A 144179-nucleotide genomic window follows, 5' to 3' on the forward strand; every position below is an offset into this window, starting at 1 on the left:
TTTGGAAATAAGCAAAGTTTGACTACAGGCTCTGCCATTTTTCAGGTGTGTAATGTTAAGCAACTTACCCCGCTTCTCTGAACCTCAGTTTCTTCACATGTAAAATAGGGATAATAATAGTACCACTCCATGGTACCATTGTGAGGATAAAATGAAATAAAATACTTAACAGGCATAGCCAGTGCCTGGTATGTCATATAATCAATGAAAAGTGCTTACATCTCTTTTTAAAATAAACGTTTTATTTAAAAATATATATATATTTTTAAAAAAAGAACACATGCCAACTTTGGTATTTTAGCCATTGCTTCTTTTCTCTTCCTGGTAACCCACATTTCTTTCTGGTTATGTATAGTTGAGCAAAGGAGACCAACATGAAAACAACACCACACAGGGTCCCCATAGAGAACGTATGCTTGGTCTTTTGATTTCTTTCCAAAGCACCTCCTTGTGTTCCAGCAAGAGAGGGTTCCAAGCACCCAGCAAGGCACTGCCCTCTTTTCTCACTGCAGGCACATTGGAGAGGAACTCTGGAGAACAGTGTGGGTTCCCTTCCTTTGGAAAACGTTAGAATAGCACACAGGATCCACATTGTTTTACTCCCTTTTCCCATAAACACAAAGGAACTGTTAAACCATTTATAAGAAACTCATGTTACCAGCAGGTGGTTAAAATAAGCACAAGAGACATTCAGGAGTTTGTGTTAATCCGTAGAGGAAATGGCCAAATCCTAGAATCAGAAGAAAACTTACTCATATGCAATTGAACCCAATGAATCTTATTACAATTTCCCTGGCAGATGATAGCATAGTTCTTCCCAGATTGCTTCCTGTCTTAAAATAATCTTTTCATGCATAGTCTCTACCTGGCTGGGGTCCTCTGGAAATGTGGATTCTCAGAATCAAACCCAGCTCCTTAACACAACCTTAGCAGCTCTCCGACCTATAGGACCATCTTATTGCAGGACCTGGACTCTGCCACTTAATATCATCCATTTAATAAAGCACTAGCAATTTCAACATCAGAACCATCCTGCTGGTTTATACTGAATTTATAAGAAAACAAACACCCCAGACTCTTTTCACTCCAAGTTCTCTCATATCTGACAGCAAATAGTGTGCCAACTTTTGTGGGCTTCCCACTGTGAGGAATGCTGCGAAAGCCCAAGGGGGAGGCTGAGCTGCCTTCATACTCTGCAGCTTTTCTGCTAAGGGAAGGAGGCTCACTCTAGAAACACCTCCCCTCCACTAAGAGTTCCTTTTGTCTAGAGAGCTTGTTGTGAAGATTGAGGATATGGGATGGGGGCGGGGGGGGGGGGGGGGGGGGGGAGGGGGGAATGTTTCCATCTCCCTTCCCTGATTTTCAAGGGGCTTCTGTATCTGGCAATGAAAACAAACCCTAAAACGCTCACAAATGCTTTCAGTGATGGAGATATTGAAAGATCTCCAAGTGCCATACTGCTGCTGTTTGATCATGGAGAAAGAAACACAAGAAAAGAATGTTAGTGTGGGTGATAGTTTTTAACTAAAAAGGAGCTCTCTGCTCTCCCTTCTGGAAAAATGAAGACCCTTTTGAAATCACAGCTAAAGGGTTTCTGGCTTGAGGACTGGGAGATTCCCAGTGTTCTTGCAACTGCAACTCCCTAGTTACTCAAGATCTGAACCACCCTTACTGAGTCAATTTGGTATTGGATACATGAGAACATGTGTGATTTACACAGGTTAGACATCAGGTAATTATCCATTGGATGAGTAAATTCGATGCAGAAGTTTTCAGCTAGACAAAAATCTGTTTATAGGAGAGCTGATAGAGTTTAAATAATTTTTGAAAGCATTGTCTCAAATGCTTGGGATAGTTTTTTATTGTTTCTTTTTTTCAGATCGGAAATCAATGTTTTGAATAGCAAAGGCCTCCAGTTCCTAGACCCTTGACTATTCAGGTGGAGACTCTTGGTTTCTTCATTTACTGGTGCAGTAATTGCATTGTTAAGCATGGCTTCTCATCTAAAACTTTGTGATTCACTGTCCATCATTCAATATCTTAGCTGAACTGAGAGGTTGGTTCATAGATCAGGAAATTGGGACCTATCTTCTTCCCTCCCTTCCTTCCTTTGTTCCTTCCTTTCTCCCTCCATTCCTTCCCTTCCTTCCTTCCTTCCTTCCTTCCTTCCTTCCTTCCTTCCTTCCTTCCTTCCTTCCTTCCTTCCTTTTTTCTTTCCCCTCCCTCTCTCTCTCCCTTATAATAGAATGTGTGTCGTGTCAATAACATTGTTAGAAGCAAAACTGCTACTAATGATCACTGGCTTAATGAAAGCATTTGCACAAATGAATTTTCTGACTCAGTTGGGTAAGTATGAACCCAGGGAACTGCAGCAGCAGGGACTGCAGTCAAAATGGCTGCAAATGGCTGCAGATTTGCTTCACCATGGGGGTTCCAGGAGCATTAAGTAAACCACATGTGGTGATTTTCAGGCTCTAAGAGCATTAAGAAACATGAATGAGGCCATCTTTATAAGTCTCTGTACATCTTTTAGGCCCAATTTGTTGCCAGGATAAAGGATATAACTAAGAGTTTAAAAGAAATTAAAATAAAAATCCCCAATAGGAGACAGATGAATTAACATGGATTATCTGACCCACGGAGAGAAGCCAACTTCATCAGTTTTCTCCCAATTATCCCCAGTTTTATCCCACAAATCTCACATCTGAGCTATGAAGAGACAGAATGAATATGCTATATGGAGACTATGGGAAGAGGTTGAGGCCAATAATCTATGGGCCTGCTCTATGTTAAGCATGTTGGTTTGCAGTAGTAAGTGGGATCCATGTTTGGTCAACTGTGAAGCTTGTACATCAGTACCAGGTAGTATTCTAAAAAGATCCCAATAAAAGTGCAGGAACTTACAAAGTACAGAGGCCTCCTAACCATATCTATTCCTTCAGATATTATTGAAATACCGAAAGGAAAAAATAATTAACACTTAGATCAGAGTCTCAGAGTAGGCACACTATGATTTTGTTTTCCAAAGGAAATAAGGTGTGTGCATGGGCCAGGATAACATACAAATCACACAACATGACACATAAAAAATGTACTGACCAGCATGCTTTGTCAAGATCCAAATAGAACTTCAACATCTGAGGAATAAACAAATGTGAGGAATGTGTTAAAAGGGTTTCTTTCCAATAGCTTCATTTTCAAAGAAAAGTCTGGTAATTTTGCCTGTAGATTTTTTGGTCTGATGACTGACATAAAAGCAAAATGAAAAATTTACCATGTGGATCTTTTAAAGCACAAGATCAAGGAATGTTAAACGAGTTTTATGATCCTTTATGCTCTTCCATGAGAGACTGTATTACCATTTCCAGCTACTAATGGTGAAGCTGTTCTGTCTTTTCACATCCATATTCATTGTCAAGATGAGCTTGTTCATGGGAAGCAAGTGTCTGTGAGTCATCGGGCTGGGGCCATTAGTCATACACAGAGAGGCAATGTGTAGTCTGGTTGATTAATCAGAAACTCATAGTGAGAAAGGCCAAGTATCATTTCACAGCAGATTGAGGCTTAAAGGTTTTTGGTATAGAACTCTGTAACACTGCTTTTCAAGATACACACACGTGTATGTAAATATACTCATGCATGTGTATATGAGTATATATATATACATATATATACACGCATACATACACATGTGTATATATCTGTACACATATGCATAAATATATATATACCCCCCATCCCCAATAAGATCTGGCAGTTTTCAGAGTAGCAGTCACCAAAAACACTTTGTTCACACAAGTTTACAAGTTAACAATGGAATGACTTCTAAATCTTTATCAAAAAGAGAACTTCTAAAATCACAACATTTTTGGTTATTTTCTCCATAAGTGCACAGTGAACAACATTTTTTACAAAAGAAGAAAACAGTGTCTTAGTGATTTAAATAAAAACAAAAACAAAAAACCCCAGCAATAGCTACTTTCTACAGCATGCAACACTATAAAAACAGTGAGTTGGAGCCACAATGAGCATTAGAGAGACTGTCCTGACATCTGAGTTTTTCAACTCTCAGCAAAAGCATTAGAGGTAATGAGGAATGCACATGAGACCACTGTCTGTTTTTCCTTCCATCATTTTCAAAGTAATTGTATTTTTTTAAGAAACCCATAAGTAAAATACTCTCTCCTTATAAGTATATTTCATATCTATTTTTACCATATAATGATTTCCAATTTCCCCAGACCAACTGAAATCAACGATTGCTTTAAATCAAATAAGGATAAGAATGAGCTTTGGGACTGATGGGCCAAGTCATCAGTTTCTTGCTAAAGACATTCTTTCAACTTGTTTTATAGCAAATTATGCATATGAAGAATGAGTTCTCCAAGAGAACCCGGATTTTTAGTTTTTTAAAATATGGCTTTATTAGGAGTATGTCAGCTTGTTAGATTTGAGAAGTCTTCTCCCAACGTTAGGGCAGAAAAAGAAAGATCTTCAAAACAGGAGCAAGAAAGGATTGGTATCTTGAAAGAAGAGTGGGTGAAAGATAAACTGAGGTGGACCCCACAACACGTACCCTAAGAAGTTGGATCTCCACAAATAGTTCTGTCACAGTAACCTATGGTATTTACCCCTATATGTGAAGCATATGGTTCTGTCAGAATTATCCCTGATACAACTTCCCGAGGCTAGAGAGATCCTTCTGATCTGTTGAGGCGGTCATCACTAGTCTTTGGAACTAAAGGGGATTGTGTTAGAGAGCCTTCCATGTCCGGAGGTTCTCACCTGTTTCTCAATGCTTGTCACCACAGAGACAGAGAAAGTGATTGGACTAATGGTTGAGAAAGAGAGAAGTTCTGGGTGGGGTTCTCTGCACCAAATGCTGGTCAGTTTTTATCAGTGACCACAGAGTCATAGGTACAGGAGTAGAAACCACACCAATGGGGCATCTTTGTGGCCGAGGAACGCTGAGTTGATTTTGCTTCCCTGGGAGTAGATTGCTACTCCCTCTATTCTGCCTCAAGAACTCCCTAACTGAAACTGAGCCTGACTTGTATTTTAGAAGACAGGTAATGGAGATATAAGAATTGCCTCTATCACAGGTATGCCTTCCATAACCTTTGATAGACTGGTTTCCCTGTACTCCCCAAAGAGTTTACATTTTCTTTCCACAGTATGCCAAAAAATTCATGAGAAAAGCTTACAGGTGAGATTATACCCCAACAATGCCTAAAAAAAACGTATGGGCTAGAAGAAATCACTGGTGTTTGAAAAGGCAGTGAAATAAGTTTTTTTCGTTGTTTTTTTTTTCATTCTTGCACTGAGAAAGCACATTTTTAAATGCATTGCTGAAGTCAATAACAGTCATTGAATGTTGGTAAATATTACATTTCATATGTATAAAAAAGGACTCCTATTTGTTCTTGATGATTGTCTCCATTGCTTCTTTTTAATCTCCTCCTCTTCCTCCTCCTCCTTCTTTTGGATAATATACGTATTTATGGTTGTGTGCTTTCCCCCACGGAACTCCTATTGATCTTCCTTAGCACTTTTGGGTTCTACCACTGCTGTAAGTGAAGGTCCATGGGGGAATTCAAATTGAGATCCGTGACATCTAGGAAATCAATGTTGAAGATGCTGGGGCCACTGGTGGTAAGGGAGCTGAAGCTCGGTGTGGAACTTGGTGGAGTGAGGTCCAGCCACTCCATGGTTTCCCAGGGAGATTCAGTGAAGCTTAACTGAAGCCCATTGCTGTCCACAGAAGAAGGTGAAAACTGAGTGTGCATCGGGGAGAGGGGACCTGGCAAGATCTCATGTGCATTGAAGAGGTCTTCTGCAGCCTTCCCGGAGAATCCATCCATTATCCCATCGAAAGAAGGCTCTTCATTCCCAATTTTTAGAAGGGCAACATCGCTCACCTTTCCTAAGGGGCTCTGGGTATTTAATAAGACTTCGAGGTGCTCATCGCTGTCTGTGCCATAGTGATTGAAGGCGAGCTGGCCTCCTGAAGACGCTTGTTCAAAGGAGGCTGAGGGCTTGGGGAGGGCAGCTGTAGGGCTTCGGGAAGACCCAGGCATCTTTGGGACTTTTTGAAGACATGAATGATCCTCCCTGGCGTCAGCTGGCATTTCTGTTGGTAAAACACAATGGGAATTGTTACATCACTTCGAATAGAGCATGCCACACAAAACAAAACTTTGAAATGAATGAGTCACACTGAAATAGAGGAGATGGCTATGCTTCTCTGGTCATTGCCGATCACCCTGTCTCATCCCTAGACTGCTCTATATATGTATCCCCAATTCTTCCCTCTGGTCTCTTCCCAAATCCTTTCTTTCTAGAAGTTCCAGTGTGTGATTATCAAACTCTCAGAGCACCTTCCTTTACCTGCTCCTTCACTGACACCTGGCTGTCCCCTGAGGACACTGCATCCTCTGTTATACCCTCGGGGGGACTCATTTATTTCAGAGCCAGAAGATGAGTCTTCCTGGGTGCCATCCTGCGCCTACTTTCTGATTGTTACTCCCCCACCTTCTTGTAACTCCTCAGCATTCCTGAGGGTCATGCTGCTCTCCCCGCTACCCCCCACCAGCCTCCTGGTCACTCCTCCTCATCCATTGAAAACTCTTGCTCAGTTCATTGCCTTGTACCTATTTCAACTCTTGTCATTGTATGTGATTTCAGCATCCTCAGAAGTGACCATCCAGCTGACCTCTCAGTTCCTTGATACCCCCATCACCCTCAACTCCCGCAATTCCTCTATTCTCACTCTGTTGGACACACCTTGGACCTTGTCATCCCCAAATACTGCATCCCTCTGAAAGCTCAATTTCAACCAAAATCTCTTACCCTCAGTCCATCCTCTCCCATTCCTCCAGCTTTCTTGACTACAAAGATTGCTCAGCCACTTGGAGTCTAATCTACTATTTTGTCACCATCCATCAGCCCCTTCTGGTTTTCATTTCTTGTGCAGCCTATATTCTCTAGTCCACCATTATCATTACTCTCTTATCAATATCCTCTTTGCTCTTTTCTCTTCCACCATTCTCCCTTGGCAAAACTCCACACCTGTGTGAATCTTATCATCTGTTTTCTCTGAGCCTGCCCTGAATCAGCTGGATGTTGTAAGAGAAAAATTATACAATGAAGCTGACTGGTTTCACTTTAAATTCATGATGTTAGGCCTACATTTGGCACTAAATACTGCCTACCAATCCCATTGTGTTTCTCCAGAAAACTCATTTTATTCATGATTGATTCATAGCTTCTCTTCTTCCCTCAAATCTCCCATGCTCCTCTTCAGCACACTCACTCTTTGCTGACCTGCCACATACTTTCTTAAAAATACAAGGCTGTCTGAGATAAACCTTCTCATCTTTCATCATAAAACATAAGATTTTGTCCCTGTCTTTTTCTTCTTTCCTCTTGTTACAATGGAGGAATTGCCTGTTCACTCATTTGTTGTCCATCTCCCTTACCAGACTGCAGACCCCCCAAAAGTGGGGACTTGGTCCAGAGCAGCATGGAGCCTACCACCTGGACACCCCTTCTCTGAACATTTAAATGTTATTTAAGTGCTCACACGTGAGGAACTTTTTCTATCTACACGTTCTCCTTATGTGATCTTATTCATTTGTGTAGTTTCAAATTCGAGTTAGATACTATGTCATTTTAAAAACTAAATAAATGAATGACTTAAAAGGAGGCAAAAAGAATATGCTGGCTTCATTTTGTCTTGCTAGCTTGAATGACATTTAAGCATGAATGGGCCATCCAGTGGGAGATTACTAATTGAATTTCATTTTGAATAGGTAGCACAAAACTTGCTTTATCTGCTTTCTTCTTCTTATAATTAAGAAGATAGGGACATTGGGATTAGAACATTACAGAGAAATAGTACGGCAGGAGAAAACGGTTAGGGAAACAGGACTGAGTTGAAACAGGAAAACTGTTAAAATGATTGGTGAAAATGTTCCCAGGACAAAGAGACAAAGGCAGTGAGGAATCATCCATGAAAGCCTTCCTTTATCTGCTCCAAATGAGGACAGGAAGCTCAGATGGAGTGATCACTCTACCCATAGACTTTTGGGTCCAATTTACAGTGAGCATCTGACCTTAGTCCTAAGGGTGTACTCCCTTGAGGACAAGTGCAGAATATCCCGATGGGCAAGACACAAGGCAGTCTTACCTCCACTTTCAATGAGGACATCCAGGAGTTCGTCCATCTGTTGACTCCGAGTCATTTGCTATTGCAAATTAACCAAAGGAGGACAGAAGTTAGAAGGTGGCTACCTCTGGGGTAGAAAATTATTAGACGGAGCACCACGGATTTTTGAATTAGGTTCGCTAGTTAATTTTTCAATTGTGGTAAAATGTACACAACATAAAATTTACCATCTATTTTAGTGGGTACAGTTCTGTGGCATTAAGTACATTTACATTGTTATGCAACCATCATCGCCATCCATCTCCAGAACTCTTTTCATCTTGCAAAAGTGAAACTCTCTACCCATTAAGCAACAACTCACCATACCTTTCTCCTCCCAGCTCCTGGCAGCCACCATTCTACTTTCTCTCCTTGTGAATTTGACTACTCTAGAAACCTCATATAAGTGGATTGCTATAGTATCTTTCGTTTGGCAACTGGCTTATTTAATGAAGCATAATGTTTTCAAGGTCCGTCCATGTTATAGCATGTGTCAGAATTTCCTTCCTTGTGAAGGCTAACTAATATTCCATTTACGTATATACCACATGTTGTTTATCCACTCCTCTGCTCACGGACACTTGGGTTGCTTCCACTTTTTGGCTATTGTGAATAATACTGCTATGAACACGAGTGTAACTGGCTAAAGGTTTTTGGCCCTTTTTCTCACTTTGAAGTGACGTGGATCTGCCTCCTGATTGGGTGCTGTGGATGTGACCCATATTTCTCCAGTTCCTCATGGCCATAGATTGTGGAAACTGTCCACACTTGTAGGGAAAACACCCCTCCCCTCTGGCTCATCTGAGTTAACTAGAGTCTTATTTATGGAAGTCCACTTTGGTTGGCCTTTTTCTTTTCTTTTGACATCGTGAAAGATCAATTGATGTTTACAGACACCACAGACAGGAAATGAGGAGAACTGGAACATAGCCATCTCACTCCTCTGAGAGCCCAGTCCCAATAAACACAGCATCAATAATCAATACGGATGGGAGCACTGCTCAAAGAACCAGTCACTTGCCAGTCCAGGAGGCATTAGATGCCTAGAGGGTCTGGTAGGTAATGGAAATGAGCCAAACACAGAATAAGAGAGTGGGGCAGAGTGTAGAACACATGCTGTGGTCCAAGGAGGCAGTGGCTATTTTGTTTCAGGCGACTAGCAGAAATGTGGCTTCAGAGATGCCAGATCTCCTAATTTTTTCAGAAACAAGAGAGCCTACTTATTTGCATAAAATCTCCTAATATTTAAAATACTCTCTAAGTCGAGCGAAACCTAACTGTATGCAGGCTGATTTGGCTCTGTGGGACACCCCTATGCAGTAACTGGTATAGGTCTTCTGTGCACATATGAAGGACTAGCTGATACCTTACTCAAACTGAAGCCATTTGGTGTATAAGCTCATTGACTGCTTCGCTTTTTTAACTCTGTATTTTTAAAATTTCCAAACCTAAACGAAAGTAGAGGATACAATGAACCTCCATTATTATTCAGCTCTACAGCCATCAATATTTTGCCAGGAACACTGAATTTTGAAGCTAGGAAGAACCTTAGAAAGTGTCACCCTGACAACTGTGTTCATATATTTGAGGACCTATCTTGTGCCCGGAATGATGTGGCAAATGCTACATTATCTAGAATCCTTACAAAGTAGATACCAGCCCTATTTCATATAAGAGAAGTTGAGCACTTGCCCAGCCTTAGTGGCAGTGGCAACAGGCTGGTGGCCAAACTGGCATTGAGTCCAGGTACTGGGTGCCCAGACCAAGCTCTTCTCTGTCTTGGCCTCACACGACTTCTGTATACAGGCGACACCTTTCTACAGTTAGCATCTGGACACAATGCCCATTCTGGTGGGGAGGCACCAGACGTATTCAGTACCAGAATCTACTCACATGAAGTAAAACAAAGTCAATTTTAGCCAGCCTATTCGTCAATAAAGAACAAATTAGGCCATTACCTGCTTGACCGCATCTTCGTAGGATGGAGGCTGCGTTATCTCTGAAACTGCTGAAGTTGACTTAGAAAAAGTGGGGGATGGAATTGAAAACTTTGGCCCTGCTTTATCAGAAGAGTGTAAACCAGCCATCTGTGTGAGTAAAATGCAAAAGAGACAATCAGTTCCTGGGTCAGAAATGGTACTGCTTCTGTGTTAGAAACCATAGGCCACGTTTTGGAAAAATTGATTTGAGGAAAAAAAGAAAAGAGCTGGAGCTTAGAAAACAAATCCAATATATTAACAATAGTACATAACACCGTGCATTTATTGCTGGAGGCATCTTAGGATGGGAACCTCACAGATTCATTTCCCCTCTAAGGTGCATCCTCTTTTGTTAGAATAAATCAAGATGATGAAAGGAAATCAAGTAAAAGAGTCCAGTTCAATACAAAGAAGTCCATCAATCCAGGACTTTCCAGAGTAATTTATTCCCCAGGCGGCTTCATTCCTAACTGGGTGTACTGAGGAGAATTGGAGGCACTGTTGGGGGATCTCTTCAAGAACCCGCCTTGTGTAGTGTGAGTGTGTTCTGTGGAGTGCCTGGGACATTTCAGGGCCTCTGTCCCCAAAGGATGCCCTGCCCTGACTTGTGGGTTGTCGCACTTTTGTGTCATGGCCATCTTGGGTGTGCTCCTTCTTCTTAGCTCTTCACTGCTCCTTGGAGCTCCCCATATCCTGTGTCCTTCACATCCCCGATTCTTCTACCTGCTGTTAATGTATCATCTCTTCTTGTTTCTGCAGAGATATTTACACTGTGACCCCAACTTTCTGGATCCCTCCCATCCTTTCCACAGATCCATGTAACTCCGTCTTTCTCCAGCACTGTTTTTCCATGCTTCGCTGTTCCAATCTTTAACTTCAATGAAACTGGTTTGTTCACCATGTTGTTTCACAAACACATTATGGAAATTTTAGTCATTGTGACTTCTAGGGTGACTCCAGGAAATGACTCCTTGGAGTACCTCCTAACTTACATGTGTACATCCATTTCAGGCCTTTTCAAGGGCATTTGTTTCTATCTAAAATGCCCCTTATTTCTGCCTTTGAACCTTATCATTTGGAGGACAGGGCCACAGAAGAAAGAAGAGGCAAAGTCCATCCCAGGTTTAAGCCTATTTCCAGGTGCCTACCTTTTGCTGTACACCTGGGCTTTTGGGACAAGAGTTGCCCCCAGCACCATGACTGCTGTCTCCCTGGGCTCCGGAGAAAGAGGGGTGGAGGCTGGAAGTCTGGGGGGAGAAGCTTGGAGGATGGCCATCATGAGCCCCTGAGTTCTACAGAAAGAAAGAAGCAACAAATTAAATAATCACCAGTGGCATACTTGAAAGCAGCCTTGGCTGCGACTACTGGTCCTGGTATCTTATCTTTTCACACCTCCCTAAATTTCATCGCCCAAATCTCAAATCTGGTTTTGTATGTGTCACCTACTACCCCAAACCTTTCAGTGGCTCTCAAATATCCACAGCATAGGGTCTCTACTTTTCCCCAGGGTAAGTGTTCAAGACTCCACCATCAAGTACTATTTCCTTCTGCAAGCTTAAGTTCTACGAACCTCTCTATGAGCTTCTCTCTGTATGCCCCGTACATTCTACCTCCCTCTCTTGTTTGACACGAATGCCCTTTTCCTGACTCTCCTTTTTTAACTCTACACTTCTTCTGAAGTCCAACTCCTTCCCCAAATCTTCCCAGACTTTTCCAGCCCTTTGTGATCAATCTGTCTCCCCCTCCCCCATTACAATGCTTTGTGCAACGTTTAATGTCATAAGCGCAGATCAGTACTCTTATCCTATATTGCTGTTTATCTTTTTATCGTGTAATCACTTATGTCTTCAAAGAGTGTTTTGTAAGCCTTAGATCACTGTACAAACATTAGTTCTTCTTGAGAGTATTGGTATCATTAGAATTGAAGGTCTTATGGTCCGGAGCTGTTTCAAGAGTTGTTTTTATTACCTTTGTTGCCTAGGACACTTAGGCACATTTATATATTCAATAAATGTTGTCATTGATGATGATAATGCATGTAAGCCCCAACTCCTCTCAAAGTGTCCACTCAGGGGTGAGCATCATTCATTTGCATGTGTTGTTTGGGTAGGTTTGTGAAAAGTATTCTCGTTATCTACGGCCACACCTCATACTCCCAGGACAGAGAACATTCAGTGTGAAAAGGACAGGTATTTTAGAATCACATACTCAGGGGTTCGTGTGATCCTGGGCAACTGGCTTAGACTCCATGAGCCTCGTTTCTCTCAGTGGCAAATAAAGAGTATTGAATTGGAGCTCAAAAGGTGTGACAATTAGCAACTTTACTCATATTCATGCCTCTTAATACTCGGCACATGGCAGGAATGCAATTAATGTGAGTTTTCTTCCTATTCCCTTTCTAATAATATCGCTCTCAAGACCTTTGGATAACATAATTTTCTTTCCCAGATAGACTTAAATAGATGTTCCTAATAATTCTTTGGCGACATACACAAAGTAAAGACTTTGATGATCACCTTGGTCTAGTCTTTGAACTACTTACTCTTCTGAGCCATCTCCCACACTTCTACTCTCATTCTGTTCCAGCCACACTGCATTTCTATCTGATACTTGAACATTCTACTCATGCTCCCATTTCAGAGCCCTTGCACTTTCTGTCCTTCCTTTGCCTGAAATGCCTTTACTCCAAATATTCACAGGCTTTATCCTTTATCTCTTTCAAAAACTTGCTCAAATGTTTCTGGCCTTTTTACTTAATTTAAGTCTGCAAACTTCATAACTCCTGACCCCGCTTCTCTGCTTTCTCTCCATAAGATGTATCATCTTCCATTATGTATTTTACTTATTTTTTAAAAAAATTATTTCTGTTTTCCCATGAGAATAGGGATTTTCATTTGGCTAGTTCAGCACTAGTCCCCAGAGACTAGTAAAGAGCCTGGCACACAGCAGGTGCTCAGTAAATATTTGCACTCTGCAGACTATCATATGGAGAGACCAGTAAGGTTTGGTAACTTCCCATTTGGCTTTCTTGATAAATTGTTTTGGCCTATGGTAAGGCTTGATGCCAAGGAATCTTGAAAATAGGGGTTGGCAATCTACGGCCCTTTGAGCCAAATCCAGCCCACTGCCCGTTTTTGTAAATAAAGTTTTATTGGAACACAGCCACGTTCATTTATTTATAAGTTGTCTGTGGCTGTTTTTGTGATAGAGTTGAGTGGTTGTGACAGAGACCACAATGACCACAAAGCCAAAAATACAGAGATGCCAAAAAAATGTATACACATTTTAAGAAAGGAAAACTGTATTAAAATTGTAATACTCAATATATACCGATAACAAAAGATGACTACAAGTCACATTTGACTTCTGCAATTACAAGAGGTGCTCACACTGGTTACCATCAGCGTCCAGACACTTTTGATTACAACGAACTACTGCTTAAGAAACGCTGACCAAAGTGTCCACTTGTATACATTTTTTGGGCACCCCCAGTATTTATTACGTAGCTTTTTACAGAACAAGTGTGCCATGCCCTGTCTCAGAGAAGCAAGTTGGTCAACTGTCAAGGCTTGAGGATCTTGGTGTCTGGGAACTGTGGTTGGACTTTTGGTAGAGCCTTCCCAGAAAGTTCCGTGAGCTCTGTAGCAGTTGCAAATCCATATCCCACTTCCAGGAAAAGGGGAGCACTGAGCATGGGGCAAGGAGATCTTACCTGTGCAGTACACACCTGGCTGCTGACAGGTGAGGAGACCCTGTGCCCTTCTCCTTGAGCGCCTGAAGATGAAGGTAGGAAGTAATGGTTGTTTGGTGATGGGGGCAAACTGATATGCTGTGGGCTTTTCACAGCCCCCAGTGGTGAATGCTGAGGGGAGCACTGAGGACTGAGAAATGTGGAAGAAAGTACGTTGGTCTGACCTGAGGTCTCCACGCAGTGAGTGCTCCCAAGGGGCAGGAGTTGAGCAGCTTCACAAGCCTGTGGTTGGCCATCTGAGTTGCTGCTTTGTCTTTTCACAGCTATTTGTTGGGATGCATAAGGACAGCTGGAGATGGCATCTTCCTTCTTGATGGGGGCAGCCAAGAAAGGCAGGGGCTTCTTCTCGGCACAGTTGTTCCTCTTCTGCTTCTGCAGCTGCATCCGCAGCTCTTCCACGTGCCTTTGTTCTTGCTGGAGTTTCCAGGTGAGCTCATTGATCACCTTCTGCTTCTCCACCAGCATCTTGTCCTTCTCGGAGTCCAGCCCATCCAGCTCGGAAGGAATGGAGCCCCCATTCAGACTGCTCATGAGGCTCTCTTCGGGGCAGACGTGAACCGGGGACGGGTGCAGGCCGAAGGACGGGGACGTGTCGTTGAAAGTGTCAGGCAGGGACCCGGCCATCGACAGGTCGGACGAGGCGGGTGAAATTGGGGGGCTGGAGCTGGTGCTACCGAAGTGGTAGAAGCCATTGGATAAGGCACTGGTGGAAGGGGAGGACTGGTAATTGGGCAGCGCGTTGGTGGGCGTAACAGGAAAAGTGACAGTCGTTATCTCACCGAAATTGGGCACAGAATTCCCGGAATTGTCCTGGAAGGGCCGAAGCCTGTCCATGAGGGCCGTCTTGGTGCCTGACACCGGCAAGCCCCGTATTCGAAGCTGTTGTCTTAATTCAGAAACCTAAAGAAACCACGGCATTGTTAGTGGGCTGTTTAATGACGATCTTTTAAAAAGTGTATTTATTATCATGTTAACTTTAAAACATCACAAATGGAATTTCACAATGTTCACTTCTCTTTTGAATACTTTTTTATTTCCTCCCCTGCACCCAATATAAATCTGTTTTGTACAATTTTACTAATTTTTTAAAAATTTGTCATATACCATGTTTCATGGTTCCAGAATTGTAGAAGAAACATCCTAGAAATGCAGTGCTCAAATGAACCACAGAAGGTACCTACTCTACTGCCGTCCAACCCCCATCCTGGTCTTTATCTTCATTTTACAGATGAGAAAATGATACCTGTCTAGGTTTAGACATCAGCCCGCAACCAACCATCCTGAAGCATGTTGCCCCTGGAATGTTCTGCCACCCAGGTGACTGCCCTCCCCACACGCCCTCTCTGTGGGTGGTTCTCACACCACAGCAGGCACCAGAACCACTGACCGTGGGATTCAGCATACCGGCTGGGCCCCAGCTTAGAATTTCTGATTTTGAGGGTCTGGATAGGGACTGAGAATGAGCATTCTTGACAAGTTTCCAAGTGTTGTGGATGCTGCTGGTCTTTGGACCAGTTTTTGAAAACCACAGTTCTACATTAACATTTATGTCCTAAATTTAACAACTGGCTACGTTATAGTCATATATTGAGAGATAGCATGTATGGAGATAAGACTACCAGTTCAAATGTTGGCAGTGCCTCTTACTAACTCAGTGACCACTTTGTGCCTCGGTTTCTCTTCTGCAAATTGGAGATAATTATACCTACTTTATACATTCTTGTGAGGATTAAAATAGCTTAAAATCTGTAAAGCACTTGGAATAGTGCCTGGCAAATGGTTGGTGCAGTGCAAGGGTTTGTTATTATTATTATGTGGACACACATGCAATTATTTAATCCATGCATTTTTTTGATAATGTTCATAAATTTTAACCATCTGGCATCTAAAAATATGGAAACTCAATAAATAGTAGTGCATAAAAATGATGAAATGCTTTGGATCTATTAAAACTGATGCTATAAATATTTGTTCATATATAATAATAAATGTTTTTTTCATATATATTTAAACCCATGCTTACAGATGAAAATATCTGGGTAAAGATACGCTAAAATGTTAACAATGGTTTTCTTCTTCTGTATTTCCTAAATAGCCTACATAAGCATATTGCTTTTATAGTTAAAATAGGAAATATATTAAATACTTAAATGTCAATAATTGCATAAAACAACTAGAAGAATCCATATGGGGAAATAGTCTTCTGATATTCTGTAGGGAAAAATCTTTTGAGCATAAAAGGATAGAAATTAATAATAAAAATATTGACAACCAAAATTGAAAAACCCTATAAGTCACTAAAAAGATAATGCAAATAGCAATCTCAGAAACAAAATAATTGCAGGACAAATAATAAAGTATTAGTATGCTCAATGTATCAAGTGTGCTTAACAATCCAAAAGAAAAAGATTGACACCCAATATAAAAACAGGTCATGGACGTCCTCCAACCTATGACAAACAAAAGATAAAGACAATTTTTCAATGGCCAATAATGTGTGTGTATCATCATTAGTATTCCAAGATATGCAACTAGAATAATATGTACATATTTTTGTATTCATCAAATTGACAAATAAATTTATAATGACCCTTTGTTTTACTGAAATAGCAGCAAACATAAGTGAATAAAAATGTTTTCTTTTTAAAAAAGCTCTGTAATACTTTACTACCTTGCTATTCCAAGTGTGATTCCTGGACCTGCAGCCCCACAGCATCTGGGAGTGTGCCAGAAACAGAGTCTCAGGCCCCTCCCCATACCTACTAAATCAGAAACTGCATTTTACCAAGAGCCCAGGTGATTCAGTTTGCAGTCAGACATGCTTGGGAAGTGCTGCTTTCACATACTGCTTTGGGGAGTAGATTGACATAAATGTTCAGGACAGAAATTTGGCTGTCTGTATCAAGAACTTCAAAAAATATTAGTATGTTTTGGTTCAGGAATTCCGTTCCTATGTACTTAGCCCAAGGAGATAATCAGAGAAATGAATAAATATACGTATGTACACATTATATTTTCAATTGGAGGCAAAAATTTGGAAGCAACATGTCCAATAGAGGAATGTTAACTAGGTGGTGAAATGATATACTGCTAGGAAAAAAAGTTTTTAAATTGAATATTAATAATTATGAAAAATGTTTGTGATATATTAAACAAAAAAGCATGTCAGAAAATTATGTTAACATAATTATTTTAAACGATTATTTTAAAACAAAACATGTTCATATGCATTTCAAGTCTAGAAATATAATCTATAATGCCATCTGTAAGTCCATTGTCTTTTACATTTTTTCTATGCACTATTATATTTCAATAGCAAACATACATTACTTTACACTCAGCTAAAACGTATTCTACAAAGATGTAACAACTTACATTACCATAAACAATAAAATAGTCTATCCTCTCCTCCCTCCCCAGTTTTGCTAGCATCGTTTTATTATTTTCTTTTTTATTTGCTTGTTTGAAAAAGTGCAAAATGGCAACTCATTACAGTTTTAATTTTGAATTACTTAAAATTAATGAATTCTACATTTATTTTTAGAATCTGTTCTGGCACTGAATAATTTAAAGTACATTATTAAATAGTGCAGCTCATATTCTAGAAGCAAGTGAATACTTAAATGGAGTTCAGTTTACCTTAAATTTCAGAATATTATGCAGTGTGGGCTGGCTTGGGACAAAGTTTTGTATACACTTTTCCTACATTCATTGGTGTTTTAATCATTGGTGTCTTTTTAAACCATTTAATGGAAAATTTTAAACACACACAAAAATAAATAGAAAGTATAATGAACCCTATGTACCCATCAACCAGCTTCAATAATTATTAACTCATGCCCAATCTTGTTTCATTTATACTCTAAATCACATCTTCCCCTACATTTCCCAAATTATGTTGCAGCAAATCATATAATTTAAGCTGTAAAATAGTTTGATATCTATCGCTAAAAGAAGATACTTAAAAAAAAACACAATGCAATACAATACCATTATCACATCTAAAAAATATGAACGATGTTTTCTTAATATCCGTCAAATATTCCCCCAGTTTTTAATATGAATTCACTTTCATATTATCTATCTATCTATCTATCTATCTATCTATCTATCTATCTATCTATCTATCTATCATCTACCTATCATCTATCTCCTCCCAGTTTGTTAGAAACCAAAAACAAAAAAACAAAAAACATAGACTGGTGTTACCACTTCTAAGTTTATCCTTCTCCTTCCTCCCCTCTCCCTCTTTCCATTTTGCTCTCTATCTCATTCACTGTTCTAGTTTCAACCCTCCACACTATGAAAACGATCCCAAAATTTTGTTTCCTATTCCTGACAACACAATTAAGCTGAACTAGGTTGGTATATTTCTAACTGGGTCGACTTTTTCTCTTGGTTGTGCTGCTGGTTGTGCTGCTGACTCAACTTTCCCAGACTGAATGAACTTGCCGACCCTTCAAATCAGCTCCTCATTCTACCCTCCCAAGTTTAGCCACTGGTGTAACTGCCAGCTACACCCAGTTAAGGTTTCGCCCTCTCCCCTCTCCTCACACACCCAGTGGTCAAGTCCAGTTAAAGTTTCTTTCGTCTGTCCCTCTCTTTCCATTCTCATCTGGAACGACAATAACAAAGCCTTTGAAATCAGTCACTTAAGTTCAAGTCCCAGTTTTGACATTTATTAACTGGTTAACTTGCATATCATTTAGCCTCTTTAAGTTTTGATTTTTACGTTCATATTTAAAACTTACCTTGCAGGGTGAAAACTAAAGCAGATCTATGTTTGACTGATAGTTTATACTCAAAAAATGGTAGTTGCCACTATCATCATTGTCATCTCTTAATACCTAGGCTAATCATTGTAACTATAACCAGTCAATGATCCTGAGGACACCACCTTTGAGGGCTCTGGCACATCTTGTCCGGACTCTCTTATCTCTGGGCTCAGTGCATCTCCAGTCCTACCTGACCTAGGTTCCCATCCAGAGATAGACTACTTTAAAAAGAAATCTTTTTTATTATGGTAAGACATGTAACACAAAAATTACCATTTAATCATTTCACGTGTACAGTTCAGTGTCATTAGTACATTCACAATGTTGTGCAAATATCCCCACCATCCAGCTCCAGAACTTTTTCATGATTTCAAACTGCACCTCTGTACCATTAAACGCTAACTCCTCATTCTCACCTTCCCCCGCCCCTGATAACCATCATTCTACTTTCTGTCTCTATGAATTTGACTACTCTAGATACATCATATAATATCTGTCCCCTTGTGTCTGGCTTATTTCACTCACTGTAATGCTTTCAAGGTAAAACTTTTACCTCTTTGGATTTATGATCTGGGGAGTGGAGGGTGGTGACCAGCCACTCTGGCATCTTCTTTTGGGTTTATGGGTGCCACACTAAAGTCTAAGCACTTGTATTCCGAGTGGAAAGAATACAGGAAATTTTGATATCAGGACCCAAGCTGTATTTTGTTTACCAGTGTTGCTACTTGGCAGCCATAGAGTTTCCTTTAATTTGAAATAATCCCAATCCTACTTTTCCCCAAAGAAGATAATGACCAAGGACAGAATGGGAATGGGGGAGGGGTGCAGGTGAGGACTGAAGAAGGGCCACAGGACTGGCACAGTGAAGACTATGGGGGCTTTTCGGAATTTAGTTTTTTGGGGAGAAGGGGAAATGATAAGATCCTTAGGGGAGGGAGGGTAATTGTAGGGTGAAAACCAGGTAAACCGGTGTAATCACTGCAAATGGAATGAGGCTTTGAAGGGAATAGGTGTGCTCACACATTGGAGAAGCTGATGGCACTGCATTCATCTTTTCCAGTTCTTTTTTAACTATTGTGTGAATGCATATGCCAGTCCTGAGGACTGCTTTGAATCATTAGGTTCAACGCAAAGACCAGTGTCATTTCAATGAAATGAGGGCCATGTGGTCTGTGACCCAGAGTAAACTGCCAGCACATACAGATCGGGTAACAAGTTGCTGCCACATTTCAGAGCAGACAGTACATTGTTTTAAATGATATTAATTGACATAAGGTTACCAATATTTTATCTTGTTAAACAAGAACAAATAGCCTTATTTAATAAAATCCCTATATAATAAAAAGAAACAAAACTCTGCCAGAAACACTCAATTTCCATCTACTATCATCATCATTTCCTAACGGAAAGGATCTTTTAGCTTTCAGAATATTGGGAGGAAATAAGTACTTTCCATAAAGATTAGTCAGATATGTTGAACACACTTCAATTTATGAAAAACCCTTTACATGTTTCTTATGTTTCTCATTTTATCAGAGATTGGTAAAAGTTCATCTTGGAATTCACCACTAGCTTAGAGCATTCTGGAAGCTCATAGCAATCTCACAGCTCCTCTCTGCTCTATACGATTCCATTTAATTCCCATGATAACTCATTTATGCAAATGAGGAATTTGAGGAGGAGAAAATTTAAGACGCTCGCCCAATTTAAGACGCCAGCCCAGTGAAAGGGCTGAGTTGGGAGCTGTGGTCTTCTGCTCTATGGGGTATTCAACCACAGCAGTTAATATTCTGTCACGTGTTTGAGCCTCTCCCATACTCGTCCCCCTCCCACTGTTCTATACAAGAAATTAGTTGATGGAAATGTTAAAAATGTACTGATGTATTTGTTAAAAAAAGAAAATCATGCCAAATCCTATACCTTCAGATCATCTAGGTTTGATGGGAGTGGGCCTGGTTTGAGAGAAGAGACACCAGTTTGTCCAGAAAAACTGTTTTTGACAGGAGACAAAGGAGTATTGCTCAGTGGTGTTGAAGAAGAATTTGGATTTCTGACCATCTGTTCGTTTGGTTCCCTGAAAAACAAACCAAAAAGAGGCACTTAAAATATGGTCAAATATATATATATATATATATATATATATATATATATATATATATATATATATATATATATATGGGTTTGATGTTGTGATTTATAATAAGAAATATATATTTGCTCTTCATCCCAGTTTCTAGCTCACAGCTTCTAAAACCCGTGGAATTTCCTAAGTGATCAAAGTGACAAAGGCATTTTTTGTTCTGAGGTGAATTTTGGACTCCATCTGAGGAGGGATGATGGTTGCTAGGAGAACCAATCATGTGATTAGAGGGTTGAGACTTTCAGTCCCACCCCCTTCTTACCCCCTTGACTTCCAGGAAGGGGAGGACTACAGATTGAGTTCACCAATGGTCAACGATTTAGTCAATTATTGCTCTGTAATGAGGCTTCTATAAACACCCAAAAGGATGGGGCTCCGAAAGTTTCCAGGTTTGTCAACACATGGAGGTGCTGGGAGAGTGGCCAGCTCGGAGAGGCCATGGAAAATCCGCACCCTTCCCCCATACCTTGCCCTGTGCATCTCTTTCATCTGGCTGTTCCTGAGTTATATCCTTTCCATAATAAACCAGTAATCTAGTAAGTAAAACGTTTCTTGCAGTTCTGTGAGCCACTCTAGCAATTTAACCAAACCCAAAGGGGAGGTCATGGAAACCTGTGATCTACAGTTGGTTGACCAGAAGCAAGGTGACAAGTTCTGGACTTGCAATTGGCATCGTAAGGGGTTGGGGGTGGCAGTCTTGTGCGACTGAGCCCTTAACCCATGGAAACTTATGCTATTTCCAGGTAGCTAGTGTCAGAATTGAGTTGAATTGTTGGACAGCAGCTGATATTGCAGAATTGCCTGGTGATGTGGAGAAAACCTCTCCCACATATTGGAATTGGGTGACCAGAACCCTTAGGGGGTGACTTGTATTTAGATCAGATCACAAGCTACTACATGGATCAGGCAAGTAACGTCAGCAGAAGACGCAGGGTGAGGAAAACAAGCGCAGGCTAGATGGCAAGTGGCAAGTGACACTCACGGTGAGTTTGGGGTAGACAGGAGGGAGTGGTGGTGACTTTGGCATATGAGTGAGGCAAATCCATCTATGATTTAGCAGACGCACTGTCCTGTGGAGGCAGGCGCATGCTGGATGAAGGTTGATTGTATTCAGCACTCAGCATAATTGCTAGCACAATCCAAGACTGAACAGAGACAGGTGATGGAACCCTCATTCCAAATTTATACTTGAAGAGATTGACCATTGAAAACGTGGCCTGGCAATGAGGTCACACACTGGGGCTTAGGAGTCAATCTGTGAGGATGTCACTCGGTCACTTAGCTCTGTTGCTTCCTAAGGCATGAGTGCTGAACCAATTCAAAAATCGTAAGCTGTGTTGGAGTTGCCCACGATTCCAAGATGCATTCTTAGCTGTTTTCGCCTCTCCGTTCCACAATTCAATCTGAAATTGCTAATCCTTTCTCTTTTCCCAAAGAGAACTCTTATCAGGAGCATGGATTTACTTGCTCTCTCCCGGCCTTATGTTCCAGAAAAGCGGCCCATGGTTTCTAAACAGAACCATATTCTGCACACACTGGAGGAGCACGTGATACAATACCGGACTCGCTGTGTCCCAAGGTGCGGGCCCGTGTGCCTCAGAGAGAAGCCACCCCAACCTCTGCTTGCAGCTCCCCTGCCCCACCCCCAGCCGGGCCACTCCTGACTTACTTGAGCGGAGCTTGGTGAAGCCCAGGGTAACCGAACCGGTGCTGCTGCTGCTGCTGCTGGCTGAGGATTTGGAGCTGCAGGAACAGCTGCTGCTGCTGGAGCAGCCGGGCGTAGGCCGAGTCCATGGGCGGAGGGGACTTCTCTGCCTTCTGGTCCGGGGGGATGTACTGGTGATATTTGAGCTTCTTCACCTTTGGCTTGGGGTCCTTGGGTTTTTTGTGGCGGTTCTTACTGTCACTCAAGGACTTGGACTGCAAAGAGGATGAAGAAAGGCATGTGCTTTAGGTGATGGTGGGGAATGACTTGGTGCTGCGCGCATCTCGGGAGGCAGGTTGGTCTGGCGGGTGGACTTGAATCCCGGAAGTACCGTACAGCGAGGTCACCATGTGCAAACAGATCCTGGGACATTGCGATATCTAAGGAACAAATCTATTTCGAGAGTATCCCACTGGAAGGGCCCTCCTTAGGCAGGGACTCTTGAATCTTAGAAGTGGCTCCAGGAGTAGAGTGAGATGTAAGCCTGTGTTTCAGTGAGAGCACTTTCCTCATCTCAGACCAACCCGTGGCCTAATGGAGCATAAGTTCTGATCTGGGGATGGAGTCATAACAAAGTTCTTTCATATGTGTGCATGTAGTCACCTTTGTTTAAACACTTAGTAAACTGACCTCGTAACGACATAAACTTAGATAAAATTAAGCTTGTCCTTGAAAATCCAGAATGTGCAGTTTGTTGCTTCAGGCTGAAAAGTTAGATTTACCACCATCCCCAAATACTGTTATCAAATCAGGAAGTGACACCCTCTTAACTTACTATGGGAAGGGTTAGTCATGAGCTAGAACGCTTTCAGAAGTTACCCATCATATAGCAAGATTTGGTAACGTGGAAAGAAGTAAAGGGTACAGGCTAGAAAGTTAAGAGAACAATTACTTTACTACATCTTAGTTACCTCACCTGAAAGTTTGGGGAAATATTCTATACTTTCTATCTCAATGATCAATATAAGAATGATAAAGAAATAATATTGAAACAATAACAGGTCTGAGAGGACAGTGTGATTATATCTATAACCTGCTCCTAAAATCAAAAGGCCTCTATGTATTCCATATATTGGGAAGCAATAGGTCCTTCCTGTAATCAGTTGAAGAAACATAGGTTTTTTTCAAACCTTGACTTTATTCCGAAAGGATAAAATGAAGAACGTGGATGTCATGACAGAAGATTCTTGAGGATTTGGGGGAAAAGTTGGAGGGAAAGTGTGGTACCAGCAGTGTCCAGGAGAGGGGGCTCCTGAATAGCTCGCAGGCATGACTGGGCAGCTTCCCCATTTTAACCACAAAACACACAATATGAATGTGACCTGTTGGAAGGGGACAATGATTTGCTTTTCTCTGAGTCAGCGCATCCCACCACCGAAGCCTCTTTTGTGTTTTCTCAAGGAGGCTTCCCGGAGACCAATGAATAATGAGCACAAGTATTCCCGTTTGCTTGGTGGCTCTGTTTCTCCGTGCTCTTTAATCGATTAGCATGCTAGTTAATTAATCAGTCTTCTGCACTTGGGAGAATTTCTGTGGAGCCTGTGCAGTCAGCTTTGCCCTACTTTGCTGCAGCTCAGCTTCTGTTCCCATCTCTCTCTAGGACTTGCCTTGTCTGGGGGAGCTGCAGCCCTGGGTCTAACAGATAAGTCAGGGGCTACAGAATTTTCTCTCCATGTTGCCTTAGCACAGGGACTCTGAGTCTTCCAGAAGCTACTAAAATTGAACTATTGTATCTGGATAGTGAAGGCAAAGGCTGGACCCGTAGAGCTCTGAATCCACAGAACTGGGTAGTTTCACACTCGTTTGGGGACCAGAGGATACTAAGTTTATGGATTTTTGTTGTTTTTTTGTTTGTCTGTTTTGTTTTGTTTTCTACCTAGAACTTCAAGGCCAATAGAAGGGAAGAACATTTTTCTAAAGCAGAGGTGGATCCCAGTCCAGTGCTTTAAGACCCAGGCGTAAATGTGTAAAGCAGGTTACTGTAATGTTAGAGGGAAGAGTGCGGCCCGTGGCTAAAGAGTGCATGACTTCCTAACAGCTTTCTGATTCGAACCTGCTCACGCACACTGGGCCTGCCACACAACACACCACCCCAGCAGCCCATAATCAGTTTGCCTGTTCTGCTCTGCAAGATGAAGCCCAAACTCTAGTTTGCCAAAGAAGACAGTTCACCAAACTGCCTAAATCTCCTGTCTCCAACAGCTTACGCCTCCTGCCTCTTTTCCTTGCAATTTTTTGTTGTCTGAAACTCCCCCACTCCACTTGCTATCTGACTCTAGTTCATCCTTTGAGTCCAGCTCAAATCCTAGCTTACCTGGGAAGCCTGTCCTCACTCACAGTGATGTCTCTTATCTGCAGGTCTCCTACTCCCATACGGTATTTTGAGGCTGCCTGATAATGGTCACACTATTGCATACCCAGCTGACGGGGTGAGGGAGACTGAAATTCAGCCCCCCTTCTGCTTCCTATGCTATTGGCCCTGACGGGGGCTGTGGCTGCCCGGGGGAAGGGGAACCTCCTTTTGTATTGTGCTAAAATGTAAGTAACATAAAATCACCATAGTATCCATTTTAAAGTACACGATCCAGGGGCATTTAGTACACTCACAGTGTTGTGCAAGCGACCTCACTATCTCGTTCCAGAACATTATTATCACCCCAAAAGGAAACCCCGTGCCCATTAAACAGTCACTCCCCCATTCCCTCCTTCCTGCAGTCCCCCGAAACCATGAATCTGCTTTCTGTCTCTATGGTTCTGGCTCTTCAGAATATTTCTTTCATATTAATGGAATCATACCATATGCGGCCTTTTGTGTCTGGCTTCTTTCACTCAGCGTAATGTTTTCAAGGTTCATCTACATTGCAGCGTGTGTCACTATTTCATTCCTCTTTATGGCTAAATCATATTCCATTGTATGGATATGCCACATGTTTATCCATTCTTCGGTTAATGGACATTTGGGTTAGTTCCGACTTGTGACTATTGTGGGTAGTGTTGCTATGCATATTCATGTACAAGTTTTTGTTTAAACACCAGTTTTCAATTCTTCTGGGCATAGACCTAGGAGTGGAATTACTGGATCCTATAGTAATTCCACGTTTCATATTAAAGCACCACCACTGTTTTCCTTGGTGGATGCACCATTTTACATCTCTACCAGCATTGTATGAGAGTTCTGATCTCCATATCCTCATCAGCACTTGCTTTTTCCTTTTCCTTTTTTGACTATAGCCATTCTAGTGGGTGTGAAGTGGTATTTCATTGTGGTTTTGAGCTGCATTTCCCTGATGACTAATGACATTGAGCACCTGTTCATGTGCTTGGTGGCACTTTCTTTATCTTTGGACAAATGTCTATTCAAGTTCTTTGGGGCACATTTTTCTCACTTGCTCAAAACACTATATGGGTTAGTGGTGGCTGCAATACCCAACTAGAATATAGGCTCCTTGAGGGCAGAAATCATGTCTTATTCAACTTCTCATTCAACCCTCTCAGAGCCTGCACTGAGAATACCTTTCTCTTACATAGAAAAATCACAGGATTTTTGTTCATTCTTTCACTGGCCTCCTATGAACCTGACAAAGTGAATAAGGCAAGGATGTTTTTCTCAGCTCAGCAGCCCCCTTCTTTAAGAAGCCCTCTAGTATCCTATTAATTTAGAGATAATGAATATTTAACAACTGAGAATTCACAGGCATCGACCAAGCAGAAGGAATGCTGTCTCTTACGTAAACAACCAGTCCTGCTGGGTCAGCTGGGTACCAGTCTGCTCTTCATTGAAATTGACCTCTCTTCCTTCTGGGCAACAATCACATTCTCTTAGTATGTAGTGAGGCTGAAGGAGTGACTAATTTGAATTATGAAAATTTAAATACCTTGGGAGAAATATTAATAAAAGTTTTCTTTGGACACAACATTAGAAATAATGTAAATCATCTCCCTCTACCTGCAAAGAACAAACTTTATCTACAGTCCTATAATTTCAAAGTTGGTGAGCTGAGTGAATTGTAAGCTAGGTTTAGGCTATTGCAGTTCGGTGGTGGAGCTTTACTGGGCAACTGAAATAACTACTGTCCACTTAGAACGTGAAAACCACTTCTGTGTATGCAGTGGAGGGGGCTATGAGGCTATTGCTTTAACATTGGCTCTTACTAAATTATAATCATTTAACAAATATTTTGTAAGAGTCATCTCAGCATTCATGAAATGCTGAGAAAGCATGCTTCAAAATCAATGAGAAGTTATTTGGGATAAAATATTATGCAGAAGCCCAAATGAGAACCAGGCAGTTAACTGAGGAGAGAGCCCTCTGTGAACTGTTAGATATAATGCTAAGAAAATTAAACTAAAACTGTGCTATATGCTTAGAATGTTTCGTACTGTGAATATAACCCATGCATTTTTATGTATTTCTATATGGAGACTGGCTTGAATGATATAGGCCTTACACTGGGCAAGACTCTCAGGTCTGTGAGCGAGTACTCAGGCAGGTGCTTGGAGGTGGGCCCACCCATACCTTTACAGCAGCATGCGCAGGGTTGGGGGTGCTGAGGGGGCCAAGCCCCTGCTTCCCTGTGTCTGACTGATTTCCGAGCTGTGAGGCCGAGTCATTCTTGTCATTTTCTGAGCCAGAAGTAAGATCCTGAAATCCAAATTTTAGCATTATTAGGACATAGGAGCAAAAACTTTGCGACATAGAATGTTAAAGTAGAGCCCTCCTTCCCCCCTACACGGATAGCTCTGCTGTTTAAATCCTAGCTTCGTACCCAAGTACATGTAAGACTACTTTCTCCAGGGGAAGGAGCCACATATATAATTTGTCAACCAATTGAGGACACTTTTGAGAGAAAAAGGGATCATTATTAATAATTATTCCACACGAATAATTTTATTATTAATAAAATTAATAATTATTCCATAGGGTATAGAACTACCCTATTCTAGGCAAACTGGGATATCTGGTCACCCTGTGTGAGGACTCCAACTGTCTGTCACAAGGTCTCCCTGTTGGATGCGATAAAGGGATTGAAAAAGAAAGTAAGAGGGAGGACTGGGTGTAGGAACTTTGGGGAAAGTAAGACAACAAGAAAATTAGATGACAGGGTGTTAGCAGATGGAGGGAAAGTGTGTGTACATATGTGTGTGTGCATATGTATGTCTTTTTGTATATCTGTATGTGTCTGCATTTATATGCATGTGTTCACATGTAGGTGTATGTATAGATATGTGTGTATATGTATCTCTGCATGATATGTATATGTGTTCTGTGTGTATATGCATGTGTCTCTGTGTATATGTGTGTGCAAGTAATATATATGCATACATGTGTGGTGTGTGTCTGTGTTTATGTATGTGTGTTTATGCATATTTATGTGCATGTGTGTATATGTAGGTATATGTCCTGAAAAATCTTTCTGAGAGGCATGTTTCTGTATGCATAGGACTTGGAAGAAGGATTAGTTAGTTATCTTCTCTCTCTCTCTCTCCTAAATTCCTATGCCGTGATGCTGACAAAAAGGGGCAGGGGCTGCTCAGGAACTCCCTCTGGCATTTCTCAGTCCTTCCCTGAGTCCTGGCACCTGCAAAGGCCTATAGGATCCTTTCCTATTAGAGCCTCAGTGTTCTGATCTGTTACATGGGTCTGCTGGGTGAAATGACAAAATGGTCTTTGCCCTGCATTGCTCAGTGCTTACTCCCTTCTTCCCTTCTCCTAGGAATAAGCAGAAAACAAGTTATCCTCTCCTTAAACCATTCTGAAATCAGAAGCTGAGAAATTTACTGTCAGAATAATAGTACAAATGGTCTGATATACTGTTTGATGTTATCAAAGAAGTTTGGCTGCAAAGACCAGCTGTGGCATGCAGGGGAAGGAAAAATGCTTTGATTATGAACTCTTGCACAATAGATGTATGACTGTTTCGGCTATGCTTTTTATGTCTCCTGTTTTTCTCCCATTCCACATTTTCTCCTTGGCAGCCTTAACTTTGCTCTGATGTGATGAAGGAGGGCATGACAATGGCCAGTAAGTAGCATCGTTTCTGGAAAAAGGGCTCTGGATGATAATTACCAAACTGTCCCTGATAGCTGTACGGTGCTTTACAGGGTAACAAATGTTTTCAAATATGATATCTAATTTCAATCCATCAAATAATTCCTGTGAGGCCAGGAGGAGTAAGCTCTGCCTAAAGGGAAGGGACTGAAGGTCTGGAGGGTTCTCTCCAGAGCCAGAATGAGTGAAACCAGGGGTGGAAGACTCACATCTCCCTGCCATGCAGTGCGTCTCCTTCCCCTCACGTGTGGGCACCCACACACACCTCCATGAGTACCATCGTGCTGGCTGAGGAGACCGGTGTGTGGCTTCTAGAGGCAGACGCTCCAGGGGCCGGGGGGGAATCTGAAGTGTTTCTAGAGGCCACACAGCTCCTCAGCCTCACGGAGCCTTAGTTCCTTATCTGTCAGAATCCCCATCAGTGACACGTGCCTGGAGTGGACTGGGATATCTAATAGAAAACACTTATAAAGTGTCTCACACTGAGTGAGCACTTACTATGTGGCAGTGGCTGGTGTTAGTCATCAATGTTCTTTATGAATGTGCTTTTAACAGTATTTGCAATATACATTTCTTACATCTTGAGAGCTGGTGAATTTGTCCAGAAAGAGATGCGTGTTGTGCATAGGTCAGGGCTGGAACTGGACCTTGCAGGGATTTGGCTAATGATAGAACCAACTGGGGCTTCCCTGCTTTGTAGCCAATCAGCACTTCGTGCCGCCCACCCCCACCCCAGCACCCTCTGGTGTCTGCTCAGTGCAGGGAAAGGCTGTGGGCCTTGAAACCAGCCCTGCTGTGGCACATTTTATCTGCGAGATTGTTGGTGGGTCATCGAAATCTCAGTGAGCCTTATTTTTACTTTGTAAAAATGAAGACGAAATGCATCAACTTGGAAGAGTGGATGCTTAAAAAAAGTAAGTCTAGGGTATAGTCCTGAGATTCTCTTTCAGGGTTTTATGGCAATTTTCGCCATTACACATAGAACCCTGGACCCAGTAGGGGAAGAAGAGGTACCAAGGTGATGTGCAATGAAGGGACATCTCTCAGTCTTGAAGCATACGTGACAGCGCTGACTTTAAGACTTCATAGTCTTAAAGAGATGACAGGCTGAGATGTGGTCTGTTTACCTGGATTGTCCCCAGAGGGCCTGCCAAAGGGGTCTCTGTAGCTTTAGTGTCCGGGGGGGACCTCGCTGAGCCCTGGGGTTCTTCACTTCGAGTCTGCTCTGGAGAAAGCCCATCGCTGCTGCTGTCCTCTTCAAAGGCAAACGCATCTGCTGATTTGGAGAAACTCACCTGGTTACCTGAGGGAGTGAAATCCAAGAACTCGGTCAGTGGCTTAGGCACATCAAAGGGCTTTTTGGAAATGCTTCAATGTGTCATCGCTACTAAGACTAGTTCCTTAGATCTGTTTGCAGTTCAAGGTAAGAGTGAGCAATGTGTGCCTTACGAGGTCTGACAATTAAGTTCGCGAACTTGTTGCGATGATGTCATTAACTTTTTTTTGACATCAGAGGGATTATTCATTATGAATTTGTACCAACTGGACAAACAGTTAACCAAGTTTACTATTTGGAAGTGCTGAAAAGGCTGCCTGAAAAAGTTAGACGATCTGAACTTTTTGCCAACAATTCATGGCTCTTGTATCACGACAATGTACCAGGTCACACGGCACTGTCTGTGAGGGAGTTTTTAGCCAGTAAACAAGTAACTGTATTGGAACACCCTTTCTACTCACCTGATTTGGTCCGCAATTAATACTTTCTTTACCCGAAGATAAAGGAAATATTGAAAGGAATACATTTTGATGACATTCAGGACATCAAGAGTAATACGACGACAGCTCTGATGGTCATTCCAGAAAGAGTTCCAAAATTGCTTTGAAGGGTGGACTAGGCACTCACGTCAGTGCATAGCTTCCCAAGGGGAGTATTTCAAAGGTGACCATAGTGATATTCAGCAATGAGGTATGTAGCACTTTTTCCAGGATGAGTTCACAAACTTAATTGTCCGATCTCGTATAAAAGGTCTACTATTATATATTAAACATTATTTTCAGGTTTATTGATGCCTGAACATTTCCTGTGTGAACCTATATGTTTTTGAAATTAAATCAGGGAAGATGAAGGAAAGAAAAAGGGTCACTTTGTGCAGAATGAGGCCAATGGAGACAGCACTAGGAGGACGCCCCATTTCCCTCAGGTTTTACGGTGAGAGCTATAATTGAGATGACAGTGTGCCATTTGCATGATGTTCAAATATAAAGCAGGGCACACAGCACAAAAATGTTTAGCAAACTTTGCTAACAAGGATAAGCTGGGACAGCTACTAAGTTTAAATTCCTAAATGTCAGAATTAGCTCATGTCACCAGAGTGTCCCAAAGCCCTATTCAACTAATACGTATCTGTTTATAAAATCCATAAATGTGTCTCAGAAACCTCAGCGTGATCTTTATTTGTTTATTATTTGGGTTTTCTTTTGATTCCTCTTATCTCTGTGTCTATTTTAGAAATCCTCAATGGCTCACACATTCACAAATTCTTCCACAGCAGCTGGCATGGTCTTTGGACGGGGGGAATAGATAGATATATTAGCTTGAGGAGAGGGGTTATCAGATCAATGGGACTGTCATAACATCCTTATATGTCTCTTATGCTTTTTAATTGCCAAATTTCATCTGGTTTATCATCCAGCTGCATAGGACAGAATGTGCTGAGGCCACATCGCTCATCTGACCCGATTCCAGGCACAGCTCTTCTAAAGGAATTTAGGTATTATCAGGAAGTTTTCCAGCCCGGTATTCTGCAATCACACTGACAAGAACTTTTGACTCCTGCTCTGTGCAGATAAGACAGAGGAGCTTTCACCATGCAGACTGGAAAGCCAACGAGGAGCTGGAAGTAATGGAACAAATGTGGTTTGGGGCTTGTCATCGCCGCCACTGCTGGCATCTGTCATGGCCCCTCACTCAGACATCCAAGGGTCAAATCAGGAAAGAGGCCAGACAAGGACAGGGCAGGTGGAAACTCCAGTCGCTGGCCCAGTGGGCAGCCCGCTAACCTGGGGAGGCTTGGGGACCACATTGCTCCTCCAGGGAGCCAAGGATTTTTTTATAAAGTCATTGCTTTTCTGTGATTATAAAAGTACTATATCCTTATAAAAATTCACACCATAAGAGCTGTACATAATAATCCCACTTTCCATTAATAATTTGTTTCCTCTTCTAGATTTAATTCTAGACATATAGCAATGCATATACACACAAATTTAAAAAATATTTCATATAGATAGGTCTGAAACTTGCTTTATTTACTTTATGTTTTCTGGAGATCTTTCCATGTAAACACATAGATATCTTCCTCAATTAAAAAAAAAAATATATATATATATATATATATTTTTTTTTTTTTTGGTAGCAGCTGTACAGTATTCCATTATATTAACGGGGACTTTTATTTTTCAACTTTTATTTTCTAAGGTACACTTTTTAACTACCATATAAAAATTTAAAATAATAGACAAGTACAGAGAAGAATATAAAACACAGGTCTACCTATCACCTGAAATAAACGCATGCTAGCATTTTCTTATATTTGCATCAGAAAAATATTCCTTTCCTAACAGGGGGGTTTCATTAGATATTTGACAAATGCCAAGTTTTTCTTTATAATCAGGGGCCATTCTACTCCCCCTTCAGTACTCTGGTCTCAAACACTTCCCTCTCTCTTTTAAGAGTCCAGAGTTAGCTCTAACCTTTCCTTCCCCTGTTCTTACAGCAGACCCTGTAAATAAGCCTGTATTTGTCATTTTCATGCTATGTGAAAAAATTACACATAATCCTTTTGTCAAGGGGATCACTTGCCTGGATCTTCCAGGAAGGTCCTTCCAGTTGCCTCCATGATTATACTTCCATCGTCTACTCACCTATTTCTTTACTTTACAAACAATGTTTTCGTTAAAATGTCAAGTCCTACTTCTATTTGTGGAATTAAAGGCTTTGTCCCTATTAAAAGAAGTACATTTATATTGAGGGCCAGGTGGGCATGAGAGTTGGAGGGTTAGGTGGGTGTTAAGCCGCCCCACCCCAGAAATCACAGCATTTCATTGGGATCTACTTAGCACATACCCTGAGCCAACACCATTCCTGTTCTCAGAGAACCCTGCATGTGGCTATGCCAGGCCCTGGAGGCAGTTCTGCCCAACAGAACTGCCACCTGAGATCTGTATTGCCTTATATTCCCTCCCCATGTCTCCATTCTAAATTAGTATGGATCTTTTCTGTACGTTCTGCTACTTCAGAGGACAAAGACCACCCCACCACCAACATTTCCACCCACACCAAACACAGTATCACTTCTCAAATATGTACAAATTAGAGGAAATGAGCCAAATTGCAGAGCTGTCCTAGTAGTGTAACATGTGGGTATAAATGCTTCAAAGAAGAGGCAAGGGTAGGGAAGAAAAAGAGAGAATGATTTCTCTTCTTATCCCCCAACAACCCCACTTTTCAAATGGAGTGAGAGCAAATGATAAAAACAGTAGTTTGTATCAGTAGTTCACTTAATAGGACAGCAATAACAAAGATAATCAACTTTTGTTATGCTTTATAATGGATAAGTAAGTCAGAGTAGGGGGCACATTTTCTCATCTCTGTTTTGAGGACATTGCAAGGTCCAGTCCACCCAGTTATTTAGAGACTGAGCTAAGCCTATGGGCCCAGGCTTTGTACTCTCAGAGCCACCTGCAGTGGGGGTGGAAAATCAGTTACCTTCCCTGGAGGCCATCAGGTGACATACTGTTTAGGGAAAAGACCTGCAGGTTGGTTGTGGAGAGGTAGCATAGAAAATAGCTGTCTCTCCTTTTCCTACACACATGCACTGAGGACATCTCCATATTTCACAAGATCGTTTACTTGACTTTTTGTGATTTGAGGGGCTGAATGTGACACTGTGATTATGAGAACAAAGAAAGCAGGGAGTCTAGGAAAGGTGACTGTGATGATTTCTTTGGAACTTGTCTCAGAAAAGGGTTGGAAGAGTTGTGGAAACCCCGTTAGCACCAGTAAATCAGCATGTCCTTTGCACTTTAACACTGGGCATTTGGTGACCTTAGGTGGAGGCACTGGAAAGATGTGGAAACGTCTAGAAGTCGAGTATCTGGAATAAAAGAGTCACTAATCAGTCCCATTTCCCTCAATACTGGACAGAGCATTCCTCAGTTATTTTTTTTATTTCCAGGCTTCCTACTTTAAAAGAAATCGAGAGAAGCAGAAGGGTAATCAGATACGATATGGTGAAGAGACAGAAAACCATGAGAAGGATGTTATCTAAGTATTGCCCTGGGACACAACTGGAAAACTGTCAAGGACCAGACTGTCTGGGGAATGCTGTTGGTGGTTAGATGAAGGAGAGAGCAGAGTGCAGTAATCCAAGAAGACTCCTGGAGGTGACAGGATTAAATTGAGCCTGAAATGACCGTCAGCTGTGGCTAGGACAACAGAAAGGGAGGGGGCATTTGGCAATAATGGGGGGAGTGGAAGGGAAGTGACAGAGTGCTGGTTAGAAGTGACAGAGTTGGGGTGGGAAGGGTGAGGAAGAAACTCTCCCAGCCAGGGGAGAGGATTATTTTGGGACCCAATCCTTGGAGAGACACAGTTTCTAGGAGTCTACTTTATCAAGTGACATCAATCATTTAAAGAGGTTCCTCTGCTTAAATCTATGGGGAAACCATGAGTTTTCTGATACACAAAGAAATCATGAGTACATGCAACCACCTACAGGGTAGTTGTTTACACCTGAATGAACAAACAGAGTGAAGGCCGAAGCCCCAAATATGACTCCTGCCTGGTATGTAAAAAGTATGACGTGCCAGGTCAGAACACACTGACAGACACATTGAGGACGACTTAGGGGATATCCAGGCCAAAAGACCCCTACATGGGTCCCCACCAATCACCACTTCTTCAGTTCTATAAGTGGTTAGAATTTGCCGTTGCCAGGGCAGAAGATGAGTGGAAGGGCAGAGAGCCCACATACAGTTACACACTCAGCTCAGTCCTTGTTGATGAAGAGAACCGTAATGGCAGAGAGGCCCCTGAGAGAAAACTGGCAATGGCTTCCTTCTGAGATGATGGACGTGGCTTTTGGTGTGGTCAGGAAGAAGATGGGTTCTGGATTCCAACAGACATGGTTTGTTCCTTGGTTCTACTTCAGTTGCCAAGTTATTCAAACTTGTGGAGCCTTAGTTTCCCCCCTCTATAAAATGGGAATAATAATAATGGCTACCTCTCAGTGTTTTGAGGATGAAAACAATACAACATATGTAAAGCACTGAGTTTCACATATGTTATATGTTATTTGCATTGTCCCTGAGGTGCAAGTGTTCAATAATTGCTAGCGGCTGTTATTGTTATGGTTTTAGTTAGGAGTATCTGCTTGTCTCAAGTTTACCATTATCAAAATAAAGAAGACCACCCGGGAGGCAGTTTATCCTGTGGTCAGCTTTGCAAAGGTCAGCACAACTCCAGAGCCAGAAAAACGAGTGGTTCATTCTGGGAAAGCAGAGGCAGACCTTCCCCAGAGCAAGGGGATTGTCACAGGAAAGGCTGCACATTTCTCCCTCCTTCCTGGTTCAAGCCAGACTCTTGTGGGGAAGGACAAAGGTCAGCTTATCTGGCTGTCTCTAGAACAACCAAGTCTATCAGCTTTTTGCTGTGGCCCTGGGCCTCTCCTCCAATCTCCCCCAGTGCGAGGCTCTCTGGGAGTGCTGTGTGCTGGCTATTGTCCCTGTAGACACGTCAGGTGGTGTGATGACAAGGACTTGCTTTGGGAAGCCCTGACATCATCCCCCAGCTATGCCCACGGGGCTGGCTCTGGGTGCTGGCCCCTTGGGGATCTTGGCCTGGTGACTCTGAGCTTTTCCTCTCCCTCTTGGAAGTGATTAGATGAATGAGTCAGTTGTACTTTCCTCTGCATAAACATTTAAAATTCCAAGATTAGAGTGAGATAATTGGAGTCCTAGTTACCTTTCTGCTAGGCTCACACCAAGGGCTGGAAACCATGAAGTGGAATGTGAAAAGGGACCTTGCTTCCTTATCTGCTTGCAAGCTTGAGTAGTACACTGCTTGAGAGCTATTTTAATTCATGGACAGACCGTCTCCTAACATCCTCCTGGCAGAGACTGAAGCCAAATCCATTTCTTAAGGGAGAAGGTGATTATGTGAGGTAGAAGTAGTTTAAATGTGGCTCTTGCCTAAAGATATTTCTTTACACTGAAGAGACCCTCGTCTGTGGAAGATGGATCATATTGTCCAACAAAGACAGAACCCACTGCTCTTGAAGGGGGATCAGATCCCTTTATTATGGAAATGGATGTCAGTGGAAATTTGGAGGAACCAAGATTCCTTTTCTTCAGATTTCTGGTTAGAAATTTGCATTAAATCTCTAGATATATCCTGATCCTAGGACTACATAACCTGCATAAGAACTTGACCTGCATCAGCTCTTAGGGCTAATTCTTAGGGACAGAGATCATCTGGTGTGTAAAGATGCTTCAGCATGGTCTCTCGCTTCCCCTCTGCAGGACCCCACTCTTTCACAGCTCCCTCTGAGATTTCTAGGGACTCCTCCCCAGCTGTAGGCCCCACTTGGGCATGTCCTGCACACTCTTGGTGTCTGTGCTCACCTCAGCGGGCAGCCAAGGCCAACACCAGGCAACTGCCTTCTCTCAGCGTTGGCTAACTTTCCTTCTTGCCACTCCCACACCCAGAAAGCTACCAGCTCCCTGATGTTCTTTTCCCACCCCTTTCCCAGAACATTCCTCAGAAAAGTATTTTTCATGTATGTCTCAGTGTGTTTCTTTCCCCCAAAGATCACTGGCACTTTGAAAATTATTTCTCATTATGGAATGATAGATTTTTGTTCATGAGAAAGTTATACCGAAGCAAACCTTTTCTTTTCATGACAAAGCAAGTGACTCTACCCTCTGGCTTAGGACCATGGTTATCGTCTATTTGCCTTAAAAGTGAATGATAGAAGAGTGTCAAGAATTCCAAAGTCTCTAAAAATGACCAGATTCTTAGAAAATACAAATTTTTTGTTTTGTTACAAAGCCTGAGCCTTGGGGATATAGGTGAGCAAAGACTAGTGTAGGATCTTTTAGAAAAGTACGTGACAGCTATGAACAGATGACTTCTTGGCTAGCCCTGGTGGGCTACAAATGTTGCTTCCTGTGTAAAAAGAACTCATTTATCTTTGATGAGGAGGCTGTAGATTCTGAATCACAGGTTTGATTTTTTTTGAGAAAGTAGCTGGAAAGCTGACTCAGGCATTCAGGTGGGAAGCTTGGCTCAATCCAAGGAAAAGGTGAGAACACTTTAAGAGGAGGTGCTTGTTTATAGGAGCAGAACTTCAGGACCCTTCCACTGTTAGAAGAGACGGGAAAGCCAGCTGGGCTTCTGCTCTACCTTGGCAGAAGCCAGGCCTCTGGACAATAAACAGCTTCCTTGGTAGCTAAGGGATGTTCTAGTCAAGTGAAGAGAATACTCAGATGATCAGAGAGAGAATTAACAAGCTTAGAGTGCCCCTAGGACACTCAAAACTGAGGGATCACTAAGTGACAATGACCCATGCATAAGCTGAGCAAGGCATGCTCAACTCCAGCCTCTGATTTCTGTTTTCATTAAGTCATGTCTCCCATGTAACACCATTTTTGTTGTATTCAGTATTCCGGCCAGAGAGAGGGTGGCTATTAGCAGTTGTTTCAATGGAGGAGAAACAGGGAGTCAGGTGCATGCTCTGAGATGTAACCAAGAGGAAGCCCAAGCCCCCTCCTGTGTTAGTCAAATCAGAAAGCCTCCTGTTCCTCCATGTGATATCATTCTAGTCATACGAGCCTATATTTCTTCCGACTGGAATCTGTAAAATTCTACCTGACTCAGAAAATAAATTTTCAGGCTGGAAGTAGAATTGATAGCTGGAACCCCAAAGGAAAGGAAAATTTGGGGGAAAAGACTTTTTGTGATCATTCAGCTGACTGTAAGAGGGATGACATCTAGGAATGAGAAGAAAAATCCCAGAGTGGGAACTGGTTCTCCGTCAAAAATATCATTCCCTGTGTTGGGTGAAGTTCTAGATTATTGTATTTGAGGGTTGGAACATAGCTGGTCTTCAAGGAAACCTGGAGGGAGCAAGTCAATGACTGAGTATTCCACTCAGAGCTTGGCAGAAACATAGAAACACAGCTGCAGAGACGGCTAGAAAATGTAAACACATCTGGAAAGGCACGCGGATGCAGTGGGGGGAGGATACACAGATGCCACGAGAATGACACACAGCAAACTACAACCCTGAGCCACCACTTCACCACATCAGGGGGCATGATCTGATCACAAGAAGTGATAGAAAGGTGGGGCTGGATCGTCATTACCATGGGAAGGGCTTCTCAAACTGCTGTCTCTACAGCTGGTCTCTGAGCAACTCCCTGTCTTTGTGACATTCCACAGGATACCATCACCTTGCCCGTAAAAATTCGTGCATGTTGAAAGATTACGGATAAAGAGACTGGTGCATGGGTTGATAACAGATGTTTAGTTCTCCATCACTGGTGCCCACTTCTGGACTTGCTTGGATTAGGTCAACCTATATCCTCCACCTCTTTCGGTAGTCATTCCTCCTCTTTATTCTTCACAGAATCCCTGCCTCTATCCTAAACAGTATTGCGTGAGAACCTCATTTTAGCCGTGTTCTCTTTTTAAATATCCTCCGCTTGCCCCAACTACCCTCCAGAGACACTCTTGTTTCTTTGTACCCTGCACTACTTCTATTTTTTATAGCATTTGTCATATTTTATTATGATATATAATTATTTATTGTTTTTGTTTATTGTCTATCTCTCCCACTAGAATTTAAGTTCTGTTAGAGCAGAAATCTTTGAATGTTTTGGTCACTGAGCTATCTCAAGTACTTAGAATAGTGTCTGATATACAGAAGATATACTCCATAAATATTAAATGAAGAAATAAATAAATGAAAGGTCAGTATTATCTAAACCATCAGTTTAAATTACCATATACACTAAAATCTCCCAAGTGTATGGCTCTAGACCAATACTTTCTTCTGAATCTTAGGTCAGTAGAACGCACTGCTTACTCAGTCCCTGCCTTTGGAATTCCTGTGGGCCTTTCAAATCCAAGAGTTTGAAACAAGAATTCATAATCTCTCCCAAATCTGTTCTTCCACTTATGGTCCCTTATCTTGACAACTGGCCACCATTTACCCAGTCATCCGAGAGAGAAGCCTAGATGTCATTTTTTAATCTTCCCTTTGTCCAAATTGATATATTCTACAAATCATTGAATCATGCACAATCAATTACCTCTCAGATACTCTTTCTTCCACACCCTCAGCCATGACTCTGGTTCAGGTTTTTTTATCAACTGTCATCAAACAAGTCCAACAGCTTCCTAATAGAGCCCTTTAACTCTGTGACTTCTAATGAGTGCACTTCACACTGCAGCCACAGGATGTTTCTACCTGCCCAATGCCCAACTTGGCTCACACACAAAACAAGTTCTGGATTCCACTAGAAACTCTTCCAATGGCTCTCCACTGCTTGTTATTAGCAGGATTAATATTAGTATTTTAAATTATGTTCCTCCTGATCGAGGAATTAGAAGAGTGCTTAATATGTGTTTCCTTAAGTGATTGAGAAGCTTGAACCTCTCTACTGCTTTAAAGATAAAATTTAAAATGACTTTATCACTTGACCAGGGCTACCTGTCGGTCTTTCATACTAATTCTCTGCCTTCTCCTTTCAGGGTTCAGCCAACAAGTCATGTCTCCCAGGATGCCTTGGTTATGTACACACATATACATTCCCATTGTATATGACTTTTATCAATTTCCTTCATACAAATTATCACAAGGACCGATAGTTTTCTTCTTCCCTGCCTCTTTTCTTGCTGAAGTGTAAAGTCTTTGGGGTCAGAAATGAAAGAAATTTGCTAATGTGTCACCAGTGCCTACCTAATTCTGCATACATTTTTAAATTGAACCCACCTTGAAAAAAAGCCCTATGAGATAGCCATTATTATTGTTGGGATTTCAGAGAGGAACATGGACAGTGAGATTAAATAACTCCATGGCTTGGTGGCCAAAGTCAGAGTGCGGCTTTGAAAACCAGGCTGATGGATCCCTAAGCGGCTGCTTTTCCTGCCTTCAGGCAGCTTCACGTCCGGTCCATTATTTTCTCTTATTTATTGCTTTCTATCCATTCCACTGGCCGTGTCCCTGCTCACGCCCTCCTGTCTCCTTATCTGAGTGGGTGCATAGTTTTTGACCACCCCTCTGTCTCCAGTCTCTCCTCCTGCATCTGAAGCCAATTAATATTCCTGACCCTCAGTTCTTCTCACAGGGATTCTTCTGCTCAACAACCATAACTTAAAGCAAAATGAAATAAATTCAAGGAAAGACAAGAAACCAACAAAATTTATGAACAACTTCATGAACTGCTTCTTTGTAATAATGACCAATAAAAAAGAAACACTTCTATCAAGTGCAATGTAAAAGAGAGGCAGGAAGGAGAAACTATAGGAATTACAACATTTGCAATGAAAACAAAACACCCCACAATATAAGCTTCAGAGATGCTTAGAACAATTGTAAGCCAAACTTTATATAACTTTAGGCTAATAACCTTGAAATTCAGGCGGATAATGAGAACTTTTAGAAAAATGTAAACTGTACAAATTACCTTAAGGATAAAATTTGAATACACAAATAACTATGGACAAAACTGAAGAAAAGCTATCAAAGAACTACTAAGGAAAGTACTGAGCCTCTATGATTTTAATAGGCAATGTTTTCAAGCAACTAATTATTGTGAACATATTAAAATATTTCCCAAACATGAAAGATATGGAAAGGTAATTATAACTTATTTTGTGGAGTGCATATAGCCTTGACACTTAAACCTGAGAAATACAAAACAACCACATAGACCAATATTATTTATGAACATTGTAGCAGAGAGGACACTATTCATCAAAATTTATGTTCCTTCTTCCATTGTACAGCAAGATTGCTGGGAAATTACTGTTCAGCTAGGAAATAACATTTCCCACCATATGTACTATTTTCACAGTGGAATGTGAATGGAAGTGATGTGTTCATTTCTAAGTTGAGGCTTTTTAAATATGTGTGTGGGCCTTTTTATTCTTTCTTTCCCCCTCACTCCATAGGATGATGGGACTCCAGGGCATAGACTGGCAAATTATGGCCTGTGAGCCTGCTGTCTTTTTGTAAATAAAGTTTTATTAGGACACAGCTATATCCATGTTTTTACTTATTGCCTATGGCATCTTTCATACTACAACACCTGAACTGAGTAGTTGTGACAGACAGCTTAGATAGCTTGGCTTCTTTACTATCTGGCCCTTTAGGAAAAACTTTGCCATCGCTGTTCTAGGGGATGGTGGAACAGTAAGACTGCAGGGGACTGTTGTGCTTGAAAGAGTTGCCATTGAGAAAAACCCTCTCTGGACTGTTTATGAATAAGATACACTTCTATTGTGAAACTGCTGAAATTTTGTGATTTATTTAGCAGCTACCTTTATTGCAACTCATAATGAAAGGGAAGAAAAATCTCAAATAAGAGACTAATGATTTCTAGAAAAAAAAAATCTATGTAGAATTTTTTCCAGAAATGCAAGGTGATTAGGAAAGATAGCAATATCCCATTACTAGGTCAAAAAAGAAAATCCATGTAACCATCTTTTTATGCATATTGAAAGCATTTTAAAAACAGCATTCATCTTATAAATTACTCTTAGTGGAATAGGATAGAGAAATACTTCCTTACATAGTAAAAGCTAATATCATATATAGAGGTCAATGACTAGAGAAATTCCCATTTATGATAAAAACAAAAACAAAAATAAATGTTATAGTCAACATTCAACATAACATAGCAAAAAACATAACATATGTAACAATGTAATACTGCTTTTTAAGCACCAGCAACGTAACAATAATAATAATTTTCTACTATGTACTATATTAATAATTATTAAACTATGTAATAAAATATTATCTATTGCATAATATAAAATAATATACATTATATGTGCTTTGTATAATTTATACATGTAATTTTACATATGATATACATCCACATGATATAAATATTTTACATGCAATAAAATATATTTAACTTGATTTTTATAATATGGTATATTGTACTGTATAATTTGTACAAAATTCATATAATTTACAAATACAAATATATAATGTATAATTTATAAATAAAACATGAAAATCACATGTACTTTATGTTATGAATATTCTGTATGTAATTTTTAAAATTATATTAATTATATAATATACTAATAAAACCATAATGTTACTTTTTGAGTTATCAGCCAGTGCACCAAGGCAGAAATAAAAATGAATCAGGATGCAAATTTTCATTATTTGCAGACAATATGATCGTGCACCTAGACCATCTAAGGTATACTGAGAAACTATTGACACTATTAAGAAAATATTCAAAATTACAAAATAAATGTGCAGAATTAATAGGTTTCCCATATGTCAGCAGTAATTGACTTAAAAAAAATGCCATACTACGGAAACTAAAAGGAGACTTAAGTAGGTGGAGAGAGATACTATATTTTTGCCTCATAATTAATATATTTTATACATATGAATTCACCATAAATTAATCTATAAATTCACTGCAATTCCAAATAAAATTCTAACAAGATTGAAATTGGCATGTGATAAGCTGATTTTAAATTTCTCCCAGCATATACTTGTAAAAGTAGCCAAAATATATTAGAAAGATCAGACCAATGTAGAGAAACATGTGAAGACAGATACTAAAATGAATTGTAAAATGCATCAATAAAACTGTGAAAAATAAAATTAGACCTTTCTCTTAAACCATGCACTTAAATAATTTCATGTGCACTAAGGACTGAAACATAAAAATGAAGTATATAAATGTTAGAAGACAGTGTAGGTGAATAACTATATTCCTGAGCTAAGAAATGTTTTAAATAAGTAACAAATTCAGAAACAATGAAGAAAAAGATTAATAGATTTAACTATACAGAGATTAAAATCTGCTATCGGTAAAATACACTCTACACACACTCAAAAAGACCAAGGAGAAACTGGTAAAAGGAGGTGCAATACCTATGACAGATGGAGGATGAGTGTTTCACATAGTATATATGACTTTTACAAAGTAATAAGGGAAGAAAATGCCCAGTAGAAAAAAGAGTAGTAACCACAAGTTGCCAGTGATACAAAATCATGTGGAAAAATAAAATCTCACCATAAACCAAAGTATGTAAATTAAAATGAGATCTTTTGCTTAGCATGTAAAAATCAATAATAAATTTACATGCATGGAGTAGAATGTCTAAAAAAGTGATGAAAGATGCCTGATGGAGATCTCTTCCTGTTCTAGATTTTGTCAGAGTCAGTATGGAGATAGTATATGGTTGAGTAAGCTAGTGTAAATTCAAAAGCTCAGGATGATTAGTGTGGTGGGAGAGAGTGAAGAAGACGGTAAGTCATAATGACATATGTAGTGGGCCTGACAGGTTAGCATATTGTCCCTCCTAGAGTTGATATTTTCATATTTACAGGTTCCAAGTACAAAATTCATGTGGCCTTTGAATGGTTAGGTGAGAGCAAGACTTTAGAATGTGCATAATACACTAAATGGTAAGTTTAATAATGAACTTAGTGCTAGATAAAATGAACTTAGTAGTTGATACATACTTTTTGACAATGTGTTTAAACATTTAGATGTGTATTGCTTATGAAATATATAATCCTCAGAGCTCTTTGTGGGCATAATTGGATGAAAATAAGTTTGCCTATGGGAATGTGAAGCTCCCCTTTCTTCCTTCTACCATACTTTTCCCAGGTTCCTTCCCACCACCTCTATGAATGAATTCAGTATGCTCAGGTTGTTGGGTCCATTTGGTCTCAAGTGTTCAAAAAGCCTACAAAATGATTTTGTATAATTTATGATAGAATTAATGTTTGTGTCTCCTCCAAAGTATATGTATTAGGTTGGTGCAAAAGTAATTGCGGTTTTTGCAATTATTTGTAACGTTTTTAAACCGCAGTTTTTTTCGGCACCACCCTAATCCTTCAACCTTTTAGCACACATGAGGGTTGTCAAAGAGTTTTCACATGCTTATATAACCTGAACTTCACTCCAAGAACCTATGAGTTGGGCGGTTATTGTTATCTCCACCTCAGAACGGTGACGTGGTTTTGGGGGAAGCCCCAACACACAGCAGCCAAACTGAGCTGAGAGTTCTGTCTTCTCATTCAGGTCCAGTGCTCTTTCTGCTCTACCAGTCCCTTTCCCTCTAAAGGAGAAAGTCTAAAGACAGCCATCATTCCTAAGTGATGGATGGAACCTTGTAGAGGAGATATTTTGAGGATTACATCAAGTCAGGTTCTTAATCTACTTGACAAAATTGGTCTATGTTTACTTGACCTTGCAGGGTGAGTGGATGGGAATTTGTCCCTCACTTCCAGGACCTCTTGTTATGGGGACAGCCACCAATGGCATGACTCTTGTCCAGGGAGAGGCCCTCACACCCAGGGGCCCCAGCATGTCAGAGTCATGGCAGCCCTCAGATCTCAGAGCACAGACATAAGCATGCCATTTTTTCTCCTACCTTTTATGGCCTCTTTCACAGCGGAATCAACCGGGAGTATGTTCTTCTCCACCAGCTCCAGCGGCCCTGGCCGGAGAGCGATTTTCTCATTGAGATCATCTGCGAGCCGGGCTCTTTTCAGCTTCATCTGAGCAGTTGGAATGGACCTCTCTGCAGTGGAGGCTGAGGGGTTGAAATTAAAAGGATCAGTTCTAGAATTTGAAGTTATTATTATTTTTGCTCCTGGAACTAAACCATTGTGTCACATTGCGCTCTATCATCCTAATCATTTTTTAATGAAATCATCATAATTTCACAAGGATTAGCAGCAAAGACTAAACGCGTCCGCATAAAGGCAAACGAAGACTCGGACACGCAGAGAAGTTAGAGACACTTGCTTTGTGAGGATTTTTGAAAAAAAAATGTGCAATTTGGAGATTCCAGTGCTGTAGCTTGCTGTCCCTAAGCTACAGCATTTGGATGCAAATCCTCTCTGTATGTTCCCTGGCACTGCTGAGCATACAGTAAATATTATCTCGTATCATAATTAGTTGTAGTAATATGATTTCTTAACGCTTTTATACTTGTCAATGTGATACCGACTGATTCAAATGTCCTGGTCAGTAGTAAAAGAAAAAGAATTCTTTTCAAACCATTATTTAATTAAACAGACAGATTTTAAAAATTGGATTTATCCAACAGGCAGTGTCTGATCATTTAGAGGGTGAGAAGGTCACTAACCGAGCCCCAAATTACCCCTAGGCTCTTCTTTCAATTAGGCCCTGATTTATTTCTGTGGAAGAACTTGGAGGAGACTCTAGTTACCCAGGTGTTGCTATGAGGCAGACCTGGAAGTTAAGATTCCTTAAGAGTTTGCAGCTATACTCTCAACTTTGCAAATTTAGAAGGTGAGATACTTATGGACCCCATTGTTCTGTTATTATCAACCTCCTAACCCAGGCCTAGTGTCTGATCTCGAAATCTCCATACCAGTAGAGGTCCAGGGATGTCTAATTGTTGCAATCGGTCAGACTTATCTACAAGCTGTGTTTGCAAAGCACTTGATGTGAGATGGAAAAATCAATACTCCAGACCAAAGAATGGGAGTGCATAAGCCTAAATCCTCTCTGAATCACCCTGGGGTCATTGCAACAATCACTGCAACGGCTTCTAGCTGGACCTCCTGATTCAGGAATCTTTCTGATTAAGCTTAACACAAGATTAAGCTTCAGGAACACTCCTTTCTTGCATCCCCCTGAAAGGTGCTCTTCTCCTTCCAAGTCTCCTGTTCCTGTTTTGTCAGTCAGCTTGCCACAAACTGAATCCACCCCTTTCATGACCTAAGATTCTCCATCCCCAAACTTTGTGTTCTTCCTTCTGTCCCTGTGTCTTACTGAGTTCACCTTTGTACCTTTGTTACTTAGTGTCCTCACTCTGGAGTCCACTCTACCTCAACGTCCTACTCATCTTTCAGGTCTCAGCATAAAGCTTCCTAACGCCTCCTGTTCTTACATATCCCTTTAACTGTGACTGCCTCTAGCAGTTACAAACATTGGCCCTTAATCTTATTTTGCTGCTTCAGAATTGAAGGGCACTGGTCCTTTTGTATCCAGCAGATCCTTGGTGCTCCAGGGTGCTAATTTCCAATTGCTGTTGCAGAGAAGAGAGGATTCCAAAGGAATCACTACAGGCACACACCTGAACTGGAGGCCACTGTGGTTCACCTCCTGATATTTTAATTCGAGATTGTAATGATGTAATAACATTTCTTATGCTTTTTTGATTATACTATTGCTACGTACTTATTGCCATTAATGTGGAAAATGCTAAAAAAAAAGTATACAAAAGACAAAGAAAGCATCAGGAAACTCTCCACTTAAAATCAACTGTTTTTAATAGGTGGGTGTCTTTTTAATTATTTATATTTATTGGTAGGGGTATATTTTTTTATCACAGAATCTGACTGTAAATACAGTTCATGTATATGTTTTTTTCTTCCCTGAACTTGATTGTAAGTAGAGTTTTGTTTTCCTTAGTTTTTTCCACTGTGTAGTGGAAAGGTGTTTAGCTCACCTTGTAAGCCTTTTCTTATTAAATCATTATTCTTCTAAAGCCTTATTTGCAGTGGTTGCAAGGTATTCAATCATATGATTGATGCATAATTTATTCAGCCCGTCCCCTATTGTTGGACATGTCACTGTTTGCAATGTTTTCACCACCTAAGGTAATTCCATATTAAACATCATTGTACATAAATCTTTGTACGTCTGATTATTTCCTTTTGATGAAATACAGCATACCTCATTTTATTACGCTTTGCTTAATTCACTTCATAGACGTTGTTTTTACAAATTGAAGGCAAGACCTTCCACCACCAGAAAGAGTACAACTCACTTTATTGCAATACTTGCTTTATTGTGGTGGTTTGGAACTGAACCCAAAATATCTCCAAGGTACGCCTCTACTAGAAACTTATTACTGGGCTAAAGGATGGACACATTTTTAAAGGAATTTGATACACAGAGGGTGTCAAAAAATGTATATGCATTTTAAGAAAGGAAAAAACTGTATTAAAATTGTAATACTCAATACAGACCGATAACAAAAGATGAATACAAATCATACGTGTACATTTTTTTGACACCCTCGGTATGTTGGACATTCCCTAAGTGCTCAGAGAGAGTTAGGATATGACACGTCTAATACTGAAACCCCAAATCTGTTATCTTCTCAGTCATTATGTGGTTTCCCAATTTGATAGTCTACATGGCCTAGAATGACTAAATGTTCAAAAGTATCACTTTCTTTGTCTTGTTCTTTTGTGGTTTTTGGTTTATATACCACATATCAGTGAAATCATATGGTTGTCTGCTTTTTCTGTCTGACTTGTTTCGCTTAGCATTATACTCTTAAGATCCATCCATGTTGTCACAAATGTAAAAGTACCACTTTCTAATGGCAGAGGATCTTTTCTAAGAGGACTCAGCAACTATAGAGAGCCAAAGAACTCTGACCAAATGGCCCACCCTTTGGTGGGCACCCTGGAGTATGAGTTTGGGCACCCTTACCCTGTAGTATGTGCATATTAACCAGGTCTGCACGGTCGGGCCTGTTTCTGACCTTGCGCTTCAGGGCGTCTTCAGTCTGGGTGCACAAACATAGAATAAATTCTGTTATCAACCGCATACAGGTGAATCACCTAGTCTCAACTTTCAAAGAAACCCGATTTCTCTTAAACGGGGAAAGCATTCTGTTTATGACAAATGGAACATGCAAATATCTCTGGTCTGCTACATTTTGATACAGGCAGACTTACCAAAACCTCTCTAATAATTTTAGGATGGAAAAGGAAGATAAAGAGTACATCGGAAGGAAGATAGCTCTGTACATCAGAGCTATAAACTTAAAGGTCAGGCAGGTACATGTTGGTAAAATATTACTAAAACTGTGATGATAATAAGCTGCTTGTATTATAGTCAATCCTATTCCATTGCCTTTTCAAACTGCCACATAATTAACTAGGGTTCAAGATGAAATATAACCTACGTCCATCTGCTATAACATGACAACTTATATCCTTCTCCCCTTTAGTCACTTGACTTCTCTCTTAAGACATGTGAAAATGTAAAGCCTGCAGAGTCCGACCAATCATGAAGTTGGAAGGACACTTAGAGACAGATCATTTACTGAGTCTCATTGTCTTCTTGGTGACGCAGCTGTCTGAGGGGCTGATGTGGGCTGTGGCAGGGCCACAGCTGGACCTCAAGTCCCTGACCTCTAGTTCTTCATTTTTATCTTATTATCATGAATCTCCTATTTGGCCCCTGAGAGAGGTCTGGGGATAACTCCAGTTCCAATGAAAGATAGTTATTCTCCAGGGAGTAAAAACCACAGCCTATCACTAGCACCTCTGAAGAGTTACAGAGCTCTGCTCCTTTCTCCACCCACAGACTGGTTGCAAGATTCGGACTCTTAGACAAAGAAATCCCAGGAAAAAGACACCTCCTTTGCATTTCCTTCTCATTTACAGTGCTGATGCTTGCTAAACAGTCTTTATATTACCGATAAGTTCAGGTGGCAGAGATTTACGCTGAAGGTGCAGAATATATGCCAATTCCCCCCCAAATGCCAAAAAAACAAACCAAAAAAAACACACAAAACAACAAAACAACAACCCAGAAACAGAAAGAGATAAACTCAATGTCTTTTGCCTTAAGTAACTGCAAACAAGCTCTGTATCCACAGGCCCTCCCTTGCCACTGAGTTGCATTTAAAGAGTCTGCTTGTTGCTAAGAAAAAACTGTAATGAAAGGTGAGGCAGCTTGCAAACCAACTTGACTTCCCTTTTTCAAGTCTGTTTGACTTCTACTGCATCCTTGCAGTGATCTCCTCAATGTCAGAAAGACTGGGGACATTCTTTAAGCTAAAAAATAGCAGTTTCAGAGCTAGTAGTTGATCCCATATCCACAGTTTTCAGTTCATAGGTGTAAGATGTGGGGGCAGAGAACTGGCAAATTGCTTCAGTTTGCTGTAGAAATTCTACCTGCTTTAGCCAAAGCTTAGCCGGCAGAGACCCATACCCTGGAGTCAAGGTCAGAAAAAGCACAGTTCGCAAAAAATTACCTTGTCACCATCCGAATGTTTTCTTTGCTCATGGAATATAGTTGGACTTTTCAGGGCTGAAACAGAGAGACAAAGATATGAGCAGCATGGGTTTTGGGGCTCTGGGCAGCATGGCAGCATTTGCTGGTGCGCTTGCTGAGCTGTGCATAGTATGGATGTGGTCACCTTTACGAGGCCACAAGCAACGGAAGAGCGAAGGCCGGGAGGACACCATCTTCCCTGAAGCCACAGGATACAGAGGAAAGTGGAATTTAGGCCTAAAACAGGAGGAACAGCAGAGGCAGATGCGACAGGAAGAGAGATGGCAGCAACAGGGCATTCCAAGTTCATGAAGAAATACAGGTGCCTCTGGAAAACTGGGGACAGAAGTAATACCCTAGTTGGAAGGGGAGCTGTAGACTGGGGTGATACTTTCTTTGATACATTATTGTAGGAAAGGACTTGTACCTTGAGTGTAGTACGTGGCTGATTGGTAGGAACATGCAACTAAGGGTGTTGAGTGAGAAGCACAGAATCAGACTTGGAGGGCTGAAAGGGATCTTGGAGATGGTGAAATATAACTCCAACCCTGAACAGAATAGAGAGACTGAGGCCCACAGAAATTGGTTGACTTGCCCAGGGTCACATAGTTAGGGCCAGGATCCGAGGTCCTCTGACAACCTAACTTCTTTTAAAGTGTGATGTTCAAAATATGAAGCAGTGGACACAGGCACCGGTCAGTCATAGAACACAGCCCCTGTAAATGACCTGGACTGAATGCCAGCCTCTATTCTTTCACTGTTTACTGTCCTTCCTCCTCACCATCTCATAGCTCCTCTTCATGATGACTTAGTAAAATCTTTTGACTTAGCTCAGAAGTAGACCATCATTCAGCAAAATTCTACATTGTTTTTAAATTAGTTTTCCGGATGCTCTGGAACAATGTCAATCAGGAACCACAAACAATCACTTTTCATTATAAGTGGTGAGGTGGATCAGAGGTTGCACAAGTGCACTGAAAACTTCTCTGAATTGTAAGTCCGGACAAGTTGATGAATCACACGATCCAGAGTTTTACTATTACTCCAACAGATGTCCACTCTTAAGCTGTAGGCCATGAAATATTCTTCTAAACTTTGACTAGCATAAAAGACTGGGTTTGTAGTCAGATTGGCACTTGGTGTGGATGTGTGTGCGTGTGTGTGTGTGTGTGTGCATGTGTGTCATTCAATTCTTAAAATCTTGCTAAATTTGAGCAATTTTCAGAAGGGCATGCTGGACATCAAGCAAACTCCACTGCAGTCCTGGCAGCTGGTTGACCACGTTATCCTCTACTGAGGACACTGCTTGGGAAAGCATTAAGCATACTCTCGCTAAATCTCCCTGTCTCATCCCAACATTAATAGTGTCGACCAAAGGAACATGCAATGTAGTTCCAGCTGGCTGCCTTGTGCAAAGTGTACTAGGCAAGCATCCTTCTCCTTATTCTGAGCAGAGATTAAGAGGCTTCTCTTCTTATAGGAAAAAAGCAATTGAATATGTTGCTTGAATATCACATTTCCTATTGGTCTAACACCAGTTGCTCTTAGCTGCTTCTACTCTTAAAACGGACTTCTTTGCAAAACCTGCCGTTTCGAATGGCCCTTCTTCCTCATCCCCCTTTTGTCCTCACTCAGTGGCTCTGAGAAATCATCTGGAGCAATGAGTAGTTCCACTGCGTTGCGGATTTATTTTCTCTGATTTGGGTCTGGTCACCAACTTAGTATGGAGGCTTGCCTTTTCCTGCACTGGACCACAGTTGCGGTCTATACTGATGGAGTTCTCAAAGCAGCTCCTGTTTCCCCAGGCAACAAAATTATTTAAGTCTGCTTGAAGTCCACTGGACCCTGGTGAATTTGTACAATCTGAACTGATGGGTCTTCACCTGTATCTTACACTCTGGAGTTCTCTAATAGATATTATATATTGGTGCGGCTTAACCACTTACATAATCCAGAAAAGACATTGATGTTAGTGTGGCCTTATTCAGTGGTTAAAAAGAATAACACGTCCTTTTCCTTAAGAAGCAACCCTTAAGGGAATAGTATGAATGTATCTTGAGATATCTCTTACATTTCAAACTCAATTGGTTTTAATTCAGCTTAATACTTAGGAGGAATTTATCTGGTTCTCTTGTCCCTGAGGCTCTTTAATTCTTTTCATTAATTGTTCTAAGAAACATTGCATTTCCTGTATCTTAGTTTGTAGAGCTATAATTCATCACTTCTTGGTGTTAACAACTCCCCTGTGAAATGATTCATATAGTCCAGTACGCCAATGCCAGGAGCACAAAGGGGTTCTGCAACCTTCTCACACAGGGTGGGAAAAGCTATGCCCGCTTTGCAAGGGCTCGGGCAAAAAGCCAAAAAGGTCCACATGCTGCATTTTACCACACACTGTTCTCCTCAGGGCTTAGGGATGTTATATTGGGGCACTGGCTTGAGGTCACACACTGACGAAAACTACCCTGCCATGGTGCTGTGATTGCCATTCACCTTTTCTGTGACTACAGAGAATGTAGGTTTTGGCCACCTCCCCTGAGGGCCAGCAAACCCACAAGGCACCAGCCCCCAAGCTGACTTTTTGGAAAATACATAAAGGATCTCTTTTGCTGCCAGCCCTGGGAAGATCAAATGGTAACATTTTGTATTTAAGGGACAATGACATTTAAGATTGAAAAGGAACTTGAATTTCTAAATTAAAAAATGTAAGTCAATGTGGTTTCAAATTAAAATATGTTTGTACATCCAGTCAACCACACATCTAACTCATCCCCCTCGGAGGACGATTAATTGCTTCTCACAAGGGAATTCATGTTCTTGCCCCAGAGTTTAGTAATGGGCTGTTCCTATTTCTGTCCCTGTAGCTCCAGCTAATTTGGGTCAGATGTGTGTCTAAACATTTGCTTACTTAGAGTTCAGGAAAAGATCCCAAGATAAGAACGGGCCTCCTGCAGTCCCCTGCTCAGCACTCTAATCTCGTGCCTCCAACGGGAGCCCAGAGGAAGGAGAAAATAGGTCCTGGGGCACAGAGAAATCAGTTAAGGAGAGGGGCCTGACTCTCTAGCACGGGGTGGAGTGCCTGGTGTCCGTAGCAGTGTTACCACTGATGAGAATCAAGAGGCAGAATCAAAGAGCAGGTGAATTGGGGCAGCAACTGGAGCAATGGTCTCAAAGTGCGGCCCCTGGAAGAGCCTCTTCAGCATCACCTGGAAACCTGTCAAAAAATGCCAATTCTTGCCCCCCCGCAACCTACAGAGTCCAAAACTCCAGTTGTGAGGGACCCCAGGGTCTGTGTTTTAACAAGTTCTCCAGGTGATTCTGATGCCCAAGATTGAGAACACTGCTTTGGAGTTTACAAGCCCAGTCGGTCCTGATTTGAGATCCTTGGGAATCTGGGAGTTCAAAAAGGGAGTAGTGATTTCTAGGTGTGATTTTCAGTATTTCAAAAAGCTGGGGGGAAAAAGGTATTTGCCCAGAAAAGGGCTGCTTGGGTGAATGGAACTGTCACTTTTCACTGTTGCTGCCTAGAATCATAACAACTTGGTTTAGTGATGGTTGTTCTCGTGAAAAAGCACTGGGTGGTAAATTTATGTGCCATTAATTAATCAAAAAAATATGGATTAATAATTTATATACGAGTATGTAGGGTTCTTTGGGAGGAAAACAAAATTATTTGAAGCATAGGATGTATGGCAGTGATGGGTATAATTCAAACAGTCTTCGGTGACTAAAATTTGGGGAACCATCCATTTGGGCTCTGTCCTTGCTTTACCATCTATTTTTGGTATGATCTTGACTAAGTTTGGTAGTTTTCCTATGCTCTCAGTTTCCCACTTATAAAATGGGTTGAGTAATGCTTGTCCTCTCACTGCCTTGCTTTTATAGACAAATTGGATGATGAGTATTTTTCTTCTAAGCAAATGGGATACACGCCATACATAAGTGACAATGCTTTGGAAATTACATTCTCTCTTTAGGTTGGCTAAGTGGCCTATTCAGTACCTAAAGATAATCTTAGGGGTCTGAAGAGAGTGCATTTTCCCAGGGTAGCTTTGTAATATTTTAGACCTGGCTTGTGCAATTGGAGAAGTTGATACAACATATCTGGTGTGACCAAAAGATAAGGTGAATGTTTAAATAAAAATAATTTATTGCAGTAAAAGACACATTGCCTTTCATCCCCCTCAAAACACTCCCCCTCGCTTTGAACACACTTATCCCATTCCATTCTTGCCACTTTCTGAAGCAGTTCTGGAAGTCCTCTTAAGTAAGTGTCTTTAGTTGCACTGTTGTGGCTGCCTTAATGTCCCGGATGTTTTCCTTTCATGGTCATTTTGACTTTGAGAAAGAGCCAGAAGTCTCATGGTGCCAGATCCAATGAATAAGGTGGGTGAGGACACACTGTAATGTTTTTATTTGACAGAAATTGCTGTACCGGAAGCGATATGTGATATGGAGCATTGTCATGATGGAGGAGGAAGTAAAGACACTCACAAAAGAGGACTTTCAGAATTGGTTCAAAAGTGGCAAGAATGATGGGATAAGTGTGTTCAAAACGAGGGGGAGTATTTTGAGGGGGATTAATGATAATGTGTCTTTTACTGTAATATTTTTTAAAATTTAAACATTCACCGTATTTTTTGATCACACCTTGTGTGTGAACACTTTCGAATCTCAGAAGAAGGGTACAGAGACACACTCAAAGTATGCCTGTAATGATTGGTTTACTAGTTTCTAAGGAACAAGAAACCAGAAAATTGAAGAAAAAAGGGTGAAGAGAAGGAAGTTAGGATTGTTGACCCAAATGGGTTTGCCATGAAAATCTAGGAGGCCTTTTCTTATCTCCAAATTTGAGAGGTTAGAAAGAAGGGAAGAGGCAGATAGATTAAAACCCCTGTGCGTGTCTGCTCAAACAGCCAACAGTGTGTGGTAGGGTGCTGTAGGGAGAAGCCAAGTCAAATGAAGGCACTGAGAAAAGGAAGATAGGCTTTGCCCAGTCAACTTCTCAAAACTAGCATGAAGCTGCATGTGGTGTGGGACGGGAATTGCCCCAGTCATTCTTCTCACTATGCAGGTGGAGTATCACAGAATTCAGGGATTTACCAAGGCTTTGCAGTAAGTATGTGGCTGTTGTGGCTTGGATTAGTCTGCAAAACAAATAAAGGCAGCACCATTCATAGACAGCTCATTGTATCTTTAAATTCATTTACATTGATCAGATCATGGAACCAAAGCTGCACAGACATTTCATTCTGGCCAGCGGTGGCTTTCTCTGAGTCTCTGTGGAGCAGTCACAGTCTCTCTGGGTCCCACCCCCACCCCTGCCCCCAGTCCAACACAATCCATTTCAGTTCTCCACTCCTGTTTTCTGCATTCTAGGAAAATAAGCTAAATGCTCCCTCCTTTCCCCTGGGTTCATATAGATTAGCCCCACTTTTCTAGCAGAGGGAGAGGGAAAGAGAAAGTAATTTCTTTCCTTCAATCCTCCCGGATACCAACTCCCGTGATGTGGCATCCAATATTGTTAATGGGAACAATTAAGCAGGGGTGATTTGCGGCCTCTTCTAGACTATAAGCACTTTGAAACAGAATTCATGTCTGATTCTTCTGTGCTCTACAGGGCTGTTCTCACACCAGAAGGTCAAAATATTTACTGAATTGCTCTATGATCATTAACTGCATCTAGTCCATAGAGCTGATCATCCTTCTGCACTAAAGCTTCTGAAGTAATTGGAATAAAGTGGTGTCATTTAAGATTCTACGCAGGAGAGTAATGCCTGAGGAAAAGAACTGTAGGTGAGAAATTTGCATGAGAAATGATGAAGAGATCCAAGCCCCATAGGTCTACAAAGCCAGAAGGCTCACTTTGTGCTCTGTCCTACAGACATGAGAAAATAGGGAGCCTTGAGGTCCTCTTGCAGCCAAGAAGGGAAGGGCAGTGAAACCATTCTCTTTGATTTCTAGTTGATGATGACAAAGTAGGCAATATGAAGTCTCCATTTTGAGATTCAGAGATAAGAACTTGGAAATAAGTCCAAACAATAAATTCTTAAATATTTCTTAAGTTATCTTCAAGGAGATAGTTACTAAGATTTTATGACTATTTTGAAAGTGTGAATTCCACAATTGATATTATAAGTGTAAAAGCAATCTTAGAATCTGGCTGAGGCCCATGCTCCTGGCCTGAGAACCCTTTTCCCACTGGTTGAAGTTATTCTAGGGGTTTAGTGCTGGCCTCAGAACTACCTCCCGCCTTCTTGATTCAAAGTCAAGGGACGATGCCTTTAAATTCATTCAAAGCACCTGATGGGAAATCCTAAACCCATAATGTGTACAAATAAGAAATAGGTAAATGCTTAAGAAAAGTGATTAAGGGGGATTATAAAAGAGAATTTGTCCATAGTTGCTGTGGACTCTGTGTTACTCATCCGCAAACACAAAACCTGTAGGATGCGGGACCAAAAAGAAGGAAGGAATTCAATGCAATCCATTTGGACTCGTTTCACTAGTCAACTGAAAATTATACATGGTTTGGTTCACTGGAGTCAGTGGGGGCAGAAACCTTCAATTGATTTAACCATCAGTTTGGCATGCAGTTAAAGTGAGATCTGCCATATAGCTAAGTCAGTGGCATTCTTCATTAAATTTTGGTCACGGTGAAGCAAAGATGATGATGTATTACCTAAAGCCACTTCAAAATCCATTGGTTTGTCTTTTTTTTTCCCATATACCTACATCATCTATCATCTATCTGTCTGTCTGTCTGTCTGTCTGTCTATTTATCTATCATCTATCTCTAGCTGAATTTTCTGGCCACAGAATGCTTTATGGTAGAAACTTAAGTAAGTGCTTTAAAAGTTCAAGTGATTCCTTTTGAATATTTGAGAAAAGAGCCCTGCTGTTTAGGGATCAGAACACACAAGCTTTGGCCTCAGCCCTGGCACAATGCACAATAGGAGGTGGTTGCATTTTTGCAATGGACAAACCCTTGAGATGTAACCTAAAGTCAAACTCAAGACTAATTCTGCCAAAGGACAGCAGTTGTTTCTGTTGACCCGCTAAAAACAGTAGTGCTATACAATAATAACATAAGGGCAACTCACTTGGTCATCAGTTTTCACTTTAGGCAATTTATGACATTTTAAAATGTGGGGGAGGATTGCAATTATTTCAAATGTTATCAATAAAGATTTTTATTAATAATTTTATTGTGCATGCACTTAAATTCTCACAAATCAAATCTGCAGAAAATAGAACCAGATTGGGACCTGGCTTTGGGATGTTTGAAAAATCTCTTAGGCCTTCTCAACCTCGGTTTTATGAACATTAAAGACAATGGGGTTCGAACTGGGTCAGGCGTTTTCAAACCCTATTTTGAAGAGAACCAGCTCTCTGGGGAGGATAATCAGGGGGTATCCAGAAGGGATGGGGGAGCTGAATAAATGGGGCAGAGGCTTCCCACCCTGTTTCAGCCAGTGCATACATACACAATATAAGATATCTTTAACAATTAAAAAAAATTGAAAATCATGGAATTAGATGATTTCTAAGATCTATCAGCTTTTCTTCCTTCCATTGCATCCTTTTCCTTCTACCTTTTCTCTTTTATTCTGTTTCAAAAAGTTCAAATCGTAGGATGAAGAAATCAAAAGCCCTCTTGTGGAACATAACGAGAGCCACATTGAATTATACTTATGTGTATTTTTGTCACCTTTTCACTTAAAATCTTGGGTTTCCCTGTAAGACTGTCTTGCTCACTGTTGTGCCTCGAGTATCTGGCTCATCACCTTGCATATAGTCTGGTTTATAATGAAATGTGTTGCATTTGATGGAATTGAAAAGACCTTGAGACTGTTGTCTCCTGTTTCCTCTCTATGGGTTGCATTTACACATGTACCCTTAGGTGCGTGAGTAAACAGGCTTCTCTGAACAGCATTAGACGGAATGTTTAATCTTTGATTGTGTTGAAGGCGCTGGCATCTCCTCCCTGCCCCCAATCTCTTGGCAGGTAGAGATTCCTCCTAGATCGAGCTTTCTAAGAAGAGCTAAGTAGTCACAGTTTGTCCAGGCTGGGCCTGCAGTGTGTGCCTGCTGTGGCTTTGACCTTTTTCCACAGCAGAATCTATAACTTTGGAAAACCTAGATGAGAGGAAGAGGCTCAAAACTAAAGAAAAGAGATGGTGCTTAATTAACCTTTATCATTTTGCTAAATTAAAAGGAAAAACTAATTTCCTACTCAGAGAACTTGTTCCAGTAATTATCTTAATGACACAATGGACTATGGATATAAAATTTCTGTCAAGCAGTATTTTGTTAATATGTACATTATTCAATTCTGGAAAACCTAGATAACAAAATATATCCCCATTGGACCCTACTATACACATGGACATTTTGTTTACACAACTTACATAGAAGTGTGTTTTAAAAATCTAACATAGGATTAATTCCTATCTTTATTAGGTGTTTTTACTGATTCCCAGAGATTTAATCCCATTAACCTCAATAAATAAGTAAGTAAGTAAGTAAATAAATAAATAAATAAATAAATAAATAAATAAGTTTATTCTCATCCAAATGCCAGCTGCAAGACCCAGGCTCAGAAAATTGAAGCATATGGATTGAACTTTACATTGGTTGTACGCAACTTGAGCTGACTTTGGTCCTGGTTCTATCCCCTCCATTTGCCTTTCTAAAATTAAGGAAAAGAAACACCATTGCAGAGATGGATTACTTTTATACTATTCAAGTCGATGGCTCATCACATATTTAAGGGTACATGGCACCGACTGTGGTCTGCTGAAACGATCCTAGTGGGCCTGTACTTTTCTACAATCTTAATAAGTAATTCTTCAAGATAATGGTTAAACCAATTAGATTCTACACATTAGTGACAGGATTCCTAAAAAGACTGGTTTGGTCAGCTTTGAGTGAAGTTCCACTTATCTAACCTGAAATCTGCAGACCTTTGGTTGGTCTCTCTTCTGTCTTAAGCACCTTTACAGGTGAGCTGACTAAGAGCAACAGGCCACACACAGACTTGCTTCTGTGGCTTCTCATCATAGTTATACATGTGGTTTAAGCAACTTTTAAATTGCAGGGTGAGCTGTTTCTTTTGTGCTTAGCAAACCTCTAAGAAAGTTATTCCACTATAAGGCCACTTGCTGATTACTGTTTGTAGGACTCAGTCATTTAAAAAAAACAAAGCTACTCTTGGGGGGTGGCCGGTTAGCTCAGTTGGTTAGAGAGTGGTGCTAATAATAACACCAAGGTTGCGGGCTTGATCCCCTTATGGGCCACTGTGAGCTGTGCCCTCCTTAAAAAAAAAAAAAAAAAATGCTATTCTTGAAACACAAAGGAAAAAGCTTGAAAAATTCTTAGCTCTGTTTTGGCTCTGAAGCACTCTATGCTTAAAAAATTTTTAGACCTTGGCTCATAGAGCTCTAATATTACAAACCGCGGGACATTTTATCAAGGGCAAACTTCCACTTGTTTCATATTAAATTCTGAGGTACTAGTCATGACAGAGATCTGGATTTTTGCAAGTGTCATTATGGATATTCATTTTTAAATTCCGTTGGGAGAGGAAGTTAGAAAACATGACCCAAAGGAGCTTAAACTGTGACTTCATTCACCCAGAGCACCCTTTTAGCTATTTCTATAATTACCAAGAGTTAGCTTTAATTGCTAAATTGGTAGACAATTTCAAATATATCTTCTAAAAGACATGATAATCCTTCTTTGACCCAAATTATGGCCAGTAATTCAATATTATACCATTTCGGCTAGATGGTATTGCTACTCAGTAATCCAGAAGGGAAGCACGTGACAATATTCAACTAATTGTGGACTCGAGTACCCCAAACAGATGTGAAACCAAGGAAGTGAGAAAAAGATGATGTGATTGATGCTTCTGGAAAGAACAGTGATTATATCTAATTTTAAAAGTAAGAAAGGGATGCCCATGATGATTTGTGTTTACCCTAAAACCAAACCCACTACATTAGAATTTTAAGTACAACCTATATCATTAGTATAGGTTAAGTACAACCTATATCATTAAAGGAAGCCTTTGAGGGTGAGTAGCATTTGGAGCCAAAGATCCAAGGTCTGGGGTTTCCACTGACTTAGAGTCTATCAGGACCCTTGGGCTAAGCAAAAATGACTTTGAGGTGCTTTCCAGCGCCCAAATCACATGGTCCCATGTTAATATGTCAGTAAATATTAATAGGAGACTCAACTACTCACGTGGTATTATGCCTTGGTTAGCCAGTTGCTCCTGGGTCCTTCTCTGCTGAAGCCGTAACTGCAAAACTTAGAAAAGGAAGTGTTAGTTTGCGAGTTAGGCTAAATAAGATCATGATCATTTATATTTACAACATACTATTTTTTTTGCATAGCTCTTCTCATTTTATTTCTGACCAGTTGTGAAAATTTGTGTAAGGCACCTTTTTATTTCTGTTGTAGACATGGAGAAAGAAGAATGAGAGAAGCTGAGGGGGTTTTGCAGTAAGTTGGTAACAACCTAGGATAATAGTCTCCTCTTCGAAGTGAAAGTTATTTTCAGAGCCCCATGCTCCCTCTCTCTATACTATACCACTTGGGAGATAAATGTCACCGAGTTCTTCTGGGAATTGGTTTGTAATTTCAAGAGAAGAGACAGAGCAAAGAAAATATAGGCTTTGGAGTCTAAGATGGGTTTAAATTATCTCTAGCCCCTTCATAGGTGACTTATTCTGGGCAAGACCTCTCTGACCCTCAGTTTCCTGATCTGCAAATGGGAACAATGCCTATCTTGTAGTGTTGCTATTAAGTTTGAAAAAACAATGTAAACAGGTTGCTTAGCAGCCTGTCTGGAACATAAGTTATGTTGATCCTATTATCGTAAGACATGATACTAGGATAGAATCCATGGTAGTAGTATGAGACCCTGGAATCCATTTGTAAATTCATAGAAGGGCTACTGGTGTCATGTTTTGCTTAGAGAAATTAAAACACTGTAAATCATCCAAACTATACTCTGTATTATAAAAATTTATGTTACTATCCATAATACAAATAAATTATATGTCATCTATATGTATATATATATATATATATATATATATATATATATATATATATACACACACACACACATACACAAATAGTAAATATATGCATGATGAGCTTAGTGTTTGTGATTTTTCTCCTTTACCTCACCCCTCTACCCCCAACACATTTATCCTCTTCCTTATGGCTATTCCATTTTCTCAGGGAGGTTCTGAATTCACCATCTTGGTTCTTGGGTTGAAGTTGCTCAGAATCAGCACAGAAAATGCAGACATTTACCTACACTGAAAAAGAAGGGGAATTCCTCAGTGGCTCAAAACTATGCACAATCTATGACAACTGCATGGTAGGGGTAAAGGCAAGAAACTAGGTTAAAATAAACCAAAATAATAATAGCAGCAACTACTTCAGCTGCACTGATCCTTTGCCATGAACAAGGTGCTTTATATGCTAGTGCTAGTGCTTTATATGTGCTGTGTCCTCCATATTCTTACTTGGAGGGAATAATTAGGCTCCCTTATCCACTTCACTCTACTAAAGATCATATTGCAAAGAGAGAGCAATTCAGGATTCTTTTGTGAATAAAATTGTCTTATGATTAGAAAAATAAATAAATTATAAAACCAACGGGAAATTTGTGAGCCAGTTACAAATTTAATACTGACTTGGTATTTGATAATATTAAATAATTATTGTTAATTTTTAAAGATATGATGATAGTATTGTGAGATTTTGCTAAGACTTTATGTTTTAGTGATACATGCCTGTTTATGGATGAAGTCATATGATGACTGGGATTTGCTTCAAAATAATGTGGGAAGGGAGAATGGGAGATTTAGACAAAATAAGAGTATTCATGAATTGAAGCTGAGTGGTAATGAGTACATGGTGATTCATTATACTATTCTATTTGTACTTGTTTAAAAATATCTTCCTTAATTAATTATTTAAAAAAAAAAACTATAAATAATCTATGAGACGTAAAAGGAGTATGCGATTGCACTGGAAAACTACATTCCAAGACATACACAGGTGAGTAATTGAAAGCTGTACCAAGAATCCCCCTTGCTCGGGAGCAGGAGGGGGTCCTTTGCTCAATCTAACAGCGTTTTTAGTTGGGATACCAAAGCAAGAAGTCAACCTCTACCATCTCCTGCACCCCTACCCACATTGGACCAAGCATTGGTTATGGGGGATGGGATTGTCTGTCTGCCGGTGGGACCAGCATCTTGGGAGACACAGGTGTGAGTTTCCAGATTGTTGGCGATACTTAAGAGGGTTAAGAATCCTTCATTGTCTGAAATTAGCAACTGGTCATCCTATGCCTTTCTCCCAATCCCTGAAATCAGATCAAAACACCAGTAGCAGAACATCTCTTTTTCCTGCAGGCTGTGCTCACCTGTGCTTCAGACAATCTAACAGGTATCCACAAGGGCACTTTGTGAGGGTACCATTGAGAATCACCTAACGTTGGAGGAATGTTAGCACCATGAAAGAAAGACTCCAAGAAAGACTCCAAACTTACAATGAAAGAATGTATATTCAAGGTTACAATGTGAACAATGGAACAGGTCTTAGAGACAGGTAAGAACACATTCATTAATTAAAAATAAACTAAACGACCTCACACCCATTAGGATGTATATACAAAGTGTTGGTGAGGCTGTGGAGAAATTGGAACCCTTGCACATTATTAGTGGGAATATAGAATGGTGTAGCCACTGTGATAAACAACATGGCAGCTCCTCAAAAACTTAAAAATAAACTTATTATGTGATCCAGCATTCCCACTTCTGAGTATATATCCCAAAGAAATGAAAGCAAAGACTTGAAGAGATACTTGAACATCCATGTTTGTTATTCACAATATCCAAAAGGTGAAAGTAACCTAAGTGTCTATGAGCAGATGATTGGTTGAACAAAATGTGGATATACATACAATAAAATATTAGTCAGCCTTAAAAAGTAAGGATATTCTGACACATGCTACAACATGGAAAAGTTTGAAGGACATTATGCTAAGTGAAACAAATTACTCACAAAAGGACAAATGTTGTATGAATCCACTTATACGAGGTAACTAGAGTAGTCAAATTCATAGACAGAAAGTAAAATAGTGATTGCCAGGGACTGGGGGATTGAGGAGTATTGTTTTATGGGTATTGAGTTTCAGTTTTGCAAGATGAAGAGGGAGGTGAAGATGGATGGTTGATGATGGTTGCACAACAATGTGAATATATTTAATGTCACTGAACTGTAAACAAAAAAAGTTAAGATGGCAAATTTTATATTTGTGTTTTACTAAAATTTAAAAAAATTAAAATTGCAAGATCAAAGTAAAACTTAGTTCATTAAAATAAATGGATGGCTGAATATCAAATGGATGGCTGAATATTCGAATGAATATAGTTAAAAATGAATTAGTAAGCTGGAAAATTGAACTGAATGTTTCTCTTAGAATATAACACAAAGGGATAAAGATGTGGAAAGCAAAATCAATATGCACTAAATGTGGAGACATTGCAAAATATAGAAAAGCTTCCAGGAAAAAAAATTATCCCTGAGCTAGAGATAACAATTATTAACATTTGATTTGTGTACTTGAGGTCCTTTTCCCCTCAGATTTACATAGAATCATATTATAAGTTTTCCTTCATTAGCTACTTTCTATTAATAATACATCACAGATATATTCCCATGTTATTTAACACCCTTCAAAACATACTATTTTAGTAACTGCATAGCATTTTATTTTTTGGTTCTTCTATAAGTTATTGCACCAAATGCCCATTCTTGGGTATTTAGTTTGTTTTCAATATGTTGCCATGAAAAACAGCAGTGAATGGTCTTTGTGGTTAATTTTGGGCCACATCCTCAATATTACTTTAGGATACAGTGTAGAAGTAGAATTATTTGATTACAGGAAATATCAAATTTGAAGGTTTTGGTGCAGAAGGCAAATACCTCTCTGAAAAGGTTGTCCTGATTCTCTTTTCACTAGTGAAGTATGGCTGAGTTGCCCACTGCCCTTGGCCTTGCTGCTGTTACCACTTGGGAGCTGCTACAATCCTTTCCACTGGAGCTGGTGGTTTGGCTCCAAGCCTAAAGAGAGTGGTCAGAAGGCCAAGGCCAAGATGGCTTGGCAGTGGAATTTGTCCCTGGGTGGCTTCTTCTCCAGGTTTGGCAAAGCTGTGATGCTAGAGGTGGGGCTGGAATGAACACATCCCTTTCTGTGGCTGCTTCCTTCTACAAAGGGAGAGCCCCGATGCTTTGGGCAGAGACCTTGTGCTTGTGAAGCAACCTTTCCCTTTGGGCACAGCTGTCCTCAGCTGTTATGTGGTTTCCTTCCCAAGCTATCTTTTTGTGCTTTGCTGAGCAGCACCTCTCGCCCTGCTTTCAGCCTGCTATGGCCATTTGTGTCTCCAGAGCTCTTGGCAAACCTCCACTGATCCACCGTAGTTAAAAATACTCTGAGAAGAGGGTTGCGTTTTGGCCCATGCCTTCCCCTATTCCCAGTTCTAACTCCCTACCACCTACAAATTACAGGTATTCGTGTAATTTTTTCTTCACTTCCTTTGAGGCCATATGGTCATCTCTGGGTGGTGAAGGAAAGTGATTTCTTGGTGCCTTTTCCATGTCATCCCAATATGTTCTTTTATGGTTCTGGCATTTTGGTGTCAGACTTTGTTAGCTTCTATAATCAAAGCTAATTTATTTTCCCTATTTTCGCCTTCTTTCATCAGAATTGGGAGTCAAATGCTTGCGTTCAAGTTGCCTCTTTACTCAGAAGTCCTGGGCTCTCAATTCTGATTTCCTCATCTGGCTATTCTTATTCAATACTACACTATTTCAATTATTCTAGCCATATGATTGATTTTCATGTCTGGTGGGGAGAATCTTATATTACCCTTTTTAAAAAATACTTCTTGACTACTCTAGCCTGTTCCTCTTCCCCCGCTCCCAGTGAACTTCAGGACCCGAGTAGCAAGTTCCACCACCATCCCAAGCACCCTGAAAGAAGAGGGAATATGTTCCTTTAATATTCTACAATCATAAGTGTAAATGTCATTCATTCAGAGAAGCAGCCCTCTACTTAAGGATTATCAAAGAATATATAGAAACTTCTGGATCAAGTACAGTGCGGGACAAGGAATAGATTCCCCGCATGCAGCAGGGCCGGAGACTGGGTACCCAACTCAAGAGTGGGCGCTAAAATATCTCTACATACCACTGGGTTGCAACCAGAACATGTCACTTGCCCATGCCCAGGAGAAGCAAGGATCAGGGACAACTGCAGAGGTCGCTTGAGAGTTTCAGTTTGAAGATGTGGGAAATATCAGGACTGATGGACATTGTGACATTTCTCTCATCACATAGAAAGCCACTTCTGCCACCTGTATAGAGCTGGTGGGCAGACCTTTCTTGAGGGGAGGCAGCTTAGGGGAAAAAGGTGTTGGGAATGGAAAGCATAGACTCAGCTTTGACTCCACCCAGCTGTGTAATGTTAGGCAAGTCACCACGCCTGAGTCCTAGCCTTCTCATTTGTATATAGTAATGATATAAATATTAATGATAAATCATAATAATAATTTCACAGGATTATTAAGATAGATTTTGCGAGTTAACCACTTTTTAAATTATACAAGACTGTCAAATACCTTTCTGTTTTATATTGATAAGGGTTCCTTCAAGAGAAAGCCCACCCATTTGGTTACAGTTATAGAATCTGAAGAAAAGAAAATGTTAAGTTTCAGTGGGAGCACTAATAATAACTTAAAAAGTCATTGTTGCCTTAAACATCGGCCATGCCCAGGATTGCCAGTCTCTGGGAGGAGGTGGTGCAAATTGGGAAAGAGGAATTTGTAGGAATCTGGTAGGAAAAGGGCACTGAAGATACAGGGGTTACACAGTATGTAGAGTGAAGTGGGAAAAGCAGAAGACAGAAAAAGGAGTGAATAGAAGAAGGTGACTCATTAACTCAACCAAGATCACTTCTTTCATCTTCCTGTTCATTTCCTGTATTTCTTCTGCCTGTTTCTCTGGCATTGATAGAACTGAAAAGTGCCAGTCTTTGGGATAGATGTTTTCACATAAATCATCTCACTTGAAACTTCCGACAAATCCGGTAAGAATATGAATTATTATCCCATGTTACAGCTCATAAGGCCCAGAGGGTATAAATATCTCATCCAAGGCCATAGAGTTAGAAGTGAGAGAAGCAAATTTCAAACCCATGACTTTGGACTCTAAAGTTTTGCCTTGGTGCAAATTCCAAATGGAACTATTTGGATGATAAAACAATAACTTTTGCCATGTCATATCTTGTGTTTCAATGTATTTTGCCCATTTGGGGAAGGGGGCATTCTTTTTAAGTGAAGAATCAGGAGCCACTAGAACATAAGAAACATTTCATGCTACCTCTCTCCTAGGTAAACTTAACATAAGGGACACTCAACTCAGCATCACTGCTCACAGTGTCTCTATAGCAACTGTCATGTCGGGTACCATTCTCTTTCTGGAGCCAACAGGCAACTGGGTGACTGTTCTGACACAGGTGATGGGCCCTGTGAGTCTCCAGTTAGGGAGAAGCTCCTGAATGCTCCCAGGCTCTGATGGTATCACACAAAACTGTTGCCATGGTTTTGATGAGAAGTATTGCTTTTCTGAGGATTGCAAAACATTTTATGTTCCAAACCCATGCTCGCTCATTCCTGACAGAGTGGAAAATGTGTCTCCTTGGCTGAAATGTTCCTCTTGAGTCCAGCCCAAAGATGACATTTTTAGGAAAGTTTGAGAAGAATCCTGTGGCTGTTACTGAGTCACGATAGAGTGGAAATGGATCTTTTCTATTTAAAGAGTTTTGTGCTACTGTTTGAAAATGTCACATTGCTAGGGAACGGTGGAAATGGAAAACTTTCCATTTGCCATCAACAAAGAAAGAGCATTACTGAATGTGAAACAATGGAGTTGAAGAGAAGTTCTGTTACCTGTCTGACTGAATAATGGATTGAAGGGAATTTAATTTAAGATTATTGGTCTGAATAAGCTCGGTGCTCTAGAAAGGGATCACTCATTTGGAATACAGCACATGTAATTCTAAACTCCACTTGGCTACTTGTTACTTAGGCTGCTCCCAGAATATCTCTGGATCTCAGTTTCAATATAAACCTAAAGAAGAGATTAGATTAGATTAGATTAGATTAGATTAGATCAGGATTTCCCATTTACCTGATATTAAGAGTCATCTGGGGCCTGAAACAAACAAACAAACAAACAAATAAAAAAAAAACACCACCATTTCTTTGGTCCCTGTCCTGAAGACTATAGTCTAGTAGGTCTGAAACATATTGAAATATATTTCCAGGAAATTCTGAGGAAAAAAACTCGTTTTGAGAAATAGAAATATGCAAAGGTATTATGTGCAAAAATGAGACCGCACTTTAATACTGTTTTGTGCCTTGCTTTTTTACTGGTAATATACTATTACTTTTTGGAGAGGTGTGTATATGTAGACTCTCATTTTTAGCGGCCACCAAGTATTTCATCATGTTCCAGTATCCTTTTTAACCGATCCCCTTTTATTGTACATTTAATTTCTTTCCTCCAGAAATGATGTATCATTTTTGTACTCCTACTAGGACTATCAGGGGGTCCCCATTTCACTGTACCTTATTAACAATGGATGATGCTATTAAAGAAGAAAAAAGCTTTGCTAATTTGACAAGCAATAATGGTATCTCATTGTATGAGTAACCATGTTATTGTGGGTTTATTGACTATTGGTATCTTTTCTTTTGTGAATTGACTGATGACATTCTTTGCAAAATTTTCCATTGAGATTTTTTTCTTACAGATTTGGGAGCACTATTTATATTTGAAGCACATTAAACATAGTCATATATGTTGTAAATTTCCCCTGATTTTTAGTTTGCCATTCAATTTTGTTTGCGATGAATTTGGCATTTAACATTTCTATATGCAATCTTCTAAAAAATTCTTTTACTATTTCTAACTTTGGTGTATACTTAGAAAGAAAGACCTTTTCCCTATACAGATTTATATTCGCTTAAATGTTTGCATTTTATTTTTCAATCTGGAATTAATTTTAGGATATAGTATTAGAAGACTAATTCATTTTCTAAATTGTTAACCATCTAACATAAATTCTATATCAAGTGGATTTTAGATATCATGTTTGTCACAAATATATACTTATAAAACTTTGAATCTGTTTCTACTCATTCTTTATATTCTGACCTAAACATTTATTTTGTTTAGTGGCAGGCTGGGTTGATATTTGACTTAAATATACACTTGGTAGGGTGTGGGAGTCTAATTTGGGATACCCTGAACTCCCCTACCTGCCCCCAGTTACACAATCCTAGTTGAGACTCCCCCAAACAAGCCTTCAGAATGATTTCCAAGTCATTACAAAATTTCAAGGGACCAAAACTAGAAAGTAGCTACTACCCCCAACAGCAACATATCAAATTAAAGTAATATTTTAATTTGCTTAAGTACTATGCATTCATGTGAATTTTTACATATAAGTAAGGAAAGTTTAATCCAATGAAATCTGAGTGTGAATCAGTTCTGAATATACTGAAGATTTTAGGAAAAAGAGAGCAGACAAAAGAAGAGAAAGCAGGGATGGGGAAAGGTGGAAAGTGGAAGTAAAAGAGAGAATTAGAATAGGAAAAAAGGTCTAATTTTTTTATTACGAGAAGGGGGAAGTGTGTGCGTGTGTGTGTGTGTGTGTGTGTGTGAATAACTACCCCAGTGATGGCTATTAATTCATGTGTATTTAATAGAAACGATGTGTTAAACCAGGGGAACACCAGGTCTTGCCCCAGAAGGGAAACAAGAGATAGGCCAAATGTCCTGGCAAGACTCTGGATTGATAAGCCTATGCTTTGGCCACAACATAAGCTGTCTCCTTGATCCCAACACGGAGGGGATTCTAATTCTACAAAATAGAAAGCAAGAAAGAGAGAGAAATGAAGAAAAGGAGAGAGAGAAGGAGGGAGGGAGGAAGGAGAGGAGGAAGGAAATATGAAGGGAAGAAAGGAAAGAGAGAGGATAGAGAAGAAAAGAAAATAAACCTACTTATACACGAAAGATTTGCTATAAGAATTTCAGAATGAATCTGGCTATTTACTCAACTCTTTAGATAATTTGGAAGCAGCGAACTGGGAGGCAGGATTATTCACTTGAGCTATTGATCTGCTCTAACAAGCCAGGTTATTACCCATCCATCCCTTAGTTTGTGTTGTACTGACCAAGCTGGCCAGTCCAAATGAAACCCAGAAATCTCTCTTACTGTCACTCACTCAAGGTGGAGAACAACTGCTTTTTCTTCCACTGGGTATAGGAGACATTCCAGTACTTCCAGCAATATTATTGTCCCCAACCAATAATATAGGTATCTTAGTGGTTCCAAACCCTTTGGTAATTGTTAACTCTTGTTTATTATTTTCCATCTAGAAGACTACATGTGCCCATGAAGTGTTATGATCTAAAGAATTCCAAAGACATTACTGGGATCTGTGAGTGAAGCTTCTATTTGGTCCATCCAGATAAATCATCATTACCAAGGGCATCAACCTTATCCATCACTTCTCCCATGTTGCCATGGATATGGTGCCTTCTTAAGACCATCAGATTCATATTTGATCGAGTTTTCTGTTCTACCCTTCCTCCACTCAACTGTTTTTGTTTTTCTCACCGAATTATCCATTTTTCTTAAGCAGATTCCCCTTAGCCTCACATCACTTATAGTCTCTATGCAGCCTACTTGCCAGAACCTCTACGGCTTCTAACAATGGTCATATTTTTTAAAGGAACACCAGGATGCATGGTCTAAAAAGATATTTTTTCTGAACTGTAAAGTAATGTGTATGTAAACTTTACTAAAGTCATACAATAATTTATGTTTATAATATAGTTAGTAAGTCCATTTGGAGAAATAAATGTATACTTACAAAAGAACAGTGACTAATGAGGAAGAAAGGTGTGTCCTCGCTCTCCTAACCATATATTCATCACCCACAGGGTCATTGTCCTCTCTTTATTCTAATGTTCCATGAATTCTAGTCTCTCTAGGAATGGCTCTGCCTTGACGATGTGGGCAGGTGAAAATAATGCCTCAGATTTGACTGAGTGAACCTAATTATCTTCTTCCAATGACACTTCAGTATTATAATACAAAGAATTCATCTCTCTGGGCTCCAGCCCCCTTACTCATGAAGGGAAGGACTAAGTTAGAATTAGGTGCAAAGTTTTTAAAAAAGCACTGGAAACATTTTTTTTTAATCTGAAATATTACACGGAAGGAAAAAGCAACAGCAAAGGGGTGAGCGATAAAAGCAGAGCTTGAAAATCATTAGATTGGATGATCCTTAAATCCCTTCCAGCTTATACATTATTTTCATGATTTAGATCTAAAAAATCTCCAACCTCCTGAGAAATACTGCTTAGAGACAGTCGGAGTGATTTTATCCAGGAGCAAGGGGTGGAAGTGGATTATGGTGCCATTGCACTAACAGGACCCCATTCTCCCAACTCATGTTGGTCCTTTGAACATTCCTTATGGGAGAGTGAAGTCTCAAGAGCACAGGAAAATTCCCAGTTCCAGCAGAGGACCAAGTCCAAGTCCCTTAGCAATTGCAGCTGATGGTAGTGGGCTGTCACTACTTCAGCAGCACCTTTTTTACAACGGACTCCTAGCTACTATCAGAACCTTCTGTACTCTACCTAGCAACAGTACCCCTTGATAGCTACAAGAGCAGTTATTCCAATCAGATCCATAATGCTGCTTGCACTCTCATTGCTCTATACTTTTTCCATGTTATGTATACAATAAGCCCTATGTCTAAATGTAAATATTTTAATAATTTGAATGTTGGCTGATTAGATGCCAAAGTCCAGAATTTCGTAGAAAACCAAAGTGAATTGTATTAAAAAATAATACAACATGTTTTATACTATTGCATCTGTATTCAATCTCTGCTTTGCACATAGACAAATACCCATGAGTAGGGATTACAAGATCTCGCAAAGTTCTGTCTGCTGCAACGTATCAGGGGATATCCTTGCAAGTCACACAAGAGTTCAGGAGACCAGGCCTTGTTCCTCTCATTAAATAGCCATGCGACTTTCGTCAAGATGCTTCACCTCTTAGGCTTCAGTTTCCTCCTTTGTAAAACAAGAAAGATGAGCTGACCATCTCAGAGGCCCTGTGGAATGCTAACATTTCATGACACTTAGCTTTATTTCCAACCAGGGTCTTTCTTTGCACGTCTCCAAATTCAGGCCTCTGAGATTTTTCTTAATCTCTCGAGTTTCCCCCATAAAATTACAACATTTCTTGTAAGAGATCTTAGTATTATGTTCAAAATGCAGGAAAGGGCTGCAAGATTGCAAAGCAATAGGATTCTAAGAAGTCAGATGTGAAATGAAGGGTTTTAAAGTGACCTTCTAGAGGGAAATGTGAACTAGAATAGCTGTTACTAGAAATCTTTAGGATCTTTAGGATCACCGGGCCAGTCTGATGATCATGAATGCATGCATTTATCTACCAATGTAGCCTCTCAAAAAGTACTTAGCAGTTCCTCGCTTTTTGCTGAGGCTTCTCTAAATACTGAGGATGATACAAAGTAATTTAAGGCATAAATAACCTAATGGGGAAGTGAAGAGTTAGATAAAGTGTTAGACAAAATGTGCTTAAAGAATTCATATATATAGAAGGAGAACTGGACCTTTAATTAAGTAGAACTGGACCTTTAAATTTTCTAGTGAGAATCATATGGGTAAGATGGCTATCTAAGGGCATTCTTGACCCAGAGAAGAACATGCATACACTTGGAAGTGGAGGAAACATGATTGTCTCCCATGCTCAGAAAGGCCCCTGCGTTCAGTTTAATGTTGTGCTGCTACCATCTGCAATTTTCATCATGTTTGAACAAGGGCCTTGCATTGTCATTTTGCATTGGGCCCCACACAATATGTAGTGTCTTCCAGAACGTTGCCTTGTTCAAGGAAATGGATCCTAAGGTGGAGTGGTAAGAGATAACATTGGAAAAGGAGGTGGGGATTCAAAGATGGTGGTGGTAGTGGTGTGGTGGTGGTGGTGGGGCCCTGAAAGCTCCCCTGAAGTCTTTGGACTTTATCCTGTAGGAAGACAGCAGTGTTGGCATTTTTTAGTCAGCAGAATAACATTGAGATTTTAATATGACTAATTTGTGCTAATATGAATGGGGAGACACAGCTGGTTTGAAGACTCTTATCATGATCTATGGGTACGGCAAGAAAGTCCATTTGAACATAATGGGAATGGAGAGGAGCGGGAAGATTTGAGAAAAAAGTGGAAAAGAAAAATTACTATGTCTTGATAATAAATTAAGGAGAGAGGGAGGGAGAGAGGGAGAGAGGGAGAGAGAGAGAGAGAGAGAGAGAGAGAGAGAGAGAGAGAGAAAGGGAGACAGAGAGTCAGGGACAGGTGAATAAAATGTACATAATAACAATTTCTTTAATCTGACTTTTGCAGAAAAAATAACCCCCAGCAAACTAAAGCACTGTCACTATGATTATTGGTAGTACAATGGGTCAGACTACCAGGAAACTTTAAGGTAATGCTTTTATCTGGGAACTTGACAGTAAGGGGAACACGCTAACATCATTCATTCAATGTTCTTTTGATCACCTACTATATTTCCAGGCACCGTTTCAGACGTGAAAGATCCAGCTGTGAATAAAGCTGTCATGGGTTCTGCCTGTGTAAATTTTGCCGTCTAGGGTGGAAGAAAGATGTTAAACAAATAATTACAATGGTGGGAATGTGATAGAAGGGGAGTTGCATGTGGTTTGGGAATTACAGAAGGCTTTTCTGGTCCTTTCTGCCAGGAAACTTAAACAAATAAACAAATGATGTTGTTAAGCCCAGGACACTTAATTTGTTTCCTTCTAGTTCCATTCAGCAACAGCTCGCGTGTGTTCACGTACACGTGTAGGAGTAGTTTTCGTTTCCTAAAGGCTTGGCATGTCTCCTGAGAGCGGGAGATCCTGACAGCAAACTTACTGGCATATGAGGAACAAAAGAGAAAATGAGAAGCTAGTGTTCTGCCTTTTGTTCTCCTGTGAATGGTTTTCCACTGGGTTTACGAGGAAATGCCTTTTTTTTTTTTTAATCTGCCATGGGCGTGGTTTTCATGCAGCTAAGATGTTCCCACTGGGTTGCCTCTCTTCCTGATCATAGTTTTTGTTTCAAAGGTCAACCACACAGCCAGGTTAGGCTTTTCCCCAGGAATTTTGGAAATGGGACTGCGAGAGAACAAACTCAGTAGCTGCCAGGGTGGCCATGTTCAACCATGTGAACTGGGAAAACGGGAAAGCTCATTGATAGAGAGGGAGAAGAACGGAGCATGGATAAGGACCAGGGAGAGCGGTCTGAAGGGGTTCAAATCCCCAGTTTCAGCTTGTCTTCCTCCAAGTCCCAGCTGCATTCCTGTCACGGAGTTCCATGACATACCACAGTGCCTCTATAGTAAGTGTTCTTTTTTGCTTAAGCTTGTTCTAGATATCTATTATGGATTCTCTATTGTTTACAAACAAAGAGACTACCTGTTGATTAGTGCTGAGGAAGGGCAATCAAGCAAAACTTCTGAGATTGATTTTTACCAGTCAAAGACTCCTAGGTGTGTAGATCTACAGTTTGTAAAGGTGGCCAAAGCATATACACCAGAACAAGACATTGGCCAACCCAGGAACCTGGGTTAAGCATGCCGTGGAAAGTATCTTGGATGGCTGTTTATGTGGTATCCTCTCTATAATGTGCCAGGTAAACACCACAAGCTCTGGACATAATAGACCATCAGCCAGCTGAAGGCTCCCTTCTCTCAGAAAGAGCAGTAGTACCTGTCCGTAATTTAGTCCTTGAACTTCCTTTTATTGAATCGACCTTCATGTACAATCCCTGACATTGACATTATCTCCTTCAAGAACACTGTCGGACACAGGCCATTGAGACGCTGTTGGCCAGTGGACGATATCCTGGAAAGTCACAAACAGGACCATGATCGGAGGTTTCAGGTCCCTTCCAGAGCTGAAAGCAGACATTGTGGGACACACTTATAGATATAACTCTCCTCTTCTTGCTTAAAGGTGGCCCACCCACACAATTCTTTCCTGTACTTGGCATTATCTAACTCTAGGACAAAGCCATCCTTCATGTGAGCAGCCTGAGTCACTCGTAGGTCTGACACATTCTTCCTTGGGATACAAAGGCATCAAACGACCTGGTGAAGAAGAGACAAGGCCACCATTGGTGTAAAGCTGGGAGGACGTGGCCTGATAGGCTAGGGTTGTCTGTGCTGTTCCTGCCCCAATCCTGGCCATGTTTCCCAAACAAGGCTGAGAACCAGGAATTATTTTTGTATGCAGTACTGATGCCTGAGAACACTCTGCTCCTTGCCTTCTGAGTCCAGGTACCAATAATAACTGTTCCCTGGCCAAACATTGCCCTGTGTGCTGATACATAGCCAAATGGTTGCATTGACCAAGAATGACATGGGCCCGACAATCTACCCATATACTTCTGGGAACATCCAGAGAAGAGAAAGCAAAAATGATGACCGGGTCATTGATGTAGCCCTTAGTGGTCAGGAGGGAAAAGGTGAGCCTGAGGGGAGCTGGACTGGCCTTAGTGACCCTCACAGATGAGCAGAGAGGCACGGAAGAGGCTAGGACCAGGCCCACATTGTTCTTTCTTAACTTTAAGAGATGACTCTGCTTCCTGACTCTGCTGACTCTGCTTCCTTTAAAGATATCGAGAAACATTAATTCAGGCCAGCTTTTAGGATTGGGCATTCACAGGGTAAAGACCAGGAAAATATTTGAATCCAAAGTGCTCCAACTCAGAATGACCACACAGTTATTTCAATGATCAAGCCTCATGCACAGTCTAAAGTTGTTTTAGAAAGATGTCTGTTCACACAAACACTGCGAAGCTATTCTTTCCCTAAGCACCACACTCTCAGTTTGTCAAAACATTTGAAGAAGACTAATTCATGCCTCAAAAGGAATTCTCGCTCACTCACAAAGCTGCCAGGTTTGTGAGCTTAAGGCTTTTATGTTACAATATCTCAACACACTAGAGGGACAAGGAACGTGGACCTCAAGTAGAAATGCCTTGGGGCTTACGATGTCACTAAGGGGGCCAGAATTCACAATTTGCATGCTCTCTGAGAGGATAGGATGAGAAAGTCAGATGGCTCAAGCCAGCTCTGGCCAGTTTAGGTGCCTGTGAGAAACAGTACAAGGCAGTAGTTGAAAATATGGGCTCTGAAGCCAGGAGGGGTGCATGAGTTCAAGTCCCAGACTTTCCATTTACTAGATATAGAATCTTGTGAGACTTCCTTAATGGCTTGGTGTTTCAGTTTCTTCATCTAGGAATGGGGGAGTGTGTTGGGAACAACAGTACTTCCCTATAGGATTGTTGAGAGGATGGAATTTGTGCCTGTTACACGCTTAGAGTGTGCTCAGCAAATAGTACGCAACAGATGATTCTTGGGGTGCCCTACTGAGGCTGTAGAGGACCTCCCCAAATCTCTGCCTGTATCAGGAGGACAGGCAAGCAAGTGGCAGGTCACACTGTCACTAGGACTGTGCCACAAGGACAGCTGTTCAGCTGCAGGGAATTTTTTCTTCTAACACAAACAGGTCCCTGAAGTACAGAACAGAAACTCGGCAACTGACATAAACAATTTCAAACAATAATCTCAGAAGACAAATCGCTCCATTTGGGCATCAAGATTCCTCTCAGAGGCTTTCCCCGCATGTTTATGTATTCCATGGCGAAGAGCCATGAGTGAATTAAGCAGACAGCATGCACACGCCCCAGGAAGGCGGGAGGGGCCTGAGGGGAAAAGAACCCGTCATTTGACCTGCATTCCTTGAAAGCTATTGTTGGGGGAGGCCCTTGAGAAAAGGGACTCTGATTGATATTCCTTGTGTTCACCTGTTCATTGAGAGAGGTCAGGGGATATGCGGCCAGGAGATCACAGTTTGAGTCCTGTCTGCCATTTTGTGTGGTGTGAATTTCAACGGGTTTCTGAACCTTTCTGAACCTTGATCTCCCAGCCCTACAAAGAAGAAATCATTATAAGGTACCATTATATCCAAGTGGGTGATTGTAGTGATCTAACTAAGACTCCTTTAGCAGTGATAAATTGCTACACAAATATTAAAGAGGTTAATGTAGGCACCCCATGAATAACTGGATGAGAACTGAGGACAAAGGGGAACTACAACTTGGAACAAAGTATGCATCTTATGAGGACAAGGAAAGGGAATTATCCCCAAATTAAGAGGAAATTTTTCTTTCCACGTTGCTGCAGTTGTTGAATATAGGTTCAAGTTCTTTTCAGATCCTGAGTTAAGCCTGTGGTGCACTATGCCAGCACTGAGAGCATATATTGCCTTCTCTAATTATAAAACAAGTGCATGTTCATTATATAAATTTTGGAAAATGGACAAAAGTCTTAGGATGGATGGAAAGTGAAATTAATGGTAATTCAAGTCTATAGGGATAACCAACTCCTGCTAAAATGTTGTCTTTTATCTTCCAACTCACAAATATGTGTATGTATATAAAAATATCTACTCTACAACTCAGAAATTTGGATTGTATTATATATGCAATTTTGAAAACTTCTTGTATTATAAACATATTCCCATCTCATTAGATCTTCTTTGAAAGTACCACATTTAATATGCATGTTATACAGCATTTTCAATATTCAATCTCTTTTTTTGTCAAACATTTTAAATTTTCCTTCAATTTTTCTTTAGTATATATAACACGACACAGAACACAAATTTATGATCCTTCATATGATACGTATAGTATATATATAGTATATTACAGACACATACGTGTCTGTATTATACATTATACTCATGCTATTATATTGTATTACCATTAATATATACCACTGTTTATATAAAATAGTGATTGATACATATACAAATATATTAATATATAATGTATATAATAGTGTGAGTATATATATGAAAAAATGTATGTATCTTTCATTAATATACTTGTACTGTACCTTTAAATTTTGGGACATATTAAAATTGTTTTGAAATGTTAAAGAATAGTCTCGGCTCTACTGTTTTCACAAGGTTTTGAAGCAACCAAACATAACATTTCAGAGCATATTCTGTCTCTGGGAGACACCATTCCGTGGTGTCAGGGTTTAATCTTTGTGTTAAGATTAGAACCCTCCGCAGAGGTCGCCTTCCACTAAAGCCAAAGTTTCCTTTGCAATGTCTAAGTCCCCTTCTGTTGTCCTCTCCCAGCCAATACTGTGTAGAAATGGCTGAGAGTTGTCACCTCTCCTTGCAATCTAGTGCCTTGTGTTCTGAAGCCAGTGCAGATGGCTACGCTACTACATGCAGAGAAAGCTTTGAGTAAAGGGGCCATTTTTTTGAGAGAGCCACTGGTTTCAAAGCCAGGCCTCTGCCTCTCTGCACCAGTTGGGTTTCTCCTGGATACAAATTCCTCAGAGGGTTTATGTGGTAAACTTCGTTCTGGGAGCTGGAAGAGCAGAGTTCTTGTTCTAAATCTACTGAGAAAACTTGGACAAATTTCTTAATGTCCCTGACCCTCCGTCTCCTCATGTGTATGACCAGCTTTGCAATCTCACGGAGTTGGTATGAACATAAAAGCACAGTAACTGATGAAGCCTTTTTGTTTGTTTGTTTGCTTGCTTGTTTGGGAGTGGGAAGGAGACTTTATAGCACCATAAAAATAAAAGGTACTACTATTTACCAGACTGCTCCACTAGCTGTCTGATCCCCAACCCTTGTTCCTTCTGGAGAGAGCTTTTACCTTCAATTTTAGTTTTCGACAGGACAGTATTTTCAATTATAAGGGTAGGATTTGGGCTCTCAGTAGAGCCTGAAAAACAGCCATGAGCCTTTGCTGATCCTTATAGGCACTGGTAACTTTTCAAGGGTCCCAGACAAGGCCTGGGGCTCTCTTCAGAAACACATAAAGACCTGAGCTGGATGACAACACCTCTCTCTGGAGAGTGAATATACTAAAAATTCTTTCCTAAAATTTTTTTTGAAAGGGAGAGAATAAGTGTTAATATGCATATGATCACTTTATTGAATACAGTTGTCGTGCGGGAGACCCTGCTCGCTGTGCCATTTGTCGTGAGGTGTGGACTGCAGGGTCTCAGCTCCCGCTCCCCACATAAGAACGCAGGATATGGGGAGGCCAAAAAGGAACACCCTCGGAGCCATAGATAGGGGAGTCATACCACTATATTCTCGCTGGCAGCTGGGCGAGACACACGCAGGAGTAGCCACATGATCCACAGTCCACCATTCACGTCTCTGCCTGCCAACCAACCAACCAATCAACGCAGCCCCGCAGTTACATCAGTAGCCAATTGGTTAACCGGTTACAGCTGATGGCCAACCAATCACAGTTGATGGTCATTCACCACGGGAGCCAGCACCTCCCCACACAGGCAGAGATCCTGAAAACTGCTTTCTGGGACTCTGTCCCCACACAGTGTAAATTCTATAATGATAATAATTACGTTCATCACTCTTAAAACAAAACCTGGGGTAAAAAAGAAATGAGAATAGCTAGCAGCACTTCTTAAGAGATAATCATGAGAAGCTGGTTGTTATTAATTTAGAAACAACATGATATTTTACAAGAATATTTAAGTTATTTAAAAATATTATAAATTAACATGCCTATTGATATAAATACTGATACATAATTAATATATAATTATATTAATCTGTGAATAAAATTGCTACCATTTGTGGAGTACATAGCACATCCTTGCACAACGTCAAACACTTTTTATATGATGTTTTTACTAAAGCCTCATAAAATTTCAATGAGGAGGCATTTTTGTTCCTACATTTACAATTGGAGAAGTGAAGTTTCAAGAGCTTAAAGGATACACTCAAATTCATAAAATCAGGAAGGGTGGAGTCAGGATTTGAAGCCTCGTCAGTTAGACTGCAGGGCGGATGTCACATTACATACATTGAAAATTTCAGAAATGTATTAATATTAGGGGTTGTGGGTTTTCAGTCTTAGCTGAGGGGCAAGTTTTCTCGGCTGTAGTTTGAATGTGAGCATGCTCTAGGATTGGTGGGAATTTAATAACAACTTAAATCTCCCAGGTGTTCAGCCAATTCCCAATTTAGTTGTTCCGTAGACAAGGCATCTTTCATCTCCCATCACTCTATGACTTAAAAATAAATAAGCATTTCAGACAAGAAAAAACTAAAGGAGTTCATCACCACCAAACCAGCAATACAAGAAATGTTAAAGGGACTTCTATACAAAGAAAGGAAAAAAAAAGATAAAAAATATGAATAATAAAAAGGCAATAACTAACTACATACCAACAATAACTTTAAATGTAAATGGATTAAATGCTCTGATCAAAAGACAGAGGGTGGCTGAGTGAATAAGAAAGGAAGAACCTTACATACGCTGCTTACAAGAGACTCACTTCAGATAGAAAGACACACACAGACTGAAAGTAAAGGGATGGGAAAAGATATTTCATAAAAATGGAACTGAAAGAAAAAAAGCTAGGGTGGCAATACTAATACCAGACAAAATAAACTTTACAAGAAAAGCTACATATAATAGGAGATAAAGAAGGAAGCAGAAATTCCTCTTCTGGATATTTCTCTGAAAAAACCCAAAACATTAGTTTGAAAAGATATGTGCATCCATATGTTTATTGCAGTATTACTTACAATAGCCAATATATGGAAGCAACCTAAGTGTCCATCAGTAGATTAACGGATAATGAAGAAGTGGTACATATATACAGTGGAACATTACTCAGCCATGAGAAAAAAAAAAAAGAAATCTTGCTATCTGCAACAACATAGATGGACCTAGAGGGTATAATGCTAAGTGAAATAAGTTATACAGAGAAAGACAAATATCATATGATTTCACTTATATGTGGAATATAAAGAACAAAATAAATGAACAAACAAAACAGAAACAAACTCATAGATACAGAGAACATTTTGAAGGTTGCCAGACGGGATAGGTGGTTGGAGGAATTGGTGAAAAAGGGGAAGGGGATTAAGAAGTGCAAGTTGGCAGTTACAAAATGGTCACCAGTATATAAAATGCAGATTAAGGAATATAGTCAATCATATTGTAATTATGTATAGTGTCAGATGGGTATTAGATTTACCGGGATGATCACTTCATAAGTTTTATAAATGTCTAATCACTACGTTGTACACCTGAAACTAATATAATATTGTATGTCAATTGTGATTGAAAATAATTTTTTTTAAATAAATAAGCAAACAGTGCTCACTGTTAATCGGTTTATTACCAAAGTTATTCCTGTTTATTGGAGAAGATAATAAGAGGCACTGAATAGAAAATCAAAATAAAAAATACAGGAATATGAGAAATAATATGAGAAAAATTAAAAATTACTCCTAATTTCGCGACCCAGAGATAATCACTTTGCAAATGGGTCTTTCCAGGCTTTTTCCACCCTATGTTTTAACACTGGTGTGTTTTGATCTCTAATTTGTGGAGTTTAAATATTTCAACTTTAAAAATATTTTCTTTTTTATTTTTCTTGCCTTATGGTCAAGAAATGAGCCTGATGTTTAGAATTTATTGATCTCTCTCTCTCTCTCTCTCTCTCTCTCTCTCTCTCTCTCTCTCTCTCTCTCTCTCTTTCTCTGTGTGTGTGTGTTTGGAGAGAGTGGCAAATTTAAAATTGTCTTCCAATATTCCACATCATTTAAGAGGTTTAAAATATATAATCAAATTAACCGTAGTATTCATATCCTCTAAATCCTCATTTGAATTTTTGTCTACTTGGTTAGATTACAGAAATGTATTTTCCACTACTATTATAGTGTTACCAATTTCTCTTTGTTCTTCAGACATATTTTCAATATTCCATAGATACCAATATATTCTTATTTTAAAAGAGTCAGATGGTAAATGTCTTGCCCTCCTCCCAACCTGGGTATCACTGTGTATAGTTTGACATATTCTTGAAGGTTTTTTTATGTGTGCATTTACATCTAAATAATTACTTAAAATGTAAATGCAAATATGTTGCCTGATTATTTTATATTCTGCTTTTTAAAAAAAAATTAATTGTATGTCTTGGAGAGCTTTCCAAGTCAGGTCATATACTATTTTATCATTTCTTTTTTGCTTTGAGTTATATATATATTTTTTTTTGCATTATAAACTATGATGCAATGAAAAGCCCTGTACATGCCAGTAATTCTTTAAGTTAGATTCCTTGAAGTTTTTTGTTTAATGGTGAAGTTCATTGAAAATTCAATAGAGACTGTCAAATTGCACCCCTTAAGGCTTGACAGATGTGCTTACCAACAGGATATATTTGCCTATTTCTCTACATTTGTCCAGCACTTGATGTTATCAATATTTAAATTTTTGCTAATGTGATGTTTGAAAACAAATGGTATCTTACTCTTTTAATTTGCATTTTCTTGAATGTTAATGAGTCAAGTATATTTCATGGGCTTATTGACTATTTTTCCCCTTGAATTATCTTTCTCTTAGGTTGTATAAACAATTTTGTTGTTTATAAAAGTCCTTTTAATGACTTTATCTGGCATACTTATTTCAAGTATTTTCTTTCAATCTACTGTTTGACTTTCAAATTTTTTTGATGATTTTTCTTCTCATATAACATTTTAAACTTTTTAAGTGGCCAGATATGCCAGTTCTTATTTTTACTCTGACCTTGGTGACATGCTTGGGAAGGGTGGTCCCACTTGAGGATTATAAAGTTGTCCTCCTCTATTTTCCTTTAATATTTTACAGAGTTCCTTAGTTCTTTAATTCATATGGAATTTATTATAAAATATATTATAAAATAGCTGAACTCATTTATTTCCAAATAGATAGTAAATTTTCGCAACAAACTTTCATCACATATTTTATTGCTGATTTGAACAGCCACCATTATTAGATACTAACAACTAATTAAATATTAATTCATACATATACAATCTGTGCGTGTGCACACACACACTCAAAATTCTGCTCCACTTAGAACATTTGTCTGTTTTACTCCTAATACTAATTAATAGATAGTTCTTTTATTTTTCAGATTTACTGAGATAGAATTGACAAATAAACTTGTAATATATTTCAAGTGTACAACATGATGGTTAGGTAAACATTGTGAAAGAATTCCCTGCCGCTGAGTTAATTAACATACCCATTATAACCTCACATATTTACCTCTTTTTTTTTTTTTTCCCTTTGGTGAGGACACCTAAGTTTTACTCTCTTAGCAAATTTTAATTATACAATACAGTGTTATCAACTATAGTCTCCATTTTATGCATTACATCCTCAAACTTTATTGATCTTATAACTGAAAGTTTGTACCCTTTAACCAGCCTCTCCCTATGACCCGCACTGCTCTACTCACTGTTACTAGATATTTCTTACATAGCTATGTTTAGTGTCTTAGAGAAAGTCTATTCTTACTGTTGTTAGTTTTCAAAAAATTATTGAAGTTTTTTTCTCAAATAAACTGAGATTGAAATAGTTAAGTTTCATTAAAAGTCCTAGGATTTGGGGGTTATGACATGTATAATGTACAGGTTAATTTGTACTAGAAACAAGCGTCTTGATAAATCACTGTTTAGGAAATCAAGGACAATATGGCAGTTGAGTAAATGCCTGGAGTTGTAGTCCAGAATGAGGTATATTAAATCCAGTGGGCCAGGTGTGTGTATATGAGGGGTGAGGGTAGGGAGCGGAAGGAGGGAGCTTTAGATTGTAATAGAGATGTTCCTCATGGCATGGTGGAACAAGTGCGATCAGAACTGGCCTTTGTCATTTATTGGTTATGTTACTCTGTCCAAGTTATTTAACATCTTTGAGCCCCAGCTTCTTCATCTGTAAAATGGGGACAATCATATCTGTCTCATAGCATTTCTGTAAGGATTAAATGAGATAATAAAAGTGCCACAGATAATAGGTTCTCAATAACTCCTAGTCTTCTTCATTTCCTATTCAATCAGTCACTAGTCATATTTGGTAACAGGTGGTCCCCAAATAGTAGATCACACACAGAAGTTCTCAAAGGTATCAGGTAACTATGGCTCCCTTGCCTTTTTATTCTTGACTGAAAAGGTATGAAAAGCTCATTTAACATCATCAGTCACCATTGGATAAGTACCCAAGATGACTCTGAGCTAGTTCTGTTATGGGTCAAATGTCCAATACCATATGGAAATAGGACCAGGGTTAAGCTTTGTACATTGTAAGTGTTTCAGAAATACTAGCTACCTTAATAGGTCATAAAAATTAATGTCCATTATTCCCACACTCGGATGTTTACTCTAAACAATAAGTATCTTACACACCAATCCAGAGGAAGAAAAAGATTATGTGCATAAAGATTTTCACACAGTAGTGTTATCTATAATGTAAAAATTATAATGGGCTTAATTTTCCAATACAAGTGGGAAAGGCTTAGTAAATAACTATATACTCACTTGGTGGACTTTAATACAGTTGTGAAAACAAGAATTATGCCGCTATGTAACAGGTTGAAAAACTACTTATGATTTTATTCTGACTGATAAAAAGCCTGAGTGTAAATTTATTCATACACTGATAGAACTTCGTAAAAGTCTTTTTGCATCTGGACAAACACAGGAAGGGAACACAAAATAGTAAAGACATTTAAAGTATTGAAGAGATTATTGTTCCATTAATCTTGAATAGCATTTTCTGGATTTTGCCTGTTTTGGAGCCTTATTGCCCTGTCTGGAGTTTGAGTATCAAAAAGTTCCAGGTGGCACTTTACTTCAGACTGAGAAACCAGCCCAACAGGTCTTGAGGAGAACAAAGTTGAATGACTTCCTTAAGGGTAAGTGTTTCCGGAAATCGGAAAGTCGAAACAGCTTCTGGAGTATTTTCCAGTCATTTCACCTTTTCTGTGAAATGGGGATGTTCCCTGGTGTTACTTGACTATATTTTATGAGAAAAAAATGATGAGTTTGTACCACTTAACAGACCGAGGGGAAAGAGAAGCAGATTGAGGGGTGGAAAACTTCTACATGGTAGTTCAAATTGCAGTGCCAGACCAGATGTGCTAGGCAAGACATACTAAGTGTCTGAGATGTTGTATATTCACTCATTATTGTTACACATACCAAGTGATGGCTAAGTTCCTATACACCAGGGAAGCCAATAAACACATATTACAATATTACAGTGACTTAAATGACTGTTTCTACTGCTAGAATTATACTGCTTTTCTAATTATCTAAGGTGGCTGAATAGAGCAAACGTCCACCGAAGTGATTGAAATGATAAGTACTCCAATGGTGTCTGTAGGAAAATCGGAGACATTATCTTTCCTCAACCAACAGGAGAGAAGAAATGGTTCTAGAGGGCATCTTGCTGTGCCCTGTAAAAATAAAAGTCAGGAATCAGCCTTATTTATCCTCAATTTTAAAGAATAAATAATACATTTTATTTTAACAGAATTTGGAGACCATTGTATTTTATGTAAGAATAATGATCTAAGTCTGGTTAAGTGAAGCTTGACTTACTGGCTATTCTGGATGATCTCAGAATAGAAATTTGTGCAAATTACAGACTTAACAAACAAACAAACACGACTTGCTTAATAAAGTTGAAAATTGAATGACTGAAATTGTAAGGCTGCAAAACTATTATTTGGTTAGTGTTGTTGTTGTTTTTAAAAATTCTGTTTATGTCCATCAAAACCTTTTAACTACCACATCCTTCTCTTTTGCGCAGTTCACATGCCTCCAGGTTAAGTAATCCCTTCCCACATGGGAAATAGGAACTTCTTTCTATAAAAAGAAAACCAAAAAAAAAAAAAAAAAAAATCCTCGATAATTCTACGAAGGTCGTTTCTCTCACAAATGGCATGAATCATTTTATCAATATGGAAACAAAGGCTCAGTGAGCTGAGTTAACTTTTCCAAGGTTACGGAATCACAAAGTGGGTGTGATGGGGTCCCACGGCGGGTCTGCCCACAGATCAGGAATGAGACTCCGGAGGCAGGTACCTGTGAAATGCACCTGCTGGCTCCTTCTTCCTGATCTGGGCAGAGGTACAAGATAGCTTGCTGGTCACCATCTGCTGCAAGACCAGTGAGTTCTTGCTGATAAGATGGAAATAAGGGAGATGAATACGCACTTTCGATTCTATCAGCTCCTATTGAGGGGTGGCTTTTTGGAAGTATGTAAAATTCTAATCCTGAACGTGATCACTTCTGCTCTGCCATGCACTTCTATTAGTCTCTGATTTAATCCTATTAGATTAGAATCCCTTCAGTTTGGTTCAATCCAATTTCACAAAATCTTACTGACTTGTGTCTGTCACATACTGTAGCAGAAAAAAATGAATGCCACTCTTTCCGGTTTTAAAAATACTTTTTAAAGTATCTCAAGAACACCAAATGAGATTGATCATCATTCTCGTCCACGTTGCACTGTCGTACTAGCATGATTGGTCCACGAGTGAACATTGTTTAATTCATTTGCCTAAGAATAAGCACACATGTAACCACGGCCTAAGCCAGGAATACCCCCAATAACCTTTCCTTACTTTGGCCTACACCCCTATCACCTCATCTTGGCCCTTCCACTCCAGAGATAACTACTTTTCTGAATTTCGTATTTATATGTACTCATCCCTTTTTTATTCTACTTTCAATGCACACACACATGCGCCAAGAGGTATAAAAACATATGTTGCTTACTTTCATTGTTTTTGAATATTCTTTGGGTGCAGAATAAAATGTATTAATTCACACATATTTAATGGTGTCTTCTCTCTGCCAATCACTGTTCTGGGTGCTGGGAAATAAAGCAGTGAAAACGAACAAACAAATATTCCTATCCTCATAGCCAAATAACAAACAAATAAGCAAGTAAAATATTTGGTATGCCCAATAGTGTTAAGAGTTATGGATAAAAACAAGGCAGGAAAGGTTTGGGGTGCAGGGAGGCTGGGGCTCTTGCACAGTAAATAAGGTGAGGGAAGGTTACCTGGTAAATGAATTAATCTAACACCATCAGACCTGAGGCGAGAGCAATGATGTCAAGCAGGGGCCCAAGCCAGACCCTGAAGGTTCCTTTGGCCTTTAAAAATGATTTTAACTTCCCATTCAGGACTGAAAATATACCCATCGTTTAAGGTCCAGCTGATTGTGTTCCAATGCGGACTTCTGAGAGCATAGTCTATAGGAACCATGCAGAGGGTATGACGGAGGCAGCTGTAATATTCCATGTGACGGCATGGAATGTCTTATGTGCTTCCCAACTGTATCCCAGCTCCTAGCAGTCTCCATTACAAGGGAAATATGAAAGAAATATTTGTTGAATGAATGAATTAACCAATATATAACGCGCACAGAGCATTTTCCAGATTGCCTGTGAGATCCTTAAGAACAGGAATCAGAATCATACCATGGGTATCCTTGGAGTGGGGGAATTGGTCCCGATACAAATAAATAATAGGTTTGAGGCATAAAGAGTGAGCCAGATGTAAGTAAGCAGGCAGGAAGGAAAACCATTAGAGTTCTTACCTGGGTGGGTGGGGAGGGCTTGCCAGCAACCTACATATAGAGATTAACCCCATTATATAAATCACTGTTGGAAACTGAGGGCTTTTCTGCTCAGAGTAGAATTTTCCGCAATGTGTTTGTTTGTCCAGCTAAACTTGCTCGATGAGATACTATGTGAATAAAGTACAACAGATTTGGGAGTCACTCCCATTTAGAAGTTCATAATACACATTAGAAATCTTGAAGTCTTTGAGAAATCCTGCTGTTAAAAATCCAATTTAATTTTTCAGTATATTCTACCTCCCTCTTTTTAAAAAAAGTTTCCTTCTGAACAACTGTTAGTATCCTGTGGAATTAGACTTCTGTGGGCCACCCTGGAGAAAACACTGGGATTATGGCTAGATGATTGATTTTATGAGAAAAATTTTGCAGAAGGAAATCTGCAAGACAGTGGTCTTGTAGAGGTATGAAAGTTGGGAATGCCATATTGGAAGTTGCTGTCATAGGCAGAATAATGTTTCTCCAAACCCCGAAAGATGTCCATGTCTTCATCCTTGGGACCTATGAATATGTTACCTTAAATGGTCCTATGGACTAAACTGTGTCCCTTCCCAAATTAATATGTTAAAGCCCTACCTCGCCACCCCCCCAACCCCCTACCCCAATGTGATGATATTTGGAAATGGGGCCTTTGGGAGGTAGTTATGTTAGAAAAGGTCATGAAAGTGAGATCCTCACAATGGAATTAGTACCATTATGAAAAGAGATACCAGAGACTACCCTCTCTCTATCTCTCTCTCTTTCTCTGTGCCATGTGAGGACACAGAGAGAAGGTGGCTCCCTGCAAGCCAAGAACAGGGCTTTCTCCAGAACCTGATCCTGCTGGCACCCTGACCTTGGACTTCCAGCCTCCAGAACTGTAAGAAAATAAATTTCTGTTGTTTTGCCACCCAGTGTATAGTTTTTTGTTAGAGCAGCCTGTGCTGAGATACATGGCATAGGGGCATTAATGTTGCAGATGGAATTAAAGTTGCTAATCAGCTGACCTTAGAATAGGGAGATTATCCTGGATGAGCCTAATGGAATCACAAGGGTCCTTCAATGTGGAGGGCAGACACAGAAGAATCTAAACCAGAGAGAGATTTGAAGATGTTACACTGCCTTAGAAGGCGGGAGGAAGTGGGGGGGGGGGTGAGGGAGGGGGGACAAGCCAAGGGAGGTGAGAAGCCTCCAGAATCTAGAAAGGACAAGAAAATAGATTCTCCTTAGAGTCTCCAGAAGGAATGCAGCTCTGCCAACACCTTGAGTGTAGCTCAGTGAGACCCTTTACAGACTTCTCACCTCCATAACTATAAGAGAATACATTTGTGCTGTTGTAAGCAGCTGGGTTTGCAGTAATTTGCTACAGTAACAATAAGAAACAAATGCCATTGCTGAGAAAGGAATTAGTTGTCAGCAAAGAAAGGAGAAGTTCAGTTATGAACAGTTTGTGCAGAAGTCCAGAGTGACAATTCGCCCTTACCTTTCTCTTATTCTGATTCTCTCTAGTAGAAATGCCTGAACGACTTTTCTTAAACTTTTAAAATATTCTACTGATCATTTCAATAGCGAGATGGAACTGGAGACTAGATAAGATATTTGTGTTTTAGTAGGCTTCACGCCCAAAAGCTGTCAGTGAAGTTTTGAAAAGAAGGCTGAGCATATGAAGCAATTTAATGATTTTCTTGAATACCGTGTTAATTATGAAGGTGATAGGTGTGAATTATGCATTCATCCATTCAAGAAATATTTATTGGCCATCTACTATATGTCAGGTTTCCTGGGAATGTAACCGATCAAAAACGTCACAGTAATGCTTTTATGAAGCTTATAATTTTCAAAACTTTACAAAAATAGGGCCATTCACTTGGAAAAACACCAAATGTTAGGACTGGAAGCAATTTTAGAGATGAACCAGTCAAAAATCCTCTATTTTGTAGTTGACAAAAATGAGGTCTGAAGAGGTCAATTAAATTAGGTAAAGAAAAAACTGAAATATATGTTTAGTTAGTTCTTTGGCCTAGGACAAATAATTTCAAATAATTTAAGCTAAAAGAGCTCCTTTTCCATAACATATAATAAGGCACTAAGTTAAAATATTTGTCTTAGGTTTAAAAACTAATGGTGAAGATAGGATGATAGAGCCTGGGCTTCTCTTGAGATCATGCTGGAAATTTCTTTAAGAGTGTCCGTGGTAAAAACCTTCGGGACCAACCTCTTAGTCCTATCTCCTTAATTCATAGGAGAGAAAATTCAGCCCCAGAGATGTTAAGGATCTAGCTTAAAGAAATCCGTAGTCTTCTTAGATGGTCGGAAGGATGGAGGACAGAGAAAGCCCAGAGAGGATGACCTATGGAGTCCTGAGAAGTCCCTTGCTTTCTCTGGAAGGACAAACAGCAATTGCAGTCCCTGGATATAGCTGGGTGTTGGTGTGTTCCACCATCCAGCACTTAGCTGAGTTCAGCTACTGCTTCCCCACTGCCCACTTGCAGGTTCCTTGGCTTCTTTCAGCTGCAGCTCCAAGTCCTGGACCCCCTGCTCCTGAGAAGCCTGTCTGCTGAATTTATCCTCCTTCTCCCCAGGAAGCCAGAAGGGAAGTTTCCACAGCCTTCCCAAATCCATATGCTGACTCTATCCCAGGGGACCCAGGCTATGGCACACACTCATCATTCGGAATCTCTGCCTTTACACCTAAAATGCCAAGCTTGCATTTCGGGAAGTCTTTGGGCACCCAGAGAGCTTGACGGAGGCGGCAGAGTATCCATCAGACTGCTCAGATTGTATGTAGGGAGGGTTGCCAGATAAAATACAGAATGCCCAGTTCGATTTGGATTTCAGTTAAAAGTAAGTCCCCAATACTCAGGATGCTAAACAAACAAACAAACAAACAGAAAAACATTGTTTATCTGAAATTCAAATTTAACTGGGCCTCCTGTATTTCTATTTGCTAAATTTGATAACCTTACATTTGTGAGGGATACAGGCAAGGTCATCGCAGGTACCAGAGTCTGCCTTTGTGTGGGCTGTTTGACCGGGAAAAGGAGAAAAAGAGAAACAAATGAACAAAACACAAGAGTTCTTAAAGAGCGAGACCCATTAATGGCCCTCCCGCTCTCCTTCGATCCTTTGCATGGTGTGTGTGTGTGTATGCATATGTCTGTGTGTGTATACACATACATAGAAGTCCTTGTGTTTTGCTGACACAGGATTATGGTATTGAGGAAAATTGTAGACAGTGATACTGATTACAGATACTGACAAAACAACAGTGAAAAGAATAAAAACAGGAAAAATGTAGTTAAAAAATAACACTATTTATTTAATTTCTGTGAACTGCTTACTATTTACACCCAACTGCCACAGAGCCGGATCACAATTTTCCTTGTTCCTAATCTTTACATGTTTTCAGAATACCATAAAATGTTACTAAAGGGTCTGATAAATCATCTTTACATGTTTTCAGAGTACCATAAAATGTTACTAAAGGGTCTCCGAAATCACCGAGCCCAACCTTGATTAAGTAAGCAAGACTCAGAGAGAAGTGACCAACGCAGACTCCGGCTGCCTAACAATATTAATAATAAAACAATATTTTTTGAGGGCTTACTAAGTGCCAGGCATTGTCCTTAATGCTCTACTTGTATAATCACATTTAATCCTCACAGCAACCCTATAATCATTCTCATTATTCAAGCGAGGCTAATTAAGGCAGAGAGAATTATGTAGTTTATCTAAGGTTCAAGGTTATACAGCTAGCAAGTAGAGGCGCTTGTTAATAACCCAGCTAGTTTGGTTCTAGATCCACACACTCAATTGTGAAACACTGTGGTCTCTCAGATAAGAGGAGTTCATATCACCAAACGCGTTCGTACATGTAAACTTTCACAGTTTACTGCTCCTGCGGCATGATTTTGTGTTTAATAACAAGGTCACTCGTATACAGCGTACATCAAGCTGGCTGGACGGTGTTGCCAAACTCGTCAATTTCAGAGTTGAAGCAGTTATCTGCTCACTAATAAACAAGCCCTATCAAGTAGGGAATCTCGCTATGATCAGAGAGCAATTTAGTTTTACCTTTGTTTTTTTGAAATATTTGTAATGAAATATGTCACACCAGGGTCTATCAAAGCAAACGATAGGACTGACATAGAGTTTTATGAGTTTACATTTTGAGTAGCTCGAGAAAGAAGAAAGAAGTAAACGAGGGGAGGGGTGGGTTGGGAGAGAGAGAAATCAAAACCGAGAAGACTTCCTTATCCCCTGTTAGCCACAAAGTAAACCAGGTTCTCTTAGGAAGAGGCCTTTTAGTTAACATGCTGCCAGCCAGACTTCCGTGCTGGTGCAGCTATAGTTGCAATTATATCCAGAAAGAATAATCACCATCCTCAATATTACATTTACTCACTTTTATACTCTTGTTTGTTTTTCTTCTCTTCCAGATTATCAACCCCTTGCACATCAGATGGTCAAACTACTTTGTCCATTTCCAGAGCCCAGCTTCCCTGTTTATCCAAGGAGGACGATGAAGCATGCCTGTGTCTGTTTTGACATCATGTTTCTACCCTTCCTGTACCTACCCTATCATGTAGCTACCCTTCCTGTGACACAAAAACCTGTCCAAGCTTTAAAAAAATGAGGCAGCAATTGAAATTCTCAGAAGCTCTAGGACCTACCTGGGAGACTCCAAAACCCTACCAGTCCACTAAGATAGGAATTCCAAGCAGTGCAAATATTATCTTCCCTCTGGTCTGCACTTTTGGCAGGAAGGAATTGTTTGTAAGTCTGTTTTGCCATTCTATCCAGTACCCTCACCAAATCCCTTTAGAGACAAAGCTGTCCCTCCTTTGCCCCCCACATGAACTGGGAAGGGTGCATTTGAAACCAACGCAGCTTCTTGCAAAACAAATCTGCAGTCTCTCTTCTTCAGAAAGGTGGCAGTGTTGCCTGCGGTTTTGACCAAATTACTAAGCAGTGGCAATGTTTCCCCGGGATTAACAGACCAACCCACCTCACCTCGCCATGGGAAGGAAAGGAAGGAGGTAACCACAGCCAAACTCAGTGGCTGGCAGACTCACCCTGGAGCGTCAGGGCACTGAGTCTTGTGGCCTCCTAAGCTCTCGAGTTTTCATCTCCTTTCAAAAGAACAGAACCTAAGACAATCTCCAACAAACTCCACAGACGCCTAAAGGCCAGGAGCATCTAAGGAAGTCACAGAACCCTTATTTTTTAGCATCCACTCTTCTCATTGTTGAAACACCCATCCTCAGTAAAACAGAGTGGTCCCATTTAGAAGGGCTCAGGAAAACTTAGCAAACTCGGTGAGGATCCTTCTCACACCTGTTATGCGGAATGTTCACATCAGAGTTCTCATACAGTAATTCATCTTCTAAATAGGAGTGCTGTCATTTATTGAGTGGTTTGTTACCGCTTTTATAAAACCAGTATTATACACACAGCTATGGAGAAAGTACTTAAGGAGACAAGGATCTCTGTGGAGCCCCACACATTCATACGTTCCATGGGCGCCTACACATTCAACCCTTCGTGAGTTCCCATCTCCCCTCCACTCACCTTCACTGAGCGTCCTTTGAGAAGTTTCTCTACGCGCTACTAACACAGAAATTTGGGGGGAAATTCTCCATTTATAAATATCAGATGGTTTGGGAAAAAAATATTTGTGGCACTGGACTCTTTTTTTTTTTCTACAGTGATGTCATTTTAAATACTTGGTGTGCTCCAAATTTGCTATTTTTACTTCCCCCGGGTGACTTTTTTGGGAAATAATATTTGTTTAGATTAGCTACATTTTAAGTGACCCCTGTAATCTAATACACAGCATAGGTTCTTCTTCTCAGCAATTATAACTAATATTATGCAGCTCACAAACTTGAGATCCCTTATTTGTTCATTTTCAAACTTGTTCCTTTTGGATGCACCCCTCCAAATTTTCTATTCCCAGATACAGAAAAAACAAATAGAACGAAAAGATTGGCCTCACCAAACAAAAAACCCACAATATTTAAGTGGAAAACTCATCAACCCACAAGATTTAAAATGGAAAACATCAAAGGCCCCCAAAGTCAAATAAGATTTTCACTTCCAAAATGTGCTTTTGGGGAACAAGGTTGAAGTAGCCACGGCCGGCCTCGAGACCTTTGTTGGAAAGCAGTCTAGAGTTGAGCAGCGCAGAAGAGGAAAGTTTAAGAAGGAATGCTAAATGCCTCAGCCCTACCTGATCTGAACTTGCTCCTAATCAGCAAAGAATGCTCAGCCCCCAGGAGGGTCATGTTGAGTCTCAGCGAGCCGCTGGTCCCTTGGCCAGACGCCCCCGGTGTTCCACCAGGAACAGGCTCCCGGGAGCCCAGCTGACCGCAGCTAACAAACCAGAATTCATCCAACTCTTCGTGAGCTCCCCTGGGTAGTACAGTGGCAGCCAGTGACCGAAACCAGTGTCCCCAGAAAACTGGCGGCTCCCCCCTCGCCGTGCGGGGCTGATTAACTCTTAGCCGGCAGGACCCTCCTCCTCCTGCGTCTGGCCAGGGGCAGCGGCATCCCAGGCGTTCTTGGCTGATGTCATAAGCTGCCAGCGATTGCGGAGGATCGCCACCACGCCTTTATGAAGGTCCCAAGTTTGCTATCTGATACTTTTTTACTACTGACAGGAGCTCAGCCAATCAGCAGCAGCGAGCGGGGACCTGGCGCTCGCAGCCGCTGGAGGCGTCTCGGGACCCGGGTCTTAACTCTTTGCAGAGGGCTGAGCGGACGCGGAGGCGCGGCGGTGCGAGGCAGGGCCCGGGTCTCGCTCCGGCGAGGGCCACAGCTACGGAGCCGGAAGGCCAGCAGGGAGGGCTGCAAAGCCCCGGGCTGGCGAGCTGTGCAGGCGCTGCGGGCGGGCGCGTCTCCCCGGGGTGGGGGCTGGGCCTGGGCGGCGGGGCCCGCCCGGGAGGCGGGCGCGGCGGGAATCTCATACCCGGGGAGGGACGCGCGCGCCTTGAGAGGCCAGATAAGCTGGACCACTTGCAGGGAAACCTAGCTTCCAACAGACCAGAGTCCGCACATTCTCTCCCTGTTCCAGGGGCTCAGGGCACAGGCAGAGACTGTATGTATCTCTCAGTTCCAATATCAGACTCGGATACACGTCTCCGGAGAAAATAAAAAGCCTTTCATTTTTCTGGAATATGCGCTTTCTGGACAAGCATGACTCCATGTGTCTGCAGATCCGGCCGGGACACAATGCTCTCCCTTCGGGGCAAGACACGGGAGGTGAACGCCTTCTGGGCTCTCAGTAAGGTGGGACTCGAGGAGGGCGGGGAGGGGTCTCTACAGCAGGGTGGTGACAGAGCTGGGGTTGGGCTTAGCATGGAAAGGCTCCAAGGCTTTTCCTATGAGTGAGTCCTTCTTAGGGAAAAATCCATTCCAAATTGAACACTGAGTTATTGTGCACATCCAGGTGTTATAGGCTCATCAATAAATAAAAGGAAGAGCCTGCTCTCAAGAAGCTGCTTAATAGTTGGTGGCACAGAAAATAAAAAACAAAGTATATATGTACATATATATATACACATATACTTGGTTGGGTTGAAGTTATCTGCAATCTTACACGCACATGGGCTTCCAGATATCATCTATTACGCAAATGCCTGCTTACGTCTCAGGAGACCCTAAACCCTTCAAAGATCAGTTGGTGACAGGTGAGGACCCGAGGGGACAACTTCTAATGCCCTGAGTTTGGGCCTCTGTCTGAATTCTCTGGTTCTCGAGTTCACAGTTTGGATCTGCCCATCCATTTACATCAATAAGGTCTTCTGTGATGGGCCATGTAATTCCTGATGTGTCAGAAAGGAGGCAGAGCAAGCCCACCCAGGCTCCCCTTGGGAACGGTGGCCTAGTCGTGGAGCCTGTGTACAGCCCAATGAGATGTCACGAGCACCCCAGTGATCATGTAACGTTCCTATATAGAGTATATTACTTTCTTCGTCCTGCCGTAAACAAGTGGCCTAAAACAGCACACATGTATTCTTCTGCAGTTCTGGAAGTCAGAAGTCTGAAATGGGTCTCACTGGACTACCACCAAAGTGTTGGCAGGCTGCATTCCCTTCTGGAGGAAGGAAGAAGAGAGTTGTTTCCTTGCCCTTTCCAGCTTCTAGAGGCCCTCCTCGTTCCTGGGCTCGTGGCCCTTTCCTCCATCTTCAAAGCCAGCAGCGGGGTGTCAGGTTCTTATCACGTGGTATGGCTCTGACCTCTCCCTGTCTGTAGGACCCTTGTGATGACATTGGGTCCACCTGGATAAACCCTGGTGCGAGGTCAGCGGATTACCAACCCTACTCCCATCTGTTGCCTTATTCACCTCTGCCGTGTCATGTAGCACAGTCACAGATTCCTGGGATTAAAACGTAAACATGGAAAGAGGAGGCTCTATTCTGCCTGTGGCACAACGTGACCCCTCTTTCCACCAGCATGTTCTAGTCTTCAGTTGAGCTCCAGGCTCCTGGTCGTCAATGAAAACAGGTCAGGTGGAGGGAGGTTTGGAAATGGGGATACACTGGAGCCTGGAACCAACCTGGCAAGATTGCCGATGCCTGGGGCAGAGAGATACTGTTTGGAGAAGAGATTGGTGGGATAGGGAACATTGCTAAATTATCTGAGTAGAGAAAAAACTATTCTGAGCAACATTTAAAACAAAGGAAAGCCAAACAGATTTTTGTTCTGAGGGTTGCAAAGCTGAGAAGGCAGCTTGGCGGAGAATAGTTTTTTTCAGTGAAAGTTCTGATAAAAACAGCTGAAGCCAGCATTGAATGTAAGGGTCTGCATGACCTAGATGAGTTGGACAGGAGTAAATTGTTTTTCCTCTGCAGGCGAGGGAGGGGGGGGGAGAGAGAGAGAGAGAGAGAGAGAGAGAGAGAGAGAGAGAGAGAGAGAGAAAGCTTATTTTCTGAGTCCATTTGGGAAATGCTGGTAACCATAGCCCTCTTCAGTTTTCCCATCACGCTGTGGAGTTGCTGATGTCTACCCTCTGGGATTTATACTCCCTATGGCATGGAATATCTCTGGATATAAATATGCTCATATAGAAACTCATCCTTCCCCCTCTCCATGCGAGCATTTTTTTGTGTGAAAAAAAACTTGGGGTGGAATTAGATGAGGGTGTCTCCAAGGGGAACAGCATAGCCTGCTGTGCTTTGGGAGCAGCAGACATTCGCAGCAACAGCATGCCACCAGCTTCTGTCCTACAGTTTGATCACCCGGGCAGCACTTCTCTGTCTTCTTGCTCTGTGACCTGCTCTCCTGAGGCCTGCAGTGAGCCTGGGATGTGAGGTAGAGGAGACAGGGGAGCTTCTAGCACCAGGAAGAGCTTCACTTGAATCTAAGCTGCCTCTTGTGACCAGGAATGAGTTATTGAAGTCCGGTGAGACCCTCAGCATTTTCATGTAAAATGGAGTTAGAAATGCTTCCCAGAAGAATTGGAGAGTTTAAATGAGACAATACATTTGGAGGGCCCAGAACAATTCTTGCTGGCATGCATTAGGCTCCTTCATTGACCCTCCCCTTACCTCCAACCATTCTTGCTGATTCCAAGAAATCCTGAAACCTCCCCTTTGTTATGGCTTGCCTTTCTTTTGCCATCAGTTATCTCTGGCTGTGTAACAAATCACCAGCTTAACACAGCACACACATTTCTTATCACACAGTTTCCTGGGCCTGACTTAGCTGGTCCTTTGCTCAGGACCTCACAAGGCTACAATCAAGGTGTTGGTTGGGACTGTGGGCTCCTCCGAGGTCCAGCCTCCTCTTCCAACCCCACTGGTTGTTGGTAGAATTCAGGTCCTTGCAGTTCTAGAACCCACCAGGGCTTGCTTCTTCAAGGCCAACAGGAGAATCTCTCTCTGGGAATTCTTTTTTAAAGGGCTCATTGGCTTAGTCAGACTCACCTAGGGTAGGCTCTCTTTTAATTAACTCAAAAGCATACTAATTTCCTAATTAGTATGATAATTAGAAATGAGACCTGCAAAATCTCTTTACTTCATGTAACACCACTGAATCATGACAGTGTCACCTGTCACATTCGCCCGCCCTTCCTGTGCTGGAGGATTATATAAGGATTATACACAACTCATTGAGGTTCACTGTAGAATTCTGCCTTCCACAGCTGTGGGCCTTGGCCTTCATTCAGCCAACTGACAGTGATTGTAGGCGTGAGTCCCTAGCAAGCTCAGGGCAGTGAGCTTGAACTCTGACCCCTTATGAACCTCCTTATGGGTCAGCATGAGATTAGCTACGGGGCACAGAGCAGGGGGTGGTGAGCAGAGAGACAGCTCATGGGGGTGGCCTCAGGAACTCCCGTTCTCCCCTTCTTAGCACAAGCCCTTTGCCTTACTCAAGGTCATTACTGTCTTCTTGGGTTTTGTCATCTTCTTGTCCTAAGTGTCTGTTCCTGGTATCACCGCTTGTCTGTTTTCTTGTTTTTCTTACACATGTCTGATAAGCACCTTCAGGGGAGCATTTGTTCCTCTTTCATCCATTCATTGAAAATGTACATAGAGATCTTTGCAAGTCACTTTGGCAAGTGCCCTGGTGGACATACAGTATAAAGGCAGATTTGCAAACTCAAGCGATAGGACCAGGAATAAGAGAGAATGTGGTGGGGTGCGGGTGTGATGCCAACTGAGAGAGAGCACGTGGCTGGTCCACGCGGGACAGCCGTGACTAGCTCTAGTTGACTATTGCCATTTGGGAGGGGCTACAGACACTTGTTGCCATTCCTTCCAGTTGTTCAAACAAACTTGAAATCCAGGTTCTAATGTTCAATGTATCAGTTTTTAAAAGATGAGCAACTCTCTGTCATTTTACAATAAGTTTAAAACTACAGTATGAGTCAACCAGGGGCAGATCCATCTTGTGGAATCTGAGTTCTATACAATTTGGGGGTCCTTTAAAAAACGAGTGCAAATTTAGAAATATGATGGTTGGTGAAGTGTGACTATTGACTTAGGTTGATAAATGCAATTGCAACTAACTAGAGCATGGAAGATTCATTTCCTGTCTCATAAGATCCTTCAGTCAACTGACCAGAAATGGTCATGCAGAAATGTTTGCTAATGTTTGAGTGCTGGCTTCCTCTTCCCACCTGGAAATTGCTAAAATTCCCAACACCCATAGTGCTGGTACAAGCGGGAGAGTGGGCCCTGAAGCTTAACATTAACTTTATGGTAAATCTACCTCTGGGGCGAATAAAACATGTCTACAAGCTGAGTGAGATCCAAACAGCACTACTTTGCGGCCTCTACTATGAAATCTGAGCTCTCATCTCCAAGAGGTTTCCTTTAGACTCCAGGAGGGAGGGAGAAGTACGTACTACTAAGTTACCTGTGTAAGGAATGACCTATTTAAGGAATGCAGCCTCAGCCTATCCATTTGTTTCAATTCCAGAAATATTTATTCAACACAGACTGTGTTCTGACACTGTAGGGTTTATAAAGATTAAAAAAGACATGATTCTGGACCTCTGGGGCCTCAGAATATGGTGGCAGGGCCTCCACAAACTCCCAGCAAACCAGAAATCTAATGTCATTATTATGCTAGTAGTGCAATGAAATCTCAGATGGAACTCATGTGAGCCACCCTATTAATACAGCCTGTTTTTTTTTTCTTTTCATGAAAGTGAATATAAAAGGACTTTAGCCTAATTTAAACAAAAACTTAAGTTAAACAAATGTAAAAAAAGTAGTTTCAGTTGAAAGTATCTGTCACAGCTCCTTCTTCCCCCACCTGACAGCAATACTTCTCCATCCTTTCCCTCTCTCTTTGTACTGTGTCCTTCCTCCTGCTCAAGAAAAGGGAATACAATTTGATAATTCTAGTTGAAAGCCATCGGACTGGGCCATATTTGCTAGAGAGCAAGATCACTGTGTTAAGAAATCATGCGTCTATGTATTGCCTCTTCAGCTTCTTTCTGTGTGCTTGCAGCAGTTACCGAGTGGCGTGGAACATAGATCAGGAACAAAAACTGCTCATTCTGGCAGTGTTTGAATCCATCACACCAGTTATCCCAGAGACATCCCAGTTATACTTCCAAACGCAACTTAGACTTTACCTTATTCAGAAAAACCTTCCCTGACAGTCCCAGGCAGAGTTCACCATACCTTCCTTGCTTCCCTACTTTCATATCTTGTATATATATTTCTGTTGTTGCATTTATCCAGGAGTATCATCAATGACATTTTAACATGAAAATCCTTCCTCTAGTTTGTATAGGCTACTGGGGAACAGACCTAAGTGTTTTCACGTATGTATGTTCATAACCCATTACCTATGTTTCCTTTTGATTCTGTTTTGCTTATTTTCTCTATTATTCATCACATAACAAACTGCCCTTTGACAGAATTTGGGTTTGAATTACTGTATATCAAACAGTACTTCTTGTTTTTGATCTTCTCTCCTACAAATAGATTATAAACTTCTTGAGGGCTTTGGCTGCGTCTTACATTCTTTATGTCTACCGAGACATCTTACACGGTGGCTTCCAAAGACTCTTGCAATGGAGGTTGTTGGAGGAAGCGTGGGGTATAGGGACTGGTTTGTTCTGATTCATTCCATTCAGAGCCGATACTACATTATACGCTTTCTGAGGTGATGAAGAAACCACGTTTGGTTCATAATGTGTGAGCTGATCTGGGAGTTTGCTTTCTCTTCCAAACTTTTTTTTTTTTTTTTTTTTTTTTTTTGCAACTGGTCACATTCTGTTTCCTAACTCCTCCCTTTGCTCAGCACGCCTGCCCTCTCCCCCGCGCCCCAGAAAACAGAATGGAGGCCCATAAATCCCTGACCTGCTTCAGGTGACCTTACAAATCATACATGACTTGTCTCATTAACCTGGGACGCCTATTATGGCCAAGGAATTGGTGCAGCACTACCCCAGCGGGCGGCGCGCAAAGGCGGGGGAGGGACCCTGGGACTACTGAGGGGACCACGATTGCTCAAGAGCTTTCCAAACCTCGTCTTCACCTCACCCCACGTTTCCAGGCTGTGAGTCAGAGGGGAGAGCTTTTAGTTCTAGGGAACACTGGGAAGAGTATTTCTCTCCCTCTGAAAACAACATGGCCCACTCAGGGAACTAGAGCAGATTAATTAAAACTGACATCTGACTATTAAAATTAGTACATTCCAAGTGAGAATGTCTGAAAAGGGAGAATTCCAAGTGCTATTAAAACCAGCTATGATAACAGTAAAGAAAATTCATGGTGGAAGGCTTGTTAACCGACAGTACTCTCAGCTGATCTCTGGAACCTACTGTTCAGTAAGAGGAGACTTGAAAAAATCACTCAGTTTAGCACTTGGCCAAGGGCTGTTCAGACCCACGGAAAGCTTCTGCAGCAAAACTCCTTTTTACAAATCTGATTTGAACGGATATGCCAGTTCTGTAGACACCACCTCAGCACCTCTTGGACTTAAACTACGTGATGTTCAGGCAGAGGTTGCAACCCTTAGTATGCTGCTTCTTATAAGATTTATTTTTATTGAGACTTTATTCTTTTTTAGAGCAGTTATAGGTTCACAGCAAAGTTGAGAGGAGGCGCAGAGATTTCCTATGTACCCCTGCCTCACACATGCATTGTTTTCCCATTATCCACATGCCACCCGAGTGAGACATTTGTTATAGTTGATGAGCCACACGTCGTCACGCAGAGTGCGTAGTTTATGTCAGGGCTCACTCTTGGTGTCGCACATTCAGTGAGTTTGGACAAATGGATAATGACATGCCCCCATCATTATAATACCATGCAGAGTAGTTGTACTGCCCTGAAAAAATCCTCTGTGCCCCCCTGATTCATCTCCTCCGTGAGATGTTCTTGTTTTGCAGTCGCACAACGTTCATTCTTCTTTCTCCCAATGGCATATGGACTGTTAAGTCTTTAAGCCTTGTTGTGCGTGATTCCCTTTGTGATCCGCACAGCAATCCTGGAGGCGTTGGAAACACTTTTTGAAAGTGGAAGAAACTGATGTAGGAGAGAGGATCCCTGATTCCCTGGAGTTGTCCCTCCAGGGAGAGGCGAGAACAGGTCTTGGGACTCCAGGCTTCTGTGTGACTATTGTTTTCACGAGCTCGTGAAGCCTCTCTTTTGACAGGCGAGTCAGAAGCCTGCTGGAGTGTCCCTCTCTGGGCATACACGTGTCCGGCCTTTGACAGGTGTTCTTTTGTAAATTCCCCTGGGTGGTCAGTATTCATGTCAGGGAAAATTTAAACATCTCTACGTTGCTTCCTGACTCATGCCGTATTTTCTTACAGTACATTGCCAATTTCTGCTTTTCTTCAGGAAAATTCTTTATTACGAACTGACCTTGGTACTGACCCATTCCATAAAAAAAATAAAATAAAACCACAAAAACCAGGATTTTGTTACATGATCATTTAAAGCTAAAGAATGGTAACTATGTGTCTAAATCTTTCACGAAATGAAACTGGGGTAACATCCAGTGTGTTTGACAGAAAATTTATTAAAAATGACCCAAGGCGAATCCTAGAAGATCCAATAAAATTTACATGTCTGCAGATGGGTTGAGTTTGGAAAGGTTACTGAAACATGGGGCCGTTGGTGGCATAATTCAGCCTCTTGTGTACAGGAGCAGTAGTAAGTAGCAGGATGGCTTGTTCAGGCACAGGATATGTGTTCTGGAGCCAGAATATAATTCCTTGGCCGCACCTTTATTACCTGGGTGACCTTGGGTAAGTTACTTAACCATTCTGTTCTTTGTGCCTCTGTTTCTTCAATGGTAAAATGAGGACATCTAGTTCCTAAAGTTCTAGAGAGGATTCAATGAATGGGTAAATAAATACATGTAAAGTGCTCAGGATAGAGCCTGCCACGTGGGACATTCCCATCAAAGGAGAGACATGATGGTGACTATCATGGTGGTGGTGATGGCAATGGTAGTGATCATACATATCTACCAAACAACCCGTTTACAGGCAAAGCTCATGAGCAGCGAAGCACCTTATATAGTTTCAAGTGCTCTCCAGGTGCTACATATTAAAGTCTCTGAAAGGAGAGCCTTTGGGAAATGACTATTTTCTGTGATGGACATAGCCAGAGCAATTCCAAAGCGGTGAAAAAGTCAATGTCCTTTAACCAGCCTTCGTGTACATCAGATGAGGCTGTCCTTGCATGAAATCTGGGCCTTGTGGCTGGGCCGGTACTACAGGTGGGGTAGTGGGGGGAGCAATTTGCCAAGGATGCTGCAGTTAGACCCCAGGTTTGGATTATTTGGCATCTGAGTTTTTCTAAGGATTCCACTGGAAATATAAATATGGAATGCTTCATGCTTAAGTTAATTATAATAATGCAAACAATGATATTTGGCTTTGAGGCATTTAGACTTGGCAAGTTCTGTTTTTGTCCTATTTGAAAAGAGAAAACCCTGTAAACTAATATCTACTTAGGTTGAACTTTGTGAAGGTAGAATTAATAACTTTAAAGGTTTTGTGTCCTCTTTTGTTTTTTGAATTTTTTGTTTGTTTTTGCTGTGTTGGGTTTGCTGATTGGCAGTTTTTTTGTTTTCTGTTTTTTGTTTAGCATATTTCAAATAATGCTGATTGGCAGTTTTGAAGACAGAGAACAGGGCCAAGTGTCCTATACCTTCCAGAGAATAGACACATCTACCATCAAAAAATTTCCTGAATCTGGGCTGCAACATGCCTATTAATGTGCATGTATTTGTAGATATTAATACATACCTGTATGCAACATTAGCTGATATTAAGTGAATGTGTACTCTACGCTAGGGATCTAAATAGTTTTATTATCTCATTTAATACCCACAATAGAAAGTAGGTACAATTTTACTCCCACCTTATAGATAAAAAAAACTGAGGTTCAGAAAAAGTGCCATCCTTAGAGCCTACTCTACCCCAGAGACCACAGCTTAGGGACCCCCTGTGCTTTGGAGTGCTTCCCTTGACATTTCTGAAGTCTTCTTGTGGTAGCTGAGAATTGTGGAGACCAGCAGGGCCATCTGGGCCGTGCTCTGAGCCCAAGTCAGGTAGGATGGGACCCACGCCCTGGTCTCTGGTTCTCCCCTTTGGGTTGTTCTCTAACCCTGTAATCTGTGTTGGGGATGACTAGATGGCCAAACAAGCTTCAGAACTGGAGCCTAATAGATTGTTCTGGAGCTTCATGACCAGCGCTGGTGAGCTGGTAACTTCCTCTGACTGTGTGTTGTAAGGCTGCCAGAATGGGGCTGACAAGCTGATTTTGAGTTACTCAAACTATTTATGTAGATACCGTAGGAGCCCTGCAAAAAATAGTTTCCCAAAGCCCCTGCTCTAAGCAGCTCTGCTTAGAGACGTGAAGCAATGATATTAAGGTCGTCAGCTGGTCAATGGCAGGGCTGTTACCTGACCTCAGGTGTGTGTGAAGTACTCCCATATTTTTTGTTTATTTTTAAAGATATTAGGAGTTGTAATCCTTCTATATACATTTTGTGAAAATAATCAGTTCCTTCAACAATATTTATTAAGTCTTTTATGTGCAGAATGATCAAACAACACGTCCACAATTTTCTTTGGTCTGACCACCATGCTAACACTACCTTAGGTATGAATTTAATAGTCTACCCAGGTTTATTTATGGGATATTGGAACTTCCCAGTTGTGAAGTGATGGTTTGGATTTCGTATTCTGACACCAGCCTTTAAGCCCCTCGTCAATGGTGTAGCCTGGTCCTTGAAGAGACATTGATGGATTTTTAGAAATAGCCTTACAACTCTTTAGTTGGAAATGATACCACATCTGGGAACACAGCAAAAGCATTTCTGATGCCTGACAAAAGTATCACCAAAGGAAGAGACAGAGAGAGAGAGAGAGAGAGAGAGAGAGAGAGAGAGAGAGAGAGAGAGAGAGAGAGAGAGAGAAACAGTCTACAAACATTCATGACTGTGGAATTTAAAAATTACTGACGTTATTTGTTTATTAAAGATTATAACTCACTTCAACATCACAAAGAATGAAACCCTTTAACCAGATAACAAGCACAGCATGTCCTTTATGATAATGCCAACAATAAAACTAGATGATTTTACTATTTGTTATTTATCGGGTTGACTGGACAAATCATTTTTCTACATGCCAGGCTTGAGAAATTCTTTATTTGCTCTCTCCTTCTTATAAATAAAAACAGCATAGAGCTGATACATTTATCTTAATGCACTTTGCACTGTAGAAGCCACATTAGTTGGCATTGTGCAGAGGTTCCTGAGTTCGCAGCATTGACGTTCTTTTCCATGACGTTTGAAGAAGGGATTTTTTAGCTCATGGCAATGATAGAACTTGTTTGGTAATTTTTGTTTATCCAATGTATATTCTAAATCCACTTATTTTTCTTTATCTTCAGCCACTATGCTAGACCACACCCACGTACCTTTCTCACTTAGTTGGTGTGATAACCTCCTAATATTCTCCCAACTTTCACTCGTGCCCCTCTAATGTTCATTCTCTGCACAGAAGCCAGGTTGATCCTTTTAACATAAATTAGTTTAAAGTACTCCCTTGCTTAAAACTCTCAAGTGACTTCCCAATACCCCCAGAATTAAACCAAACATCTTATCATGGCTATTCTGTATATCTTCTGATGGTTCCTTTTTTCTCCTTCTTCCTCTCTCCTAACCTTCACTTCAGGGGAGGGTGTGGGGTGGTGGGGAGGTTGACCAATATGGCAAGCATGAATAGGCTCCTTTGTCCTCTGCTTTTGGGTGTGTTCAACCAATGGGGAGCTCTGGCACAGATTAGAGGGAGGTGGGAAGGTGAGGTCAGGGCATTTGTTTCCCAGGGTTCCCTGACCCCAGGCTGTATCTACTGTGGAGGCCACAGCTCTCACCAGGCAGTCTTCTCCATTCAGCTCCCACCCTGTTGGTCCTGGTGACCATGTCCTCCTCTTGCTTCACCACTAGGACAAGTCAAGGTGTCCTGCTATTCCTAGCCCTGGGAATATTGCTCTGTGCTTTGTGTTTTCCCTACCCCACCCACATCTTTGTAAATACTATTCCTTTTATTAAATTTTCCATTTGCCCAATTTTCATGTGCCATTTGGTCCTTGCTGGGCTGGAAGCCTCCCAAGTCTGGCACCTGCCTAACCCATCAGTCATATCACTCTCAGCTGGTTTACTGTTCTGCAGTCATGCTGGCCTCCTCTCCTTTCTGCACACACCCCACACTCGGCTCATTCACTGCCCTCTCTGCCTGGAATATCCTTCCCTCAGATCCCTGCACAGCTGGACTTCATTCACATTGGTATCAGCTGCCCAGAAAGGTCTCCTCTGACATTCGTACGTTAAGTAGTCCACTCCTCCCATAGGCTTTCTATCAATTTATCTGCTGTGTTTTCTTTAAGTTTCTTATCATTAACTGAATTTATCTTATTTAGGTATCATTTTGTTTCTTGGTTTTTTTTGTCTCCATGACTGGAATGTTTCTTCTGTTCCCCTCTGTAACCCAAGTGCCTAGAACTGTGCCTTAGACATAGTAGGTGCTCAATAAGTAGTTGCTAAGTGTTTGTCAAATGACTCCACTTGGACCATCTTATTTTATAGAGGAGGACGCTGAGATGTGTGGAAATGGACTTTGTCCAGGTCCTCACATGGGGACTTGAACCAAGGTTTCTGTGACCCAGAGCTGACTTGTCCAGTTTTCAAGTTCCTGTCTCATTCATATTCTTTTTTTTTTTCTCAATAGAAAGTGTCCTCTCTTCTTTACTTTCTATTTACTGAATATGTATTTTATTTCCAATATAGTAAATAATTTCTTCCAAAGCATGGATTTTTTTAACCTTTCCCCCAATCTTTTTATTCCCACTTTCTCTTTCATTCACATATCTTACCTCCCATGTCTTCTTATAGCTATGAACCACTAGCTAAGGGTTAATGTTTAGATAACGACTAGGGAAAAAAACAACATGCTAGTCTTGGAGAACAATTAGGAAAATCAAGACGTGGGAGATCTTTGAGGAAGTCAGGGCATCTGTACTACAAATAGTAGTAATAGTTGTTACCACAACTTAATTGATACGTACGCATTCTGGAGCAAACATAGTATGAGGCATTTTACATGTTATGCATGTGAATTCTTATATATTCCTCATGACAATCCTGTGATCTATATATCCTCTTATTTTAGAGAAAGGAGCTGAACTTCAAGGAGGTTAGGAGACTTCACAAGTCTTCTGGGAAGGTGGCATAGATTCTGACACAGGTCTCACTCATCCTAAACCTAGTGCACACCTTCTTCAAATCCAATGAAGTGAGTCAGGCAGGAGCTGTAGGTTGTTCAGTTTCCAAAGTGAGGAGTGAGACAGAAGTAAGACCCTGATCATGAGTTCAGCCAGATCTTGGAAAATTGGATAGAGGTGGAGGAATGAAATTCAAAGAATTGAGAGCACAAAGGAGTCTGTTTAAGCTAAGGGGCAGCCATTGGATGTTGGGCACCAAAGTCAGAGACCGGATCAAGGCTCATCATAAAAAAATGGTGCTTTCTGACCCTTTGATGTTCTGGCAGCTTCCCTGTGCCTTTAAGAGTATTCTTTGGAAATGACATGGGAAAAAAACCCTGATATTGAAGGAGGGTCTTTCTCTATGACTCAGTGATAAGAGGAGATACTGGCTGGACCCTCTATAGGGCAGAGATAAGTGGCGCATGAAACATGATGACTAGCTATTGAGGCCTAATAAAGCAGCAATACAGGACAGTTAGGAAGAAGCGTTCAGAACTCCAGAGTATCTGGCAAAAAAGGAGCAGGTCAAGCTGAGGGATTGGTGTCCTTTGATTGCCAAATAGGAGACTTCAGGACATCAAATGTGAGCTCCTACTTGCAGCACAAGGTTCAGGATTAAATATATTCCCCTGATGGAAGTCACCTGCAAATGCTCACTCTCTGTCCCAGAAGAGTTTCTCTCCATTTCTTAAAAGGAATCAATGGCCAGAAAGAATGGTTAGGCTGGTCCCTCAAAGAGGCCAAAGGCAGGTAGAGGCGGCATCCAACCATGAAATATTAATCTCCATGCTTCAAGCATCCTGAAGATATTTCTTAATTTATTACCATGCAGGGGCTGTTGTGCAATTGACACTAACAAAAAATACTTCTGCACTTTACCAAGTCTACATTTGAGCCGCCCAATGTTTTCATCATAATATTTACTTCTGGGTAAATAGGCTAAATTCTCCAATTTTGATACAAAACAGAAAGATCAGAGAATGAAAATAAATAGATGACATGGCTGTTTAAAGCTCATGTAAAATGTTTTCTAGCAGCATAAATATTTGATTGTAAAACTTTCAATATGTTGTGTCTATTAACTAGTAATGTACAATATTTAAATTATTCAGCCAGCCAAAGTGGGCCAGGGTCATGGCGGAGAACCGAGTAAAGACCCAGCCTGGCGAGATGCCAACTTTCAGTCATAACACAACCCTGAGGCTGGCCCCAGACACTATTCATCCCATCTGGGACTCTTTGGTCAGGACCAAGCCACAGACGAGAGCAGAGGGTTAAATGGAATACTGAGGGACACTAACAATTTCCCAATCACTTTCCATTATTAACTTGGTTTGCACAGAAGATATTATGTATCATTGATATTTGGACCTTTAAATGTTCAATTCAGTCAGTTGTCTTTGGTATGATTTTTTTTATTTTTGTATTTGGAGGTGGGGGAACGGAGTGTTGTTTCTGAAATACCATCCAGGATTTACGTTGAATTACTTAGAAATTCCATCCGCCTTACTGATATCACTGACTCTCTACATGCATAATCTGTAAAGACCATTGGACTTATAGTCAAAAGAACTGAATTTGGAAGACTTTCCTAGCCATTTGAATGTGGACAGTTCTCTGAATCTCTCTGGGCCTCAGTTTCATCATCTGTAAAATGGGACCAATATGTTTCCTGGCTATTATACTGGGTGGTTGTGAAGATCAAAATACAAACAAGATAGAACAATGAAAAGTATAAAAGTCCTATAAAAGACTGTCTTAATTGAAGGGAGCATTGCATTCACTTCAGAGTGTACCCCTCTTTGTACATGCTCTAATATCTAACACTGAGTCTGGCCCGTTGTAAATCTCTGTACAAGCTTGTTGATTGAATGAATGAGCATCATTGGCAGACTAAGTGTTCCTCTCCTCATTCAGTTCTCCAAGAAGTCAAAGAGGATGAACTTCCAAGAGTGAGGAGCCCCAGCTGATCAAGACCATAATGGGCCCTTGATGTGCTCGAGGGATGCATCCTGAAATCTCAAGAATCCTCAACTTCCTGAATAATGTTGAAGAGAAGAAGGGCAAAGCTGCATGGAGGTGCTGACATCCTGGGTGGCAGACTGCACTCACTCCTGGCTTGGTGACTTGCTTCTGCCTGTCAGCCTCCCCCAAAAAAGGCAAATTTCTAGATATCACAGACTCTGGGGTGCCATATAAATGGTAAAACCAGAAATCTTAAATCAACAAATGACAAAGATCTGTGGAGTTGTTATTTTAAATAATTGGGAAGAAAGTAATTTCATAAAGCATTGTGAATGATGCATCGATTCTAATCCTCTGTGTTCATTTGCTTCACCCAGAGAATAAGTGAGACAGCTCTCAGTCACATCTGCATAACAGGATGGCTTCATCTCGCACTTTTTGAACCCTTTCCCTCTGTTTTATGCAGTAAGTGGTGTAAAGGCGTGCATACTGAGAGACTGATATCTAACTAGTTTTAACAGATTGTATATTCTCGTGTCTGAATTTAGAACTGACTTGATAACACTATGTAAACCCTCTTTTCATTTGTTACCTCACTCACTAAATATTTAGAGTGCCTACTATATGCAAAACAGGAGAAATGCTACCTACTATTAGAGGTGAAGTATGAGACATTACTTTATGCCTTTAAAGACCTTCCCATCCTTTCCGTGGGGCTATGGGAGGGGATGAAAGTCATGTGTGCAAGAGTATAAACTCGAATGTAGGTGCCTTGTTGGTATTGTGTGTTGATATTATCTGTACAGTGCTGAGCATACGGCAGACGATAAGGAAATATTTATTGAATGAATGTGTGAAACATTTACTATATTTCATTGATCCTAAGATACACATTTTCCCATCTTTTACTATCGTCCAAAAGCAATGTCCCTTAAAAATCAATGGAATGTCACACATAATTGGCAGTTTTTTTTCATTCTTACTACATTAAATAATGCTTTATCTTACAATCAACACTCTTAACTTTGATGCTATATGGTAAATAATAATAGAAAGGAAGATTTATTTAATTATTAGAATACAGCACCTAATTCCTTGGACATCAGAAAGCAAAGTTGCTTTGTGGACCACACTAGAGTACATTTAAAGAGAAAAAAAGGAAGATATTGTTGGAACTGGGTGTGGGAGCGGGAAGGTCAATAGGAAAATAGGTGGAAGGAAGTTTCAGGTGTGAACAAAGAAAGACACAGAGACAGAAGTGATTACAACATATTTCAGGGCTACTGAAAAGGTAGGTATTCCTGGAATGAAAAGTTCATACTGAGTGTAGTATAGCATAGGCCTATAAATAAAGGTAGGATTGTGGCGGATTTCAAAGGGCTTTGAATAACAAGATGGAAAGTTTGGATTTCATCTTTTATGTAAATTTTGAGCCAAAGAGTGACATACTAAAAACAGTGGTCTAAGAGGATTAATTTGTGCAGGGTGGATTGAAGTATGTAAAACTGGAGACAGGGAAAACAGTTAGGGGATTATCTTTGTAATCTAGCAGAAATGTAATGAGAGACTGTACTAGGATTGCAGAAATGAGAATGGAGAGTAAAGGTGAGATATGAGAGAAATTTTAATGAATTAGTCAATGAAGTCTCTTACGTTTTACATAACCACCATTTATTTAACTCTTTCTAGGTGCCAGGCAGCATTGTGCTAAGTCTACTTTTAAGCGTCATCTCATTTTGCATTCAAAAACACTTGTTATTTTTTCCATTATGTTCTTATTATCACTTGTTATTTTCTCCATTTTATAGCTGAGGAAACAGTAACAGGTACTTGTGTCATTAAACATTTCTTGCTTTGAATTCTTCTTTGTTTAAGGTTAGAATTACTATCCCTGTACTTTTGTTTGCTTCTGCAAGTTGTGTCTTTGTACATCATTTGAATTTTTTAAGTCATTTTGTTTTAGGTATTTAGCTAATAAAAAAACACATCTGGATGTTCAATCTGATTCAATTCCGGAGTCTTTGAATGGGAGCGATATAACCCATTAACATTTATTGTGGTAAATTATTCGGTTAGCTTTACTTCTCTCATCTTGTTTTGTTGTCTGCCTTTTCTATGCTTTCATCATAGTTCTTAAGTTTCTCTTTCTATTTTTCTTTCCTACAGTGATTTTCAAATTCCATACCTTATTCTTAGTCTTTTATTATTATCACTTTTAAAAAAGTTGAACATGTATTTTTCTATTAATGCTGTGATCTTTCATTTACATGTTCCCTCTGGTAGAAACAATATTCCCCTTCTCATCACCTAGACATTCTCTAGAACTTAGTTAACTGACACTTCTTCTGGGAATACTTCTCTGATTCTTTCAAACTAGAGTGTAATTTAACTACTGCTACTCTCTTCCTTCTAGTTTTTATTGCAATTATTAAGAATATTAAATCCAGAAGATTTAATAATCAGACAAATAATTTATTTTTTTATTATTCAGTATGCTTTGCAAGACTTATTCTTATATTTGCATTCAGTTTCAAAATAATTTTAACCAAAAATATGAAACTAGTCAACATGTTTTTATTTTGTTCTTAAACTAGTCACTGTTCTTATTCTTCACCACCATTTATTTGTACTTTGCCTTCTTCAATCCTGTATTATCTTTTTCAATTTTATTTACTTACTTGTTTTGTGAAATCATTTCTCTGGTTTATTTTGCAGGAATAGGTATATTGGTGTAGTTTTAAATTCTACATTTTGAAGAAAATTTTTGTTTGGCAGGATATTTTCTCACATAAAATCTTTAGACTTGACTTCTCATTTTTATTGTGGCAAAGGGAAGTCTGATGTAGAATTGACCTTTTTTTTCTTTTTTAGATAATTTTAAAAAATAACTGAATGATTATGGAATTTTTGCCCCTAAAACTCGAATTTAACAACATTCAAACAGGATACATCTTGAAGTGTGTCTCAGTTCATTCATTCGATGTAATACATGGTGATAGGCTCATGACTATTTTTAGTGTAGAAATTATTTTACTTTAATAATATTATTATTGAGCCTCTCAATACTCTGATCTCTCAGGAATTCTTGTTCCACAGAAATACTAAAACTTCTTGATCATTCCCCCCATGTTTCTTATCCTTTTAAAACTGTACCATTTTTGTCTTTTATACTCCAAGTTATGGGGAAACTTCTTGAACTTGTATTGTAATTAAATTATTCAATTTTATACAGAATCCATTTTCTACGTACTGCACTTATTACGTTTTACAATGCATCTGCCATTTTTTAAGTCACTACGAAATATTTTCTTTCAGGTGTCAGATTACTTCCTTTTCAGGACCAACTTCATAAATATAAAATCCTCCTGAAGTACATAAAAAATACAGATTAGAGATTATGTTGCCCATAATCATTTCAATAATTATTATTGAAATAAGGATGGGGTCATCCTTCATTTATCAGATCAGTTCCCTTTTTGCAGATTGTTGAATATTTTCATACATCTACTATTTTTCCCCCAGTAGTGTTCTTACAGATGATTAGTCCAGTAATGCAAGTTGAGGTGGGTTTTAGCGAGGATTTTGTGTATTAGTACTAAAATATTTCAAGTCCAAGTAAAGGAAATAGGGAAATGTTTAGATTTTTAGATCTTTAATTTGCCCTGTTAGAGATCCAGTAGCTTGTAGGGAGTAAGGAGGAACTTCAAACCCGATAACTATGACAAGAAGGAATGTGGCTAGGAAAACACAGCATCAGTACACCTTCCCATGATTTGCAGGCATGCTGGAGCCAGCTCAGACTGGCTCGAGGGGTTTGATTGTTTGAATCTCTTCCCAACTCCATGTTCAGTGACACCACAGTGCTAACCTGAAGTAGATGTTGGTGGAGATAATTACACCATAGAAACTGACAAACAGTATAAATCATGGCTTCCTCCCTCCTTGACAGATGGTTGTTAAGCATTTACCAGTCTACAACTGCTCTTAGAAAACAGCTTTAGTTTTTCCATTTTTCTGGCCCCAATGTCTAAATCTGCCTAGAGAAATTTCGTGCTAAATATGAAACTTGGTTTTGGTGCTTCTACACATATCCCCCTAGTATGGGCTGAATTGCATCCTCCCAAAATTCTTATGTTGGAGCCCTAACCCTTAGTACTTCAGAATATGTTTGTCTTTAGAGATAGGGTTTTGAAAGAGGTGATTAAATTAAAATGAGGCCTTTACAGTGGCCTAAATTCAATCTGCCTGGAATCCATATAAAATCCATTGGGACACACAGAGAGACATTAGGGATGTGTACCCACAGAGGGAAAACCATGTGAGGACACAGGGAGAAGACAGCCATCTACAAGCCAAGGAGAAAGGCTTCAGAAGAAACCAACCCTGCCAAACACCTTGATCTTGGACTTCTAGCCGCCAGAATTGTGAGAAAATCCATGTCTGCTGTTTTAGCCACCTATTCTGCGGTAGTTTGTTTTGGCAGCCTGAACAAGTACACTGTCTCTGGTGATCCCACACCATCTCATATTCCACTTTTCTCCTTTTTCCACTAGAATCTCAGTCAGAACTTTTTCTAATCCCTTAGAGAATAGCCTAGAATGCTGGAGTGGAAGCTGTTTCCTACTTGTCAGCTTCCATGTTTGGTTGGTCATGTTAAAGATTCCAGTCCCAAGGGCCAGGCCAGTCCTCCTGTATAGCGCAAAGCTGCTGACTTCTCCCTTCCCGCTGTCTTTCTACGCTTGGCCCTAGAGTTTTTATTGATGTTGAGAGTCAGGCAAGGAAGTGGATGGAAAAGGTGGAAGCATCACACTTAAGTGAGAGTACAAGTCAAAGATGAAGAGTAATGAGTTCAAAGGTAATGAAGGACAGAGTTATGTTGACATAAGAAACAGAAATTTTTCTACGGGGGCTGAAAGCAACTTCCTTCTTCCAAAATACACTATCTAAAAAGACCATGAAATGGTGTACTTAGGGTTACTCACAGATGAAATTCTGAAATTTACATCTTTAGTTCCAAAGACATGCCCAATTGACTCAGCTTCTCATCCTATTCCCATTTCATTACATCAAACTTATGTCACTCAGCCCAAAATGTCATTGGATAATGCTACTTCAATGTCTTATAAAGAATAATTCAGACCTCTTAATTATATTTAGGAGGTGGGCAAGCAATTGATTTTTAAATGATTGATGAATTAGGATTATGTAAAAACATTTGCACTAAAAGACTCTTTAATATGGCTAAATAAACACTTGTCCCACCAGCTTATGCTTGATTCAGTTTGTGATCACGGAGATTTTCTGAAGTCACCTGCTATTTGACATGAGAAGGCATCATGATTCTTAATACTAGACATCTTCAAATACATGCATAGTAGCATAATATATAGAAAATTCATTTCTGCAACAAATGTATACCGAAGAAACCCTGTTGTCTGCTAGGCACTGAGGACACAAAGATAAATGAGACAGAGCTTCTGTCCTCAAGCAGTTACAAGGCATAGAAACAATCCCTTACAATACACCAGGTTGTAACAGCAACTCTACCATTTTATGCTTTTTATGCTTAGAGGAGACATTTAACTTTCCCGAGTCTCAGTTTTCTTCTCTGTAAAATGGGGTTACTGAAGCCTGTCTGACTTTTCCTTAGTTATTCCTGAGCATCAACTAAGATCCGAGTGGGAGTTAAGGACCAGGTTAACAGTAAACTACTTCTCGGGCCTGATCTTCAACACAGAAACATGGGTAACCATTGCTTTGGCTCTTCCAGCCACAATGGTCCCCTTGTTTGGCTGAATGGTTTTGGACAACCTTGGTTTATTGGTGCCTGTGCCCTCAGAAGAGAATGGTCTAGGGTTGCGTCACTTCCTGCTTCTCCCCCTCCCCATGTTCCCTGCCCAGCTGTGCCATAACTTCTGCCATCTTCAACTAACTGTGGGACAGAAGAACATAGGTTTTGAGTCTGAGAGGCAGGGAGGATAGATCTTGTTTTTCTTTGCATGGCAATTTATTGATTTCTTTTCCATCGATGGCAGATATTTGGAGAAAGAAAAGAGACCCATTAGTAAATATCAAGTCAATACATTTAACAGTAAATCACTGAACAGAAACCAGATTCACCCATGAGGACTAGTTCAGGAAGGTCCCTTCACCCTCAACAAGACCACTCATGTGCCTTAATGAAATCTCTTCTATAGGCCAGGTGCTTCTGTGACTTCCCACAGTAACTGCATTTTCCAGTTAAGGAAAAGCCAAGTGAGGTTAAGTAATGTGCTCCAGATCCTACGGGTCTGCCTGACTCCAAGCCTTGGCTTCATCCTCTCTCTCAAACTGCCTCACCACTGTTTCCGAGCTCCTCATTAGTGTTCAGAAGTAGGGGACTCCTGGAAGCCCAGTGTTAGGCCCTAGAACACAGCATTGCCCACCCATCATTTCCTGCCTCTCATATTTTGGGTCTATACTTTGAATCATATGTAAACATCTCTTTACCTCAATTCCGGCCATTCCTGACTTTGAAACAGTCCAATATTAGGATCAGGGAAGAGGGCTAATATTGAAAAGAGATGACGTTAAGGGTTCTAGGTTTGGAATCCCAGTTCTCTATTAATTTGCCTGTGACCTTGGCTAAGACACAAACAGATCACAGTTTCCTAAGACCCGTGTCTGTGAAGTGAGGAGGGCTGCGTTGGGTTTCATGTTCAAGGGTGGTGGAGGCTCTGCCGGAGCCCAGGTTTCCTGCTTCCGCCCAATGTCCTCTCGCTGACAACTCTGTGGTGGATTGTGCACAGTCCTTCTGTTGGTGGGCAGGAGGGAGGTTGGCCGGGCACACTTCTTAGTTCCCTTTTGCTGGTTAGTTGGCAAATCCTCAGAGAATAAAAACGCCTTTTCGTGTAACTCTAATCAAAACACACTTTGAAAGGGATGTCTGTTGCCAAAAATTTATATTTATCCCAAGAAAAATTAGAAACTATTTTTGGATTATCTGCACATGACTCGCCTGCCTTACTGCAGATAAACAGGAATCACTTGCATGCAAACCCCTGTGCTGCTCAGAACATGTCACCCTCCCTCCCACAATTCTGCCCTTGGAAACTGCAGCTCCCTGGCAGCTTCAAGCTATGATAAAATTAAGGGTATGGGGTGCATGAAGATCTAAGTCTGAAATCTGGCCTCTCTTACTTCCTGGCTCTGTAGCTTTGGGCAAGTTATTTAACCTTTCTGGGCCTCAGTTTGCTCACATATAAAATGGGGATAAGTAACACCTAATTTCAAGGTGGTTGTGGGATTAAATGGAATAAAGCCTTGTCATATGACTGGCATTTAATAATTGCTCTATCCCTTTTCTTCTCAGAACTGTTTTTGGCTCGGAAAGAAAAGGTGTTAATCTCCATTTAAGGAAGATAGCTGAGAAGATAGGGAAAACACACATATTTACCTTAATCCTCATGTGTTGTGGCCAGGATGTTCTAACTCCAGAGATGGAAGCAGCTAGGGACAGGCTCCTGCAGAACAGGAGACAAGCTGAAAATGGCCTCAGAGACCAGGTATGTCCCATACATGTAGAGAGCGGACAGGAAGCAAGGGGAAATGCAGCTAAGTGGGGAATGCATATACTAGCGCTAGGCATTCAGATTTTAAAATCTCAAAACACCATACCAGCCCAGCAAACCTGTGGGTTGGCCGAATGTGGCTTCAGTTTGTCACTCCTACTCCAGGGAACCATGTTTTTCATTCCTTCAAAAGCTGTTTCACAAAAATCATGTCCCCTGGAAACCGCTTCCTTCCTTTTTCTTCCCTTTCTCTCTTTTTCTTCTCTTTCTCTCTCTTTCTCTCTCTCTCTCTCTCTCTCTCTCTCTCTCTCTCTCTCTCCTTCCTTCTTTCTTCCTATCTTCCTTCCTTCCTTCCTTCCTTCCTTCCTTCCTTCCTTCCTTCCTTCCGTCCTTCCTTCCTTCCTTCCTTCCTTCCTTCCTTCCTTTTTCCTTTCTTTCCCTCCCATCCTTCTTTCTTCTCCCTCTTCTCTCTCTCTCTCTCTGTTTCTTTCTCTCCTCATTGCGTCTGGCCTTTTCTAGAATAGTCATTAATTTCCAAGCACCTATTTTGCACAATTGTGGAAAGAGACAGAAATGAAAAAAATATATATACAAGACTGGATGCAGCCAGGCAAATTTAAAGCAAAGCATCTAGAAATGAGAACAGCACTTCAAGCTATGGAAACAGTGAGTTGTTTCTGGCTGGGTTGGGGGTAGGTGGCTGGTGCAGGAGAGAGGAATGCTTAATGGTGTAGGTGTCACATGAGTTTTGACAGGTGGCATGCGGGGAGATGGTTCATACCAACCACTGTACGTCTGTGGTTATGGGTTTTGCTTGTCTCGCATGTGTATGTTTATTCTCTTTCCTTTTGGAGTGTTGGAAGCTCCTTAGAGGTGAGGACTGGATCCTCTATTTAGTTTTCCTGGTTTCCTTGACATTCCCTAACACCTATCTTAGTTTCTTGCTATTTAAGAATCTTGTTCTGGTCATTGAGAAAATGAAATGCCAGATTCCTCTATCAGTGAGAAGCAAACAGTCTGAGGCATTTGGGGAACACAGATAAAGTTAGTGAGATTGGCGCTGGGTCTGAATGAGCCTGTGGACTCCTGAGACCGTGGCTGACAGACTACGTCTCGATCCTGATAATGACATGTCAGGACTTCCTCCTCAGCTGAAAGGAGAAGAATGGCAGGCACACCAGTCCCTAATTGTCCCTACTCACAGATGTTTAGAAACAACCAACAAGGAAGACCTCACACATTACAAGTCTTACCAGGAAACCGTGGGTCAGATTATCAACAGTTTATGGATAAAGGGTGTTGATTCCGTTCTAGGAGGATGGACCCAGGCTGATCTGGCAAAACTAATGAAACAGGGTCTCATCCCTTGTTAGAGACTTCTAGTCTTGTTGTGACAGGACATGGTGTTTATCACTGCAGGCTGTTTAAGGGCTCGAGGAAAGGGAAAGATGAAACAGAGGGAGAGATAATAACATCTCCCCAACACCTATTATTTCCTAGACACTAAACTAAGTTCTTTACCTAGATTAGCCCAGGATTAAATGAGCGCTAGGCATTGTTCTCGTTTTACATTGGAGGAAAACTGAATTGTGGAGGCTGCACGCCTTGCCCAGGACCATGTTTAGTAAGCTATAGAGCTGAGCTTCAATGAGGTGTGCCCACCATGTAAGCTTTCTATCCTACCAAGGTATCTCTCTGTCCTAGGTTGGGTTCCTCAGGAAAAAGACTCTGACGTTGTTAGGTTTGGATGTAGGAGTCTTACTGGGAATGACTTGGGAATAATTCTTACAAGGGAGTGGAAAAGCAGGCAGGGGTGAAGGAGGGGTGAAGTTAAACTATGATGTGATTGCAATAGAAGCTTCAGCAGATCCCAGTCGAGCCAGTACCACGGTGAGGCAAAGTCTGCGGTTGGGGCAAAATTTAAGGGGTGCCAGAAAACTTAGTGGTCAAGATGCATAACATTTTAATGCAACATTTAAAAAAATTAAGCTAATATTAAAAAATTCATGATGAACAAAACATCAAAAATTAAAGACAAAATCCAACCCTGCATTTGCATGACTCATCTTGCTCTCACTCTAATCCCAGCAGCCTTTTTGAGGTCTTTCTTGATTTAAAACTTTGACACTTTATTATGGATTTTTTTTGCCTAATTTAAAAGAATATACTGCGTTACTTTTTTTTATCTGTCTTAATTACTAAGATTTGGGGTGCCCCCTTAAATTTTGTACCCGATGGAATACTATTCCGCGTTAAGGAAAGATGATAATAGGAGCATTTGTGACAACATGGATGGATCTTGAGAGTATAACGCTAAGTGAAATAAGTCAGACAGACAAAGCAGAGAACCCTATGATTTCACTGATATGTGGTATATAAACCAAAAAGAACAAGACAAACAAATGAGAAAGAAAAACTCATAGACACAGACAATAATTTAGTGGTTACCAGAGGGTAAGGGGGTGGGGGGTGGATGATGAGGGTAAAGGGGATCAAATATGTGGTGATGGAAGGAGAACTGACTCTGGGTGGTGAACACACAATGGGATTTATAGACGATGTAATACAGAATTGTACACCTGAAATCTATGTAAATTTACTAACAATTGTCACCCCAATAAATTTAATTAAAAAAAAATTTTGTACCTGACGAGGGCAGGTGTCTCACTCTCCTCACCCTAGTTCTGGCCCTGAGTCCCAGGAAGCTGTGGATCTTGGATGGTCCTTCAGAGTTGTCCTGCCTTAAGACAATGAGGCCAGGACTTTTTATTCCCCATCCTCAAGGACCAGTCATTGGATAGATGTTCCTCTGGGGACAGTAGGCAACGTTGGGTAATTCTCTCTGGCTGAGAGTGAATCCCCTCGTGGGGCTCAGCTCTGAACCACCGGCCCCCAACTCTCTCAGCAATTGGGGGTTCTGCCAGTCACATCACTGTATCCACTGCACTCCCCAACACAACTTACCTCAAATCCAGAGCTTTCGCTACTGTGTCCTCTGAACTAGAATTCTTAGGGAAGGACATTTATGCAGCGTGTATTCTCCACAAAATAAAATTTCCATTATCCTATGATTTTTGTCAAGTTAGATGTTCAGGATTGGAAATATTCATACATCGACTCAAGAAGATATTCTGTGTTGCTATTTCCATCTGCAAAGATCACCACTACTGAGGCTAGAATATGTGCCCCACAGAGTTTACTGGCTTAGCTGAAACTTCTGGTTTTTAATAGCGATGAAATTAGGAGTTTTTGAATCCATTCAGCATCCACCTCCAACCATCCCACGTGCTCTCCCACTGACAACTAATTCAATTTCACTCAATTTTCTTCATGTGCTCTCAGAGTGGGTTTCTGTTGAACCCGTAGTGCTGAGATCAAAGTTCAGACATGTTCATTTTGCTGGAGGCCGCCTGGGACTTCATCAGAACAAAACCGTGGAGAGGAACTGATCAGTAACAGAAATGAACTCTCGGCAGTAAGTGTGCTCAATGGAATGGAGAACTCCTTGGCTGAGTTGTTGAAGTTTGCCTCTGCAGGTGTGTCAGGTCCCATGGGGACAGGATATAAGGTTACACGGGTTAGGGGATTTATACAGGAGTCACATCTGAGGGAAGGGTGATTGAGCTGGCGTTCAGAAATGCGTTATCAAGAGCTCACAGGTGTGAGCAGAGGGTGGAAAATACAGAGCCGGCATGTGGGTGGCTGAAATCTGAATGGGATTTGGGATAGGCTTTGCATGCTGTCTTTTCCAGTTGGGCTGCTATAATAGAATACCACAGACCGGGCAGCTTATAAACAACAGAAATTTATTGCTTGCAGTTCTGGAGGCTGGGAACTCCAAGATGAAGGCACCAGCAGATTTGATGTTTGGTGAAGTCTCACTTCCTGCTTCATAGTTCCTGCCTTCTGGCCGTGTCCTCACATGGGGGATTAGGTGAGGGAGATCTCTGGGGTCTCTTTTGTAAGGGCGCCAATCCCATTCCTGAGGGTTCCACCCTCATGACCTAATCACCTCCTAAAGTCTCCAACTTCTGATACACCCACAGTCTGGGTTATGTTTCAACATACGAATTTTGAGGAGGATATAAATAGTCTACAGCATGTGGTCAGGAGAGCCAGACTTCCCAATCCCTCAGTCACACCTGTTGTCACATTGTCAACCCTGGGGCCGTTGACTTGGGTTCAAATTCCATTTCCTGTACCCACTAGCTGTGTTGACTTTGGGCAAGTTACTTAACCACTCTGTGTTTTGCTTCAGAGAGGGTAATAACATCGGCCTTGTAGGTTGTTATAATGATTAAAGCAATTAACATGTGTGATGCTCTTAAAACAGTGCCCAGCACAAAGTAAATGCTGGTTACTTCTCCCAGACATCTTGTTCTCTTCCTTTTCCTCTGCTCTCCTCTATTTACCCCCTTCCTTTTCTTTCCCTCCTCTTTCTCTTTCCCTTAGCTGATTCTCCTGGGGAGCTGACACATATGTTTTGATTAATTATTTAAAATGCAGTATCCTCTGTCCTTCATTTAAAATAAGGTAAGGAATAGGTCCCGTAGTCTTCTCTTTCCATTGTTTCTTTTTGATAGCTTATGGTCCTTAAGTGAGATTTTTCCCATGGCTGTGTGGCTCCAAATAGAAAACCTGTTTCCCGCCTTGACCTCTGTTCTCATTACCTCATCATTAAGCCTCTATTAGCTTTTTCTGGACCCTAAAGTTGCTTAGATTAGACTTAATGTGGCATGGCCAAGTACACAAGGACCCCTTCAGGCCATAATAAAAGTTTCTTCGTTTCATGAGAAATCTTGAATTCATTTCGAGATGACTTCAAGAGGGTACAGAAATGTTCTTTTTTTAAAAAGTTATTTTTGCCTGTGGAACACACCACTTCCACAAATAATGAGCCTCATCCAAAACGCCGCTCTAGGCAGACAAGCTCACAGCTCAGGAGACGGTAACTCTTTCCTTTCCCACTTCTTCACTCTTTGATGGCTTATCAACATGGAAGAAGTTATCGACTCTTGGGAGTAAGTAAGCTTAGAGATAAGCAAATTTAAAACATACAAGCCAGCACTGCAAAGTTAAAAATGAGTAAAAGTCCAGAACGACCAAACAGTTTTTAAAATCTAGTTACTGTGGGTGGGGACGGGCAATTGTTAGAGAGCCATGTAAAGTATCTGAAGCAAAAACAACTTGTGAAAAGAGGGGTTAGATTCAGATAGGCCTGAGACTGGATGTTTTCTTTTTTTTTTTTAAATTTATTGTGGTGACAATTGTTAGTAAAATTCCATAGATTTCAGGTGTACAATTCTATATTACATCATCTATAAATCCCATTGTGTGCTCACCACCCAGAGTCAGTTCTCTTTCCATCACCATATATTTGATCCCCTTACCCTCATCTCCCACCCTGGATATTTTCTTTCTTCATGAAGTCAGAAGCATGAAATGGCCCCATTAAAAAGAAGATATCGTTTGTTGCTTGGGAGCCAAATGAGGCCCATTTACAGAATATAGTTGCAGCTCTAGAATTTGTCCGGAGAAAACTAAAATCGATGGGTTAAAGTTCCATTGATCAGGATTATTTATGGTAAAGCCTAACATTCAGCAACTTCAGGCATTGCCATTAATCTCAGTCCTGAGTTAAGGACATGACTAATAAGATAGGGAACAGAGGTGTATCTGTGCAAAACTGGCAATGAAAGGACAGGCTCCATCTGTCTATCCTTTTGTCCGTCCTTCGACTGGGAACTCACTGGAATGTGCTAGTTGTAGTACAAGGTGATACATACGTGAAAAGTCAATCTGACCTCAGAGAATTCACAGACAAGTAGAGAAAAGAAGGTGCAAACAAACAATCACAAAGTGAAATGATGAAATAAGGTTCAGGCAGCACAATCTGAGCACAACCTACAGCTACTTAGAGGAGTCAGAGTTTTTCAGAGAAGACATGTCTTGTGCTGGGATATTAAGGCTGTGCAGGAGTTTACCAGGCTGACGACGCTGCTCTCTCTACCTGGAATGCCTCTGCCCTTTGCTGCCTCACAGATGTGGAGAGAGGAGACAACCTGGTGCTTTTGGCCTTTGGGAGATCTGCATTGCTGAAGTATAAAATGTCAGGGCAGCAGTTTTAAAGATCATAGACCTCTCTGAGAATCTGATGAGCACCCTGTTCCCACTGCAAATACACAAATATACATGACTTCACGTGAAATTTCAGGGAGTCCCTGAACATATTGGTGTATATCAGGTCGTGTGTCTCTAGGCTTAGGAATGAGAAGAGACAGAGATGGAGAAACTTTCCTGTCAATTACATCAATAATCTGCCTCCTGAAGACAGATGAAATATGTGAAATCTTAAAAAAAAAAAGAAAGTCAGACTCAAACAGGGAGTAGAAAAGTGGCTGCCAGAAGCTGGGGGTGGGGGAGGGGGAGATATAGGGAGAGGTTAGTAAAAGTTTACAAACTATCGGTTATAAGATAAATAAATAAGGTCTGAGGATCTAGTGTACAGCATAGTGACTATAGTTGATAATACTGTATTGTATAATAGAAGTTTGGTAAGAGACTAGAGCTTAGATGTTCTCCCCCCCCAAAAAAAGGTAACCATGAGAAGTGTTGGATGTGTTAATTAAATCAATAGGGGGAAGGAATCCTTTCACAGTGTATACGTGTATCAAGTCACCATGTGGTACACTTTAAATATCTTACAAGTTTATTTGTCAGTTATACCGCTAAAGCTGAAAAAGCACATTTTTTAAAACCCCACCAGTGCCATGTTATTGGAGTTTGTTGTGATGGCTTCAGTCAGTGGTTTTGTGACCAGCATATATTTCCTTCCATAGTATATAAAAAAACCAACATAGTTATTCTCAAATAAGTCCTTTATTTTCATCAAGATATATTTTAGTGTAAAAGAACCCTTTTAAGCATTATGTCTTAAAATGGAAAGAAACACTTAAAGCTGAAAGAACCACTTAATATTTTTGGTCAAAATCTAATGCATCCTTGGTAGCAGCCCCCGTGTGTAATAGTGCCTGAATACTTGTATAGCCCAATCCTGTTAGTGGCGCCTGTTCTGTAAACATTTGTTGTACCAGAAGATTTTAATTTTCCCATGCAGGACTGCTTCCTGTGGCAAAATTGCCTCATCAAGGGAGTGGGGATCACTAAACTTGATATTGACAGATTTTGAACAAAACATGGACATCATGCTTGCTATGGAAATGTGCCTTCAAGACGAGTTTTACCACCTTCACTTCCCCCTTAACTTCTACGCTTCTGACTAGATTGGCACCCTTAAGCCCTTCTGAATAGAATTATGGAGAATTTGGGATTTCCAGTATGAATGCTGCAAACACCGGGGTTGGTTCTCTAGAAGCTAATGGTTTTTTCATTTTGTTTCAAAAATGAATATAAGACAGCACATCATTATTAGACAATAACATGGACTTTCTTACTCATTTCTGGGAAAAGTACAGGAAATACTCTTATCTACCATTTTAAGGATTAAACACTTACCATTTCTTACAGCTCACGGCAAACTGCATTCTTTTCAAACGTCCAGATTATTTTTTATGTCCAATGGTGAGCAAACAGACATGAAGTCTTTTGCGGTCTAAAATGCTGATTTTAGGCAAGTTGGTGCTCTGGGAGACATAGAAGGCTCACTACAGTCTCTGTGAAAGAGACTGCTGGGGACCCTACTAAACTAGCAAGTCACCATTGTGGCTAGAACTTGCCATGTGACCAAACTCTGGCCAGTGAGATGTAGTGGAGTGTTTCGTGTGACTCCTGGGAAATCTCCTAAAAGAGAGGTGACCACACTTTTCCTCTTTCCTCTCCTCTCCTATTTGGAAGGGAGTCATGATGAATAGTATAGCCCGACAGCTACGTAAGACCATGAAACAACATGAAGAATTTTAGCCACATGCTTAAGGTGGCAGAGAAAACAGTTAAGAGCCTGGATCCCTGATGACATGGTGGACCCACCACACTAATCCTAAGCCTCTCTCTGGGCTCTATGACGAGGCCACTATTATGAGGGATTTTCAGTTTTAGCAACAAAACCTAGTTCATCTTGCCCTGCCAGCAGAGGTTTGTCTCCATGCCTAGGGGAACAATCACGTTGACTCTAAGTTTTTGTTGAAGTAATCATCCATGGCGTATCTTCCTGATTGGCAGCTATCCAAGTGTATTAGGCGTTCCGTCAGGCTGTGGCATCAGAAGATCGTGGGTCATCAGCCCCATGAAACGTTCCGGTTGGCATAGTTTAGGAATGGCTCTGACACTGCTCCTATAAGATCTAAGAGAATCTCCAAAGCTCTGCCTTTGATCTGCCATTTGTCAAAATCTCCTGGCTTATTACATAATGGATGTAGACAGGCTGGACTCCTCCCTCTGTTGTAAATATTCTAGATATGAGAAGCACAACTCATTTTTCTTTCAATTATTATCTGACTCTTATGGCTATTTGACTTTTCTGTGTCAAAAAACAAACACAGAACATTAGGATGAAGCTTGGTCTGTCTGCCACAACTGAATTATTTTTTTCTCTTGCCCTGAATGTTTTTCTAGTGACTCCTTTTGGAATGTTATTTTGAACTTACAAAGGTTCTTTAAAAAAACTTTGTATATTTCTTTTAAGCATCCCTTGAGAAAGTCAGATTTAAACTTAGCCAATGCGTTGGCTTTTTAAAAGCACTTTCTTAAAATAGTTGATGTAAATCTTGGTGGGAAATCTTTAGGTGCCCCGAATGGACAGAAATAGAAATGTTAATGGAAATGCCATTTGTGAAGACACCAGTGACGGCTCCATTCAGATGGACCCAATCAGAAAAGACGGGAGCTTGCAATCTATTCCAGGGTGAGCCTGATTTTAGGAGCCCCAGAAAGGGGGGAGAAATCGGAAGCCAGTGGAAGAAAGTAAGAAAGCAGGCGATTGTAAAATTGTTTGGACAGGAGAGACTCCTAGGTATGCATGCTAACACATTACCAAAGTCGTGGTTATTTTCTAACTCTTTTTCATGGAGCAACCTCATTTTTCAAAGATTACAGATATTATTAAATGAATCACTCTGGTAGGTCTGCGGGGCTTGGCATGATGTCAGCTGTTTTGCTGTAAGTCAAGAGGAGAGTGAAGTCACAGAGGTCCATGCTAGATGGAAACGCAGTGGCAAAGGCCTCTGTGCTTGGCTGTATAGAGGAGTATGTTTGTGAATCGTGGCTGTGCCAGCACGGAGGTGTGGCTTGGTGCGGGCGCTGTGAGGGTCAGTATATCTGTTCCAGGCATTCCCCAAACCACTCCAAATAAAAGAAAATAAGGACAGTTGAGACTTCCCTAGTCTTATTTTAAGGGTGTTTAAAAGTATCCATGGAATTGCAGTTTTGAAACATGTCTCCTCTCACCCTCACTTCCTTGGTACTTCACCTCTCTCTTCAAACCCAAGGACTCCCCGTGAACCATAACCCCATGAAGCATTCCATATCCTCCAGAGTTCCCAGTACAAGGATCTTTGAATGACCGCACAGCGCTGCATTCCTTGCTAGACTCATTGAAGACCCCCTGTCTTTAGTAGCACCAGGCAGATTTTCAGCCCATTAATAAATGTCGTGGTTTAGAATCATAAATCCCACCATGGAGCGGGGCATTTTTGCTAATGGTCCAAACTCGAGTTAGGGAACCATTGCTCCCCATCTGCCCTGTTGTGCCACGGTATTATTATTGTGCCCTCTCACTGGTAAAAGTGTCCTCGTTTGCAGAATAAATTATGTGGATACCCTACTTGCAGGGGACCAAAGGCCTCTGTGGCCCTGACTCAGCTCAGAGTGTGAGCATGAGTTGCCTGCGCCCAGGCCGGCTGGCATTGGCGGTAGATACTGGCTCTGCTCACAAAACCGTCCTCTTTTTAGAGAGGGAGATCACTGAGTGTGAGTGCCCTCCACAGGGAAATTTTCCCTCTTTGATGCCACTCAGGTGATCCCTAAGGCTTGGATAGGGACCTCGCTTCGGGAGCCAGCCCATTCTATGCACCGCTCTGATGGTTAGGGCATTCTTCATAAGACTGAGCTGAAGTCTTCCTCTGAAAAGGGCAAAGGAAGCCCACTCTCCCTCCCACCTGATAGCAGTCGGGATGTTATTATAGAAGGTCAGAAGATGGAATGATGCTATTGCACTGGAGGGTCAAGAGAAATCACTTGCTTCCCATCTTCCCAGTTCTCCCTTGAGAGCAGAGAAGAGGCATTGCTCTGAGCTCCTTTCATACCCGGCAGGCAGCTGCTTGTCAGAGTGCAGTGTCCAGTGCTCACCTACGTGTCAAATGGTCAGTGAGGGCATGGAAATGAGTGCAGGGCTTGGTTTGTCTTACCCTCCCAGATGAGGGTGGACTCATCTGCTGATTAAAGCATGTATGAAGACAGGTGCTATACCACCCCAGTCCTTTGGGTCCCTGGACTTAAAACCCTAAAGCCCCTTGATGTACTTCAGAGTGGCTTTCTACACTGCCTGGGACCTCCTTCCTTAGCTGACTCTAGAAATGCCTCCAGGGTCTCATTTTCTAAAATCTCATGCTTCCTTCTAAGCACACAGTTCCTGTTTTCTGCATTTTTTTTTCTCCTGTTCTGTAGTTTGGGCAATGACTTCTTCCATGACATTGGCCTTTCTATATACTCAACAATAATTTTGAGGTTTTGGGGACTACCTGGTGAACAAGATAGGCACACTTTTGGCCTTTCTATATACTCAACAATAATTTTGAGGTTTTGGGGACTACCTGGTGAACAAGATAGGCACACTTTCACTCTCTCATGGGGCTTTAATTCAGGGGATGGGTTGGGGTCAAGCCTGGGAAAACCATCTCTGGATCCATCTTCACCAAGGCTGATAGCTGAATGACGGGGCAGTACTAATCTTAAAAAATTGTAAGCTTTTTTGCTTTGCAACTTTCCCCCTAATTTTATTGAGATATAATTGACATATAACATTGTACAAGTTTAAGGTGTATGACATGGATTTGATCCACTTATATACTGTAAAATGATTATCACCATAACATTAGCTAATACCTCCATCATGTCACAATTACCAGTTCTGTATTGTGGTGAGGATATTTGAAATCTACTCTCTTAGCAACTTCCAACTATACAATATAGTACTGTCAACTACAGTCACCATGCTGGACATTACATCTTATAACTGAAAGTTTGTACCTTTTGTCCAATATCTCTTCATTTCTCCCAGCACCCAGCCCCTGGCAAGCACCATATTATTCTCTCATTCTGGGTTCAGCTGTTTGAGATTCACATATAAGTGAGATTACATGTATTTGTCTCTCTCTGTCTGACTTATTTCACTTAGCATAATACCCTCAAGATCCATCCATGTGGTTGTGAATAGCAGAATTTCTTTCTTTTTCATAGCTAAATAGTATTTCATTATATATATTATATATTATGTATTATATATTATATTACATATATTACATATATGTGTGTATATATACATATGCATATATATATAGAAAATCTTTATCCACTTATTCATCAGTGGACACAAGTTGTTTCCATGTCTTGACTATTGTAACTAATACAGCAATGAACATGTGGGTGCAGATGTCTCTTCAAGATAGTGATTTCATCTTCTTTGGATATACTGTGTTTCCCCGAAAATAAGACCTACCCCAAAAATAAGCCCCAGTTAAGATCGTCAGCCAGACGGACGCATTTAGTACGTTATGACGATGTTCCAGAAGAAGATGACATGACTGTATTTGAATAAAGGTAAATTGTTGTACATGAAAAAATAAGACATCCCCTGAAAATATGCCCTAATGTGTCTTTTGGAGCAAAAATTAATATAAGACCCAGTCTTTTTGGGGAAACACGGTATACCCAGGATTGAATTGCTGGATCATATGGTAGCTCTATTTTTAATTTTTAAAGGAAACTCCATACTGTTTTCCATAGAGGCTGCACCAATTTACATTCCCATCAGCAGTGCACAAGGGTTTCCTTTTCTCCACATCCTCGCCAACACTTGTCTCTTGTCTTTTTGATAATAGCCATCCTGACAGCTGTGAGGTGATATCTCATTGTGGTTCTGATTTGCATTTCCCTGATGATTAGTGATGTTGAACATCTTTTCATTGTTTTGCAACTTTTAATTAATACTGATTTTCAAAGACAATTTTGATAAAAGAAAAAAAAAGCTTTCAAACAATCACGCTCACAAAATCTATATTTGCTATCTTAAGCCCTTCCATCTTTCCTCTTCATTGCAGCACTACTGGATGCATGCTTAAGTATTTTGTGGGTATAGAAGGGCCTTCTAGATGCACGAAGTTGGAATCATTTCTTCCCAACTTTTCTCCTATGCTCTGTGTGCTCCCTGCCTGGGATTTCAGGGCCCAGTTGAAAAGCCTTTCAGCTCTTGGTCATTTGGTTCCTGTAGACTTTTTGTCCCTGGTTGCAATAATTCAGCAGCTTACACACCTCTGTCTAACTTGCTGAAGAAAAAGCAAAGATAAGAAAGGCTTTAATCCATTTGCTCAGATTCTCTGAGTGGATTCTGGACAACGCTGTTTGGGAACCTACTTCTGATATCACTGTCAAAGGTGTCAGCTGTCCAGAAACCTGCCAAGAGAAAATCACACTGAGATTAGCTAAATGCAGATGGCCACCATGAACCCTTCTCAAGGGCAGAGGTGGGGTGAGAGCAAGCAGCACCTCGCTGCCAGATGTTACCCAGAAATGTTGCTCTTTTAATTTCTATTTAGAGCTGTAGGGAGGCAACTTGCTCCATCCAGAGACCAGATTCGGAGACTTAAACTTCTTTTACTTATTTCTCGTCATGGAGATGAATCCCATGTTGTGTTCCAATGACCAACAGAAAGGGGAAGCAATGCATATTTCAGGAACTTTGTGTCCCAAACACCAAAAAGATATTGCACCATGATGGCATCCTCAGAGCAAGTTAATCGACTCCCAAGATCACAATTTTGAAGTTTCCACATATGTTTGGATGTTTACCATCCCATTTCCAGGACCTTTGCAGTTTTTATTTCTCTTTTCCTGGAATGTTGTTCCCTCACATCTTGGCAGACTCCTCTCTCATTCCATTCATGTCTCTGCTCAGAGTGTCACTTTCACACAAGATCTTCCCGAACTTTTTTTTTTTATTATCTTAAACAGCCTCCCCCTCTGCCCTGTACCTCACTACACTTTACACTTAATATGGGAGCCCAGACACATGTGGCTACTGACCACTTGATATATGACTTAGTGCCAATGAATTTTTAATTGTCTGTAACTTTAAATTTAAGAACTAAAGGCGTGTGAAAAATTTTCCTATTGAATAACTTTATTGCTTGTTATTTTACTTTTTGCTTTACTAAAAGGTTAGCGTCCAAAGTGAAATATGTTGTAAGTGTAAAATACACTTGAGTTTCAAATTTTTTTAAGGGCCTTTGAAGATTTAGTATGAAAAATAAAGTAAAATATCTCAATGTTTATATTTGTCACATGTTGACCATTTTGGGACATATTTGGTTTTATGAAATGTATTGTTAAAATTAATTTTCACCACTTTCTTGTTACTTTTTACATGTGATTACTGGAAATTACAAATGTCTACTGGATAGCATTGCTTTATTCCTTTCCCTTTGTGCTATCTGACATTACGTATTTAAATAAATTCTATATTATACAATATAAATATTAAGTATGATTAATTGTCTCTTTCTTTCTTTAGAAAGCCTACTAGGGTCTTATGTTTCCTTAAGTACCAGTATTAGAATGCCTTCTTAAGACTAATACAGAGAAATATAGCACCTTCTTAGAATCCCAAGTGGAGGAAAACACTCTGGATTTGGCCCCAAGTGGGGAACAGCAACTGACAGTACCTGGATATAAGTGAAGATGAACGAGAGGTAACAGGAAGGTTAGAATGAATCAGAACATTCCTGAACTTTCTGTTCAAAGCTCTCATTTTATCTTGGATGTCTAAGGTGGAGGACTTGACTTTCTTCAGGACCCAACCCATGGAAGGATGCTTCCTTTTCAAATTAAAATTATGGAAGAGTAGTGAAATTATTCAGTAGATTGTAACTAAAAGAATTGCTACTAAACAAATGAAAATAGCCTTTGCAGTAACCCAAAATCAAGAGCACCTCTGTGGGTACACCTGCCCATATATTTCATGGAAAGATCGCATTCTGGTCTTGTTTTATTTACCTCTAGATTCACACATATCATGGGAAGAAACAACAACAACAACAAAAAAACACCCAACAAAACAAACAAACAAACAAAGCTTTTGGAGTGATAACTTAGCTAAAAGTGAGAAAGAAGATGTAATGATGTATTTGTGCAAGCCATTCTGAAGGCTGGCTGGAGAGAGGCTAGGTACGGAGATCTACTTGTTCAGTGCTCACAATTATACACTGTACACCAGTAAATGACAGCGTCTTTGGCATGAGCATAGAATTATGGGACTTTCAAAAATACATACCATGATCCTATCTCATCCATTCATTCAACAGATATTTTTGAGTGCCTTCTGTGTGCAAGGTATTTTTCTATCTGCTGGGAATATTCCAGTGAGAAAGCAAGGTCTCTGCTTTCATGGGAAGCATGTAAAGTGACCATCTCTGCAGGGGACAAGCCAAAGTGAAGATAGAAGCCAAGAGGAGAGAAGGTGATGGATGTCCTGTGTGCGTCGGAGCCCTGGATTTTGGTCCTTCGAGAGACAGTCTCCACTGTGCATTTCCTGCTCTTGACTTGTGTGGCTTAAGCTAGTTAGTTTTGGGTGTCTGTCATTTGCCTATAAAAGAGTGCTGACTGATACATGAAGATGCTACCACCTATTTTGCAAGTTTATTGAGAGGATTAAATAAAACAAGGGCAAAGCCACTAGTACAATGACTGGCATATTGACTCAAAAATCTCTCAGGGTTCTCCAAATCTTTCTCAAGCTAAATACACAGCACTATGCAAAAAAATCTGGCCAGTGCTAAGCATTTCAGAGGAAACTATGTGGGTTTCGGCTGCGAAAAGCCTGATTTCTTTAAGAAAACAGAGTGTGAGTCTTTCACCTGAGTGAGCCAGGTTCATCAGGAACAGCTGCGATATGTACACATCAAGCCCTCAAGTGTCCCCATTGTAAAACGTGTCTCAGAAGCTTGCCTTCCTTTGGTTTTTTTCTCCTAAAAGGGAGAATTTTTTTTTCTGCTTGCAAAATATTTTGCAAAATCCAAATTTTAAAAGTGGTGCCGCTCTCTGCTGCTATGGCTGCTCTGCGTCCTCCTTAGCTTACTCTGCCTTCCGTGTTCCTGGGAAATCTCTCTGGAGCTCTAGGACCCCTCAGAATACATTTGGAAAGCACTGTTGTAGGTGATGAGGAAGAATGGAATGATACAGGGGCTTCACCTTGGTAAAAGTAACTGTTAAATTAGTGTCAGAGGACTTGAGAGCAAGTTGAGGCATTGTGGTGGATACAGGTAGTGACAATGGAGAGTATTAGTCCTTGCACTTGAACTGTGTGAACTCTCAGAGACTGAGCTGGGGCAGAGAGGGGCACAGCCATCCCAGGGACTTGAAGCAGGTTTATTAATGGGATAAACAAGAGTGAAAGTTAGAAGCTGAGCTTTATTAGCGTTAAATGGCAAGATGTAGTCTTTTACGTAGATGTCTCTTGCCTTTCTTTTTTCACTTTCTACAAATGACAAGTAAGTTTCTCTACTACCTTATAATTTATAAAGCCCACACTCGTTCGCTATCTTTTGTGGATTTGTATATACTAATTTTACATGGCACTGGATCATTTATACTTCATGTGAAATTCAATTCATTCTACTTCTAAATAATTATATTTCTTTACATAATACACTGAATGATTTTTTTTAATGCCTGAAGAAAAGCCAAATTTGTGTTTCTGCTATGTTTCTCTCTTTTAAAAATACAACCTTCTTGCTATGGGAAATTTCAAATATATGAGCTTTCACAATTAAGTTCGCGAACTTGTTGCAACGATGTTGCTAAACTTTTTTGAAATCAGAGGGATTATTCATTATGAATTTGTACCAACTGGACAAAGTAAACAATAGTTAACCAAGGTTACTATTTGGAAGTGCTGAAAAGGCTGTGTGAAAAAGTTAACTGACCTGAACTTTTCGCCAACAATTCATGGCTCTTGCATCACGACAATGCACCAGCTCACACGGCACTGTCTGTGAGGGAGTTTTTAGCCAGGAAACAAATAACTGTATTAAAACACCCTCCCTACTCACCTGATCTGGCCCAATGACCTCTTTCTTTACCTGAAAATAAAGGAAATATTGAAAGGAAGACATTTTGATGACATTAAGGACATCAAGGGTAATACGATGACAGCTCTGATGGCCATTCCAGAAAAAGAGTTCTGAAATTGCTTTGAAGGGTGGACTAGGCGCTGGCATCAGTGCACAGCTTCCCAAGGGCAGTACTTCGAAGATGAAGTATAGTGATATTCAGCAATGAAGTACGTAGCACTTATTCTAAGATGAGTCCACGAACCTAATTGTCAGACCTCGTATACAAAAGTTGAGAGAAGAGTATAATGAACACTCATATACCCTTCGCACACCTTCAACAATTTACTCATGGACAGTCTATTTCATTTGTATTCTCACTTCCAGTCCTCCAGGTTATTTTGAAGCAAATTTCAGACACATATTATTTTATCCATGTTTACAACTGATTGTTTTTATTCGTCGTAATTATGTTCTCTAAAGTCTCCTGAACACTGAAATAGCAAATACTGAATCATTGCTCTTGGGGGACAGGATTAGGTTCATAGGAGTCTCTGGTCACAACATTTTTGTCAACCAATTAATATGCACCCTTTTTTATGGTGTGTCTCTTTAAAGACACCTTCTATATTGTTGATTCATTAAATCGAACTCGTGGTAAGCAGCACTCTAACTCACACCTGAATGAAGCTTACCTAACACACTCATTTTTTCCAGAAGTCACATCACGGCTTTCCTGTGCTGAGAAACACCAGACAGCACGTCAGCACTATGCTTGGGGCCATTTAAAAAAATAAAGTCACCAGCAAAAGTTATAAAAATGCAAAAAATGAGGCACTAAGCAGACTGGGAAACAGACCCTTGTTTACCATATGAGAACTGAAACAAGAAGAGAGTCACTTGTTGACCCCAGGTGGGTCCATGTGTGTTAGGTGACTCAAAATTTTTACGTCTCTGCTCATGTCCTTGAATGACTGTGAAAGCACCGTGAGTGTTGTTTTGGAGGATACAAATAAACTTCAGCTCGTAGGCACATTTGCAAAGGTGGACTCCATGAATAAAGAGGATCCAGTATATTTCAGCATATATCTCTGAAAAATAAAATGTCTTTCTAAAAAACATAACCAAAGTCCTATGTCCCATTATTATATCTGAAAAATCTAACAGTAATTACTTGAAATCATTAAATACCCAGTCCGTGTTCAAAGTTCCCTGACTGTCCCGTAATTCTTCTCTTCATGTAGAGCTTGTTTATTTGAGTCACAGTTAAAGATTTTGTCAACTGGACTCAACTTTTTCACTTATTCCAGCAATATTTTCACACCCTTTATAGATCAGTCCACTGAAGCCTTGAACCAGCGAGCTTTAGAGGAGCTCATCTCAGGGTGCTTTTCCATTTACTGCTCAAGTGGGGGCTGCATTTCACATCTGAAACTGTGGGTGGCTTCCACCTAACTTCCCACATCTACAATGTATTTAATAGATGTTCATCAGAGTTGTTTTCATGCCCTTCCCTTTTTGCAAAGCCAATGAAGATTTTTTTTTTGCTAATTATTTTTTATGGGAGAATGGCAGTTCTACAAATATTAGGAAGGGGAGGGGAATTAAAAACATATACTTAACCAGTGAGGCTAAACTGAGAAGATTTTGTTTTAAAAGATTTACTGTACTCTTCATTTTACAACCAGTTAAACAAGCTTATGCATTCAAAACAGACAACAAAACAAAACAAAAACATCCACCATTTAGAGGACTGTTCAGTCCTCTAATTTCTAGATGCAACTAAGAATTCATTCATTAAATTCTTTTTTTCTACAAAGATTTCTTGAGTATCTACCATGTACTAGGCTCTATGTTAGACACCAGCAATAGGCATGGTCTCTGTTCTCATGCTTCCCACAGTCTACACAGCAAAAAAATCACACACACAGGGCTTATAAGCGGCAGTGGGATCCATGCTGGGTCAAGAATGGGAGCAGAAGATTCTGGGAGTAGAAGACAGTGATTTATTCTGCCTGGGGCTCGGTGTTTGGAAAGCTTCATGGAGAAGGTAGTATTGAGGATAAATAAATGGACAGAAGGAAGCAGGTAAAAGACGTGCTTGGCAACTAAGGGGCGATCTGGTCCTTCTGGATCATAAAGACAGAGGATTGAAAAGAAAGCTGGTGTGTGACAATCAAAGCCTTTAATGTGAAGACTTTGGGCTTTATCTCTTAAGCAACAGACGTTCATGCATATTCTTTAAAAGAGTATTGTGGCATGATTAGAAGTTCAATAAAATAAGAAATGGCAACCAATTGAATCATTTCTGAGTGATCAGGAAAAGACTACATTCAAACGAACTCCAAATCGAACCAAAATTTACAAGTGTTTCAGATATTGGACTAACAGTATAGAAAATGTAGGAAGTCTCATTTTTTGAGTAAGATAAAAAAGAGAGCACAAATTATTTTCATTCAAGTTTAGTCTTAAGCCTAACTTCTTCTCTGGTGATTTTATGGAGAAAGGGAAACACTTCTCCCAGTCATATTTTGACTTCACAAGTAACCACGACACAAACTTCTTTAGTGGTGCTAACATTTTCCTTATGATTCAAATATCTGAATTTTTGTCCAGTCAGTGAAAAAATCACTCTTGTCACACACTCACCATTTTTCACTCTTTTTTTTTTTTAATCTTTTTTTGCTCTTGGTTCCTGGAATATTCAGCACATGGGAAAAAGACCATAGTTTCCTGATCCACTTTTGTCTTCATTAAGGTGTCTTAGCTAAATATACGATTTTCTGAAATTCATTCCAGAAGAAAGGATGTTTTCTCTTTAAATGTATATATGCTGCCCAATGTCCCAAAGTGCTAGAACACACTAGACTTTATTATAGTAATAATAATTATTATTGTTAAGAATTTTGTACACACTGAAAAACTTTTCAGACACCAGGCTTTCTCTTAATAATAACTGCAGAGCCCTGAATAAATTCAGTATTTCACAACATGGCATTTTATAATCATGACCCATAACAAGGATTATAAAATTGACATCAATCTCTTTTTACTTTAAACGGGTAATTATCCACAAAGCTCATCCATCATGTGCAGGCAGCCTAAAATTAAACCCATGCCTAACATAGGGAAAATCATTGCCCTGTGGCTGATAGTTTTCTCCTGCAATTCTAGGTGGAAAAGGCAATAAGATCTATGGGTTGTTATAGAAAAAGAAAAGTCAACTTGCTAAAGTGTGACATGGACCAACGATATCAGCATCATCTGAAAATACAAAATCTCAAGCCCCACCTCAGAACTTCTAAATCAGAATCCACATTTTAACAGTATTTCCTGGGCAATCTTTATGCATATCACAGTTGAGTAGCCCTGCTCAAAGGGTTGCAGAAGAATTTGTCTACTATTAATGGGCTTTGGATAATCAGGTTTGCACTCCCCATAACTGATTTGAACTGGATGAAGAATCTCAGTACCCTCAAAAAAGTCATCTGGCTGTGTTTTAGACAGCTTGTCTATGTTAAAGTATGATGAGAAAACAAAAGCAGGTGAACAGTGAGTGGCGACCCATCCATCTATGTAGAGTATGTTTCCTAGAATTAATTTCAACTTCTGGATTTTTCTTCTTCCTATTGACTGGATAGAATTTTGTTACATCTCTCTCATTTCTATAACCAAAGACTTTCTAGCCCCCGCTGATTTCCCACTTGGGCTGAAATTGTATTGAACAAGAATGAAAAAAATAAAAGGACTTGAAATGGCCTCTTGAAATGCTTTAGAATCAAATTCTGCCAGAGTTGGGAGAAATCACTTTGAACTTTTCCTTCCATTCTAAAGTGGAAGGAAAAGTTTCTCCTTTGGCGTTACCATCCCATCACAAGCACATGCTTAGGTGACTAATTATGGATTCCCCCATTGCTTCCAGACTGGATTTTACAACTCCTTTAAGGTTTTTTCACTTCCTGGTCATGGCTCACTATTCCCCTTTCCTTCTGCCAAAAGACTAAAGCTTCTTGCTTTCCTATAATCTCCTACATATGAATTTTTTGCTCTGGATGGAGTTACTAAGTTGAACAAATGTCCATCTTAAAGTCAAATATCAAAATAAGTGATTATTTCATGTTACAACTATTCTTTTTTAAAACACAAGGCAATCTTTTCCCAGGTTCTCAGAAGGATTTGAATATATGTTTACTTATCTCATGTTGCTCAAATAAATGTTTCTGGACCTCACCAGCCTGGGACTGATAATAATGTTACATTTATATGTGATCAAATCATAATACTTTGAGCTCAAGTAAGAATGAAGTCTCCTCTCCTATTGTCCATCAGTTACTTTCTGGTGGTCCCAAGGCTTTACTACAACAAGAGGGCACACACGACTCACACTAAGAACACACCTGGAGCACCCGACTTAGGTGATTAGGGAGACTGTGCCATTGGACCCCACAAGGCACCTACCACATAAGGCCACTCTACCAAGACTGGGAGAAGTAGCAGTTCTATCTAATACATAGAGACAAACACAGGGAGGCAGCCAAAACGGGTAGACAAAGAAACATGTCCCAAATCAAAGAACAAGACAAAACTCCAGAAAAAGAACTAAACAAAATGGAGACAAGCAATCTACCAGGGGCAGAGTTCAAAACATTGTTTATCGGGATTCTCAGTGATTTCGGGGAAAACTTCAACAAAGAGATAAGAAACATAAAAAATGGAGATAGAAAACCTAAAAAAGAACTAGTCAGAAATAAAGAATAGAATAACTGAAATGAAGAATACATTGGAATCAACAGTAGATTAGATGAAGAAGAGGATCAAACTAGCAATTTAGAAGATAAGGTAGCAGTAAACATCCAATCAGAACAGCAAAAAGATAAAAAGAATCCAAAAAATGAGGATACTTTAAGGAGCATCTGGGACAACACCAAGTGTACCAACATTAGCATCATAGGGGTACCAGAAGGAAAAGGGAGAGAGCAAGAAATTGAAAACCTATTTGAAGAAATAATGATGGAAAACTTCCCTAACCTAGTGAAGGAAATACACATACAAGCCCAGGAGGTGCAGAGAGCCCTAAACAAGATGACTCCAAAGAGGCCCACACCAAGACATATCATAATTAAAATGCTAAATCTTAAAGACAAAGAGAGAATCTTTAAGGTAGCAAAAGAAAGGCAACTAATAACTTACGAGGGAGCACCCATAAGACTATCAGCAGATTTCCCAACAGAAACTCTGCAGGCCAGAAGGGATTGGCACAAAATATTCAAAGTGATGAAAAGCAAAGATCTGCAACCAAGATTACTCTACACAGCAAGGCTATCATTTAGAATCAAAAGACAGATAAAGAGTTTCCCAGACAAGAAAATGCTAAAGAAGTTCATCACCACCAAACCAGTATTTCAAAAAATATTAAAGGGACTTCTATAAGAAGAGGAAGGAAAAAAAGATTAAAATATTAGTAATAAAATATTAATAATTAAATATTCATCAACAATTACTTTAAATGTAAATGGATGAAATGCTAAAATCAAAAGATGCAGGAGTGGCTAAAATGGATAAGAAAACAAGACCCTTACACGTGCTGCCTATAAAAGAGTCATTTCAGATCAAAAGACACATACAGACTGAAAGTAAAGGGATGGAAAAAAAATATTTCATGAAAATGGAAACAAAACAAAACAAAAAAGCTAGAGTAGCAATACTTACACCAGACAAAATAGACTTTAAAACAAAGGCTATAACAAGAGACAAAGAAAGACCCAGTAATCCCACTTTTAGGTATGAATCTGAAGAAACTCAAAACACTGAGGGAAACATGCATCCATATATTTATTGCAGCATTATTTACAATAGCCAAGATATGGAGGCAACCTGGGTGTCCAACAACAGACGGATTAGATGAAGTTGTACATATATACAATGTGAAATATTACTCAGCCATAAAAAATGAAATCTTATCATCTGTGACAGCATGGATGGACCTAGAGGGTGTTATGCTTAGTGGAATAAATCAGATAGAGAAATCAAATATCATATGATTTTACTTATATGTGGAATCTAAATCATAGAATAAACAAACAAACAAAACAGAAACAAACTCTTAGATGCAAAGAACATTTTGATGGTTGCCAAATGGGAGGGACATTGGGCGGATGGGTGAAAAAGGGGAAGAAATAAAGAAGAACAAATTGATAGTTACAAAATAGTCGTGGGGATGTAAAGTACAGCATAAGAAATATAGTTAATAATACTGTAATAACTGTATGGTATCAGACGGGTATTCGATTTATTGGTGTGATCACTTCATAAGTTATAAAAATGCCTAATCACTATGTTGTACACCTGAAACTAATATAATATTGTATGTCAACTGTGATTTGAAAAATAAAAAATATATTAAAAATTCAAATCACAGGTTGGAAACCATCCAGTAAATCCATTTCTGGGTAAGACAAGCATATGAATAGATTGCATTCATACATGTTCAAAATACTATAATAAATATCAGTCACATTTGCATTCAAATATTAGGCTACTTATTCCAAACATGGCAGTGCTTTGATTATGCAAAATGGTTATTTTGCTTTAATAAGCAAAATGGTACATTTTGTCTTTAGTTTTCAAACTAAATTGTTTAAGTTTAGTGATTTTGGGGTGTTATTTAAATTTAGTGAAGTTGTATTTTGTCTCATCATCTGGTTCTCATTGTCTCTGAAAATCATATTGTAAATAACCAATCCAGCAGGAAATAATGTTTCATGCTGTTAAACTATTCTCTCTTTTTCTTTTTCTCTTTATTTATATCAGGACTCATCTTTACCTTCTGTCTTGAGTGGACTGACCTAACCAGAGACTGATATGTTGGATCATAACTGGAGTAGAGGAACATTTATTCAAATCTATCCCCAGGAGAAAGAGACAAAGTTTCTGTGGCCTCAAAGTTTCTAGGAGCTGGCATAGGACCAGGAAACCCCTGATTCCAATTCACGAGACCAAAGATTTGAGAATTGCACCTGTCCCACCCTCACTTCCAGAGATGTTTTAAACTTTAATTTTTATCCTATAATTAATACATATTTATTTTTAAAATTAGAATATAAAAGTAAGCAAAAAATCACTTAATTAAAAAAAATTTAAATAGGATCATTCTGACTTGTGTTTTCTTATTAGTTCACGTTCACAAATATACTTCTACATAACTTTATTTTAAAATCAGTTTATTCTTCACTATACAATGTGCATAGTCACCATATAAAGTTATACACATAGAATCTTAAAGTCTTTAGGCTTCTCACCCCAATCCAACTCCTTGGACATACATCCTCTTTAAAAATGTCTTTGTCTTTTAATAATCTTTTGATTTTGGAATAATTTTGATTTTCATGGAAGTTACAAAGATAGTATAGAAAGTTCCCATGTGCTCTTCAGCCAGTCTCCCTCACTGTTCACACCTTACATTACTGTGGTATGTTTCTCAAAACCAAGAAACTGACATTGTTATATTACTGTTAACTAAACTCCAAACTTTATTTGGATTTTATCAGTTCTCCATTAATGTCTTCTTTCTGTCCCAGGACACCACATTGGCTTTAGTTGTCATGTCTCTTGGGCTTCTCTGGTCTGACAGCTTTTCAGTCATTCTTTGTGTTTCATGATCATACGAGTCCTGAGGAGTACTAGCCTGGGGGGATACTTGTTTTTAACCATTATTCAATATTTTCCATGTGTGTCTGTTAACACGCTAAACGTAACAAGACTTAAATTATACTCCTGTTTTATATATATATATATTTTTAATTGCGATGTCATTTGTGTCAGCACATTACCTGAATAAAACATGTTTATAGTATTCCATTGTGGAAACAAAATATTAATAAGTAACCAGCCTCATTGGATGACAGATGTCTCCTTAGCTTTCAGTATTGAGATTCCAAACTATGTTGCAAGGAACATCCTTGATCTAAATACCCAGGCACATCATTAATAATTTTCTAAGGATAAATATTAGGAGTTTTCAAAGACTTTTCACTAAGAAGAAATTATCTCCATGGCCCACTAGCTCTCTAGAAAGTTTTGGTGTATTTGCACTGCCAGTGTGATGCATGAAACTGCACGTTGCCTGCCCAGTGCGCTTTTATATGGACTGTCAGTGCTTTTCATCTTTGACAACTTGATAGATGAAAAGTAGCTGATTACAGAGACGTCATCAAAATGGCGGCGTGAGGTGAGCCTCTGTAAAGCTCCCCTGGAATTAACAACTAATCGAACAACAATAACTCCACAAAGGACTCCCTGCACAGCAGACAGGCAAGATGAACAGGTCCACTACTGAATTCACCTAAAGGTGGGAGAATCGTGCGAGCGGGGGAGAAGGAAAGGGAGAAGTGCTGAGAGGGAGCCGCGCGGGTGCAGGACGCAGACCTAGCTCAGTGCTCCAAGCTCACTGCACCCCAGAACTACTGCAACTGTGGGAGAGGGAAGAACTCGGACTGCTAGGGCTCTGCTTATGGCCCACAGGGCTGAGGGGTCAGCATATAACACGGCTGAACCCAACGCTCAGGGCAGAGACCTCGGAGAAAAGACTGAGGGAAGAAGGCTGAAAACAATGGTTTAAGCCCTCACTGCCGAGCAGAGAATGGGAGCCTTAAGCACTGAGACTAGCCGCTCCCTCCCTACCCTCCCAGAGCTCACCCAGCCCCCACCTGCCCGGTGCTAGAAGCACAACAGTAGCAGTGTCAGATCAAAGAACAGGATATTTGCTGTTCTGAGAACTGTGGACCAGGGACACAGATTCGCAGCCCAACTAGTTCCTGCAAAGCGGAGGGAGCTGTGGAAGCGGGACTGGCTGTGGTGGTGGTCGCCGACATTGCTCTGAGCCACCTCTCACAACTCACCCCTGGCCCCACCTATCTGGGCAAATCCCTGCAGGAGTAAACAGAACTGCTCAAACATACAGGCTCTGAATCTGGGGCAGAAAGAGCTTTGGAACTTCAAAAGCTCTCCGCATCCCCACAGGGACGTGGCACCCTCTGACCCAGGTGAACTGTTAACAGAGGAGATGCCCATTTCCCAGGGAATCCCCCCATTGTGTGAGAAGCTGGCATAGTGCAGAGAAAACACAGCACTACTGTGTGAGAGAGGAAAAAAAAGGCTGCAGTCAGAGAGAAAATAAAACATTCTACCAACAAGTATTGGAAAACAAAAGAAAGACCTCTTCCTATCAACCTGTTGCAGAAGCCACTCCTGTAGATGTCTAGAAAGAGAAATAATAAATCAGTAATTGCCATGAATAACTAAGGCAACAAGACAGCTCAAAGAAAGAAAGTGAAAAATCTCCAGAAAGAAAGTGAAAGTGAAAAGTCTCCAGAAAAGGAACTTAAAGATATGGAAATATGTGACTTCAATGACAGAGAATTCAAGATTGCAGTTCTGAAAAAACTCAACGAGATGCAAGAAAACACAGAAAGGCAATTTAATGAACTCAGAAATGCAATCAAAGAACAACATGAGCATTTTACAAAAGAGACTGAAATTTTAAAAAAGAACCAAATGGAATTTCTGGAGATTAAGAACGCAGTAGAAGAAATTAAGAACGAAATAACCAGCTTAGGTAATAGAGTTGACCAGATGGAGGAAAGAATCAGTGACATCGAAGATAGAAACCTAGAAATTACACAGACGGAAGAAGAAAGAGACTTGAGACTTAAAAGAAATGAAAGAACTCTACAAGAACTTTCTGACTCTATCAGAAAGAGCAATATAAGAATAATGGGGACACCAGAAGGAGAAGAAAGAGAGAAGAGAACAGAGAATATATTCAAACAAATTGTTGATGAGAACTTCCCAAACTTGTGGACAGAAGTGGATCCGCGAATCCAAGAAGCAAATAGAACACCTAATTACCTCAGTCCCAACAGGCCTTCTCCAAGGCACATTGTATTGAAGCTGTCGAAAATCAACGACAAAGAAAGAATCCTCAAAGCAGCCAGGGAAAAGAAGACGGTAACCTACAAAGGAAAGCCCATTAGATTATCATCAGATTTTTCAGCAGAAACTCTACAAGCCAGGAGGGAGTGAAACAAAAACTGTATTTTTCAAACTATTGAAAGAGAGAAATTATGAGCCAAGAATAATATATCCAGCAAAGATATCCTTTAGAAATGAAAGAGGAATAAAGACTTTCCAGACATACAGAAGCTGAGAAAATTTTCTAATACACGACCTGCACTACAAGAAACACTAAAGGAGGCTATTCGACCACCATCAACAGGGACAATTTGTGGCAACATAAAAGGGGGGAGAGTAAAGGCCTGAACCGGAATATGGGAATGGAGAAAGTAAGCGTGCTAAAGAAAATGGAATACTCTAAATATCAAACTTTCTTTTACATAAACTTAAGGGTAACCACTCAAAAAAAATCCAGAACTGAAAGATATACTGTAATAAAAGAAGAAACAGAGGGAAACATCATAGAATACCACCACACAGAAATAATAGACAACAACAAAAAGGCAAAGAAACAATGGAGACACAGCCTTACCAGAAAATAAAGATAGAATGACAGGAAATCCTCACATGTCAATAATCATCCTAAATGTAAATGGACTGAACTCACCAATAAAAAGGCACAGAGTAGCGGATTGGATCTAAAAACTAAACCCAACCATATGTTGTCTCCAAGAGACACATCTCAGCTACAAGGACAAGCATAGACTCAAAGTGAAAGGGTGGAAATTGACACTCCAAGCAAATGGTACCCAGAGAAAATCAGGTGTAGCCATAATGATATCAGATGAAACAGACTTCAGGGTGAAAAAGATAACAAGAGACAAAGATGGACATTTCATAATGGTAAAGGGGACTATACAACAAGAAGACATAACAATCATCAATATTTATGCCCCCAACCAGGGAGCACCAGAATATACCAAGCAACTACTAACAGAACTAAAGGGAGAAATTGACCAAAACCCATTTATACTAGGGGACTTAAATACATCATTGACAGTTATGGATAGATCATCCAAACAGAAAATAAATAATGAAATAGCAGCCCTAAATGACACATTACATGAAATGGACATAATTGACATATATAGAGCACTTCATCCTAAAACATCATACTATACATTCTTTTCAAGTGTACACGGAACATTCTCAAGTATAGACCATATATTGGGACATAAAATCAGCCTCAGCAAATTTAAGAAGATTGAAATCATACCAAGCATATTCTCTGATCACAAGGCTTTGAAATTGGATATCAACTGCAAAAAGAAAGCAGGAAAAAACACAAATACATGGAGATTAAACAATATACTTTTAAAGAACTACGGGGTCAAAGAAGAAATTAGAGGAGAGATCAAAAGATACATAGAAACAAATGACAATGAAAATACATCCTACCAAAATTTTTGGGATGCAGAGAAAGCAGTTATAAGAGGGAAATTTATATCATTACAGGTCTATCTCAAGACACAAGAAAAATCCCAAATAGATAACTTCATGTTACACCTTAAAGAACTAGAAAAAAAAGACCAAGTGAAACCCAAGGTCAGCAGAAGAAAGGAAATAACGAAAATCAGAGCAGAACTAAATGAAACAGAGAACAAAAAGGCAATAGAAAAAATTAATGTGACAAACAGCTGGTTCTTTGAAAAGATTAACAAAATTGACAAACCCTTGGCTAGACTCACTAAGGTAAGAAGAGAGAAGACACTAATTAACAAAACAGAAATGAAAAAGGGGAAGTTGTCACGGACACCACAAAAATACAAAGGATCATCCAAGAATACTATGAAGGACTATATGCCACCAAATTCAGTAACCTAGAAGAAATGGACAAGTTCTTAGAAACATATAGCCTTCCAAGGCTGAACCATGAAGAACTGGGAAATCTAAACAGACCGATCACCAGTAACGAAATTGAATCAGTCATCCAAAACCTTCCCAAAAGCAAAAGTCGGGGACTAGATGGCTTCACTAGTGAATTCTACCAAACCTTCAAAAAGGATCTAATATTAATCCTTCTCAAACTCTTCCAAAAAATTGAAGAAGAGACAGTACTCCCTAAGTCGTTTTATGAGGCCAACATTACCCTGATACCAAAACCTGGTAAGGACAACCCAAAAAAAGAAAACTACAGACCTATATCTCTGATGAATACTGATGCAAAAATCCTAAACAAAATTCTAGCAAATCAAATACAACAATGCATTAAAAACATTATTCATCACGACCAAGTGGCCTTCATCCCCGGGGCACAAGGATGGTTCAACATCCACAAATCCATCAATGTGATACATCACATAAACAAAATAAAGGACAAAAATCATATGATTATATCAATTGATGCAGAAAAAGCATTTGACAAGATACAATATCCATTTATGATTAAAACACTTAATAAAATAGGAATAGAAGGAAAATACCTTAACATAATAAAGGCCACGTATGACGAGCTGTCATGCGGGAGACCCTGCTCGCTGCGCCATTTGTCGTGCGGGGTCTCATGCAGGGTCTCAGCTCCCACTCCCCACATAAGAACGCAGGATATGGTGAGGCCAAAAAGGAACACCCACGGAGCCATAAGTAGGGGAGTTATATCACTATATTCTCGCCGGCGGCATCCACCTCTCTGCAATCCACTCTTGCTAGCCCCCATTTTTTTGCTAGCATAGCCACGGCAGTTATATTAGTGGCCAATGGCTCACTGGTTACAGCTGATGGCCAACTAGCCACAGCTGACGGCCTTGCAATCACAGTTGATGGCCATTTACTACCTGAGCCAGCATCTTTCTATGTGAGGCCGAGAGCCTGGAATCTGCTCTCTGAGGCTCTGTCCCCACACAAGCCCTTAGCTAATCTCATAATTAATGGTGAAAAACTGAAGCCCTTTGCTCTACGTTCAGAAACAAGACAGGCTGTCCCCTATCACCTCTGCTTTTCAACATAGTGTTGGAAGTCCTTGCTAGAGCAAGAGAAAGAAATAAAAGGCACCCAAATTGGAAATGAAGAAGTTAAATTGTCACTCTTTGCAGATGACATGATGCTATATCTAGAAAACCCTAAAGACTCCACCAAAAAGCTATTAGAAACAATCAATGAATACAGTAAATTTGCTGGCTACAAAATCAACGTACAAAAATCCATTGCATTCCTACATACTAACAATGAAATCTCAGAAAAAGAAATACAAAAACAATTCCTTTTGCAATTGCAGCAAAAAGAATAAAATACCTAGGAATAAACTTAACCAAGGATGTGAAGGACCTATATGCTGAAAACTATAAGACATTTTTGAAAGAAATTGAAGAAGACATAAAGAAATGGAAAGACATTCTGTGCTCATGGATTGGAAGAATCAACATAGTTAAAATGGCCATATTACCCAAAGCAATATACAGATTTAATGTAATCCCCATCAAAATCCCAATGGCATTTTTTAAAGAAATATAACAAAAAAT

General features: G+C 40.3%; 1 protein-coding gene across 6 annotated transcripts; it reads right to left on the bottom strand.

The window, feature by feature from the left end:
* Window positions 1-1883: 1883 nt before the first annotated feature.
* On the bottom strand, window positions 1884-92248 carry MYOCD (myocardin). 6 transcript variants are annotated; one of them, XM_081027798.1, is made up of 15 exons: window positions 91895-92248; window positions 59182-59247; window positions 48914-48969; window positions 47359-47434; window positions 44312-44473; window positions 29733-29908; window positions 27073-27198; window positions 22521-22771; window positions 20632-20785; window positions 14101-14836; window positions 13898-13959; window positions 11334-11477; window positions 10165-10293; window positions 8189-8246; window positions 1884-6130 (listed from the first exon to the last, which is right to left on the bottom strand). In XM_081027798.1, exons 1-15 carry the CDS (start codon window positions 91947-91949, stop codon window positions 5559-5561), a joined length of 2823 nt encoding a protein of 940 aa, XP_080883924.1. In that variant the 5' UTR covers window positions 91950-92248; the 3' UTR covers window positions 1884-5558. The 6 variants fall into 6 exon arrangements, with proteins under 6 accessions (XP_080883924.1, XP_080883923.1, XP_080883922.1 ...); XM_081027797.1 differs by having other exon boundaries at window positions 13913-14836; XM_081027796.1 differs by having other exon boundaries at window positions 13898-14836.
* Window positions 92249-144179: the final 51931 nt, after the last annotated feature.

This window comes from Rhinolophus hipposideros, assembly GCF_964194185.1.
Source record: "Rhinolophus hipposideros genome assembly, chromosome: 20".
Taxonomy (NCBI): domain Eukaryota; kingdom Metazoa; phylum Chordata; class Mammalia; order Chiroptera; family Rhinolophidae; genus Rhinolophus; species Rhinolophus hipposideros.

Excerpts from the sequence above, each read along its gene's own strand:
- MYOCD (XM_081027796.1), bottom strand. The coding sequence starts at position 91,949 with ATGACCCTCCTGGGGGCTGAGCATTCTTTGCTGATTAGGAGCAAGTTC. Across the intron at positions 20,786-22,520 it reads CTTCACCAAGCTCCGCTCAA|GGAACCAAACGAACAGATGG; the intron begins GTAAGTCAGGAG and ends TTTGTTTTTCAG. Across the intron at positions 6,131-8,188 it reads TGTCCTCATTGAAAGTGGAG|AAATGCCAGCTGACGCCAGG; the intron begins GTAAGACTGCCT and ends TTTTACCAACAG.